Raw genomic sequence first — 130,055 nt, 5'->3', positions numbered from 1 at the left:
CCTGTTAATGTTAACCAAACAAGGCACAAGCAGGGTATCTTCTGTTTTACTGTGTTCCTAGTGTCTCCTTGTGTAGATAGCCCTCAGTGTTTGTCAATATCTCCTAGTTTCTACAGCCTGTTAATTGAAATATACCCTACCTGTTCCATGTAGCCCTGACTCTACAGTGATTGGTTGATTTGGTTATGGTTCTCAACTGTCCTGCATCGTGTCTTGTTAGTAGTGTATAGTGCCTGTTCCTGAGTGGTTCATGGTGGCTGTTTCCCTGTGTTAGCTGTGTGATTGTTAGTTGTAGTCATGATAGATATCCTGATATGTCAGTTTTTGTAGTTTTCCTGTGTTCCTCCCTGCCTTTGGTATTCTTGTTCCTGGCGTTTCTCCCTGCCTTAATTTCTGCTTTACCAGTTTATTTTTGACCCTCCGCAGCCCCTTTATTTTCTGGTTCGCCCTTTGTTTTGTGTTTTGTTAATAAAACCCCTTTAGCTGAGAGCCGCTATGAGGATTGTCCCTCCTTCGTCATGCCCTGCCATAACCCTTGTTGTCTCTGTATATATATATATATATATGCCTGCTCTTCCCCTTCCTCAGTCAGTCATTGTGTTTGTTCCTGCATGGTTCTTGTCTGTGTTTCCTGAACCCGTGTTTCCTGAACGTGTTTGGTATATGTTTTTTCCTTCTGTTTAGATTTACCCATTTTTGATACCAAGCCGCCCCATGAATCATCCCTTACATCATGCCACGCCAGTAATCTCAGGTAGGGTACATTCCATTAGGTGTCTTTGTTGGATCATACTATGCCTGGCTTCACCCTATTGACCTGTTCGTCAAAATGGTCCAACGAAAAACTCCAGCTGTAGACCGCATAGCTCTGTGGATCAATATGGCGCACAATCTGCCCCAGCTAGCTAAGGCCCGAATCCTTGGAGGACTTAATCGAAATGTCACCTTTAAATTACTTACCATCATTAGCTGCATTTTTTTTTTGTCTGGCTGCTCGATGACTTTTGGTTTCTACCAATCCTTCTGTTGACGGTATAGATGATTTATAGTGCCAGTCCAGATTTAATGCATAAATTACATCAATGCACCAGAACAGAGACAAATGTCAGTAATGATTTCCCAGCAGTAGCATTAAATTTTGTTAATGTTACTGGAATAGAAGTTCGTAGCTATTTGGCACCATTGTATTCATTGGAATGTGCAACTATCCAAACACACGGTTCTATGACAGCATCAGAAAATGGCTGGACTCATCTTTCCTTGCATTTGTGCTCTCATAAAAGTGGAAGTAAATGCTGGATACTTATTCTGCATGCGGCGGCGCAAGTCGGCATAAGTGGAGCGCGAGATTATTTGGATCTGTCTAATGAAGTAGCTCACAGTCACAAAAGTAATCTCATTCAACCCTCGGTCACAGATCTGCATTGCAATATTTTATCAAATTTGTTCATCAGTATAATTAAAAAAGGCATTTTATACCTTCATAATCAGTAACATTTGTGAATGATATCAACACAGTGTAATGAAGCACTGCTCAGCCATAACTCCGAGGCAATTTGTTTAAAATTTCATCTTAAATGTCTTTGCTGAAACCAAATAAACAAATGTAAATGGAAATGAAGTATGTCAATCAATAATTACTTGGCAACTATTTCTAATTGGTTAGAGGAAACAGCAAGGAAATCTTCAAAACTAATTTATTTTCTAACTCATTTGGGAGTTTCTTGCAAGTAAAATGTAGCCCTCATGTTTAATCCCAATGGAGAAAAGAGCCTACCAATATGTCTTCCTGTTTGTTTTAATCTTTAATCTCATACAGTTTTATTTATTTTACATATTTTCCCATCCATTTTATATACTTCCATCCATCCATTTTATATACTTGCTTGTCCTATGCAGGTTCACTGGGGGTCCAGAGCCCCTCTTGAAAGCTACGGGAGCAAGGCAGGGAACAACCCAGGGTGGGGCAGCAAACCTTTTCAGTGTTTTCCTTTTTAATTATTTAAAAATAATCTTTGCATGTGAGGTCATACGCCAGTTTATATTAAACTAATTTGCATGGGTAATGTCCTTTTGGCAGTAGCTGTAACTGAGGTACATGAACTATAGCCAATCAGTGGCCACTGAGAATGAATCCCTCAAGCCCCTGTGAACATTCCTCAGAGTGACTTCCAAGTTTCACGGATCTGGGACGCCCAACCTGAACCTCCGCAGAGTTAGTGCCCATTCATCCGCCTGACAAGCTGTTTTACGACAAGCTGTTTTGCGCAGAAATCCTCCTCCTCACTGCTGTGTTTTTCCTTGATACTGGGATGAATGAGTTTGTATCCAGTTTTACAATGCAGGCAGAAAGGAGATAAAACACAGTGAAGTATTCATAGAAACAAGCTGCTTTTTGAATCCCCGCTTTTAAAGTTGGCAGTGTTTACGATGCCATCACCGGCAGCTGCCCCTTCTCCATAGATCAGGCGAAAAGTAGGTTTACACTGAAGAAAGCGAGAAAATGTCATCCCAATATATATAAAACAAGTGATATTGCCAATACTGAAATGGAACTTTGAGGGTTGTCTTACTATAACTCTAATTACTATTGTATTATGAGACAAAGCAAACACATAAATGATGGAAATGCTGGCTTGCTCTTGGCCTTGGCTTGACTTTCCATAAATGAAGCTAAATAATAGAGTATTAAATACTCATGTCTAGTCATTTATCTCTGTTTCATTACAGATTTGTCAGTCCACAATAAAAGACATTTTGTGTTTGCAATTTACAGTCTAATACTCTGCGATGGATTGATTTCTGATTCTGGGTTATTCCTTGCCTTGCGCCCTTAGGTACAGAGGATGGATGGATGGATGGATGGATGGATGGATGGATGAAATTTGCAGCCCATAATATATCTTTAAGACTAGTTATATACTGTATGACGTGTGTGTATCTATATGTCTGTGTGTGTGGATGAGATTTATATTACACAGTGGGGACCAAATGTCTCCCACAATGTGATAAAAACCTGTTATTTTGATGTTGTGGGGACCATTTTTCAGGTCCCCAGAAAGATCCATGAATGCAATAAAAAAACTAATAAAAATCTTGTATTTTTTTGATTGGTTAAGGTTAGGGCTGAGTAGGGGCTAAGGTTATCATTGTTGGGATTAGAGTTTTCCCCATAGAAATGAATGACGAGTCCCCACAAAGATATAATTACAAACGTGTGTGTGTGTATGTAAATATATATAAATTATGTGTTAAAGATACAAGCTGTTCTGGTTGAAATAAACACAGAGAATTGCTAATGTTTCTTTTATTTCATGATATTCTGTGTGAATACTTGGATATACTTCGCATAGCTAATTTTCTTGTGTAAACCTCTTCCCGTTTCTGTTTATTAAATGATGCTGCTACATTACAGTGAAATGTAGAACTGGCTTGTTCTCATTTTTGTTGTTTTTGTTTGTCCTTATTCATGCATGCCATAAAAAAAACTGAGGGAGAGAACGGCTGCCTTAATGTGTCACGAAAGACTAATTTATGGTTGAAAAATGCTGCCGTCGTGCTTAAGTTCAGTGTATCTTTTATGAGGTCAAGCGTTGAATCCTCTACCTTGACTCGGCTTTCCAATTAATCGCAGAGATGGACCACTCAAGGTCAGAGGCAGTACTGTTCTCTGCAAGCACCGTCTCTATGTTTTATGGACTTACCCAAGGTGTCATGTTGCCTCAGTGGGTCACACCATTTCCCCCACCTACATTACTAACTCCGAACACCTTCGTCTCGTTTGGGGAGCACACTGTTCCATCTTGATATCGACAACAAAAGGTGGAGACGTCAGAAACATCAAGCTTTTGAAGGACATCTTGCTTATACCATTACTGACATCACTCTTCAATGAATCAATGCATTTTGGATACAAAGATATGCCATAGAAGGCAGAAACGTTGCCAGTAGAAGATGTGAAGCTTCTAATTGTGACCCTGGAGGTTAAGTAAAAAAATGATGAAAATGAATTTGATGCACTGGGTATTTTGCCGGGGGTTATAAACATAGATTTCTTATCGGTGGTTAAAGTTATTTTCCTTCACAAACGCCAAATGCAAACCCTTGTAGGCTTCAGAGTCCGACGGCATAAATAGGACAGCAGACGGTGTTTGTAGGACATCTGGCTGCATTTGGGGTTATACAGTTAAAATGATTAAGTGTTTTTTTTTTTTCTTTCTTTCTCCATTGTATTACCAGAAATGATGCATTTTTAAGAGCATACAGTGTCTGAAGTGAGTAACCAGAGTGACAGAAAGTGGGACATGGCTGGATTCAAATCTGCCTTGACAGCTTCCTTCATGAAATAAAGCACAAAATGCTGCAGTACAAGCCTGTGTCAGCTCGAATGCCTTCGTGTGTTTACATGCTGTAAAGTTTTAAAAGTTCATACGTTTCTGAAATGTCGGAGCCTTCTTTTTCGCGCAAGATCAGCTGGGAAATAGGCCTCGCTGTTAAAATGCATTTACTCTTGGCCATTATTGACCTTAAAACCACAAAAATAATGGGTTAAAAAGATGCACCTTATTTCATGATTCAGAAGTTTTGAGTAAATGCTTATTAGCTTGTGAATTAGCACATAAATCAACTGTACGCAAGGTAATTTTTTATATTGGAAGATATAGAAAATAAGTAATTAAACTGCAAAGTATTTTATATTATATATATAAAAAATACACACACATATATAATTAGAAGATAAGGTACTGTGCAAGGTTTAATTATGAATAATAATTTAGAGTTTAATGAATATGAAAGCCAGCTACTTCTGTTCTTAGTGTACAGAAGGATTTTAAAAACACTTTATTTCATTCATTACTTCTACATTGTTCTTGCTGATATAACAATGATACACTAACTTCATGTGGCCTTGAGATTAGCTCAAGAAGTGTGTCAAGAACTTCATGGAATGGGTTTCCATGGCCGAGCAGCTGCATCCAAGCCTTACATCACCAAGTGCAGTGCAAAGCGTGGGATGCAGTGGTGTAAAGCACAAAACCACTGGACACTGCAACAGTGACGGATCATGCTTCTCTGTCTGGAAATCTGATGGACGAGTCTGGGTTTGGTGGTTGCCAGGAGAACGGTGTTTACCTGACTGCATTGTGCTAAGTGTAAAGTTTGGTGGAGGGGATTAGGGATTAGGATGTGGGGTTGTTTTTCAGGGTTTGGGCTTGGCCCCTTAGTTCCAGTGAAAGGAACTCTTAATGCTGCAGCATTCAAAGTCATTTGGACAATTTCATGCTCCCAACTTTGTGGGAACGGTTTGGGGATGGCCCCTTCCTGTTCCAACATGACTGCGCACCAGTGCACAAATCAAGGTCCATAAGGACATGGATGAGCGAGTCTGGTGTGGAGGAACTTGACTGGCCTGCACAGATCCCTGACCTCAACCCGACAGCACACCTTTGGGATGAATTAGAGTGGAGACTGTGAGTTAGGTCTTCTCGTCCAACATCAATGCCTGACCTCACACATGCTCTCCTGGAAGAATATGGAAATTTTTGACCAAACACACTCCTAAACCTTGTGGACAGCCTTCCCAGAAGAGATGAAGCTGGTATAGCTACAAAGGGTGGACCAACTCCATATTAAAGCCTATGCATTAAGAATCAGCCTCACGAGAGCTCCACCTTTCTTTCAAGATTCCAGTGACTTATTCCTAAAATCTTTGAAGGTCTGTATTTTCTAACTGCTTTAGCTTATTTACTTTACTGACATCTTTATCTAAAGTGACCACATTTTCTTTATTGAGACAGCCAGATACCTTACAAGGGTAGTTTGGCCAGATATCTAGTTTGCTCAAACGTACTACAGATAAGCCTGTCCCAGGACTTGAACCAGTGACATTTAGGTTCTAAGGTTCAGAGATTCTTTCACTGCCTGCTGATATGCAACATGGTATTTTTTTCCATAAGTTTTTATAGGTCCTAGAAGTTCCATAGAACATACTTCATTTTCACAAAGATCGTTCATATTTGTAAAAGGCTCTTAGACTATATTTTATTCAAGCAAGCTTATATTTTTATTTCATTTTAAAAATTTATTTCAAATAAATAAATTATTTGAAATTATATTAAGTCATCCTCGTAATGAAATATCTGCTGTGTCACTAAAATCAGACTATTACTGGTCATTTACTTGGAATGGAAATATATAAAGACTGATGAAGGTCTGTTTGCATCCTGCCTCCATATAGACTCCTTTCAGTCTGAAAGTCTTTGTCATCTTGTCCCACATTTCCATGCCTAAAACTGTGTAATTGTAGGCTACACTGTTGCTATTTTGGACGTCCCTTTAGACTATGATTGACCAAAATAAGAGTTTAAAAAAGTAAATATAACCACTCAAAATGGAAAGAAGTACTCCAGTTATGGTTTGGCTGTATCGGAGCACAAATAATTGCTACGAAGTGCAGTGTTAGCTTTCCCCAAGGAGAAGAGGCTATCGGTCTCCTCCGAGACACAAGCGCAGCTCAAATCTTAATATGAAACAGTGGTGCTACTGGTATTTCCACAGACTGAAGCCAGAATGGCCACCCCGGGCCAGAGTCAATAAGGTTTAGGCAGTTACAGAGTGCAACAGAGAAGACATGTCTAGTGAAAGTGTCAGACCGTGGAAAGACAAACTGCCTTTCACAGCACAACCCATAGCTTTAAACAACGAAGGCTGTGCACACATTATATATATATACAAACACACACGCACACACACCGCCTACAAGGGAGAGTGATAGTGTCGCATCACATGACCTGGCCAGCTGATCTAAACACAGTACAAATGGTTCAGGATAGGTTTGACCAAAGAGAAAAGGAAAAGCGGCCAATGGGTGCTCAGCATATACGTGGGACCTCCTTCAGGACAGCTGGAAAAGCATCCAGGAGGCCACCTCATGGAACTGGCATAGAGGAGAAAGCAGGGTCAGCCAACACCTGGAGCAACTGGGGTTAAGGGCCTTGGTCAGGGGTCCAATGGTGGGATCACTGTGCCAATCACGAGATTGAACTGGCAACCTTCGGAGTCCCAACCCACAGAGCACTCACCTCTATATACATATTTGCATTTGTCTCTCATGGACATAAAGATGGGGTATGTTAAAACTACCCAGTTTCCCCAAAGGATGATTGCATTCTATTCTATTCTATTCTATTCTATTCTATTCTACATATTCCCTTATATTCACATACTTATATAAATAACCACATTGCTGACCAGTGTGTATATATATATATTTGTGTATATTATATATACTGTATATATATATTCAGCAGGCCAACAGGCCTCCCAGGCTGCCGCCAATGGCCAGATGGGATGGAGAAATGTAAATCAATCAATAAACCCAAGGAGCGCAACCTGTGAATCAATCTTACCCTAACATGGATCTCAGGATCACGCAGTCCACAAAGAGTCAGGAAAATAAAATTGGTCACACGTATAATCCTCTACTGAGATTTCCAACTTTAATTTGCCATGTAACTTTGCCATTTTAATTCATTTTAATTTAAAACTTATGGCTTGTGCATGTCCAATTAAAATGTTATGTGCTCCAATCATATACTTATTAACTATTGGCACAAATACCAGCGAGGCTTGGTTGTCTCCCAAGTCAGGGGGAAGAAAAAGCTGTGAAACTGGATGTTTTATATGTCTAGATTAAATTTATCGTGTAATTTTCCTGTCCCCTTTTCTAAGTTTTGTTCCTGTTTTCCATTAGTGACATGTTAATGAAAGTAAAATCATTTGTTTCTCTTGGTCGGCTGGGGACTAGTTCTCGACCTGGGCTGGAGATCGGCTGTGTGTGTGTGTGTGTGTGTGTTTTGTCTACTGCAGGCCTGATTTTATCTCAAAGCAGACACAACTCCAAAGTAGCATGAAGCCAAGGAGTTAGAGCTGGTGCCTCAAACAGAGTCCAGAGTCACAGATAAGACCTCGCTCAGAGGCTGCATTCCCTGGTAGCTGCTCATCCAAACCCTACATTTCAAAGCCGTTGCCCCAGACGTTACATTTGAGAAGATTGTGAACCCTGCACTTTCTGTCTGTATAATCTTCTGCAGACTGATCCATTACAAAATGTTGTGCTGTCTGGCCCATAACCATTATAAAGAATATGATCCTTTCTGCAGGGATAACATCCGTTTTGTACTTTTCATTACATTTAGCCTTGAAACTTGAAACACTAGTGAAATTCAAACTAAGCCTTTTTTCATATATATTCTGTCAGAGCCCTTTCAAAGTGAGAATCAAAATGTGCTATGTTACTTCGATTTTAATTCATTTTCATATAGCACTTTCCACAATAGAGTCGCCCCAAGGCAATTTACATGGGTGTGCTGTGATACATCGCAACATTTTAAAGAGAAAATAACATAAAATCTTGTATAACTATCTTATTAATGATAGATTATAGGAATTTAAACATACTTTACTGACCAAATCCCATTTGTCTCAAAACAATGTACAATACGTTGAGCTTGTATAATAGAGCTTGTGTTCACAGTATATTAGGAATAAGAATGTGCCTGTGAATCTTCTAACGCATTTTTGTATCAAATTAATTCTCAGTCAAATCAAGGTTTCTTTGACTGCATCCTACAGCTCATGCCCTTTATAATTCACACTTCCTGGAAAATATTAACATGCTATAGATTAATACAGTAAAACACGTCAAACCATCAATTTCCATTAGCTTTACTTGCATTTATAATTGCTGTGCTATTATGACATGCTTATTACGCGACACAAATAATGTATTCAGGAATGTCATTAGTATTTGTCAGATATTCAGTAAATTAGAGTCTAATAGTAGCATGGCTTTCATGCCTCATTAGGTAATGAATGAAATTAGTTCAGCTGTCTTTTCCATGCAGTTATGGGAAAACACATAACATTCCAATATAAAATATCCACAAAACATCTTTGATATCAATACCCTGTGCTGCGAGTGTTCTGGGCTTTAAAATGTATACCTTCCGTAAATGCGTAACCTTGTGATACCTTTGAATTTCTCCCTGTTTGAAAAGCATTTAAATATTTTAGAAGGAAGTTCTGAATGTCCTATTGTTCACATATACATCCATACAACATAATCTCTCTTTTATACTCTTTCCAATTATAGATTTCATCTAAAGATCAGCAGAAGCATAAAGGCTAGTATTCATGTCTTTAATCTAATTGCCTGTCTCTGGTAATTACCTCCATTTCCCCAAAGACACCCCATCTGTAAGACAGGACAGAACGCATAAAAAGGCAAGGGATGGATTTCAGGTAATAGCAAAAAAAAGGAACCAAGCCCGATTCAAATGCCCCTTCTCTTATGACAGTTAACTGCCACGGTTGCCTTTCACTTACATCCTAAGAACAACCTTCCACAAATAGGCGTTAGCATGACGGCTAACCGAGTAGCGCTAACACTTCCGGTCTCATTAGTGACACAGATGGCCTCCTCACACTGAGGCATGCGTCTCACAAAATTACAGCATTGCTCTGGATGGCTTACTGAGACCGCAGGGGTGAGATACTGTATAGGCTCATACTCTTGGTTCTCTTGAAGATCCTTTGTCCTACTGTCTGGCTTGTGTTGATGGCTCGTTCCTTGCCAGACCAAAGAGGCATCATCTCTACCAACCCCCTGTTCCCCTCAAGACTGGAAGACATGTTTCACCTTTTTTCCAGCAGCTGGGTCTGAAACTGAACATCATCCTCAATAATTTATTCCTTTGTGATACACTCTTTACATATATGTAAAGCTAAAAATGGCTACTGTATAATACACGATCTTACAACCATGAATTAAAGTGACAGTATTTATAATTTGTGATATATTTACAGACCAATGAGTTGTAAGCATTATTTTCCACAAAGCCTGTTAGTTCATGTAACTAAATTGCTGAGGAAGTCAAACAGGGGATTGTAACTGAATAACTGAAGGACAGCCAAACAAATCTGGAAAACAAAAATGATTTTCTGATACTACAATGTTTTCTACAAACAATCACAATAAAACAGAGACAGCTGATGGATTTACTTTAAAAGGCAAAGAAAAATAAGAAAAAAAAAACAAACTTGGCATGACAGAAACATTATTGACACAGGCTGCAAAAGTTGATTTGAATAATTTCTTCTTTGCTTATTTTCAAAATCCACTACGTTCATTTTTAAAATATGAATGATCCTATTGCGCAGACTGTTAATCCAAAAACAGGTTTCCCTCTGAGAGTCATGTATATTGTTCTGCTCTTATTGCAGATCCTTGTGAGAAGATGTGCACCCAGATTGAATTGGATGTGGACCCAGGTTGTAAATGGATGTGTAGCATAAAAACCAACAGAATATCCTTAAGCCACAAACTCAAGGTATGCAAGTTTCCGTTGATTCCAGCTTGGAAAATTTCCCTCAGCTCTCTCTGAGGGCCAGCTTATGTTTACCATTTTGCTTATTTATACAGCTGGCCAAGTTACTGAAGCTAGTCAGGACATTCAAGTGAACTGTAGAGGAGCCCCTTCCGGAATTTAAGAGTTAAGAGTTCTTAACCACTGCACTGCTGACCGATCACACAACTAATCCCGTCTTGAGTAACTGGCCTACATGCTCACCAGATGATGAAATCTACATTCCTCTGAGTTGATTGATGCTATATATCGAATGCCATAATTGAGCAACCTAAAAAAAAATAACATTGCAATCTTCATTAGCTCTGCACTGGCTATGAAGAATGGGACACATTCTGCATGACTGAGAGCCCGCTTGGGATGAGACCAGCAACGTGGAGCGATGTGGAAACGTTCTCCTCCACAATGGAGCAGAATGTTCTTTTTTTTTTCAATCCATTCAGCCATCTTATTTCACATTCCATCTATCCAGCAGAGACTGGGAGTCACCATAAAGAAGAAGGAATGAGGTCTATATGAAGCCCCAGTGCATTCTGGGATGCACACAAAACCCTGATGGCACCTTCCAATATGAAGAACACCATGGGGAAGACAGCAGCCAGAAAAAAGCAATTAGTTAATGTCTGGAGTTTTCAGTCAATTACTTCCAACTTCAAAATCCCCGGTGCAGCTGCACAGCGGCAATTATTTGTATATTTAGCATTTGAAAATGCCAATTTGTTCCAGGTTTGCATGCAAAAACGCATTAGATTGACTGTTTTTTGTGTGATGTCTAAGCTTCTCTTGTATATTATCACAGTATTGACTTTTACCCTGATGGGTGACGAGGTCAGTAAATTAGCCTTTATGTGTGAAATTGAATACAAATTATGAACAGTAGCGTAAAAAACAAACAAACCGGGACCTTGATGAAAAGGTAGTTTGTCACGAGTGAATTATATTTTGTGATAATTGGAACATTACTTAATTTACTAAATGTAATGTGTGCGAGCAAATTTATTTAGTGCAACAAAAGGATTCATTATGCTGGAGGAAAAAAATGAAGATACTATCACAAAGAAGAAGAAAACCATTATGAGTGATTTGCCAAGAGTCTTCACATATATGTATATACCTTATGTAAAGAGCTGTGCGCTGCTGAAGCGGAAGTCGCTGTTCCCTTATCCATGAGACGGATTTTCACAGATGTTCGCGAGAGGCAGCAGCAGGAGCCGGTTCTGACTGGCTGAGTGTGTTCCTCATCTCCTCAGCGGGGTGTGGCAACTTCTCTGGTCCTGTCAGCAGACACCTCTGTAGTGGTTGGCTGCAATGGCACCTTCAGGGCCCCATCCTGCTCTGGTGTGGGGTTCAGTGGGGATAAAGCCGGCTTTGCCCAGAAATAAAATATTGATGTGAGCCCTGATCCTGGATGCAAATATCGCTCACCAGACCAATGCTGGAGGAAGGGAGGCGATTTCTTTACGGGGGGATGGTGAAGAATGTGGCTGCTCTGATTAGCAGGGCCCGATCCCACCAGAAGATGGGGAATTGATCCAGACATGTAGCTTCACCTCTCGAGCGATGTAATTGCTCTGGGGGGGGGGGGGGGGAGCGTGAAGGGGCCCTGTGGGGGGTGTACTGGGATGTGAGCCAGGGACTGAGAGCTGCCTCTTGTTACTGGGGAAAACAAAGGGATGGCGTGGCATTTCTGGGGAGCGTGCAGACCAGAGAATTAGCGGGACGGCCCGGCCGGTCTGTAATTACGCCATGAATATGGACGCCTGCCCTTTGGTTCACGTGGTCATGTTGCCAAAAAGTGATAATGACCCCCTGTGTGCATCATCAAGAGTGCTAATACTTATCAATACTCCCCCCACCCACTGCCAGGCACCTCCCTTACTGCTCTCCGAACAAGAAAGGATCTGTCAGTTGACATATATATTTTTATGTCACGGTGGTACGGTCCGAAGAAGAGGAACAGTTTCATTGCTCTGTTTGGAAAAACCAAGGAAAATGCTTAGAAATATAAATAGCTCATATTATACTTTAAATATACCATTATTCAGACCTTTTTATGCAATGGTTAAGCTTCAAGATAGGAAGAGCATCTGGGTTGTGAGGTGCTTCAACCTAGAATGAGACGTCTCTACAATATTCCCTCATTGTTGTGACTCTGTGACAAGGTTTTACTGAGCAGAATCGTAAATTATGCACAGAATGGATGCATCTGTCATGCCTCCCCACCCCTCCCCCCTCCGACCCAGATGAAAGGTGCAAAGAAACGACACCATCGCTGTCTTTTGGCGCCTTGGCGGGTCACACTGTCAGTCTTTTTAAGGCACTTATTCAAATGAAAAGCATCCAAAACAGATGTCAACATAAAGATTTTAGGGAGTGAAAATTTGATTTTAATTTGAAGGGTCTGTCAGTTGCATGCTGACTAATTAATCAAAATGCTTCTTCAATTCATTGTAGAGGAACAGCACAGGAAGATAATTCCCACCGTTCCAACTCTGTAATTTTAACTCACCTCCATCACCCTGCTCATCCACTCCTATTGGCTCAGGGCATTCTGAGCTTCTTGTTCATTGGACGGTGCCGTTTCTCGGTGATGGATTGGCCCCAGGATAAAGGCTCTGACCTTCCCCTCTGCCCTCCACGACTGCCTGGGTCTTTATCATGTCTAAGGTCGCTTTTGTGTCTTACTGCCCTGTGGATAAAAGAGGCGTGACAGCCTCATAAACCATTCTCTGGCCTGACACAGACAGAGAAATTAACACTGTTTTATTGTTTTTGTTTTGTTTGCAACTAGCTTTATTTAATAATGCATGTCACTGCAATTTGAATAATTTTTCCCTAGACGTTAAAAAAAAAAGTCTTGCAAAGGGATTACCAAAACATGCACATGAATATAAACTGGGAACCTGCATTACAAAGGAGAAAATAATGAGCAAAAACAGTCATGCTTGCACGCGCAGACCTGCACAGGACGGGATGCATGCCACAAAAGGTGTTTCCTTTGCCCTCGGTGCAGTGTATTTCCATAAAGGATTAAACTCTGATAAAAGACTGAAAGCCCACAGCAGGTAATGCATTTCCCACAGATCTCAGCCGGCAGAGAGGGATTCGTGAAGCCCGAATAAGCAAAAAAAACTTCGCTCTCTTTTCACGGCACGTGACAGGAAGCCGAGCGTAATGTATGTTTGCATGCCTAACGTATGTTTACAAGCCGAAGCGTTTTACTGGGGATTTTCTCAGATCTTGCTCTGGCTGTGTACACTCGGGATGCCCTGTCTGGGTCATGCGGTCTGTCAAGTGGGTAACTATGTAATTAGCTCTGGATGGGGAAATAAAACGAGCTTAATTTAGATTACAGGGTCTTTTATCCAAGGGTCCCTGTGCGGTCCCACCATGACAAATAACTGAAAGGGTTCGCTTTTAATTTATTGATAATTCCATCCGTGTGTACTGTAGGTTGGGGAAGGCATTACGTATATAAAAATGAGCAGGATTCTTGAGCGATATCTAACTTCTATTACTAGCTTTGTCTTACTGACTGTGCCACGCAACACATTGGAAATATCCTTGCAAGCCAGTGCTAGTACTAATTTTATAATGTTTTTGCGAAGGATCAGTAATACCGATTATCTCCGCAAGCACCGTACACTGTCCTTTACGCCCTAATATTATGTCACGTAAGAAGCTGCTTCTTTTCTTCTTTAACGCCGCAGGTATTTTGACATTTTAATACGTCCTTAAAGAAGGGGCTGGCTGCCAAAGGAAGGATTTGTCGAACGTGTTTAGGACAGCAAGCGATTTCCTATGTACCCCATTTTACGTTGAAGTCAGAAATGTGATTAATCAGCCTCGCAGTTAAACACTGTTGAGCGGGAGCACAAACGGTCACATTTCAGGGGCTTTTAGTGTCAGGCACTTCTGTGCAGCTGCAAGGGATGGGGGGGGCGGGTAACATAAACCTATTCGAATGTAATCATACCCCCCACTTTTACACACATGCACACACGCAAAGGTTTGTAATTATATCGATGTGGGGACTCCATTCAACTCTATGGGGAAATCTCTAATCCAAACATGACGACCTTAACCCCTACCCAGCCCTAACCTTAACCATAAGTAACCAAACAAAATAGGAGACTTTTGGCATTTTTACTTTTTTGATTGCATTCACAAATCCTTGCGGGGACCTGAAAAATGGTGCCCACATTCTCTAAAAAACGGGTTTTTATTACATTGAGGGGAACATTTGGTCCCCACAATGTAATATAAACCTAATCCATGCACACACACATATATACACACTGTATAAATTGCCCTCACACCCCTGTTGGGATGACCATTATAGCCGGAGATACAGTAGCAATCGCATAATATTAAAACAGCAATAGAAATAGTTTTGTTGGGGGTGGATAGCTCATTTGCAGCATGTGTTGACCTCCTGCCCCCGTGAATCTGTTGCTAGCTGCAGTTGTAGCCCCCTTTAGCGCTTCGGCTACGTGTCCAGTGACATCCTGCTAAATATGGACAGCTGTGTCTCTATGGAGAATGTGGCACCACCTGCTTGACGGACTGTAACAGTCAACTAGCTCTTTCCCAGCTTGCTCCGCCTTCCTTGAGTCCGCCGTCGGCTAAGCTACCGTAGTCGGTAATCTTCTCCGATTTTTCCGATCGCCGTTTTGCCAGATTCCAGCGAGGGGCACAGATGTCGAAGTGCCCACATATTAAGCTTTTGTTCGCATCAGCGGTCAGACTCCCCTTTACACATTACCGCCACATCTTTATTTTTCCGTTCAGAGTACCGGGAACATTTCTTTTCATAATCTGCCACCACTGAATATCAAGTGGAATACTGGCACATGTTTTTTCCCCCACTTAAGGGATTGGATATTTGTAGTTTTGCTTTAATGTACAGATTGACGTTTTGAGGCCGATTTACAGTGGGAGCTAGGTATTTCAGGTAAACTATGCTGCACATATTCCCAGCTAATACTCCGTCTTATTAAATATAACCTTTGTGTAAACAGGGCCTGTTACCATGGTGAGAAAAAATCACCGGATTCTTACATTAATATTAGGTAAAATGTGGTCTGACCTTCATCCACTTATTAATAGCAAATAGAATTTGAAGAAATATACTGTATTGACCCATGTATGTGTATTTTTGCTTGTCTTTATTAAATGCTTAAATCCAACATTCACTGTCTTTCTTGGGGAAAATGTATATTAATTTTATAACTCCATTAGTAGCAGTAGGTGTTTCATACGACTGTTGACCACATGTTGAATGGATGTGTTTTGATTCATCTCACTTATTCCGCACAATTGAGATATATGGGTTGTCTTGCAAGAACTGCTCATGTCTGATGAAGCCACAACATTAAGATGAAGTTTCAGAAGTGGACTCAACCAAGACCTCTTTCAGCTTCAGCCGTTCTCATCATTTACATGTGATTTTAGGATTGTTGTTGCGTGGTTTGAGCCACGTTCTGTTACGCGTCGGCTTACAGACAGATACCCCAAGACCCTCACATAGAATTTACTGGCACGCTACTGAAGCCATTATTTCCTAAAAGCCAAGCCCTCCATGTCAGATGGCTGCAAAAGCACAAAATACTTTTTTGGAATGTGGAAACGTGCCAAAATGTATGACGAATGCTCCACATCTGTCCCTAAGGCTTATGATTGGCTACTGGATAATCCACATAGTCACTGGCAGGCTTGATGTTAGGCGGCTTGACATGTTCTTCATGGAGACCAGTTTCATCACATGTATCCTTCAGCACAAACACTCTGGGTCAATATTCTAATTTTGGTAACCAACAGTCAACACAGATCCGCTGTCGTCTCCCTGGTTTCCCTGTAACCTCCTGGAATATGTACTTCTGTGATATCTTAAGAGGCCTGAGATTGTACTTAGCATTTTCAAAAGAGGGCTCATTGCTTGATGTATTTCTTTAATCAACATCACCTTGGAGCTGTAATTGAATAGAACCAAAGGGGTAGAAACGTTATTGTATGTATATAAATATCTGCCGGCCATGAGTATAAATGAGATTTATTCAATCGTCGATACAGTACACCACACAATAAATCAGGTCAAATGACTGGTGAAACTGTGTACTGTCCTTTCAGCTTTTTAATGACTGGGACCGAAACTCGAGACGGTTCATTTGGGGAAGCTAATTTTCGTACAGAATCAGAAGCCCTCTTTGTGATGAGCGGAAGCCGCAGCGACGGACGCAGGAAGACCCAGCAGCCCCTCGAACGAGCCGGCTTGTAATCACAGTTTTTTTTTCTTCCTTTTCCCAGCTCAGACTGCAGCAGTTGAAGCATAGCTGATTCATTCAATGCATACTAATTAAGAGCAGGCACCGTTGGCTGAATGGTGTCCCTTCATCTTATGCAACCTGGATTAATCATTGCAAAGTTAATTCCGAACAAAAAAAAAAAGAAAAACGAAAAAGGACAGACGGCCTTGCGGTTGTGATTGAATTCAACGCGTCGCCACGCTCCGTGCCTCTTAAAATGACACAGTGCTGACCAGAAAATACATCTTGTCAACTGGGTCCCGTTAATTTTTAATGAATGAGTCCACATTTGCATTTTTTTTTTTTTTTTTTTTACAGACCAGGTACTGAGAAGCACAGTAACCAGTGATGGTTCTAGACCAATTCAACTGAGGGGCCAGACTGGGGCCAGTTGTTCTGTTAGGGGGGGGGCAGATGTATTTAACCTTAATATCCCCCAAGCATTACTTACGAAAGACTGCCAGCATTAAGAAGCAAAAGGCAATTTAGAAAAAACGATGTTATTTAAGCAACGCTTTGCAGTTACATTCTACAGTTTTTATAAATATGTAACTCACTCTGATTTCCTGTTTAGACTGTCTTGCTTTCACAAGCTTGATGATTTAAAAAAAAAAAAAAAAATCGTTAATTTTGCTTTTCTCCGACTGAAGCGACTCGACCACCTGGTGCACTCACGTCAAGCGTCTGTCAAATAAAATGTGCTTACGTTTGAGTTTCGCCTGTTCCCAGGTGACTTGCTGCCCCCCCCCCCCCACGTACCCCACCATTGCCTGTAACTGAAAGGAAATCATGTGACCGGGTCAACAGAACAGAGGGGAGGGATTTGGGCTAACATTACTAACACTGACAGCACTTGGGATGCCACGGGGTAGCTAATATTTACCAGTGGGGGTCTCTGGCTGCGTTCCATATTAGATTGTTCCTCTCTGTTGCGGGTGAAACCGGAGGCCTGTACTTTAAAGCAGGGTTACCTTCTTATTGGGGTAACTTGTCGAATTTAAGGTACCACAGTTTAAATGGACTTCATATTTGTTCACTTACATTTTGCCCAGACCACCTTAAATCCGACAAGTTAGTCCAAAGCCATTAAATGGATCTCTTTGACTATTTTGCTGTCTCTGCCTGGAACAGAGAGTGTGCTGACATTTAGCTGATGACATGGTTAGACTCCTGCAATAATAATAATCCAGCTCTCTCTATCACCTGTATGAAGAAAATATTTACAAGAACTGCCGTACCAAAGGCCAGCTACCTCAGATATATAGTGACGTAATAACTAATACCTGTTTATTATGCTGCAGCAAACGACACTATTGAATTAACGTTGCCCAATTGCAATGCAACAAAAACATGTCTGTTAGAACTGTAATTCAGTCTGCTTTGTCGTTGTCCATTTATTTATTCCTACTGGACTACCCAACTCTACACCAACTCTATACCAGTACTAATTTATTACAGATATTACACATGGATTCGGAGAATGCATTTATGCTATACATCCATCAGTATTACGACCATTTATTCAGCATAGAGACTCTGCAAACCTGGATCCTGTGCCAGGCAGCATAGGGCACGAGGCAGGGGAACACCCTGGGCGGGATGCCAGTCCATCGCAGGGCACACACACACACACACACACATTTGTAATTATATCTCTCCCTTCATTTCTATGGGGAAATCTGTAATCCCAACAATGACGACCTTAACCCCTACCCAACCCTAACCTTAACCATAAGTAACCAAACGAAATACAAGAGTTTTGGCATTTTTAGTTTTTTGGTTGCTGTCATAAATTTTTATATATATATTTTTTTTATTTCCCCTTGTGGGAAACAGAATAAATTGTCCCCACAACATCAAAATAAAAGGTAATGTACACCTGGACCACACACACACAAAATATTTTCGTTATACTGGTCACAGAAAAAAAATCTGTTTCTCTTTTTTTTTAATTGACCTCGAAATTAATGAAAAATTCTAGCACTCACATTACAAGCGGCAACCTCACAAATTCACCACAACGACCATGTACTCCATGACAATGACTCTCTGTGGGCCACAAGACAAATACGTTTCATATACTCAAAATCCACTGCAATTACCTGAGCAGACACAAGGTTATTATTGAAATTATGACTTTTCACACAAGCATTTTTTTTTTTTGATAATAAAAGCAACCAAGGTCAGATGCTACGAACGTCTTTATTGTGTCCCAAAAAGGGTGTGGGGGAGTGGCCTGTAGGACACAGTGACTGGTGGGCATTTTGACAGATGGTGGCCTCCTTTGTTTGCTAAGGGCCAGGGACTGAACTGCACGGTGCATTATTGATGACTGAATCTAGCACCGCCCCCCATCACCCGCTTAAACCCCCCCCCCCCCAATTCGACCTCGCTCCCGCGAGACTGCCTGACAGCTCCGCGCATCGATGATGTTGCGTCCCTGACGGGTCACGGCAGCGGCACCTAACGAGTCGCCTCTGGGCTCGCACGTCGCCGTGCGGCGGAACGTTCTGGAAGGCGCCCAGAGTGCCGCTCATTCCGTGGGGTAGAATCTGGCCCCTCGCTCAGACGTAAAGCCTCGTGCTCAATGGAGGGTAATGACAGCAGCAGGTGCAGCAAACTCATTTGCAAGCTCTTATCAATGAGGCCTTTCAGCAAAAGTTAAGGCGTCACCTGTTCATTACACTTAATGGAAATACTATTATCGCAATCAGTATTCAAGATGTTACTATATATTTATCCTTTTGCGGTTATCAATATTGATTTAGATTATCATAAATGGCTAAATTACCATGCAGATTAAGTAGAAAATGAAGTTGAAAATCTCAGTACACAGAATCTGTGCACACACACACAGTGGGAACCCTCAGTAAATCTCCTAATGTTTAACTACCAATTTGTAACAAGTGTAACGCTCCCGTGTTCAAAGGATGCTTTCTCCTCCTTTGTGCTGAAATGGTGAATCATATCTGCAGAGGCCTGCCTTGTTCTGTCCTGACAGCCCAACAAAAGAAGCATATCTGTGGCAGGTGTGACTGCTGATTGCAATCATGCAAGAGCCAAAGAGATCAACACACATGGACACGCCGTGCTTTTACACATCATCTTTAGCAGGGTTTGTACCAAAAGCTCACAAGGGCTTATGGCACCTTACTGAGAAGCACTGTAGATTCACATCTTCAGGGTCACGTGACTGGATCATGCCTCTGGCTACGTCTGTAGGCCTTTGCATGTCCTCCCTGTGCTGTGCGGATTTCGTCCCGGTTTTCCAGTTTCCTGCTGTAGTCCACTGACATGAAGTCAGGCCTGCAATAAATTATTAGGCCTCCCTTTTAGATTTTGCAAACTAGAGGGGGGACTGAAGCAAATTTCAAAGAGGGTTCAAACTGTTATTTTACCATGTGGCTATGTGCGTACATGCAATGAGCCTAAATTACCCATAATGCATGCGTGCGTGCCCTGTGATGGTGACGGATGGGCACCGTGACTGGAACTGGTTGTGATAAGCAGTTATGAAATGTAGATGGATGAAAGTTCCAGCTCTCAGTCTGTCTGGTTGTTGGGGTTAGTGCAGTGTATCATTTTGCATCCTTAAAACCCCATAGCCTGCATGCATAGCCCGGCACCAGACAGTATCTGAGAAAATGTGCAAATGAGCTCTGGCGGCTTTTATTTAATTAGCTATTATTCCCACGTGTGACTTTTCACACGTCAGTTATATTTTAGCGTCGCTGAAATGGTTTGCAATGAGCTAGCAGCAGACACCCTTCCCGAAGGCGCCCGCTTGAGTCACGGTTAGTCAAAATTACATACGTGTATCATGTTAGCATTGCACGCTACAGTCACACGGCATGGCCTGCTACATGTCACCGAGCGAGCAGTTCCCTCTGTGGGGTCTCTGTTCAGGCTTTGTTATAGGTCACATTCATTCATTCTTTACAAAATGTCCATTTTAACAGTTCAAAGAGCAAGTCGAATCAGCACAGGGCAGAACTGTGACCTGATTGGTAGGCTCTCATTAGACGGCTTTAGTACTTGTCACGTTTGCTAAACGTTCGTTCTAAGCTTGGCTAAGTCTCCTTCAGCATTCAAAGCATCTCCTCTTGGAAATGTTCAGCTGCAATGCAAATTAATGCATGAGATGACTCTCAGTATTCACATTTGAGCAACAAGAAACAATAAATAATGCAGAGCAGAGCACGTTCATCTTACGAAAATAGGGAGACGAAGTAGTCATTCACAGAAAAGCGTACAATTGCATCCAATCAAAGCAGGCAAGTGGAGAACGAAAATGAGTTAAAAAAAATAAAATAATAACTTTTCTGCAGCCATTCTCCTGACTCAGGCTAAAATTATGCTCCAGGTGGTTATGAAAATAAAGTCCAGGTACAAAGGGCCTCCATAAATGTCACTTAGGGCAGAGTGCAGAGGCACCCACCCACCCATTGGCTGAATCCTGGTTCTGGTCTTTTCCATTGGCTATTCAAGTGCCGGAAGATTAGGACAATTCTAAGGGCCTCTGAGTGACAGGAGTTGGGGGCCCAATGCTTTTATGGGGCCCCAAATCTCTAGCAGTGAAATACTAATGCAAATGTCCAGCTAAATAATAATTTGAAAATTAGTTTTATATATATTTAACAATACATATTCACATGCATTTATTATTATATACTAATAATTGATATTCAGTTAATAAATTAGTTTATTATTAATTAAGGTTAAATTGGTAAGACGCTATTTACATTTGTTCCATTACACTCATCCCTGGTCATGCAGAAAGTAATGACGTAAGTTTAGGACAAGGATTAATTATTTACTGGTAATTCCATTGCAGTAACTGGAATCTCATTTCTCTAAAAGATGAAGCAAGATTAGTAAGCAGACCACAGCATGGCAAGCTGGGGGTTTTCGTGGTCTAAGCCAGTGATTCCCAATCCGGTTCCCAGGGACCCACAGTCGGTCCGTGTTTTTGCTCCCACTGAGCTCCCTGCCAGACGGCCCAAAAACTTGGACTGTCTGTGGACCCCCGAGGACCCCCCCCCCCCCCCCCCCATCGTAGAGGATCCCGTCCCTCTCTCTCCGCCAGGTGGACCAGTGAACTGTTAGGGCTCAGATGAGCACTAGTGTGTCATTTCGGAGCAATAATCCTTGCTGCAAGCTGATCCTTCAGCAGCGGAGCCGGACGGAAAGTTGTGGAAATTGAGCTTTATGCGGAAAAGCCCGTCTCCCTAAGTGAGGCAGCTTGGCCGGTTGCCGGTGGTTACAGTCGGGTGGGCCTTTCGGCTCCACTGCAGTGTCTGCTGCGCTGGGATTTCCACGCGAGACGGCCCTGCCTCGGATGATGATGCTCCTGGCTCTGACAGGGGTCGTCGTGTCAGACATCACGTGCGAACGCCGCTGTGTGTGCGTGTCGGGGGGGGGGGGGATGTACCACTTGAAAAGTCCTCCTGGTAATTGCCAGTTGCTAAGGCTCCTTATTCATATGTTAAATCTATATTCCCTTCCATAATTAAGCAGCAGATGGTGTATGTACTGAGGATGGTATATTTAGGTAGTCAGTTTTGCCTCATTATTCCTACTTACATTATCATATTTTCATCATTCCAGATGATACACATTAATACTATTTCAGGTGTCAGGAGAATTAAGTAAAAGATGTCAGGTTACAATGTCTACATTTTTGAACCCTAGGTTACCTGCTGCCAAAAGTAAATAGCTTAATTAAAACGTTTGGGCTTAGATTTATTTACAGTCCAGCTGAGAATGCAGTGGGTAGTTCAGGCCACAGACCATCATTAGCTGGATGTTTCTGACATGACGGTGGACACCAGGCTGTTCTGTCTGGCCGCATCTGACATCTTATCAGATCCGGCCCGTAGCACGGAGGGAATTTTTTTTTTGGACACGGCTTGAAATGCAGCTCTTCTCTTTCCCCGCCACAGCAGGAACGGAAGTGTCTTCCGGAGAATGGCACAGATTTTCAGGGTCTTGGCTGGATCACGTGGACTGGTTCCGCTCGGGTCCCCATTATCAGAAATATCAGGAATAACTCCATTTCGAATTTTACGGTACATAATTCCAGCAACATAAAATCCACTTGTATATAAAATGAAAGGATGCTTTAAGTGCTATTGGCACAAGTACATTGCATTCTTCAGTTTTCACCAATGCCATCTTGCTCTTCTTTGAGACACACACACACACACACACACACACACAGACACTCTCTCTTGCCTTCCCTTAAATGGCCAGGCAGTATGCTGTTATACCCGCCCCCATCCCCGGCATGTCAAAGCAGGTAGGCGTGTCTGTCCTGCAACCATGAAGGTGGCTGCTTGATTGACTGCACACCCCCGTGAATCCTTATATGCCTTGAATGATGAAATCATCTGTTGCTTGATAAGGTGTGGAACACTACTGCATTAGCCTATGCCATGAGATTATGATATTAAATCAGGATTACCGTCAGATTAATTCTAAGCTATTCAACCAAGTAACTGTAGAATTAAAATACTCATTGAGAGGTTTTTGTGTTTGCCTTCCTGTGGGAAGTTGTGCATAGGAAATTGCTAGAGTATTCACACAGACATGTGGTTATCTGGCTGGCATTCAGTTATTAATTAAGAAAACAAGGTCAAATGACGTATTTTAACCCTGTCAGTGACACCAGGTCAGAAGGTGTTACTCACAACTGAATTGTCCTTTGTCAACACATCCATGTGCATCCAGTGCACTGAAATTCCATTTCCCTTGGACCCCCTATTGTACCACACATAAATACAAACACAATAAATAAATATCAACAATACAATAAATACAATACAAAAATAAATAGTGTATCCAGTGCAGTGCAAATGTGCAGTGTGGTGGAAAAAAGAATGAGTAATTATAATAGAAAAGGCAAACAGACAACAAATGAGTAGCTAAGAGATAAAACTGTTGCCCTACTGAGATATCTGCTTAGATATTTGTTTTGTGTTTTCCTAGCCTTCCACAGGAAACAAATATGGCTGCGTGATTATCAGACAGAAACTGCATTTTATAATATATTGGTTTAGCGCAATGGCAAGTGTTCATTTGCATGTATTACTTTGGTTCTGGAGTATGTAGAAGTATGGTGCTCACTTATATTTTCTTCCCATAGTGGGACCTACTGAAATGTCAATGAATAGATCATCGGTTCAAGGCTCGAAAAGGACCTAAAACACTGTTCTCTCCCTTCTCAGATGACTGATGCCACCGTTTCTTAGACAATGCGAAACAATCAAAATAATGAAGATCGGGGGGGGGGGGGGGGGTCCATGCTCATGGCGGGGCTCTTTACTAAAGAACGTAAGCCATCAGAATTCAGATCTTCATTATTTCAAATGTTAAAGCATCATTAATTTTTGATTTTAAAGAGGATTCGTCTTTGTAGTGCGCTGATTTATGTTTGCCGATATCAGTACTAATACTCTGGCATGCTAAAGATCATGGGAGTTTCTGTAAGCCACGTTCTGCATGCAAAACTTGACAGTGAAGCAGAGAAAAGTAGTAGTGAAGGAGATGGGGTGATATCAGCTCATATCAGCTCTTCCTACCAAGGAGAAACAAAGAGTACTATTCACACAGGGGCCTTGTTTTTAACCCACCCGGATAGCATCTCCAGCGATCTGACGTACAACTGATGTTCAAAAAGAAACGTATCTGAGAAGGACACAAATGATGCATAAAACCCATTACCATGTGGGAAAAATCGGCCTGTACGTGTGATCATACCAGATTTTGTCTCCAGACTGAAACCGCAAAACTCACGATGCACCTGACAACAAAAAAATTTGACCCCAGAACAATATAAGTGTATGGCAGGGAACTTGTTTTGACAAAGGGAATGCAGGAATATCCCAAGACAGACTGTGATATCTCACCAGCTAAAACCACAATGCAGTCACTGACTGTGTCAGTCTCTTATCTTTTTTTTTTTATCACATCTGTAACCATATTCTACCATGATTACTTATGTTTTTAACCTTTGTTCTTATCGTGAATATGAAAAGTTTATATTAAATGGCAGAAATGAACTTTTCTATTGTGCTTGAGACCACGTCACAAAAAAGGTATTTCCTAACATTTTCCTTTGTTTATAGTAAACAAAATTTGAACAATGACTCATTCTGCCACTAATATACACACAGGGGCAGCTATCAATAGGATAATGGCTCATATTATTCATAAAATATTTATGGACATCATTGATGTTTTTGTTTTAATCAGCTTTATGCCACTCAACTTTAATTCAGTCACTTTGATGTGAAAGAAGACTGATCCACTCTACTGAAATAACAGGGGAAAATGGAAAACTTAAAGGAATTTCTTCATTTAAATGGAAGTACTTTCAAAATCAGAACTGGTTATTTGGTCAATAACTGCTGGCAGCAGTCAACAGAAAAAAAAAAGATTTTTGGAAAACTAGATGTTCTGAAACTGTTTTCCAAGTAAATATCCATCCATCTATCTTCCAACCGCTCGCGGGGTAGAGTAAATGTGCTTTTAGGGAAAGAAATCGAAAATCTAAGGGTCACTACGATTTAATACCACAGTGGTGATCATTAATTTTGTCTAAGTAGAGGGACTGAATACTTCAAATGATTCTAACCCTTAACCGGATAGAGGCACCATGTACCAAACTCCATCCACAGAACATCTGTTTTCTATATAGCATTTTCATAATTTATGTACATTTATAGAAACACTACACACGTATATTAATTCTGGAGGAGAATGGATAGCATTGTTATCAACTTTATATCAATCGGGCTGTGTAATCAACTGGAATAATTTTATTGTATATTATATGCATCCATACTCACATCAAAGCTCATTTCCCCAAGCTGTGCTACAAAAACCATACGTACAGTGCACACCCTGCACTTACATACACATGTGACCGATCTTTTATAGCATTTAGTCTCAGTGCGGCGGGATTCAGAGGGTTTACGGCCCGGTTACCCAATCCCGGTAGAGTGGGCGGGCCTACAGTATATCATATGTCGCGACGGCCCTGAACATCGCAAGGCCAGGGATACGCCCACAGCGGCTGGGCCTGTCAGAACCTTAACGCTGGAGGATTCTCAACGGCCGTAAATAGCTCTGCGTAAAACCTCCGGCAGTTAACACCGTTTTAGGGTTTCCGGTAAGCCATAAAACATCTAGATGACCTGTTAATATTACCCTATTTTCTGTTGCCTCTCTGTTGCAATTGTCTTCTAAATTCCCCAGAAGGCCTTAGCTTGGTAGTAACACAGATTGCCTAATGAACATTAATTTTAATGCAATTAAGGTTAATTATACTAAACTTGATGTTCTTGGAATCAGTCATTTGTTCTGTGCCTGGTATTATAATTTATAAGTAATAAATGAGTCCCAGACTTTAGAATCCTCTCATAATAGCCTCACAATGCAAAAGCATTAACCTTCTGGGAGCTGTTATTTCTTACTTTGATGCCACATGAAATCATAAATATGTTCCATTTTATGCATTGTAACTTTATCTATATATATTATATATATTTTCAGATTGACACAATAGTACATCACAAGCTCTTATATCCTTGGCGACCTTCATAACAAAAACCTACAGAGAGCAGTGAAAATGTAAATAAAGCTTTCAGCTAACCACATATAAAATATGAAACAGCTCTTTGCATAATGTCGAGTTATAGATAAGTTATGGACACGTAGAGCTCTATGTATTTATATAGGTGGACCATAATGGTTGTCCAAAGAGAATCTGCCAGTGTGTCTGGAATCCCGTGTCCCAAATATTTCTATAGTGAAGGAGTTTTTAGCAGAACACTAATTTTAAAGCCTGGAAAGGAAATCTATTTCTATGCTTTGAAAATGTACACATTAAAGATCTTTAGACGCAGACACGTCAGCTGTATTCTAAGAGTCCTCCTGCTGATTAGTAGAAGGAAATGACAAATCTTGAAAGCAATCCTATGTTTCTAACCGTGCTTTTTGCGAAAGGCTACACTCATCACCGGCTCATTACTTCATCCGCACGATATGCAGGCTGCACCGCAAACCCTGGAGAGAGACAGAGGGCGGCCGGCGTCCCTTTGACTCGAACCCTCCGGTTCGCTGCTGCGCCCTGTGGTCGCGCGGCATCCTGCGGAAAGCACGCGCGCAAGCCACATCAGGGGCACCCGTAATCGCAGCCACGTTCTGTTAACATGGCCACCCCCGCGTGGAGCCCAGCAGAGCCGCGCAGCTCCGATATCCTCCCACGGATCGCGCAGGAAGGCTTTGCCGATGACGTCCGGAAGATGCGATACCTACAGCAACTCCTTTTTTTATTAAAAAAAAAAAAAAAAGAACTGGGTCCTGCCCAGGTCAGGACTGACGATTCATCAAAGCGTATCACACCCCCCCGCTCCCTGTACGTGATGTCATTTTTTATTACTTTAATAGATTGCTTATGAATTTCAACACGTCTTCATAACAGCTCATAAAAGCAAAGAATTCTGCGGGGGGGCGCACATAGATTTGTTTACAGTTTATAAAGAAAGTTCAACTTTGCTCTGATTCACAGACACGTCATTCAGTCTCAAGACTTCTGAGGCTGATTGCTCACTGCCTCTCCTGTGAAGTGCTGCTTCTGTGCTCTGAGCAGTCTGCTTTGATTAGGACACAGAGACAGTGACGGCTACAATAGGTCTCACAGTGAAAAAATACCATTTCTTTATTACTAGTCATACTGCTGCGGATAGCAGTGACAGGACAAACTACCAATCAAAAAACCGAATCAGACTGATTGGAATCGAAAAAAAGCCGTCATCTTCATCTCAAGCCGGCTACCACAATTACCGTATTGACTGACAGCCAATTATTTAAAAGAAAAAAACATATTTAACAGCTTGAGGGGACAAGAAAACTCTATAGTCAGTTCTTTTACACTTTGAGAAGGTACTTGTTTTGTTCCCATAGTGACCAAATGGTCAAATTACTATGAGTTTTAAACATCGATGGCTGGACACCTGTTAACAGCAACTAAGAGCCTTACGAAATAATGGCAGCAATCACACGGCAAACAGGGAGAGAACATGGGACCGACAACAAAGGAAGAACGCTATAGTTTTGCAGGAGACATCAAAGGTGTTTTTTTTGGATATCTAAGCAAATCAGACACTCTAAGAGATTAACGTGTCAGAAGAGGCACTTAATGCCCAGAGAGTTAAACTTCTATGGACATTCACTGTATTGATTCTTTATAAGAACTCTGGACGCTACATGTTTGATTTCTTGGGAATCCTAACACTCTACATCAGGGGTGATTCTTGGTTTGATTAAGGAGAGGGGAGCATACAGTAAGAGGAGTCAACCATATCACGGCCCAATGATACACTATGTGGGCAAAAGTATTGTGACACACCTCTCAGTCATTGACTTCAAGTGTTTCATTCAGACCCATTGCCACAGGTGTATAAAATCGAGCACCTAACCATGCAGTCAGGTTTACAAATATTTGTGAAAGAATGAGTCATTCTGAAGAGCTCAGTGGATTCAAGGATGATGCTGTCATAGGATGCCACCTTTGCAATAAGTTAGTTCATGAAATTTCCTTCCTGCTAGATATTCCACAGTAAATTGTAAGTGGTATTATGGCAAAGTGGAAACGCTTCGGAACAGAACCTCAGCCACGAAAGCGCAGACCTCATGAAGTAACAGAGCAGGGTCGCTGAGTGTTGAGGCGCATAGTATATAAAAGTCACCAACGCTCTATTGAATCAGTGAGTGCGGAATTCCAAGCTTCTTCTGACATTAACCCCAGCACAACTTTGTGCTGGGAGCTTGATGGAATGGGCTTCCATGAAGCAGCTGCGTGCAAGCCTCACATCACCAAGCACAATGCCAAGCGTCAGGTAGAGTGGTGTAAAGCACACTGTCACTGGACACTGGAGCAGTGGAAATGTGTTCTGTGGAGTGACAAATCACGCTTCTCTGTCTGGCAGTCAGATGGATGAGTGTGGGTTCGGCAGATGCCAGGAGAACGTTACCTGCCTGATCGCTTTGTGACATCTGTAAAGTTTGGTGGAGGAGGGATAATGGTATGGGGTTGTTTTTCAGGGTTGAGCTAGGACCCTTAGTTCCAGTGAAGGGAACTCTTAATGCTTCAGCATACACAGACATTTTTGATAATTCTACGCTTCCAACTTTGTGGGAACAGTTTGGGGAGGTCCTTTTCTCTTCCAGCATGACTGCACCCCAGTGCACAAAGCAAGGTCCATAAAAAAATGGTTGAGTGAGTTTGGAGTGGAAGAACTTGACCGGCCCACACAGAGCCCTGACCTCAACTCCATCAGACACCTTTGCGATGAACTAGAAGGGAGATTGTGAGCCAGGCCTTCATGTCCACCATCAGTGCCTGACCTCACAAATGCTCTTCTGGCCAATTGGGCAAAAATTCCCACAGACACGCTCCATAAACTTGTTGAAGGCCTTCCCAGAAGAGTGGCAGCTGTTATAGCTGTAAAGGGGGGTCCAACTCCGTACTGATGCCTATCCAGAATGAGATGTCATGAAAATTCCTGTAGATGTAATGGCCAGGTGTCCCAATACTTTTGTCCATATAGTGTATGTTTTTAATTGGTCAGTGAATGGGGTGGGGTTAATCCAGGGGCCAATCAGATTTCAGCTGGAGATAGTTCATCTGTGGCCCCTATATACACCCCTGTGCTATATTGTGAGGTCAGGAAAAGAAAAACCTCGCCTGCGGAAACCCGGGCTGTTTGTAAGATCTTTCTTTTTTTTAATTTTCTTTGCACATGAGCCGTAGGGTGGCGAGTCATACCCTGAGTGCCAGGGGAGGAGACGCATCAGCACTGGCGTCATCAGCCGCTTTGCCAGCGTCGCCCACTTTTCCGGTATCAATTGGTATCTGTCTAACCCCCCCCAACTCCGTCCCCGCCAGCAGTACCTGAAGAGGCCTTGGTCATAAGTTAAGTGCATGGCATAAGATTCACAAACGTAGCCCGGAAAACAGAGCGCGATGCCGCCGCTCTCCTGCAGACCCCTCGCCTAATGATGGCTGCCCATCGCGGGAAATATTAGCTCGGAGATACGGCAGCGGGAAACGCGAACTCGCCCGGATTATGATCTCCCAGCTGTTCCTTCGTCTAGACGGGCAGGTGCACGAAATCAATCTCTGTCACATAAAGCTGAAAAACTATATAGAAAGATTTAAACTAGGCCACGTGCCATGGGTGTCTTTCGGGTGGGTGCTCGTGTCCCCAGCTGTAAATAAACAGTTTGACCTGAAGATGGCAGACCGGGAAGTCTGGTGATGGGGCACCAGAAGACCTTGTGTCTGGGGTCTGGGGCTCTGGCTCCAGTTCTCATGCTTTTGACTGCTGTCTGGTCAATTTCAAAACTCATGCATCTGAACTCCTTCTGGAATAAGGGGGCAGATGGTATTTACAGCCTAATAGGTTGCTTCACAATTGCTCTGTCCAGTTATTCTGTCTTTTGGAGATATTTGTCTGCTCGTTTGTCTGTTGCCCATGTATCTGTCATGGACTCGGACAGGTTTGGTGCGGGAACGAGGCATGACACAGGCACAAAAGAAGGTGGACGACCCACTGGCGGCTCCGGTAACAAAAGCGGGGTTTATTAAACAGAACAGAAAACACTACGGACACAGCAAAATCAAAGGACCACAAGGGGTCACAAACTAAAGAGGATTATCAAAGACTAAATAACAAAAACCTGAATATCTAACACTGAGAATATCAAACCGTCTAACATCGCGACCATCAAACAACAACAATGAACCACTGGGGAACTGAACAGAAGCAGGAACTAAAATACTAAGGGGTAACGAGACTAACACAGGACAGGTGAGACTAATTAACAAAGACCAAGGAAACAGGGCACAGGTGAAACTAATAACTCAAAGGAACTAAACAGGGAAACTAATAACTAACCAAGGAAACAGAAACTAACACTGGGGAATTACAGACAGGTAAAGACACAAGCAGGGCCACAAGGAACAAAACCAAAAACCAAATATCCAGGGTGTCCCTGTGCCCTGTAATGGACTGGCATCCCATCCAGGGTGTCCCTGCCCTGTGCCCTGTAATGGACTGGCATCCCGTCCAGGGTGTCCCTGCCCTGTGCCCTGTAATGGACTGGCATCCCATCCAGGGTGTCCCCTGCCCTGTGCCCTGTAATGGACTGGCATCCCATCCAGGGTGTCCCTCTGCCCTGTGCCCTGTAATGGACTGGCATCCCATCCAGGGTGTCCCTCTGCCCTGTGCCCTGTAATGGACTGGCATCCCGTCCAGGGTGTCCCTCTGCCCTGTGCCCTGTAATGGACTGGCATCCCGTCCAGGGTGTCCCCTGCCCTGTGCCCTGCAATGGACTGGCATCCCATCCAGGGTGTCCCCTCTTTGTGCCTTCTGCTGCCTGGCATTGGCTTCAGGTCTCCATGCATCCCAATTCTGCATAAGTGGTTGGGAGATAGATGTATCTTTTTAAAATAAGATACAAATACTACAGATTAGTAAATAAATTCACCTTGTCCGCTGTCTCTCTGCTTCCTGCCGAGGGAAATCGTTTTGCCTTTGTGCATGGGCAAACTTGATTGATTAAAATCATAATTTAAAATGGCTGACCATCAGTGGAAATATCACAGTTCACAGATTTAGTAATATATTTAGGCACCCAAGTGCAATTTCTCTCAGGTCTTTGGTGGTGTGTAGCACAGCGGCAGCGATCCTCGCCTTTGTCTGAAAGGTCAATACTGTGGTCGGCAGATTAATCATATCACCATCGGGACCTTGAGATAGGCTCTTAATTCCGCCCTGAAGATGCTGGATAACCCAGGTCTCTGACTCCAAAATTTCCTCACTTGTACGATACTTTCTTCAAAAGCGTCTGCTAAAAAAAATGTATGTATCCACTCTTACACTTCATGGATAACGGTAGATATAAAACCCAATCCTCTAGTGATTATGGGCCATTAAATAAAAGATACTTCACAATCTTCAGGCTATGACACGCTAAGCCTTGACCTGACAGTTTTGCTAAAGCGCCGACGATTTAATGTTCATCACTTTTATGTTCTCCTTCATTAAAATAAAAAACCCCTCATTTCGAGGTTTTCATTCCGACTGCTTTAGTTGGTCTCCGTTTTCACAACTGTGGCTTTGATTAAGCCCTGGTAGAAGATCCCGCTACAGCTGAGCTTGAGTAATTACCTTCACAGAACAGCAAATTGCTTTTATGCAAATATAAACAGCTTTGATGCCGAATACCTCAACTTGAAAGTAATGATCAATTTGTGTAGAGCTGCAAGGCATTTAATAGACTGAGGTTTGGTCGAGCTCATCTGACAGAGATATTACTTATTACTGATCTGTGGCATGAATCATCTCTCACTTAAAGTGCAAAAGAGAAACTTGTTTTTATTAATTAATTTGTTTTCGTAAAAAAAATCCGACACATTCTGTCCACCAAGTGATGGTGATGCAGAAGTTGGTAACACTGTTCTCACAGAACCTAATATGTCTTTTTAAAGCAAATCTGTGCTTTTTCTAAAGCAAAAGTGAACTGCGATAAAATGCACATACATTAAATTGTACCATTATTTAAACTGCATCCTAGCATCCTGCTTCTGTGGGCAAAAAAAGTGAGTAGGTTTATCTATTGTTCTATTGAAAGATAAAAGAATGAAGGATTAACAGGAAATATCTGATTCATCATGATATGCGTAAAGGAGAACACATTCTTATTTACTGGGTTAGCATACGAAGAAGGCAAATGCTAGAATAAGAGTATCATTTTGAAAAACAATGAAATAGTAACTCTAAAACAAAAGAAACAGCCTTGTAGGGTGAATATTTTCGGTTTCAGCACATCGCTGCACCGGTTGCAAGAGCTCTTTTGACTCTGGGGTATTAGTGACATTGGTTCCTTGTTTACCACATTCCAGTTTCTGCACTGGGGCTTTCTCAGAAACCTGTAGCTGGTGACTCATGGGTACAGCAGTACAGTAAGAGGAACAGGGTGGTGATTCAGCAAGATGGAACCCCTAAGAGCTCGTGGTTCACCTGGACTGTCAGCTGACCCCCCGGGGCAAACGCAGTCAGGAGGGAATAAGATAACAAGCTTGCGGCAAATGGCAGAGTCAGCGGAGTTCAGAAAGTTCCGGAACACCCGCGGCGAGGCCGCGTCCGTTCTTGTTCTGGGGATTCGGATGGAAGGCTGTGCTTTCCCGTGACTCCTGGTCAAAGCCCCGTCACATATTGATACACAGTGGAGGTTACGAGAAACATTCTGCCCCGCTGGACTGCTGTCTTTGAAGCCATTCATTCAGTGCTGGAGCTTGTTTGTTTAAATTCCCGCATGCCTTTGTATGCGGAGCATTAGCTACACTCCTGTGTGCTTTACACAATCACAAAATAAAAAGGTGTCTGTCTACAAATCCTTTCCAAATGCTGACTCACAGTTCACCCACATTTTGGTAGACTTACAGAGAGGTCCTGAGGACATTCCTTACAGCAGGATCATGACCAGCTGTGAGCCAGATCCACCGTGCACCTGGACATGAATGATTTAGTGATAGAAGTCAACAAGTTTAAAATGGGGGGATTGTTTTGATCCTAAGCTGCAGATGTCACCAGAATAGCACCCCTACCCAAAGAAAGGCCCTTTCAAAACCACGGTAAAAAGCGATTAATCACCAGCCCTCACCTTCGCCTCCACTGTGTGTTTGGCAACCCTTTCCTCAAAAGAGGAACTATTAACTGCCATTATGATATCAGTGAGAAGAGGAAGCGGCAGACCATGGTAGCTGAGGACTTATGAGGTTGGCGCATTCCGCTCCTTTTCCTCAAACAGACGCAAACTCTGGCCATGTGCCATTCGATCTGCTGACATTACAAACGAATGTTCACTGGAAAGCGAAAGACAGTGAGTCAGCTGCTTTTCCTTAAAGTGCAGTGCATCAGAGGCCACTGGTGTGCAAGATCTAGAGGTTTATCGCTTACCAGTATTTACATTTTATTTATGTAGCAGATGCCTTTATCTTAAGTGATGTATATTTGATAAAGCAGGACCAGCTAGCCCTAGGAACAATTTTGGGATTAAAGGCCTTGCTCAAGGGCCCAGGGGTGACATCACTCTGTCAAACTTAGGATTTGAACCAGCAATCTTCCCAACAGAGGCACAGCATCCTAGTCCACTGAGCCACACACTGCCCCCTTTTGGAGAAATCGATTTCTGCTAGCATGGGAAACTGAAGTGCCATTTTAGGGCCATTTTTTTAAAACAATAAAGAGTGAAAAAATAAACCTTTTCCAAAAAGGACGGGCTGTGTAACAGAGCCACATTTACTAAGCAGCAGTCAATATGCCTCCCTTTTTAGAGTCCCTTAAATTGGTAATTGAAAGACCACATCAGAGAATTACTGCTTAGAAGGTTAAACCACGCAAGCATTGTGGGTTTCCAAAGCTTGTTTTACCCGTCACTAGTTACTGGGAGCAATGACAGGACATTCATGGATTCAGTGGGTAGGGAGATGGACATGGCCAAAGAGCTGATGCATTGTGGGAAGGGAGAAACATGCTCTTAGTGGCAAAGAAAAATGGACGCGTTCCAGGACATTAGAGATATCAAAGACTGGGCAGAGACTCAAACAGTTCAAACGCATCAAGTTTTTGTCGAATGTGATACAATACTGTTGCAAGAGATGTTCAAACAAGTCTTTTTGGTCTTAGGTCACTTGCATACTGAGCGGTTTAAGAGTCTATAACAGTATAGCTGTTGCATGAGTATTTCCACATCCAGAGATTAGAGACGCATCAAATCACGAAGCTTGGGCCAAGAGAATTTACCCGTCAAACATGAATTGTTAAGGATATATAATGATGAAATGGTGAGTAGTATCATTTGAGATGTTTGATCTGATAAGTGAACCGTTCATTCATCTGCATCAATGCTAAGTGCTGTTGCCTGCCCTGGATTTTTGATATGGTCAAAAAAGTACTAGGAATGTAACGAGACAGGGCTGGATATCGGAGTCTGTATCTAACAGCATATGCTGCTGTATTTCATGGTCGTACTGATAAAAAATTGGGGAAGAGCCAAATAAAGTCAAAGCAGCCATTGTGGGTCTTTCTATACAGATACTCTCCTGCAAAATGTGTGTTTAATTACAGACAGAATGAGCCTGGACACTGTGTCCCCTTTGACAGAGTGACCCCTCCCCTCCCCTCCCCCACTCTCCGCACCCTACTGGCTACTCCACCCAGTCTGCTTTTTGGGCTTAGTGGAGCAATCAGCTGCCAGAAGCTCAATCCCACTGCCCTCTCATTTTCCATCTGTCATGGCAGGAAGGGCTTTTTTTTTTTCCTTTTTGGAAAGTTAGACATTTATTTTACTCCACACAAGTGTGTAGGCGATGCATGCCAAACTCTGTTTATATAATATAAACGGACCTGATTAAAATCCATCAAATTGACACTCTGATAAATTTGCTTCAATGAGCTAATCCTTGTCTGGAGAAAAAAAAGAACCTTTTTTTCCCCTGTGTGTAACAATAGCATAGCTGCAGCAGACCGTGTGTTTGACACCTGAGAGCACGCTGTATAATGTGGTGAAGGCGTGTTAGGCGGTGTGCCCCAGGGCTCCGTTCCGGGTTCTTCGCTTTCCGACGGTTCTCTCAGCGGGGACATTCGTCAGGGGTTCCTGTCACTTTGTGTCCCTGCAGACCAACAGGATGGCTTACAGGCGGATCCTCCAAGCAGATCCTCCTGAACAGCCTTATTAGTTTTATTAAATATCAGCGATATCAGGTTCTTTCTTAACAAAGGAGCTGCACACATCTGAAGAGATGTTCAAGTGTGAAATGTCACTTGCAGGGTTTCGTGGAGAAAATGAAACCATTGCTGTGTCATGGGGTAATTACTGTATGGAGTCCCCCCCCCCCCCCAACATAACCCCCCCCCCCCCCTCCCAACCCCACCTCCAAGTAATTATCTTCTGGGATCATTGTGACTGGGAGGAATGACTTGCTATTGGTCAAGCGGCATCTCGCTACATATTCACTGTGCCCCCGTTGTTTGGAGGTTATGATGCTACAGAAATGCAGTGTAGTATCTCCAGTCTATGCTGTGTTGGGCTGAGATGGATCAGGAAGTCAGCAGACGCAGCAACAATATGAATTAGTGGCCCAGGCACTGGGAGAAACAAACCTCATCCAGTTCCTTTGGCCGAATCTCTGTGTCCCTTTGCCTGGACAGCCTGCAATGGCTGACCAAAGTAATAACTGGTCCCAGAGCGTAGATGAGGAGTGTGGACTGGCAGCAAATTAACTTGGCTTGCGGGCAAAGGGCCCGTGGGCTGCAGCTTGGAGGTGCAGAGTAGACAGCGTTTTAATGATACGGAGCTACTGAAAGGTGCGAGAAGACAGACAAAGGTCAGACAATGCATTGGATGCGAGCCAGACAATACATACAGCAAGTACAAAATTTTATAAAAAAAGGTTCAGTCCTCAATTTGGCATGCTGTAGGCAGATCACTGATTGATAGCTAATTTCAGCCATCGCAGAAGGAGCATGAGAACAGGAATATTTGCTATTTGCAATGTAGTGAAGAGATCATTGGCAAACTTTTAGCAGGACAGAAATCCTCATCTCCTCAGCGAGCCAAAATCTGCGACTGTCTTAAGCTGAGGGCAAAGGATGGGCAGCCTAGAAATAACAGAACATGAACCTGCTGGTCACTGATTCGGACACGATCGTCACATCGCTTCCTTCAGGCCATCATCAAGTCACTGATGCTGGGCACCAGTTTAAACAATGTCTCCTTCACAGCCTGGTTTTTTAACGCGTGTTTGTAATGAATTTCATCATTTATAGCTCACAAGGACCTTTTGGCACTAAAACCATGGGGCGATAAAATGTCCAACGGTCAGCAAACTAAAAATTAAGCATGAGGAATGTCACAGGAACTCCACTTAGACGTTTTTTTTTGTCCATTGCATGGCCCGTCGAGGCTGAATGTCGAATATCGTTGCTGTCTGATGAAAAACATGTATCTCCCAAAATCCATTATTTCATGAGCATTAAAAAAACACATTTTTTTCAGAAACTGCATTACAAAATAAGCTCAAAACAATGTAATGAGACACCGTTTGCATCACACATGGAAACAAATTTTACAAAGCCGTCAGCGAATGACTTAATGTTCTAAATGGACTTGGACGCATGGATTGTTGTTAGTGAGGCAAATATGTCAACAAGGTAAGTGTCAACAAACTAATCTCACTTTATATTCACAGTTATTGATGTGAGTTAGCTAGCTATCAACGTTAACTTGTTAAAATTAATGATAGTAGTGTAATCCATGTGAAAGACCATCATGAATACAAATGCTAATTAGTACAAACATAAATACTAGGTAAACCAATGACTTTATAAAACATAATTTCATTGGTCATTTAAACATCAAACGCTATCAGTAGACAGAGGAGAATGGGTGTATTCCATGTATAGTACAAAGTCTTGTATGTCGAAAAGTGGACATATGTAGTTTTCATTGGAAAGTAACGATACGCTAAAAGCCCAGTCGGATTGGGTGGCTTTCTCCTTATAGCGACTGACGATTGGTGAATACACTGTGCCGTTTCTGAGGGCTAAGACCCGGAGCTGTCCGTAAATTTGCCTGTTAGCTTGCTGGGTATGACAGTGACATCGCACACACTGGTGCTGCCATGTAGCCGTGGGCCTTCTTCTCTAATCTGAACATTCAACTCCTCTGTCCTTTGTGTCCATGTCAAATTTCCTCAACTTCTCTGGTTTCCAGTTAGCAGCCGTGACAAATAGGCTTGTCTGCCTTGTCTCTAATTCATTGTTTTCTTGCCACAATGACATTAATCTCTCCCATTAAATATTTCCTTATTATCTTCCTACGTACCTATTTTCTGAACATCTGCCAGCATTGTAAATATGATTGGAATCAAATGTAATCTATGGAAAACACTAACTTAACCTGACAAACAATAAACACTCAAATAACATAATTTGAAAAATTGTTACTGCTTGTAATGCTTAATTTTTCATAGATTATATGTCGACACAAGAAAATATATCTACAATGTCTTTATTAATCTTTAAACTATAAAAAGATTACACATTGTTAACTAGAGTACACTGCATAAATTTTACAGTTACAAGTGACATGAAATTGAAGTCCCATGGGTAGACTAATGAAAATAATATTTAATATTTAACACGTAATACATTAAACATCATGCTTGAAAAACGTATTTCCTGGTCTCCAACAATTGTGTTTGGGTAATAATTTGTGGTGTCTGTCATCTTTTTACTGCTGTGATTTAGCCGTTGAGAAAATAGCTTTGGTCAATACTGAAGCTGTTGCGAATGCCGCTGATAAGACGGCACACATGCTCGTGGAATGACCAGATCTGGGGTTGGATTATGTTATATATCTGGGGAGTAGTGCTAATATACTGTACAGCAGGCTGTGACTGAGAAAGCAAGCGATTCATCATTTTCATTGGGACACTGCGAGTCAGCCCAGAAACAAGCACAACACAGATTTCATATGACGTGGGCAAGGACAACATGGGCTTCTGGTAGCAATCCTCTATGATTTGCTTAAAAAACTTTTTTAAAGCAGCGATATAGTTTAGTGCCTAAGGATATTTTAACCTGAATGTCATCTATCCTTGCTTCCGAGTAATATCCATCTGTATAAAAAATGATTTGAATAAAGCATCACTTTTATAACTTGATGCAAATAAAAACATACTTAATGAAATCTTAATTGCAGCTGCTCACCCAAATGATTATTTCCTGTGGTATAAAGAGGTCCTGATAGTCTCGCTTGGTAGGAATATTTCACTTGGCAGTAGTTAAGGTTTATGACACTGAACACTTTGGATTTCCCTGAAGGTTAGCAGAGCACCAGGTGACATGAGAGCCACCAAGCAGTGCTTAAGCAGGATGCGTGTGCCTCAGCTCTCGCAGGCCACACAACTGTCGGCGTCCCCGACGTCTCATTTACTTCCCAGATACAGCCTTTAAGAAACACATCAACTTAATGAATATCTTGCTTTCTAAATATTTTTTTGTAACTGTGTGGTTTAGTAAAACCCATTTTGAAAATTTGGTTAAACACGCACACACACACACACACACACATGTGTGTGTGTGAGTGCGAGTGGGTATACCTATCCTTATGGGGACACAATGTCCCCATAACGTGATAAATATCCATTTTTTTCTGGTTTCTTGGTCCCCATAAGGGAAGACTCTATTTTATAAAAATTGGTGACTGCTATGAAAAACCTAAAAATGCAAAAACTCTTGTATTTTGCTTGGTTACTTATGGTTAGGGCTGGGTGGGGGTTAAGGTTGTCATAGTTAGCGTTAGCATTTTTCCCATAGAAGTGAATGGGCGGTCCCCATAAGGACAGGTATACCCGACATGTATGTGTGTGTGTGTGTATAGCATATTGGACTTTGTATATTGTGATCCAAGTATGTGAACAGACAATTCATGTGGTAATGGTAAAAGCCCAGAATATCAGAAACACATTGATTCCTGGATCCTCTGTCCAACGGATTGCCTGAATAATGTATAATGGCTTGTCAATGTGTTGTAGGACCTTCGTGGCCACATCTGACTGGCCTATATTTGGGGCTTTTTGGCCATGGGGAGCGAGTGAACTGGGCTGCAGGATATCTAACATTGTCCCAGTCCCCTGCCTGAAGCTCCAGGAGACACTGAGACCTGCTGATGATCCCGGTCCGTGGTTTCAGCGTGTGTTCATGATCCCGGTCCGTGGTTTCAGCATGTGTTCACCAGGGCCGTATAGCCTCATGTCCGTAGCTCTACTGACTTTGTGTGTGCAGGATTCCTAAGGCTCATGTGGCACCCATGGAAAATGCACTACATCCTCCCCAAACCAGCCCCCCACCCCACCGGGGAACCACAGGACCCGTGCTATTATTTCACGGCGTGCCGTTCCTCCATGTGCTGCAGTGTGCAGAGTTAAATTACTTTCAAGGGGAATGAAGGCCCCAGCCAAAAGCATTAATGTTCACCCACCGGACGGGAGCACAAAAGCAACAGCTCGATTTCTGGCTGAATCTGCAGCTGCTGTCAAGAGACAGAATGTGTCAAGTTCCAGAACGTGCAGTATGACATCTCCATAGTTGCGATGGTGCTCCAGCCTTTATCACCGCAAGTTTAATGTTGCTTTGTTTCCCAGAGGTCCTGATGCATGCAGCTTCTACCTTATTTATTCATAGAAGATTGCAATATTTAATGCGCGGTAATGAGAATGATGTCATCTGAGGCATTGTGTTGACATTGACACCCTGTTAGAATTCCTCTGTGGTCAGCGAACTGCTCGCTGTATGGATAGAAACCAAGCAAGATATAAGCATTCAGCATTAATCCATCATATTTAACACTGATTTCCTGCACAGATTATTAAACGTAATATAATTAAATATCTACGGACGTCTGGTTTAACCCCTCTGGCAACTGAGAGCTGACATTACGCACAAAAGTCACATAAATTCCTTTAGTCGGGGTTCTTTTATTCCTGGAACACAGGGGAAACAGAAAAACATAAAGCGGTAAGAACAGGAAATTTGTGTCTGCAACTACCTTAATGCGTTATCTTAAGATTAAGAGAAATATATTTCTGGAGATTTTTGAGGTACTGTAAATGGTAGCAGACAGTTTGTGTTAAGTGAAGCATAGCACCTAGACAGTTAAGTGAAGCATAGCACCTAGACGGAAGCTATTCTATGGAAGTTATTCCTGCATATAGATATAATGTAAGATATCTTTAGACATGTATGTTTATTTTTTTGTGCGCGACGCACTACACTGAACACTGTTTAGTAACAGTAAGACTATCATTTATCAAACTACACTAAGGACAGCCCCAAGACCTTTGATAGCTTTTTTTTGTGTACTGAGGTCCATACCAATTTGAACAGATGACATTTGCCCAGAAAAGGTCATTTAGTTATCAGAAAACCAGAACATATTAATGTGTCAGTCACTAATTGCAAGTAAGGTGACAATGATGCCTGAGTCTTGTCGCTACAGACAAGGTCCACTATAAACAAAGATCGAGACATAAAATATTTTCTTTAGGACGCCTAATGCCCAGGTTCCTGCCTGTTATTGACTGTCACTGCTGACTCAAGTATAGATGCATTGTTCATTTCAGCAAGGTATTTACATTTTAAATATCCAAAACAAACAGCCTGAGGGAAATTTATTTGAAAAAAAAAAAAAGAAGAATTTTATTTTTATGTAAACCCGTTAAACTCAGTTCGGAGGAATTGTGAACTATTTAAGTGCACTTGAAGGGGGGTGGGGGGTTTGGAAAATGTGTTTCCTTTCGATAAGAGGGCAATAATCTGTCAGTGGCATTTTTTAAAAAAGTGAACTGAGGGCGAAATGCTTGTTTGTTGGATAAACATGGTATTACAATGGGGACACCTACTGGTGACAGCTACCCATTGCAGGATGCTGGTCGTAGGTTCGCAGAATGAAGGAACTTAGAAGGAACCCTCCCCCCTAACATTTTTGTATGTCCAAATAGCTCCACAATTTCAGCATTATTCTAACAATGTGAAGGTTGTGGGTTCAATCAGCAGGGACCCCCCCCCTCCCCCATTAAACAAAAAATGTAACCCTTCCCTCTACTGTAAGCTGCTTTGGACAAACACATCAGATAAATGTATAATCGGGGGGTTTTCTTTAAATGCATCCATTTCCTGACGACAGAATATATTTTAACACCATCAGGGGCATTGTTATCATTTGGCAATACATCCCGGAGCACATTCCGTCAACGAGTTAAACATCAATCTTTGAGAAATATATGCTCAAATGGACTGACCACAGAACCAGACAGATGGAAAGTTTTTTTTCCTTCTACAGTCAGCCTCGTGCCACATTCTATTCCACAGGGTTTTTCCTTTAAAGTGTCCTTTGTGAGCTCAGCTCACAGTTGGGTCTGTCCAAGTACCGCAGTGTTTGCTCAAAGAGACAGCGGGCTGCGTGAAACAGGGAGTCTTTGCTTCTGCTGATGCAAACGACGTGCTGGGGGAAAACCCCCTGTGAAAATTAGAAGGACGGTTCGAACCCAAAGGCATATTAACCAAATAAAGCTGTGCAATAGAACCATACTCAATGTCAGAGTTTGGCCGGCCTCGCGGCCGTTCCCTGAAAAAGGGCTTGGTGTTAAATTCAGTGCCCTCGTCTCTGCCAACAATAAAGTTTTTGTTATATATTCAAAAAACCAATTAACAGGATGGGCCCTGGGTGAACTTATTTCGATCTGGTCATTCTGGTCTACAATACCTGGCATCTGCCAGAGGTATAGCGACAGGACAGGCAAGGCAGACAGCTGCCTGGGGCCCCTGAGCTGTAAGGGGGCCCCAGAGGGCGGCTGGTTACATAGCACATTGCAACGACAAAATCTGTGGTATTTGTGTATTCTGTTTTTCACAAAAAGTGAAAATATACCACTGGTTCTTCTTGTTGATAGGCTGCTGCTAATTTAGCTTTCATGCTGAAATGATTGCAATGCCGGGGGAGGGTCAGTTGGAGGGACCTAATGGAGTATTTTGCCCCCAGAGTCTCTGGAATCACCTCTGGCATTAGCACACATGAAGTGAAACTTTGAGGTCATCTTTGGATTACAGGACCATTTATATCTGTAACACAATGTGTATTTATCCTTTAAAAAAGAAAAATCTAGCATTATTCAAGTTTAATTTAGTGTACATTTGCCATATAAATGTCCACACCGTTCTTCCACCCTCACAGTGGAAAACTCATTTTTTAATGGGGTGGGAGGCGTCCTAAACTGGATGACTGATGACAGCAAGTGCCTTGAAAATGATGGGTTTTTCTGGTTCATATTAGCGTATTAATGCACTCTCGCAATCCCTGGTTGATAGACGTGTTTTGATCTTTGGATTTTTATTACTCAGCCGTGTTTCACAGTAGGTTCACAGCTTTTACACGAATGTCCTACACGCTCTTGTGAACGTAACTTCTTCAAAGGACATATTATAAGCCAGTGGTGGGCAATTTCAGAGCTTGGCGGTTTTGTTCAATATTCTGTTGCTCCTGACCTGGTGCGATGTTCATGGTTCATTCATGGTTTTCATTATTTTGAAATTAATGGAAAAAAAGTGAAATCTGTCATAAGGACTTAATAAAGTACTAGGAAGAAGTGGGTAGCTAGATGCTCTGTTATTCAGATTGATATCTCTGTGAAAAAATGTAACTAAAATACTTTGCCAACAGACAGCAAGAATTTAGTAATGACATTAATGGGTCTGGTGGGATGTACTCAGAACCCACCATCCAGTGACCAGAGTGTTCTCTCGATGTTCAGTATCTGACTTGGACATTGACGCCTATAGAATAAGCTGCTGTATGGTGCTCCAGACTGGGAAGGCATCTCGTATATCACCTGTCTTGGGATGGCATCGAATCACAAAAACATTGCAGGCCCTCACATTACACTCTGTAATACTCTGGGGCTCGAGTCCCCCAGAGGACACGGGCTTTGGGTCCCAGTGTGAGAGGGGTTCATGTCCCCTTGCATGAGGACCAAAGAGGGTGATCTAAAGAGGTCTATCGAGAATGATGGCGGTTGAAGTCCCATGTTTTGGTGGCAGTTTATTATCGTCCTTAATTATTTTTTAAAACTGCTTCTGTTTTTATTTCTTTCTGTGCTTATTGTTATGCTTATTTAATTCCTCTCTTTTAAATGTCTGAAAAGCACTTTGTAAACACTGTGGTTAAAACAGTGCTATATAAAGATTTATTGTTATGTTCTTATTGATTAATTGATTCCCAGGCCACTGAAATACAAATCAGTTACAATTAGCTATATGCCATGTTACCCATATCACTGGTAAATAAGGATTTTATAGCAATTACTAATACTGGCAGTGGATGTCAAAACATCTGTATTGTATATATTTTTTCTACATCAGCTGTGTTACATATTAACACATGTGGGTCTAACAGCTGCATAACCCAGCATATGTTTCATCCAATGCCATTTACACTTTTATGATTTGACACACCTTGACTTGGATTTGTTGAGTTGGAGGTGCCTTTCTTTAGCCTAGAGCAGTGAGGCCTCTTCTGAGGCTTTACCCAATAGCCTAATCTAGAATTCCAGTTATAGCTTTACTATCAACACACATAATATAAACGTGTACATTTACAAATGTCACTTTTGCAACATTCTCTTTGTTTGGCAACTGAAACTAACATTTAAAATGTAAACTTCAAATTCGCAAGCGCATAGTGAAGCAAAATATCATTCCCATTCAAATGTGAATTTTTTAAGGAACGTGCATCGATTCAGCCATCCAGTCCTGCTTCAGCTGCTAATCATGGGAAGCGCCGCATGAGTGTGGAAGCGATCGCAGGAAGCACGGGACAGGGGAGCGCCCTGGATGTGATGGCCAGGAATTACAGGACATCCACACACTCATACTATGGGCGATTTACAGATGCCAGGCGACAATCATTAATCAATTACGATACCAAAAAAATGATACCAGCATGCTTTTTTTAATTATTACTAGTCGTTTTATATTAAAATCTGTTTTAAAATCCCTGAAATCTGCTATATGTATGACACTTCCAACGATCAGTGTGGTAATGCTTATGAGGAAAGATACAAATATAGATACAAAGATAAAAAATAATCAAAATAACAATGTGAGACTGAATTAGATACTTCAGATATTTATATATTTATAACAGATCATTTACAATATAATGACTTAATGAATGAATGAATGAATGAATGAATGAACGTATACTATGCCCTTAAAGCTGAATAAAATCCGTTTTTAATGTCAGCCCTGTGATGAATTATTTTAACTATATGTTTCTACTGGGAAATGTCTTGAGGCGTGGGTGATACAAGAAAATTGAAGTACTGCATGCCCACGTCCGTTTAATCTGCTTTCCGTTACTGTACACCGACATTCAAAGCCCAACAAAAAGACATTTTGTTCCTAAAAAAGAACTATTTCGAACCTGTTTGGCCGATGCGAATTAAATATTCGTTTAATGAAATATTTTTATTCGATGTTTAACATCACAGATTTCTGTCGCATCATATAACCATTTTAGAGTAATTTTATATAAAAATGTGATATTTATTTAACAGTTCGCATGCCATGGGCGGCAGGACACGGAGACGAGATCGGACAGTAACCTGCTTTGATACCATTATACCTGCTGTATAATTCAATTACTCCCGTCTAGTCATATCCTTGTTGACCTCGATTGCCGCTGAACTGCTGTTGTTTTTAAGGGCTTCTAAATCCTATTATCGACAGCAGCTCATTACAAAGGAGGTTGCATTTATTTGAGCAACCTACAATCTTTCTGATAAGCACAAATAATCTTAATCAAGAATAAGATTATATATTCGCAGTAATAAATGCTGTACATTTTATATCATTACAGCGTAACTGCGATTGTATGTGGTTCTAATACGAAATGTTTAAATCGGGCAATGAAATTTAAGGACACTAGATGGCAACACTTGACCATCAGAGAATTAAAAACGTCGAATACAAACAATATATAGTTCTAATAGAGTAGCTTCGCTCTCTTCTTTGAAAAGAATAATGTAAAATAACATCTATACTCCTAGTCTTAGTACCCGTGTCCTTTAATTGTTAAACTACTATTTTAATTACTACTTTTTGCATTTAATTGAATGTAATATGAATTAGGAAAAGAATTTACGATGTCTATAAGTATCTTCATTTTTTGTCATGAAATCTAGCTATACTGTATATTGCCTATTTTAATCAATTCCAGTCTTCTGATTTTGGTATATTTCATTATTAAATTCATTTATTTAATGATGTGCATAAACTTGTTCATTGGGGGTTCGGAATCACAGTTCCCTTTAACTTTAAATAACTGTAATTTAGTCCTTTCGTTTAGCAATTTTTTATTATTATTTTAAGTAGTACATCAATTTAAAACACTTCCAATACATCATAATCCAGAAACAGTTTAGAATGAATGGGGGTTACTCCAGGCGCACGGTAGAAGTTGACGCACATTATTAAAGAAGACCTACTTTCCGTTTCTGAGAATAAGGGTTAACGGTGCCGTACTTAAGACATCTACCTGCTACCCACTTACCATCTTATTAGTCGCATATTAGTTTGATTGACATTCTTATCAACAACAGCCGGACAGAGTTCAGGTTTACGGCACAATAGAAATACAGTAAGAGGCGGGACTTTGCCGAAATAGCCAATAGCGTGCGAGGTGGGCGGGAGTTGAGCAGACTGGGGCTTTGTTGTAAGTTACGAAGAAGCAGTCTTAATGACTGAAGTTTCTTCTGCGTTATACAGCTAGAGGCTGCGTGGATGCACGATTGGCGCTAATAACCCGAAACCTCGCTCCGCCTGTACCACTTAATTTTGTCTCCAATTTATTTTAGAGTTTCAACTAAACTTCGCGAAATATTAATCCATCCAGAAATTAAGTTCTTCATTTATTTATCTAAACAACATTATTTTGTATTTGCATTTTTTTGTTTGAAATGGCAGTTTTGTTATAACAAGAAAGTTTCACGCAGAGATGCATTCTGCTGCTCCGGGAAAGTTTGAAGAATCACTTTGACAATCAGAGGGATTGTATTGCGGCGCTCGCAACTTGAATGATGCACGGAATTATTCATTTGCTGATTTTTGCAGCTTGAACAATTTAAATCAAGAAGAAGAAAGAAAATAGAAGAAATAATTTCCCCAAAACTAAAAAGGATTATTTCTTTTAACAATCAGAATTATGCCGGGATTCATACTTAAAGTCGCTGGATCATGAATATTGCTGCAAACGTTTGTTAAAGGAATCAAAGTTTAATGCATAAGAGACAAGCAGATTGTCATACAAAGCTGGACTGGGATTTTGACCATGGCGCTTTCAGGTAGGGCTTTGAATCGATTTTATTTAATTCTGCTGATGCTGTGGACTTTATGGGAGCGATCTTCATCCAGCCAAGTTCGTCAGGAGTTTCAGGTGCTGGAAGAGCAGCCCGTGGGCACCTACGTGGGCACGATAGAAACAAAGCCGAGCTTCACCTACCGATTCAGCGAAAATCACAAACTTTTTGCGATCAACGGCACTACTGGCATCATTTATACAACGTCAGTGATTGACAGAGAAGTTTTGCAGAGTAATATAATTAATGTTGTGGTGCTCTCCAGTCAACCGACATATCCAACAGAAGTCAGGATTGTAGTTATGGATATAAATGACAACTTGCCCGTTTTTCCAGACGCATCTATAGTGGTGTCATTTAAGGAGGATGCTAGCAGCGGCAGACAAGTGATTTTAGATACAGCAACCGATTCCGACATTGGGAGTAACGGAGTTGATCATACTACTTACAAAATTGTGAATGGTAATGATCAGGGGAAGTTTCGTTTGGATATTACAGTCAATCCGAGTGGAGAAGGAGCGTTCCTGCACTTGGTTTCAACGGGCGGTTTAGACAGGGAGCTGACTCCTTTTTATCAGCTCCTAATTGAGGTGGAAGACAAAGGGGACCCCAAAAGGTTTGGCTACCTTCAAGTGAATGTGACAATTCAAGATATAAATGACAACCCACCTATATTTGACGAGGACCACTACCAAGCCACTGTTTTTGAAGATGCAGAAGTTGGTTCTAGTGTATTACAAATAACAGCAAAAGACCAGGATGAGGGAACCAATGCGGATATCAGGTACTTTTTAGATGAGGGAACCCCTTTCCAAATTGACCCTGAAGCAGGTACAATTATTATCAAAGAAACTTTAGATTTTGAGACCAAGAAGGAGTATTCATTAACTATTCATGCTGTGGACGGTGGGGTCCCTTCTCTCTCTGGTAGGTCAGAGGCAACCATAAAACTTTTGGATGTTAATGACAATGACCCTGTGGTGAAGTTCAGATATTTCCCAACAAGCTCCAAATTTGCCTCTGTTGATGAAAATGCTCCAATTGGGACAGTCGTAGCTTTACTGACAGTCTCAGATTCAGATTCCCCGTTAGCTAATGGCAACATATCGGTCTCAATTTTAGGGGGGAATGAGCAAAGACATTTTGAAGTTCATACGTCTCCAGTCCCAAATCTTAGTTTGATTAAAGTGGCCAGCGTTTTAGACAGAGAACGAATTTCTTCCTATAACCTGACCGTTTCCGTGTCTGACAACGGAAAGCCTATGGCAAGGTCTTCTTTTGCTAGTTTGGTCATTTTTGTGAATGATATCAACGACCACCCGCCCATATTCCAGGAAGCTCTGTACAGGGTTGACATCAGTGAGGACGTTCCAAAAGGCAGCTACATTAAAGGGGTCTCAGCAACAGATGGTGACTCTGGGCAGAATGCCAACCTGCGCTACTCTCTAGTGTCTGGAAACAGTCTGGGCTGGTTTGCCATCAGTGAGAACAGCGGTCTGGTCACTAGCGCCGCTCTGCTGGACAGGGAGGTTGCGTCAGAGATTGTGCTGAATATCAGTGCCAAAGACCAAGGAGTACAGCCCAGAATCTCCTACACAACGCTGATTGTGAACATAACGGATGTCAATGATCAAGTCCCCACGTTCGCTCAGAGCACCTATCATGTTTCTGTGGTGGAGCATTGCCCAGCTGGCACCGACCTCATGGCACTGTCAGCTACTGACAACGACCTGGGAGCCAATGGGACTGTGAGGTTCTCCTTTGACCCTGAGACCCCGCCCAGTGTGCTGGATTTGTTCCGCCTTGATACCGTCTCTGGCAGGCTGAGTACTGCCGCTGAACTGGACAGAGAAGTACAAGAAACATATCTGCTCCACATCCACGCGACGGATTCTGGCTCGCCGCCACTTAATTCTGTTGGCAAAGTGAACATAACGCTGAAAGATATTAACGACAACCGGCCTGTTTTCTACCCCCTGCAGTACTTTGCCAACATTAAAGAAAACGAACCTCCTGGCTCTTATGTCACTACTGTGTCGGCCACGGACCCTGATTTGGGTAGGAATGGCACCGTAAAGTACATGATCACAGCCGGGGACAATTTTAGGTTTCATGTTAGCAGTAGCACGGGTAAGATCACAACGTTGGTTTCGCTAGACAGGGAGGAAAAGACAGCTTACCAGTTGCAGGTGACTGCAAGTGATGGTGGCAACCTTCGCTCTCGTACCCCGGCCATTGTCACCATAACAGTGATAGACACCCAGGACAACCCCCCTTCCTTCAGCCAGAGTGTCTACAGTTTTGTGATATTTGAAAATGTAGCTGTAGACACGGTAATCGGTACCGTGTCTGCATCCACAGTTGATCTGAATACTAATATCACCTACTTAATTTCCTCTGGGGATCAGCGGGGCCTCTTTAGTATCAATAGTGTTACTGGTCAGATCACCGCCTCCAGTCTGATAGACAGGGAGGAGCAATCATTTTACCAACTTAAAGTTATAGCGAAAGGTGGGGAGGTAACAGGCCAGGCTCTTGTTAACATAACAGTTAAGGATTTAAATGACAACGCCCCGCATTTTGCCCACGTTGTTGAACATGTCAGCACTGTGGAAAATTGGGGCACTGGGCATCACATATTCCAGGCAAAGGCTGTGGACCCGGATGAGGGCTCCAATGGTATGGTGATGTATAGCCTCCGGCAGAACCCAAAAGGCCTTTTCCACATACACGAGAAGCGTGGTCTCATCACCTTAACGGGGCCTATGGAAGTATCCACAAGTTCATATCAGGTGGAGGTTTTGGCATCTGACATGGGGGTTCCTCAGCGTACCTCTACCCTGATTGTGACAGTCAGTGTGTACGATGTCAATGACAATGCCCCAGTGTTCCATCAGCTTTCTTATGAGGTCACTATTCTTGAATCAGAACCTGTGAATAGTAGATTCTTTCAAGTGGACGCCACTGACAAAGACTCTGGTCTGAATGGGGAGATCGTGTACGACATAATTGGTGGAAATGATGGGGATGTTTTTGGCATTTTTCCCGATGGGCAGTTGTATATCAAGGATAAGTTAGACAGAGAGGTGCAAGACAGGTATGACCTGCTGGTAGTGGCTGCAGACAGGGCAGTGGAGCCACTTACTGCCACTGTCAATGTCACGGTCATCTTGGATGATGTGAATGATAACAGGCCATTGTTTAACAGTACAAATTATGTGTTCTATTTTGAAGAGGAGCAGAAAAGGGGGTCCGTAGTGGGGCGGGTCTTTGCAGAGGACAAAGATTATGGGCCAAATAGTGAGGTCAGATATTCCTTTGAGACACCGCAGCCAAACTTCGAACTGAACGCCATTACCGGGGAGCTGACCAGCACGCTGCAGCTGGACCGAGAATCGCTGATGAGGCAGAGAGGAGCTGCTGTGTTCAGTTTCACTGTCATTTCCTCAGATCAAGGATTGCCCAAGGCATTGAAAGACCAGGCCAAAGTACAAGTTTATATCGGAGACATCAATGACAACCCACCCAAATTCACTAAAGACATTTACCTTGCATCTATTTCTGAGTCTGCTCAAAACATGACACAGCTTCTGAGGGTGTCTGCCTCAGATGTTGATGAGAATGACAATGGACTAGTCCGCTACTATATTAAGGAAGGAAATGAGGAGAAACAGTTCATGATCGACAACAACAATGGCCAGATCACTCTAGTGGGAAAACTTGACTATGAAGCTACGTCATCCTATTCCCTCAAAATCATAGCAGTCGATTCGGGACTTGTGCCACTTTCTTCCTCATGCATGTTAAGCATCAGCATTATGGATGAGAATGACAACTCCCCTTCTTTCCCTAAAGCTGCTCTGAGTGTCGATGTTTTGGAGAATATGAGGGTTGGAGAGCTGGTGGTATCTGTGGCTGCCACCGACTCAGACGCAGGGGACAATGCTGAGGTGACTTACAGCATCGCTGCGACAAACAACCACGGCACCTTCAGCATCAGCCCGTTCACTGGGAGTATCTTTCTTGTGAAGAAGCTGGATTTTGAAACTCAGTCCCTATATAAATTAAACGTTACTGCAAAGGACAATGGGAGACCCCCAAGATTCTCATCGATTCCAGTGACTATTCATGTCAGAGACTTTAATGATAATCCTCCAAGTTTTGCCCCTGGAGATATTTTTAAGTCTATTCCTGAGAACCTTCCAGTCACTACCTCGATAATGACCATAATTGCGCATGACACAGATGCAGACATCAATGGACAACTGGAGTATTCTATCATTAAACAGACACCAAGAGGAAACCACTTCATCATTGATTCTGTCACAGGGGTGATATACACAAATAAGGATATTGATAGGGAATTCTCCAATCTCTTTGAACTTACAGTGAAAGCAACAGACCAGGCAGTTCCAGTGGAATTCAGGCGCTTTGCCCTAAAAAACGTTACAGTTTGGGTAACTGATCAAAATGACAACGTCCCAATTTTTATCTCCCAAAATGCACTGGTGGCTGAGTCCACAATTGTGATTGGCTCAATCCTTACCACTGTGGTGGCCTTTGACCCAGATGAAGGGCCAAATGGAGAGGTTGAGTATGAGTTGGTGACTGGGGACTCAGACACGTTCATAATGGACCGATACAGCGGGGACATCCGGGTCGCCTCCCCTTTGGTACCATCGAGGCTTATCTACAGCCTAACCGTGTCAGCCACAGACCATGGGACGGAAAGGAAGTCTACCAGGTCTGAGCTGACCATCATTCTGCAGGGTGCAGATGGCCCTGTCTTCTCGCAGCCCAAGTACATCACCATCCTGAAGGAAGGTCAGCCGCCTGGCACCAGTGTCATCTCCCTCGATGCCTCCAGTCCCCGAGGCTCCAGCACCAAGGTGGAATTTTACATTGTGTCCGTGCGCAGCGACGGCAGATCCGTGGGTCGCCTCTTCACCATCGGACGGCACACAGGAGTCATCCAGACTGCTGCTGAGCTGGACCGGGAGCAGGGCTCGGACCTCTACCTGGTGGATGTTTATGCTATTGAGGCCGATTCCAGTCTCCCCAGAACACAGAGAGCTGAGGTGAGCTACGCCTGTTTTTATTTACTGTGCTGCTTCGCTGGCTGGAGAGAGATTCTGTTTTCCAGGCTTTTTTTTTTTCCCCCCTCAACCGTTTCCTTTGCCTAAAAGTAATGAAGTAAAGGCAATGTAAAGCAAAGCTTTGTTTCAAAGTCCAAGTAAGCAGTGCATAAAAGGTTTCTCCTAAAGCATACATATTCACATTAATTAAATTCCCTTTATGTTTTTATTGCGCTTATAGCTCATATCGTGGGTTTTATTAAATATAAATGACTTCACATGTATGAAGGGGGATTTTGGCAGGACAAGTTAATCGTTCCAGTTCCCAGAAACAAAAAAAAAAGAAATGGTGTAACAATATCTTAGGTACCAGTGTGACTTGTCTGGGAAGGAGAAGCAAGTGAAGTGGATCCTGGGATTAAGTGTAGTCCTGCTGTCGCCGGGGTAAAGAAAATTAGAAAGACTGACAAATAAGTAAAAGGACTTTATGTCCAGGCATTAACCAGGTATGAGCTTGTTTTGGAAGAATGAGAGGACAAAAAACATATTACATGGGATTTGAGCGAGAAGTGGTGCTGAGACGAGGTGGGAGAGAGGGGGGGAACTCAGCCTCTGCAGGGAATAAATGACCATAAAATTGGGTGACTTCTTAAGACTTGCTGAATGGAGTTTTTTTTCTTTACCTTTGGTACCGAAACTTAAGCTACCCTTTGAGAAGGCATTGTGTGAAGTGTCTCTTCTGATTCCTTTAAAATGTTCCCTGTGGGATGGAATAAATTCCTGGGAGTCGAAGACTGAAATCCTAAACCCAGATTTGGTGGCTAAGCGCTGGACACTCCTTAAATAAAAAACAAATGTGAGAGTATGTTAGTGTTTCGGAAATTTCAGATGGAACCTAAAATTTTACCTCATTATTGGCCTGTTGGTATGCATTGTTTTTTTTTTTTTCTTTTTCTGAATGTAAATGAATTCTTCGAGCAGACCTTTTTGTTGTTTTTTTTTATTGTTTTTGCTACTCACAGAGGTGGTGTTTTTCAGGCCTATGAAAGCATAGCTTCCATTACATGTATTTACAGCCCCAGCTGATAAAATATAGCTGAAATCCAACTATAAAATCAAACACATGCACAAGTCCTAAATCATTCGGAATTCATGTTCTCCGTTTTACTTCCAGAGGAAATTTTAATCTGCTTAGCACTTAACTACAGTGCGTGACTTGTAATGGAAAAAATAATAGTTTGATATTATTTGATTACATACCACATTTTATGGGCTTGCAGCCCTGTGTAGTTTTAAAGTTTTCATTCTTCTGAGAGGTGACTTACCAGTAGACCTACTGCCAGTAGACCATAAGTCATTTTCTTTATGGTTCATCAAATATAGCTGCTTGGAAGTTTCAAGATTGCACCGGTCTCCATCTCATCCAGTTAGTACTCTCAATGGGCTGTGTATCAGTTTACTAACCAACCAGGTAACTACCCGTAGTCAGGGTAAATGCAGACTTTCTGGTTCAGACAAAGTACCCATTTCTATTTGCCTACTATGGTCTTAAAGATGGATATGCGAGAGTTTGCAAATCATCTTTTACTTTTGAATAACTCTCCTGGGACTGGTCGATGGAAAAGTCCTGAAAATTAAACTGGCTTGTCCTTTGAAGGAATGTCTTTTTTTCCCTCTCTGTTGGGGTGGGGAGGGGGGGGGGTGAAAAATGTAACTGCTTGCATTACGTCCAGATTTTTCTTGGTTTAAATGTTTTTGCTTTAGGTCGGTGTCTGTTTATGAGACAGGGAGAAGACTTTTTAACAAAAGGCAAGAGGTATTTGTCAAATTGTAGTTTAATGGGATAAAACTATACACTTACACGCCTTTGCGCCATCAGAGGGGTTAATCTTGCCTACTGTTCGACTTGATTCTTGGAGCTATCACTTAGATAGAGCTGTTTTACCTTTTCTGGCTTTGTCCAGTGGCAGATTTAAGACATTCCGAACTGAACTCCATTTCTGACAGAGGCCAGAGGAAGCGGGAGCGAGGTTGTTTTTCGTGGGTCTGGATCTTGGATTCGGCCGAGGGGAGCTTCCACGCTCCTGCCAGTGATCATGGACGTTACAAAATGCAGTGCAGATGGTCGAGGGAGATAGAGGTATCCTATTATTGCTTGCTTCGCTCCGTGCTCTCTCCCTCTCCCGTGCTGGAGCGTGGATGCGGCCTGGCAGAGGCTTCAGGAAACCAGGCCATGCTAAGACCTAACGATCAGCGGTTCGTAGGTACAGCCAACTATCCATCTTCATCGGGGGAGAGGCGGACGTTTGCCAGAAACTCTGCGAGCTAAAGAGGCAAAATGGAATGAGCAACATTGTTCTTGAACTCTCCTCTGGCTGAAGTAGAAGTAAAGGAGGGGAAAAAAAGAACCCGGGCTTGCGTTTTGTGTTTTAAAAAACGTGATATGCCTGTGTGAGGAGGCTCACTTAATGGAGGGGATGGAAGGGCAGCTGTTTCTCAGCCTCGCTCTTTTGAAATTCACACTGAACCGTTTCCCGCGATCCTGTGCGTGAGAGTCACTGTAACGAGGCGCATTAGACGCGTAACTTAGCCTGAAGGGAAACATGAAGGAGCTAAAAGCAAAGCGAAAGGATAGCGGCGCGTCCCATAGAAAGGCGGCGAAACGGGAAACCGTGGTAGGCAGAGAGAGTCGGCGGAGGGTAGAGGGACAAGCCGCCTGCTACGAGATGTAAGGCCAGGCCGAGGACCCCTCAGACAGTAAATCCAACCAGAAATGTGGCAGGAATGGCCATGCTTATTTGAGGGGTCAGTCTAAAGGTGCAGGGTTCAGGTCAGGGAGCTGGAACATCTGTTTACCTCCGAAGTAGGTGGTCTCCCAGAGCAGCCGAAGAATTAACAGGGCACAGGGGTGCACTCACAACAACCTCAGGGGGATTCCGATCTGTCTGCCTGTGTGAGTGCAACAACATGGGAGGATAAGCTATCACTGGTGGCCCCGTTCCCACTTCAACAAAGGTCACCGTAAGGGGACCTTGTATTCTTGTACCTGCAGTGCTTAGCAGGGGGTGTCCCAGAAGCCTTGGTGTATGCCTTTCTACACTCGTCCTTCAGCACGCTCAGGCAGGCAGACGTCACACGGGTGGATTCCAGGGACGCTCTCCGGATCGCTCTCAGGAAGCGTTTTCGGGCAGAGATCTGAGCGCAGGGGAATGTGACGGAACCGAGAACGCGACAGCTGCCCGGGTCACACTGGCGTTTGCCCGTCTTAGGGTGACGCTTGGCGCGATGGCTGCCCGGTAATGCCGATACCCTCGGATTGTAGACCGAAACTGAACACTCGTCATTACCCGGGGACACGTGTCGCGAGGCGCCCTCCGGGGTCACGGTGTCGCATTCTGCGGACAGGACGTCCGCCCCACCCTAATCCATCCAGCCTGCTGTGGCTTTGCGTTACCCAAGAGAACTCCTGATGAACCTTATCATTATATAACCATTTAGAGTTTAAATACGACTGGGGAATCGTCTCGTATTTTAGTGCCTTTAATGGAATAAATCCAAACATCGTTCTTGATAGTTTAGCCTGCAAGATCAGTTCATTATTAAATCCGTCAAAGATTCCAGAGATGCTGCAATCAAAGTACTTAATAGAAGGTAATAAAAATGAACAAAGTCTTTGTTTATTTTTTTCTTTGGAGAGTGGATGTTTCCGCTACAAATGTTATCTTCGCAACTCATCTGCAGGGTGTCGACAAAGCACTTTGCTAAAACGTGCAGTCAGAGTATGTCTGCTCTGAGCTCATCTGCGGTCAGAACATCACCCTCCCTGGTTGTTTCCTGTTTCCACCTGTGCACATCAGAAGCAGTAAATGACCAGGGGTTGGACATCTTCTCAGGAAGACATGCGATTTAGCAGTTTGTCTTAGAGGGACTGTAGAAGGAAAATTAATCAAAGGCAGACGAGTTTTTGCTAAAACAGAAAGAAGATATTTAGGAGTAGATTAAAAATGAAGGCATCTAAATACCATTCCTTTAGTATAATTTTTCCCTGCAGTTCCATATCCATCTATATTTCTTTGTAGGGACTGTTTAACATTCAGGGCATGGCTGTTCATTGAGAAAATAACAGCCATTGATCCTACATACAAGCAGCAGATATGGGAAATGGTGATAGATTGGTTTGTTCATTGTATATTTCTGTAATGAACAATAACCAGATTAAAGTTTGCCTTTGTAAGTTCAGTAAGTTTGAGAAATTATGCTTTTTGCAGGTTAACAAAACCAGACTGGTGTATGTACAGTATGCGTGCAGCCGCTCCTGCTTTGAGAGCTGAATGTGCATTACACAATGACGGTATTGTGGCATGCAAACTGAAGATGTTCATTAAACTAGTGATCTTTGCGAACCACACTGTAATGAATATGCAATCTTGAAGTTTGGGCTTTCTTGAGGTTTTATCCTTGGCTGGTCTGAATTTCCTTCAAAATGAGTCAAACACGCTCAGCTTCTTTTGCGGGCTAATTTCTGACACAGATTCTACCCATGGATAAATTTGCCAGTGTAATCCTGACGGTCGGTGTGTTTAAACGGCCGCTGCCAGTGCTGGGAAGCGGATGACTTTAAGCCAGGGGTGTTTGTGGCCCAAGCCACTCGCAGACACGCAGAGGCATTAAGGTGAGGTTCAGATGTCCCACATCAAGCTGGCAAGCTGGCTCTTTGCTTCTGCTTTTTTACATCTAGTGTTTTTTCTTCACATTGCACCTGACCTGGGACAGTGCTATAAAACGTGGAACAGAAGGATAAAATCCTGTCCAAGTTTATACAGCTTTTTCCCCTCGATATTTCACACCTCTTTAGGTGTTTCTAAGATATCAACAGCCACTGTCAAAAATGCCTGCTTGTAAGACCTAAAGTCCCCCTGACTTAGTTAGCAGCTATAAGGCTCCCTCAGCTTCCCCCTGACTTAGTTAGCAGCTATAAGGCTCCCTCAGCTTCCCCCTGACTTAGTTAGCAGCTATAAGGCTCCCTCAGCTTCCCCCTGACTTAGTTAGCAGCTATAAGGCTCCCCCAGCTTCCCCCTGACTTAGTTAGCAGCTATATGGCTCCCTCAGCTTCCCCCTGACTTAGTTAGCAGCTATACGGCTCCCCAGCTTCCCCCTGACTTAGTTAGCAGCTATACGGCTCCCCAGCTTCCCCCTGACTTAGTTAGCAGCTATAAGGCTCCCTCAGCTTCCCCCTGACTTAGTTAGCAGCTACTGTATATGGCTCCCCCAGCTTCCCCCTGACTTAGTTAGCAGCTATAAGGCTCCCCCAGCTTCCCCCTGACTTAGTTAGCAGCTATATGGCTCCCTCAGCTTCCCCCTGACTTAGTTAGCAGCTATACGGCTCCCCAGCTTCCCCCTGACTTAGTTAGCAGCTATATGGCTCCCTCAGCTTCCCCCTGACTTAGTTAGCAGCTACAGTATAAGGCTCCCTCAGCTTCCCCCTGACTTAGTTCCCACTTCCCTGTGACTTATTTAGCTCTGTGATTCCCTCTTATTCAAGCGTCTATTTCAAGCCCAGTGAACCTTCCTCAGCAGCTTGGAAGAAAAGCAGAAGGAGCTCCTGTTTTTTTTTTTTTTTTTGAGTGGGGGGGTGATGGGGGTAGTGGGGGTTTGGAAGGGTGTGCTCCACTGGGTCAAGCCGGCTGTGCTCACACGTGCTAGGAAGCCCCATCCTGGAGAGCGAGCCCCCCCCTCCTTTCCCCCTCCCCCCTAAGAGACGGATAATTTAGGAGCAGTGGGAGAAGGGGGATTGGAGCAGGGCCAGGGGGGAGTGCAGGAGCGAACTTCACCGTCGGTTCTGCAGACGGGGAGAGATAGACTGGCACCAGTCGAAAAGTTCATGTTATTGTTATCTTCCTGTGTTTTATGGCTTTTCCATTAGGAGAGCAATGGAGCGCGAGCGGAGACGCCTCAGAGGTGTCTATGTGCCCCCGAATGCTGCTGCCCCCTTCAGGCGGGGATGTGTAATCGCTCAGTGTACTTGGCAAGCATACATGTTCGAGGGGGCACGAGTAGGCCCAGAGTAAGCTGGCATGGATGGGGGGCATCGTGTGGTATGCTTTGAAGTAAACAACAAGTGTAGTAAAAACCATTTCCTTCATGTTTAGAGCCAATTAAAGTTGTGGAGATAGCCAAACAGGTGGCTTACAGACTGGGAGGACCCGAAGGCTCGGAAACGGAGCGGGGGAACATGGCCCAGTGCCATATGATTCCGTTGCCGTAGCGCTGCGGTGACCCTCGTGAACTAGCACATGACAGTGTGAAGGATGCTCTGCCATTGCAACAGCCGCAGTGGGAAAACTTGACCGGGGCGACCAGACTTTAGCAGTTCAGCAGCAGAATGGAGTCGAAAAAACGGTCTGAACCAAATGTCCGTGCGCAAAAGTTTTATCTTTGAGATCCTCATTTAATCCAATCAAATGTAAGTGAAATAACATGATTCCTGACAAATGCGCAAAATAAATCGACAGATGCACACGTCTGGTATAGGATGTTGTGCAGAAAGACCACACAAGTTTCAGAGTTACATTAATCTTCATTAGGCTGATGCAGAGGACAAAGGCACCAGAACATGGTACTGTTGGTGCTAAATGATTAAATGTCAAAATTACAGTGACTGAGTTCATAAAAGAATATATCAGCTTGCACTTCGAATCGTGTTGCTTTGATGGCACTTAAAGCTGAAACAACACTCTGTTTTATCACCTTTTGTAAAGAACGTGATATCTTTTTTATGAAAGGAAAAAGGAGTTGCTTTCAAGCAAGCGGCCATTTTGGTGCGCATAGCATTTTCCCCCTCCGTTTTACTGTCTAATTGAGAACATCTGGAGGGCAGATTATGTGGCGATGTGCACCCCAACGTGACTGCAGCCCTGCCTTCTGATTGGGTTACCTGAGGCCTCCGCCTGGCCTTTGTTGTCAGGGCAATGTTGTGTTTTATTGAACAGGACCTCGCCATATCTCACTTCTCCCGTTCTGTTAATAATGGCACAGTAAAATGAATCGGCTCTGGCTTTGATTATCTGCGTGGATGTGGCCCATTACAAAAAATAAAAAATTCCAAAGCAAATTGGACTGGTTTACTAATTTAATCAGTCGTGCAGTTAAAATAAAATTTCTTTCTTTAGTTAGCAGTCATGCTTTCTCCCTTAAAAAAACGATCCAGACCTCAAAAGTTTAAATAAGAGGATAATGAATGGATTGCACAGAGAATTCAGCTGGTGTTACGGTGACTTGTGACATTGATTAATTAAGACTTGAAGAATGTCTTTTTTCTGTGTTATGACCTATATAACTGATTTCTCTCTGCATGTGAATGGGCTGGGAACTAAACCAGTATGTTGTACGGCTGGTTTAAACAGTTTAAACAGCTACTTTGGAGAAAAAGCAAACACATGGCCAAAATCGCTACTATAGTAAATAGTTATATGAAAATATATTAGATTTCAAGTGTGATAACCCTTGCCTTCCTCCTTTCATGCCCAAAGATATTAAATTAAAACAACTTCCTGTTTGACAGGCTGTTTCAAGAATGACCCCTGGGGTTAAATCGCTAATTTGAAGTCTTGTTTAGATTTCGGACTGGTTTTAGGTCATCCAAAAGCCCGTTCGCTTTTCCCTGAAATTGAATATTTTCTCCTTCCTTTCTTTCCAACTCACGCGTCGAGTTGAGCGTTTCGGACGAATCTGCCAGCTGCCCGCTCTGCAGAGAGAGAGCAGATGACAATGGGGTTTTCGCTGTGCTATGCGAGCTGAATCCAGAAGGGCCTCCCGTATGAATTAAGTTAAGCCCGGAATGGTGTCCGCTGCAAGTCTGCCGTCTGAGTGGGCTCCAGTTTCCATCTCGGTTAACGCACTACTGCTAATGAAGCTCGGGGCTTCTTCAGAGCTGTTACCATGGCCAATGTGTCATAACATGGCCGCTTCCTTCTGAAACACACCCGGGTCCCACCTTCCTTTTCGAGATTACGCTTTGACAGCAATGAAGTGGATGAACTATTCGAGTGAGACTTCAAGGAGGAGTTCTGTCATCCGGAGCCAAGTTCATGCCATGATTATGGTCTGCTTTTCCTTTTTTTTTTGTATTTGGCTCTCCGGTATTCTTAAGGTGAGGCCATAAAATTGACAAATATGTTATTGATAAACGGAGGGAGTAAAAATGAATGGGTGCAGAGAGAGACATAGAAGAGCGCTGTGAGGAATGAGGCCCGGGCTGCCTCGTTATTTGTCCGATCCCATATGTGAGCCCTGTTTTTGGTGACTGCTGGCTGGCCCCGTCAGGGCGAACAAGGCGCACGGCTTTGGCGCTGCGGAGCCCTACGGCATGGCCTGAATACCATACCAGCAGCGATCCGCAGCACCAGCTCAATAGCAGCCAAGCCACCAGACCAGCTGTGTGTGCGCGCGCGTGCGTGTGTGTGTGTGTGAGGCTGGCTCCGGCAGCGTGTGGAAGCAGCCAAGCGTGATCTCCGCATGCCTCCTTTGTGGGTCTGACGTCCGACAACTGTGACAGTGATCTGAGTAGTACATCCCCCCCGTGCCCCTGCTGCAGGCTGGGACGTGGCACAGCAGTTCATCCCTCCATTATTGGAGGGGCAGGGGGCTGGTTGTGTCCACATGGCGCATCTCTTCACCCCTCCCAGCTTCAACCTCTGTTGCCTCCTACTGGCCGGAGGCCGGCGTTCCCCATCATTCAGATGAGGTCATATTAAAATGCCTTCCCCTTTGTTAAATCACTTTTACATTTTCCATTATGGCTGTTGGATGGGAGGTGACAGTATTTCCATTTGTTTTGTATTTTTTGTTGCAGACCAATTGCATTTAGGCAAGGGCATGAGAGAGTGTTTGATATAGGTGGGCGGTGACAGAACTTAATCACTGAAATGCAAAGGCATATATCTTTGGGATGAATGAAGGCGAATTAAACATTGGGGGACACAGGCCCCTCCCGGCTCCTATAACCATGCTTCTGGGTGCTCCACCGTCTACCAGTCAAGCCCCCCCCCCCCCCCGGGTCGATCCCGGGTCCGCGTTCCCCCCCCTCCCGCTTGTATGGACTCAATCACGCAGCTGCAGTTTGATCTCTCCGCCTGACGAGTGACCCAGCCGACCCCAGCGTTACATTTCAGTGCGGTATGGGAGACAGCCTGCTGTTTATAGTTAGGCGCGTTGTAACTCACAGTTGCCCCGAATCCCCACGCATAGAGATATACTCATGGAAAAATTGTCAGACCTAATTAAAGCTAATGACTGAAAGTAATGCTAGCCGAAACAGGGGTTAGAACCTAGATATTTCATAAATATTAATGATTCTGTGTTTAAAAGTGCAATAAATTTGCCATATATAATTAAGTAAAGTCATGTTTTTGGTGCTCAAATGAAGATAGCATCTTTATGCACATTCAACCCCCCCCCCCATCACATCCCAAGCATGAGGTTCCCATGTGGAACCGGGGGCCTTAGCACCAGGCCTCTCCCAGCTCTGAAGCACCAGCTCACTCGTGGGGTCACAGCTCTCTGGGTTTGGCTACAAAGCTTCCCCAAAGTAGGGCTTATCTGGGCCAATTATGTCCTGACTCCATCTTTAATCAGCTGATGTCTGCCAGACCTTGGCTCGCTGACCTCGCCAAAATGTCCACAATCCATACTTTACGATCTGAGGAGGGAAACGCTACATGCAAACACAATTAGGCCACAGCACAAATACAGCTCGAATAAAAACAAACCTTCACGAACATCTGTGTTCTATGACGGCCCGAAAAGCTGGAAATCAAGCGCTGGCGTCGGTCCTGCTTGATTTCAAAACTCTTCGTTTTCAAACAGAATTCGCTTCCTTCATTAGATGTGTTAATGATTGTAGGGACCGCTCATATCATTATGGCTCTTGCTCACACAAATAGCACATCTCAGATCATTATCTGTTGCTGTTTGTGTTGTTGTTTTGCCAAGCCACATAAATTAACTCTGTTTCCTTCCCAATTAATGTTAATCAAATCAACGAGAAATCCCAGGACAACGTAGTAAGCTTACGATGGGGATATGTTCCGAGATCGGTATGTTTTTAATTGTCAGTCATGGCATAAACCCCTTTCCTCACACAGAAATGTATATACACACACACATACACACGCACACACACATCAGGATCATGTCACTCTTTTCTAAATCATGGTTGTGGTTACACCTGGGAAATTACCTATTGGTTGCTATCGTGATAAACATCATCACTGTGGTCACTTTTAGCCTTTAGTAGAGGAATTTAAGTCCATAATACATTCTTCCCCCCACTACAACAATTTTTCTCATGACGGAATTATTGGCGTGTGATTTTCATGCAGTTCTTTTGATCTGCTTCCCCTGCTCAAGGTAAACGCAATCAAGGATCCAGCAAGTAGATATTACATAAGAAAAAAAACAATGTTATATGGAAAAAGTTGCTCTATATGTAGTTCCACTCTTGCCAGTAGAAGACGTCATATTTGTTTGGCTGCAGCCTACATCTGAGGTCACCACATTAAGAATGGCAAAATCGCTGTCGCTGATGAAGACGAAGCCCTGGATGTTAACAGGGATGTTTTTGGTGCTCCAGGAAAACTCCAGCGACATCCCTTCCCATACCACAGCGTTGGCTCTCAGTCAAATTCTTGCAATTTTCAGGGTATTAATCTTTTTGAGGTGTGCAAGGAAGTTTTTTCTTTTTTTTTTTTTAACTTGCCATCAACAAGGCTTTTCAAAGTAATGCTCTTAGCCGGTCATTAAGCTTTCGGAGAGTTTTTCAGCAAGTTAGCCCAAACACTAAGACCTTGTGTCTTTCGCTTCTGATTAGTGACACTTTAATAAAGTCATTTGAAGTTCAGTGGACTGAATTTTCCACCTTTTCTAATGTTTCTATGGTCACAGGGAAACGACCTGTATTCAAGCCTGTATACAATCTTTTAAATGCAAATCCTTTAAAAGTAACTGTGTAATTCTGTGTCTCGCTCTCTCAAGCTGGCCGGGGAAAAGATCTCCTTATATACATCTACAGCAGTGTTTTTCTTTCTGCCGTCTTGATCTGACAGCAATTGACTAAACCGACCCTTAAAGCATAACAAAAGGTTGGCAAAATCTTAACGCTTTTTTTTTTTGCGCTGCCGAGACACATTTTGATGGGCCAAGGCAGACAAAGGCCACGTCTCTTCCACTTGATTGGGCCGCAAGGCGAGAGTAAACGTTCGATTGAAAAATTTCTCAACATTCCCTGCATTTTTTTTCCCCCGTCAACCTCTCCCGGGCCGGCCAGAAATACTATGTCGAATTGGCCACAATCGAATTGCTCACGGCGGGCTCCCACGGAAGGAATTAATGCATTTTGTATTGGCCGCCGGAGGGAAAAGGGGACCACCTCCCCCTCCCTCCCAAAAACACGTGAGAAACCCCTGTCGAAAATTACGGCTGTCACCCACTTCACAGGGGAGCCGGGAAGAGGCTCATTGACTTGATTTTCATGGGAAGGCCGCTTCCCGACGAGGCCGCCTTTCAGCGCCTGATAGGCCGGGTATTGACAGCGCCGGGAAGGGGAGGGCAGTGTGCAGAAGCTTTGTACCACGGTTTGTTGGGGAAAAACAAGAGAAGCAGGAGACAAAGCTTTGAATGGGAACAGTAGCCCCTGTGTCCCGCTTCTGACTGCCCCCCAGTCCTTGTGGCTCTGTTTGGTGAAGTGCTCCCCCCCCCACCCCCTGAATCCTAAACCATTGCCACCCCTTCTTCGAGTCCCCGTCAAGTGGCTGAACTGTAGCCCGCTCTCCTAACGAAGCGTGCGTCTCATCGTTTGCTGTTTTGTGTAGAGGCTGTCGATGCTAACTCAGCAGCCACGATCTCTGATCGCACGGGAGTACCGGCCGGCTGATGGCCGAGCTGGCCCTTATCTGTGGTCAGGTGACCAGTTGGGTCAGATGTGCGTCCCACTGGGGCAGCCAGGATGCTAGCTTATCGGACAATCCCCTTGAACTGTGCTCTGGCCCTGTTCTGTCAGATAATTGGGCTGTGCTCTCTAACTGTCTGCTAATTCTTACTTGGCTCCACCAAGAAAGTCTTGGTCGGCAGCATCTGCCTCTTGAGAAGCCCGGTGCCGCCTCTTGACCCGACATTTGACCACTTTGTCCTCCGTTGGGGGTCACAGAGGTGGAGCCACGCCCCCCACCCCCACCCCGCTGCAAACCTGTCCGTCACATCTGTAGGCCATCTAAGGTTAACTTCAAGCATAAATAGTCATTTTACAAGATCCCACGGACAGAATTTCTCTGGTCTTCTCCACTGAACGTTTAACCTCTTTACATTCCATGAGTTATTTTGTTGGGGGGGCTTTTATCCTGCTTTCCTTCTCTTTGAGCCCTTTGAAGTGTTCTCTTCCCAGAGTATTTTCCCTCCCTTACCTTCCATCATTGTCTGGGGACTTTGTTCTGAGTTATACCCAGAACTGCGAGGTCTTTATCGTCACAGGCGGAGCTGGGAACTGTTTCCCCCAGTGATGTCAGGACTCAGACGAACAGTCATGTGCACGGCTGATTTAGGTGCTCATGTTAACCAGGGGTTAAACCCCTGGGTGTTTTTTTTTTGAGGGATAAAAAAATACACAGAGTGAACTTGAGATCAGTGTAAGAGGTAAACAGTGGTGAGGAATGTGCAATGAAGTCATTAAACCCCACAGTATGGGTATGTCACAGAACAAAAATGAAAACAGAAATGAGGATGCGCCCTGCAAATTAAAGGTTAGGGTTAGGATTAGGTTTAGGCTCAGGCTAACTTAGTTTAGAATGTTTTAATGATGAGCTGATGCATGGAAGTTAAGTGGACTCTATGATGACTTGTACTCCAGGAATGAAGCGTTCATTTATGATTCTTAGCTATGCGTGTTTTCAAATCAAGTTGGGCTTTACTGTCACACCATTCATATGCAGTAACCAGGGCTGGACTGACCATCTGGCATACCAGATACATTCCCAGTTAACCAATGGATATGTTGGCTTGCATTATGTAACCACCCCCCCCACAGCAGCAGTTATCATGGGGAATCCCAAAGCCAATTTTAAATTCCAGTCTAGCCCTGATAGTATCATAGCATACAGTGGCTCGTAATAATGTTCCCCAGGACCACAGTGCTATATTTGTACATATAGTGCAGAGATGGATCAGACCAGTGCATAAACAAAAAAACAAATCATATAACATATAACATGAACACATAATGTAAATATAAACAATGTTGGAATGTTTAGAATTTAGCAGGAAAAGACCAATCAAAAAAACACACACACATATACACATTTCTCATGCAGATCCTTTAGGTATCAAGCTCCGTGTTTATACTTTGATCGGCGTTAGAGTGTCCGGGCAGCCTTGAAACAGCCCCAAGATTGACGCCGGGGTCCTCAGTGGCCTCGGGTAGCGGCACGGATTGGGACAGGGGAGATTATGTATTTCCAGCCCGAGATAGAGCACACGGTGGTCTTTGTCGGCATCAAAAGGGTCTTACCATTCTTTTCCACCAGTCATTATCTTGTTCTGGCCAGAAGCAGGGATAAGGAACACAAAGCAGTATCGCCATGTGTGAGGGACTGCCGTTTATTTTCACAGATTAAATTGGATTCTTCACTCTTTTGCGGCTCCCCCCCCCACTCCACCCCATTGACAAAGGTTTTTTGAATCTTCTAGCTCCTTATTTCATGGGTTCTGGTGAATTTTGATGTGGGTTGATGAGGCTTTGCCAGTTCTGGCAAAGCAGTGACATTAAGCAGTGCCGACCCCATTAAGCTTACCCAAAGACTGCATACTGCAGGCCAGCGTCCAATGGCACAAGTCATTCAATATGGAAACATCATTGAGTTGTCCGAGGATTAACAAAAATCATACACCATAGAGTAAACAAGGTTGGTCTGTGAGCCTTGAGAAATGAGAACTGCTCATTTGACTGTTAATTTGGAATTGGTTATATTTTTTGAACCCTTGATGCTCCATGTTACCATCCCATTATTCAGAATGATCCAGGACTTAGACGCTCAATCTCTGAGCACAGATAGCGGTGGCGTCCTCCTGGTATCACAGCACGAGTGAGGTCAGGTGGCCGGCGGGGCCGTTCGCCGTGGTTTCCCGTTGGCTTGACAGGTAACTTGCCGGCGGTCCCCCTTGTTTGGCTCGGCGACAGCCCTGGCGCGGCCGGCTCACCGCATGTTTTACCCATCAGCGGCCCCCGCGGTCACCGCCCGACAGCCCAGGCCTAATTGTCATTACTTCATTCAGAAAGGATGTTTCCATTCTGGGAAATGTTTAAAACAAAGTACAAACTGATGTTTCGTCTTTTACTCGCACCGCCGGAGATGTGGGGTGAAGAGCATTCGATAAATTTATTAAAATCACGGAGGCGCCAGCAAAATATTGTATGTTGATGACATTTTGGCTGTGTACATGAAAAGTTTACTCCTTAGATAAAGTTTATTTTCCGCCCTTGAGAGAGCAGTAAAATGCATTAGCTTGATAAAAAAAAGCATTGCTTTTATGTGAGCGGACCTGACATCCTCGTTTAAGTGGACTTTGACTGAAATTATCAGTGCTGGCCCTTTAAAGCGCTCTGGTTTATTTTTACCCATCAGCAGTTGGGGCTTTTAGGGAAAGCGCCGGGACGGCTAACACCCCATGTCAGCGTCATGGAAAACCGATTGCCCCTGGACCACGGGGCTCTCCCACCCTGTCTCCCGGCGCCGTCTGTGACTTGGCCCTTTGGACGGGCAGCGCATGAGGCCCCACCGTGGGTCTGGTGGGTGTCCCATGGGACGATAAAGGGGCCAATGACATGGTGGGGAGAAGGAGGGGGAGGGGGGGGGGACTGACAGAGAGGATTTCCAAGGCCTGAAAGGCAGCCGTGATAATGCAGACCCCCCAGGCTTGTCATGGTGGTCATGCACGTTTAACACACCTTAATAAGCATGTTATTAAGTGATTAAAGATGGGGGATACAGGACCCCCACCCCCCCCCCCCAAATCAGGACTGGTTAATTCATAAGGAGTGACATAACAAGTATTTTACAGAAAGAGGTTCTATCTGTTTGAAATGTGTCATTTTCTCTAGGAAATATATTTTAGCCATCTCTCAGCGTTTACAGTATCTTGATGCAGTCCATACTCTATTACAAGAAGCCACAGTGAAAGTGCTATCATGCTAAGCTGAATAATTTATTCAAAGACAAGGACACTGCTCTGGATGGTGTACCTGGTGGCGTAGCCTGGGTCTGCTTAAGTTTGCATTCATAGAATATTAGTGGAATGTGTAGGGGGATGTTCTGTTAAACAGAACATCTTCTGTTCATGCTAGTTATTGAACACTGTTTTAAAGAACTAGTATAGCACTTTTCTGGATAAAAATAGCACTTCTCTGAACTAGTATGAACACTTTTCTGAATCATTAGGAACTAGTATAAATGCTTTTCTGGACTAGTATAGGGTATTGTGCTTTTTTGAACGAGCGTGAAGACTTTTCTGCTTTTGACAAAATTGCTTTCAGAGTCAAAATAATTTGGTTGCTGCATGTCCGAGTTACGCCCCTGTGAGGTTGCTGCATGTCCAGGTCACGCTCCTGTGAGGTTGCTGCATGTCCAGGTCACGCTCCTGTGAGGTTGCTGCATGTGCAGGTTACGCTCCTGTGAAGTTGCTGCATGTCCAGGTCACACTCCTGTGAGCTTGCTGCATGTCCAGGTTACGCTCCTGTGAGGTTGCTACATGTGTAGGTTATGCTCCTGTGAGGTTGCTGCGTGTCCAGGTTATGCTCCTGTGAGGTTGCTGCATGTCCAGGTTGCGCTCCTGTGAGGTTTCTGCGTGAAGGTGTGGGACACTCTTTTCCTCTTTCTGGGATGGTGGAGCACAGGCACAGCTGGCCAACTGAGCCATCCGCTCGCACACTGGGGGGGCACTATGGGTGAATTCATGAAAGAGGCTCGACGGATTCACCGTCAGCCCACTGTCATTCCCTGTCCTTCTCCGTCGCCCCCGGTGGTCGACCCGAGGCCTCACACAGACTCTTCACTAGACCCTCATGTTAAAAGTTATGGATGAGCATTCTGATCATCCTGACACAGCCCGTAAGGGAAAAAGAGGCCATCCTGCGACAGGCTGAGTGGTGATAGTGAATAAAGGCTGGACCCATGAATGCCGGGGTTCTGTGCTTGCAGCCCGCAGCCTGGAGGGCATTGGTCCGCGGCCCAGGGGGTTGTCAGTTACTGATGGCGCTGTTGTTCCATCGGCGTGATGGGGGTCGAGGAAGCCCCAGAGCCCTGTTCGTTAAACACATGAATTAATGAAGTGGCAGAGCTGGGAACTTCCTCCCCCTAACCCCCCACCCCCCCCCAAAAGCAACAAAAAAGGCCACTTCCCTAGCATTTCTATGGGTCCCTCTTCTTTTCATCCTGTCGGCATTTTCATACTTATTCTCCTGCAGTGGTTTAATCCCCGGGATTTTTTTCTGGGTGGGGAGCGGTGGTCAGTAAACAGTTTTAATAAGAAAATAAATTGCGGTTTGTGAGGGGGGGTTGGGGTCAGTGCAGATGGGAACAGCTCGGGATAGGAAGCCGAAGGATAGCCCATGAGGTGATGATGCTTTTCAGCAGGAATCGAGCACTCAGACCTTATGTTTTTAGCGGCCTTCGACTTTAAAGATTCAAGGTTTTTATTTGTCACATGCAAGGTATACAGCAGGGAAAAAAGAACGGAGATGTGCAACATAGTTCAAACAAAGTGCACGGTTCAGGATTAAGGAGCAAGTATTAAATTATAATTGTCGATTAAGTGTCAAGTAATCTGATGGCTTGAGGGAAGATGCTTTAAAATTTCACATTAATGAAATCTCCTTAGGTGTAACTCGGTTATTAGCCTTACAGAAACTGAGCTGATGTTCTTAGAGCTCCTCTAAAATGTGCACAGTGCATATTCCATTTCAGTGACTCCTACATACACGCATGTAGAATTTATATCTTGAAGGGTTTGGGTCACTTCTGGGGTCACACCTTCACTTTTAGCATCGCTCCTCTTATCGACGGGATCCTGCCCGCTAAATTTTTGTGACGTTTTTTTTTTTTCCTGGCCTCGATGCAGCCGACTCGCAGTGGCACCATTTCTCAATGACCTGCACCCTGGAATCCGTCGATCCCTCGTGCCCTGACCCAGAGAAAGTGGAAGAACAGGGTTCCTCAGTTCCGGAAAGATGGGAACCTCCATTTCGGTCCGACATACCTGATTGTGGGGACGTCTGTGAATTGTGTCAGCGCGAATAGCTGTTTTTGACGGGGTAAAAAAAACACAGAGTCTCTTATTCAAAAAGAGATCATAGAATAAATGGATAAACAGCAGTAATAAAGGCTGGTGCACCTTCCTAAGCAGTAGCAGCCACTGAGGTACACAGTGCACAGAGGTTTGCTGATAATAGATAATCGTTTTGGGGAAACGCTGGTCTGGAGCCACTTTTTAATGGGAAAGCTGTCGATGTGTCGGGTTTATCGGCGGTTTTACATGAGTGCCTGTAGGCGGTGGCAGGGGAGTCAAAGACAAAACAAGAAGGCCAGCACTGCATAACAAGAAAGCAAATTGCCATGTTAACGCTACAACGCACGGATGGCGTCTGATTTGGCGGCAGCCAGACTCCACGGCAGCGTCACGCTGGCCTCCAGACGCGGCCCCGCAGGGGAAGCCTGCACACGCCCCCTACTGACAGGAATGCGCAGCGCCTCAGACGCCGATGCGGCCGCGTGATACGGAGGCGACGCCACAAGCCCCACAAAGCGTGCGCTTTACGGTGCCGACTCGCGTCTGCATGACTGCGTAACTGATGCAGACGTACGCCTGTCTGGCTGCACCGATTTTTATGGCATGCGCTTAAGTGCGACCATTAAGCAATTATTTTACAATGGAGAAAGTCTTAGAGCTTGCACTACATGCCTTCCATAACTCCTGTTTTTGCACAATAAAACATTTCTTTGAATTCAAGGATTTTAAAGTTGTGAAATTATATATTTGTACTCTATCTACTCATGTTTAAGTAGTTTGAGGTGCCATTAATCCATACATTTTCCGTAGCTGCTTATCCAGAACACGGTTGGGGTGAGCTTTGAGTTTTCCCCAGGGGGCACAAGGAAGGAGGATGCCACAGTGAGGGCACTTTAGAGACACCGGTTCACCGAAACCACAAACCACTCCTGGAGTGGACTTACACCGACACAGGTGAAGCAATTTTTGATGCAAGTTTCGGACAGATGTCCACTGGGCTCTTGAGCAAGGCCCTTAGCCCCCTGAAATACTCCAGGGGTGTTTGATATATGTCTGACCCTGTGCACAGACCCCGAGTTCCACCCCCACCTGTATATGCTCTATGTGTGTGTGTCTGAAAGGAGAGCATGATGGGATATGTGTATAGAAGCATTCCAAGGTACCTGTACTCGTATTTGTGCAAATGGCAAATAAAGGATAATTTCATTCCATTTCTTTTAATTAATACAAGTATTCAGTAGAGTATGGAGAATGTGCTAGCAGTTTGGCTAATGGTGCATTTACTCCTGTGTCTCATGCGGTTATGAACAGATAGAGGAACGGCAGTGTTGTTTCTCGACCTTCCTAAGCAGTCTGACAATGAGGCTCTCTCTGAGCGAGCATCGTGGGGGGAAAATGTGGGGGGGGGGGGTGCTGCTACAGTCCACTGTGCTGCTTGGCAGATGTTTTCTATCTGCCCCCCCCCCCCCTCGAATCTAACTCGCTAACACTTTACCAGTGAGTACAACCGTTCATTGTTCCCGGCCAGCTTAAGGTTAAGCTCCTTTTCCCTGTGAGTATACCGGCAAGAACTCTGCTGGGACTGGAACCAGCAACCAAGCGGAGAGGAAGTTAGGTCTTTAACCGCAAAGCCGACCCCCCGGTGTGGGGAGTGTGTGACCACTACTGTATCGCGCAGCGTGTGGGGAGGGCCATTACGCCACAGGTAGCAGAAACCTACTCCTCCGGAGTGCCCCCGTCATACGCCGCATACAGAGCTTCATTAAGCACTCTTAAGAGGTTATAAAATTAGGCAATTAAAAGCAATGTGAGAAAGTGAGAGAACGGGTGCTTGTTAGTGTGTGTGTGTGTGTGTGTGTGTGTGAGAGAGAGAGAGGGGGAAAGCCAAACTCAAAAAGCCCAATGACAATTAATCATTCTGTCCAGAAAACGAATGGTGCCTCATTTCTCAGGGCTGTAATTTACAATGAAGCAGTTAAACAATAAAACTCACATCGGTGAGTCAGCTCAAGTCCTGCCTGTTTTGTTTGGCTTTTTAATTTTTTTTCCTTGTGTGTTTGTGTGCTTTTCCTCTCCCTCCACACCCTTACTGTTGAGATGTAACAGAACTGTGGAACCAGATAATGGCGAGGAATGCGGCGGCGGCCCGTTAAGGTTTAATGAAGTGGGCCAGACGAGTATACCTGCTACGTGTTACGTTCACCCGTGGCCCTCAGTGATAGCGTCGCGGTCCTGTGTCACATGACCGCAGCCTTGACCCCAAAGCGAAACAGAGGAAGGTGTTTGGTCATGGCTGGAGAAGGCTTCAGCTATTAACCGGAGAGGCGTTGTGTTTGCCGCAAAACAAACAACAGGAAAACTGGACGGGTTAACTGATTATCTCAGCTGTTCCAGTATTTTCTTTGTCCAAGTGTGAAATTTTTCAGTATTAGTAATGGCAAACAAACACAAGCCAGGAACACATAAAAACTTCCCAAGCAATGACCTTCGTGTGCGTTGAATACTCTCTCAAGAGTCTGATTCGCTTCATTCTGTGGATGCTACTATTGACTAGCGAGAGCACAGAAGGGCTACTTAGTTGCAGACCTTGGATACTTAGGAAGCTTTAATTAGCAACAATAGCTATTTAATGATCTCATTTGTTTTAATGGCAGAGGCTGTGTTTGGAATACCGTGTCACATTAACAGGAATCCCAACTGAATGTGCGGAAAAGCGTATGAGCCTTGAGTCTTTTGCGCGGCCCGCTGAGTAGCCTCGGTGGGTTGCCCCGGTGGATAGGCCTAGTGGGTAGCCCCGGTGGACAGGCCTAGTGGGTAGCCCTGGTGGACAGGCCTAGTGGGTAGCCCCGATGGGTAGGCCTAGTGAGTAGCCCTGGTGGATAGGCCTAGTGGGTAGCCCTGGTGGACAGGCCTGGTGGATAGGCCTAGTGAGTAGCCCTGGTGGGTAGGCCTAGCGGGTAGCCCTGGTGGGTAGGCCTATCGCTTAATTGGCTGGCAGCGGCCGCCATTTTATTTTCACGTGCTCGTCTGGCTACACTGGCAGAACCAGGCCAGTTTAAAGAGTCCTATGTTCCATTGGAAAATGTCTGTCGGCTTTGAATAAACATTTCAAAATTGGGGTGAGTGTGTGTGGGGGGTGTCTGGCAATTTTATTATATGATCCAAAATTCAGCTTGAAGCACACATGACCAGGGAGTCAACATATAGCATTTTAGGGAAGAAAAACACCAAGAACAAAAATCATCCAACAGAAAACAGCATAATATTTTTCATTGCCAGTCCAAATGTTTGGCCAACAATAACAACCAGAGGAGTCTGTAGTGAAAGAAAGTTTACTCCTTTTTGGAACCGAAATGTTATGACCTTTGCTGAACTCGGACGAAAAATTACTGTTGTCACGCTCAGAAATGCTCCGTCGTGCGAATGTTCATGGGATACTTTCGCATATCTCATCCCTTGAATTATGCCTGGCTGCCTATGCACTCACCTACTGAAAGATTTAGAGTAAACTATCAAATTTTTGTATACACCAACCCCTTAAGTTTGCCTTCCAAGAGATTAATAGCTTATGCATTCAATGAAAGGAGATTTACATAAAAAGAGGGCTCCATTGAGGTGGAACGTCACTTTCAGCAGGGGGACACTTTTCCTTTACAGGGTGCTATTTTAGTGGCACTTTAATTATGAAATGGGTGGATGCGTAGATGCTGCAACTTCTTCAGTAACGAGTGAAAATGCAGAGCTGGAAAGGTAATGCATGTATAAGATAAGGAGGACTTTGAATTGTGATTCTGAGATGCCGAGGTCTGACATAAGCAGCTCCCAACGATCATAAAACGAGAGCAAAAGCATAGTAAAAGACTTAATTTATGCCTGATTTGAGTTTATTTTTTTTTTCAGTCCTAAACTGCAGATTTCCTTGGCTGTTATTACATTTATGGGCATTTTTCTCTAAAGTGACTCACAGGTCAGAGGAGAGAGTACGAGCGTTAAGCTGCAGAAAAAGAGCGACGATGCAGACGCTGTAATCCGTAAGAGAAAAAGGCACTGTGCACGGTCACTGTGAGATTCTAACGTGTGACTCTGTTATGCAGAAATACACAACATCTTATGAAGCATTAGAGCAACACTATGCCAATCGATGAACAAGTTTCCACAGCTCATGCAGTCCGTGGGAAACGTTTGAGGAGATTTCAGTGGAGTCTTAACTAAAGTTCTTCATTGGATTATATGACGAGCTTCGGTTCCCAGTCCTCTAACCCTCTATGAGGAAGCCTGACTTTAGGTCATTGGTGGTCTCATCTCAACAAAAAAATGGACTGAGCTGTGGAAATTTTGCACTTAAATTTGGGTGTAACTCAATATCCACCAAACTGGCGTCAGAGCTCATATTTCACACCTGTTTGTACAATTAATAAAATAAATCAGCAACAGACAGTAGTTTACAGCACAGATAGAAGTGTTCTTGCGTCAGGGTGATGAAATCGAGTGGATTAAAGTGGAGCAGCGGTGAACTGGATCCTAAGCGAGACACTGGAGTGACTAAGTCGGACCCAATGGGATGCTAGAGGGAGCCCCACAGAAGCTCTTAGTTAAGTCTTAGTAGGCGTGTGAGTGACAAACAGGGCACGTGGCAAGGAAGGGCCCGGGGACCTGGACTCACTGTCAGCACGCGCCAGCTGCACCAAGCCCCAGGCGCGGACCTGCGTGGGCCGACGCGAGCCCACATTCTGCGGGCTGGGCCAGGCGGGACGTCTGGATGCCAGAGTGGCGTATGCCGTGTCAGAAGTGATCTCCACAATTGAGTCATGACGATCACGAAGGCTGCTACTATAAATCAACACTAAGGCACACACACGCCCTATACGCTCACCCGCGCACTTCTGTCCGTACGTTTAGGAACACTAGTGCATTGCGCCCCCCCACCAGCAGATGAACCTCTGCAAGCAGAAATTGCTGAGGGATAAGGTAATCTGCCCTAATTGTGCAGAGATCTGTGAAGCCAACAAAATACGTTGACATGGTTAGTCCATGTAAGAGTGGAATTAGATAAGGGTGGTTCTGAAGACTGATGTGATGCAGGGGGCCCCAATGGGAGATTTATGTCCGTGTTATTGTAACACTCCGCTTAGAGGGCTGTGTCTGTCCTCCCGGCCCCGCGGTTAACAACACGAGCCCTTAAGCGAGGCAGCTTGCACTGATTAAAATCAACGACTCTTCTGTTTTGCGCAGAAAAAAAAATCTGAAGGTCTTTTTCTGGAGGGGTTGTGCTCTCAATCATATTGCATCACCTAATCTGGTGCCTCGCCACCTGGGGCTTATTTTGGAGCCACGCATTTCCGTGCCAGAGTGTCTGTCGCTGCTGAGATGGTACGGCCGACATCGATGGACAGCAGTGTTTGACAAATCAATGCCGAAAACTCCTACATGGCAGAGCATGCCACATAAATAACAGCGAGATGATAGACCATTGTTTGCTCAACCAGAGCAGAGTATGTGCAATATCTATGTTTGTTATTTTTGCTGTCACAATAGTCAGTGACAATCATGGCCGAAGTCCTATTTTAAAAAGCCTTCAGCGGTTGGTCTGCGAATGGTCTGCATTGTTCTGGAGGGAAATGTCCTGCACTTTTGTTTTGCTGAGTTCTTATTGCTAAGGACTACCTTGGAAACTCCTCGCGTGACACACAGCAGGCCATTTGTCAGGACAGAACAAGTATTATTTTATGGTGATGGTGTATATTAATGTCCCGGCTGCAAATAATAAACGATAACCCAGACATTTCAACACAGCGTGGCCATTATTAACGGCAAGAAAAGGAACGAATCCTGGCTCGGGGTTTATGAGATTAGCAGCCGCTAACACATTAATTGCTGGAACCACTGCTCTCACTGCCGCGGCCAGGGCAGTGGATGCAGACACCGAACGCTGATGAAACTCTCCTCTCTAGATGCGATGTATGGAAGAGAGTCATATGTTACTCTGTGTTTTTAAAAAAAAAAAAAATCCTTCTCCAAACACATCTGTCTCGCCAAACTCAGGCTCGTCATTCGAAACTCTCACCTAAAATTGTGCATCGGAGCTGAAACACGCGGGAGGAAATGGAAGAAACATTCCTGCCCTTCACCTGCACTGCTCGGCATGACCCTCTTAATCGGAATTACAGAGCGCTAGCTTACTGCCAGACGCGAAGGGCTGTGATTTAACCTGTCGGCTAGGCGAGACATCCGCCTGATGCGCTTCACGCCGCTTGGTGATGAGTGTATTTCTGTCCTGCGTTTTAATCCGTTGGCCCTTGCGAGTGAGACACTCAGAAACACCGCTTTCCATGGCACGTGGGGCGGAAAGGCCAGCGACAGAAGCCTCTGGTTGGATTTGGGACGTCAGCCAGGGCCGGGAACTCTGTCAGCAGGGGGCACCGGGGCAGACAGACGGGCCTGCTCTCCCAGCTGGGAGGGGTCAGGGCGGGGCGGGGGGGCTGTCGTCTGCTCGCCAGCCGTGTCCCTTCCGCTCTTCACCCCCGCTCACGCTCGCCCAGCGGGAGAATGTGCCAATTCAACCATCAAGTCCGATATTTCCATCCCAGGGCCAATTTTTATGACCCCAAACGATATGCAAGTACCAGCTGAATCAGATTCACTGTTAGGGATCCGGGCAGATTTGGTGCGAGGGCGAAGCATGATGCAGGCAGATAGGAAGGTGGATGACCCACTAGTGGCTTCACGGGACAACAAGGGTTTATTTAACAGAACTGAATACAGGGAAACACTAAAAAACAAAATGAGACCACGAGGGGTAGAAACTAAAAAGGGGATAAAGTAACTAACAAAAGTAAATGATCTACAAAGGGAAACTAACTACAAGGGGAAACGGGCAGGGAATCAAAAATAACAGCAAGACCATCAACAACAACATCAACAATCACAAGACACAGGAACTAGAAAACTCATACAAATGAAACACTAGGGAACAAAATACAAAAACAGAAAAGGTGGGATTCAAACACACAACAGAGGGGTTAACAGGTAGCTGCATACTGAGCTCATTGAGCCATGTGGCTGACATGGAGCAGGTGAAACACTACTGACTAGGACAACGGGGAAAGGGACACAGAGTGGAACAACAGGAGCTGACAGTCCCCCCACCTAATGCGCGAACACCGGACACGCGCAAGGGCACTGCCAGGGCCACAGAGAACGGGTGTACAGGACAAGATGTAGAACAGGACAGGGAAACCACTAATGAAAACCAAGGAACTGGAAAGACAAAACCAAGAACTTGTACAAGAGGGAAACAAAAACAGATAGGGCAGACACCAGGAGCAGGGACAAGAACACTAGATGAGGGAACACAGCAGGGGGCCGAACTTGAGGACCAGGAACAAACAGACTCGGGAACAGATGCAGAGACTGAGTGACAGGACCAGGGGCACGAGGTGGAAAACAAAATTGTGTAGGGGAACCGGAAAGGAAAGGAACAAAAAGAGCAGGGCGAGGGAAAGGACCAGGGACAGGAGACCGGGACCAAAATGGGACAGGAGAACTGAAAGGGAAGGGCAAATAATGGGACTTGTAGGGGCAGCTGGCTGGGAAATAGAAAAGGGAAAGGTTGGGTAGGACGTGGGCCTGGTGGGCAACTGGAGGTAACAGAACGGGAACTGGAGGGCGACGAGGAGGAAGGGACTGCAGGGCAGGGATGGTGACTGAAGGACGATGAGGAAGAGACGACTGCAGGACGCGGATGAGACTGGAGGATGAGGAGGAGGAAGGGACTGCAGGATGGGAAAAGGGACTGGAGGGTGACGAGGAAGGGAGTGCAAAACTAGGGAGTGACAAGATAGAGTCTGCAGGGCAGGAACTGGGGAGCGATGAGGATGCCACAGGAACGGGAACTGGAGGGTGCTGACGAGGAGACAACTACTGGACTGGAGGGTGACAAGGAGGAAGGGACTGCAGGACAGGGACTGGAGGTCAAAGACGAGGAGACGACTGTAGGACGGGGACAGGAACTGAAAGGTGACGAGGAGGGGACTGCAGGACAGGAATGGGAACTGGAAGGCAACAAGGAAGGGAGTGCTGTACTGGTGGGTGACGAGGAGGTGGCTGCAGGACTGGGGCCTACTGGACAGTTACCCTGCCTCGTGTGTGAGATCTGACCTGGCCCTCTGTTGGACCTCCTCCTGCGCCAATGGCTCGCAAGGGTGAAGGTGGGAGCCTGGAAAGGGGGACTCAGGGCGCGGGAAGCTCGGGCGGAGCGACATGTGCGCCGGCGGCTGTGATTTCCCCTAGGCAGGGCTCGGGCATCATGCTGGTGGCTGCAACTTCCCCTGGGCAGGGCTCGGGCATCATGCCAGCGGCTGCGACTTCCCCTGGGCAGGGCTCACTTGAGCCAGGGTCAGGCCCCTCAGGTGACCCTGCCTGGTCCACAAATCAGGGCCTGGCACAACCATGGAGACCGGAGGACAGTTGGGGTTAGGGACAACCATTTCCAGATGACCTGGAGGGTACGGAACCTGGACGGAGATCAGAACTTGTGGGGTGGCAGGAGCCTGGGGATCGTCCTTGCGAGTGGTTCGTTCTGTTAGGGATCTGGGCAGATTTGGTGCGAGTGCAAGGCATGATGCAGGCAGATAGGAAGGTGGACGATCAACTAGTGGCTTCACGGGACAACAAGGGTTTATTTAACAGAACTGAATACAGGGAAACACTAAAAAACAAAATGAGACCACGAGGGGTCGAAACTAAAAAGGGGATAAAGTAACTAACAAAAGTAAATGATCTACAAAGGGAAACTAACTACAAGGGGAAACGGGCAGGGAATCAAAAATAACAGCAAGACCATCAACAACAACATCAACAATCACAAGACACAGGAACTAGAAAACTCATACAAATGAAACATTAGGGAACAAAATCCAAAAAAGGAGGAGGCGGGATTCGAACACACAACAGAGGGGTTAACAGGTAGCTGCATACTCAGCTCATTAAGCCATGCAGCTGACAGGGTGCAGGGGAAACACTACAGACTAGGACAACGGGGAAAGGGACACAGACTGGAACAACAGGAGCTGACCCTGACATTCACTTGCTTATGGGCTGTATTAAATGCACCCAGAGAATCAGCCCCTAATATAGGTCTGGGAGTAGGTCTGCTACTTAACAGCATAAAATAAAATTTAACACATTTATTTATCTATCAGCATCAGGTCATATAAGAATAAAGATTGGCATTGTCAAATTGTCTTACTCTGTTGTGAATGATATGTATAAATGTAAGGCACTTCTGTATGTTAATATATTATTTCCCTCATTATTTATAACTTTAATCTGAACGGGTAGTGGGTAATTTCTGTTATGATGCACCTATTTTTGCTTATAAAGTCTGGCTGGGCAGCCAGTTAGTCTCACACCCCTAAGGTTTTTATTTCCTATAACTACTGTAGGATCTTATGTTTCCTCTGACTACACCGTCTTCTGGCTTCTATCTGGTTTTCGGCATTCAATACGTGACATCAGCTGCTCCTATGTGTACCTATAACAGGGGTCTTTTATTTGGGTCTTTGGTAAGCGCCTTTGGACAGCCGTGCGGGGTGGGGGCTCGCGGTAAAAATAAAGCGAAAAGAAAATGAGAAGAAGCACCGGTGATATTTTCAGAGGTTGCTTTTCCACCCGAGCTGCAGCCGGCAGAGTGTGACGCGGCTGTTTCTCTGGACGGCCCTGAAGAATTCCTCCGTGAAGCTCGAGTCCGGTGCAGCAGACTGGCCCGCGTGTGTTTCCTGTGGAGAGGCGTGGCTTGGGCGCTCCCCGTGCCAACTGTGAGCTTCAGCTGCGCGGCTCGGCGTGTGGGGGGGAGGTGCTGACTGCCGCTGTCACCGAGAGATCATATGTGACACTCGTAAGCCCTTCACCCGGTCTGTGGCCTCTTCTGAAATCCTTCCCTGTCCGCTGACTGACAGCAGCCATACTTTGCATTATCCCTGCGCCGGATACCACCTGACGGCGGAATGTTATCGTCTCCGTGTGGTGTCCCCAAACAAGCCTTTGAATTGTTACCTCAATTCGACTGTCAGTTGCAACATCCGGCAACAGACCATGCCACAAATTAAACAATATTTCCCGTTTACTCCAATATTCCCCATTTTGCTCTTTGTCTAAGTCAAATTTTCTCCTCAGACTAAACAAATTTGGTTTATAATGAGCCTGTGTAAACAGCAACTGACGATTTCGTGTCTGTTCTCCATTTATTACTATCTATGAAAATACTCAATTGATGAATTATTATTATTTTTTAAATTAAATGCCTAACTGCTCTGATTGTGTTTATATTTTGGGATCCAGCGGATTGTGGCGTGAGTCAGCCTGGATATTTCAAACCAGAATTTTTTTCTTAAGCACACATTGACTTGTTTACAGTGATTGCATTTTGACTGGGAAATCAAGCTCCGATTCTTTCATCTACAATATTTGTTTTCATCATGCTCACCAAGCTGTGCGTACGGCTGGGTCGAAGGGCAGGTTGCCGCACAAACAGAATCATGACCCTGGGACGTATCCCAGAATTCACAGAGGCTAAGCAGTCTCGCCTTTCCCTAGTGCCTGAGGGATCTTGCACGATCCAGCAGTATGTGTCATTTTTGACCTCACTGACGAGACAGGGTGACTTGGGAGAAGAAGCGGTTCCAAAGGAAATTGCCAATAGCAAGATGGCCAGTGTCTCAAACACGCCCCCCAATGAGCTCGAGCACGGCCCCCATCCCCCACGGCCTCTCAGCACTGAAAGAAAGGGGTGGAGCAGTGGCTTCAGGGAGACACACAGTTGACATCAGGACAAAATTAGGAAGATAACAAATGACGTAGCTTGGCCAGATAAGGGGTCAGACCCAGAAGCAGCTAGCTAGCTGACGTCGGGCACCGGGATTAGCGATGACCTACTAGCCCATTAGCCTGCAGACCGACTATCTGCCCATCACCCAGTTTTAGTCCGCTAAAAATTTCGTTTGAGCCGCTGTTTTTATCACTTTGGCCTTATTAATGGGTTTATGAGCGGGGAAAGAATCGGCACTAAGTTCCTGCGTGAGAATTGAGATGGATTGTGTTATAAACTATTCAGTTGCACTCAAGCGTGCCCCGAACAAAACACATTAGCCGTGAAATGGAATTACCATAAGGCTTTCTAAATGTTTCTTTTTGTTCTACTGAAAGGCCCGTAGAAAATGAAAAAAGTCCTGCAGCTGTAGTTACCGGTTAATGCCAAGGATGTGCAAGACTCATTTAGCTAGTTGCTAAAAAAAAAAGAAAGAAATCCTGATTGCTTTCAAAGCGTCTTTCTATTAATGATCTGTGTGAAACTGTCGGCCACGATTCGCGGCGACATCCATCACGATGATGCTTCTGAATAGCAGGACTGCTGAAGTATTGCATCGCCCCCAAGTTCTGGATGTATGTGGGTCCTAACAAGATAAGACGGAGAAGTAATTGCAGCTATTTTTCTTATGCGGCCACTAGAAGGCAGGGATCTCTGTCGAGCTTTGCGTGCAGTAAATCACGCAGGGGGGTGCCTAAAACTGGCGAGGAAGGCGCGGCTGGAGCCAATCGCGCCGTAATCCACCGACCGCATGCGTCAATATCTGCAACACGACCATAGAACGGTAAATCCCTCTAATCTTAGTTCAGATGCAGGCAATAAATTATGCCACCTAAGCTTTATAGACCATCTGATTCTACTGGACACGTGGTTTTTGGTATTTTTCATCTGATCCTACGTTATTTCTATGACATGATGCATCGTTACATTCAGAGGGTTGGTTATAAATGGCCGTTAATTAAGATGGACAGCCTTACGAAGGGGTTTATCCCTGTGCTAAATAGCAAGAATAAATATGTGACCCCCCCCCCCCCCCCCAGAATACCCTCTTGTGAGCCGTTCCTTTAGAGGCCCTGTCTGCCCAGAGACATCCTGGGCCTGAGCTCCGTTTCCGTGAATGGTTCGGCCCCGGGGTCTGCTGAGAACGAGCGCTTTTCCGTTGACTCCTTTGGCAGGAGTCTCTCAGGCCCGCTGCATGCTAAACGCATCAGCGTTTCCCTCTCTCTCACCCTCTCCCTCTACACTCCCCACCCCCCCCCCCCCCGCACCCCCCCCCCAAACCCTCAAAATGTCTTCGAATCAAATTGCCTTGCCAAACGTTTCCTGTCAGGTCCTAAATGAATGACACAGGCATATGGTACATGGAATGAGTAACAGCAAAAGCTGCTTTTGAAAGAAAAAAAGAGAGAGAGAGAGAGGGGCTTTTTTAATATTAAGCGACTGGAATTTTATGATTGAAGTTTCACTTGCGCCAGACGAAATCGGTTCCATCCCCTCCTCACTGTCCCAGACTTCCAAATGAGTATGTTTTGCTCCCCACCCCCGTTCATTTTTCACTGCCTGCCTGCGTGATCCCAGAATCATAAAACCTTTCACGTTTCAATATTCTGCAATTATCCCAAATCCTCACAGCTCGACTTATCCCATGCTTTCATCTTCCGCCCACCCGCCCCCCCCCCCCCACACCCGGTCTCCCTAGGACCCACCACGGGGCCGACGGGGGCATCACGCCGGAGCGGAGGACACTCACGTTGTTTCGTCTAGTGTGTGATGTTATCTTGACGTCGGGAGGGGGGGTGCGCGAACATTGCGTTACTGCGTGATATGACGCCGCTGGGCGTGACTCCGGGGGGGGGAGGTAGGTAAAGCACGTCGTACGACCGTGCGAGCGTGATCTCTGGCCCCGCACTGGGGACCAGGCTGCAAAGGGTGCAATTGTGGCCCGGCATCGACCTGCCTGCCGAGTGGAACCAGTACGGGAAGGGGCTCTGGGCCCTGCCCGGCCGGACCTCCCTCCCGGGCTGTTAAACAGCCGGGCGCTTGGACGGCGCCCCGCGCCTGTCCTGCTGATTGGTGGCCTGCTGCTGCGATTCCGTTCCACCCATTGTTACTGTTTGCTGCAGTTTCACATAAACAGAATCAGCGGGGAGCCCCGTGCTCACAGAGACGGTCCTATTAAAACTTTTAATCGTATTCCGCCCCCCCCCCCCACCCCCACCCCATCACCCCCTACCCTGAAATCTCTCACCCACAAACCCCCCCCCCCCCAACCCACACCTTCTGAATAATCCGCCAACCATTCAGGTCTCGCCTTTTCCTAGGGAACGGCAAGAGAGGGAGGTAGGAGCCTGGGGGCTGAGATGCTGGTTCGCATCACCCTCCCGTGCCCCCCCGCAGATGAAGGGGCCGCACACGGGGAGACACTGCGCGGCGTACATCTGATCAGGGGATCAGCCCCAAAAAGCCTTAGACAATGGAAGGGATTAGGAAGTGGAGTTGGGAGAGTGTGGGGGGGGGGGTCCTTTTCTTACCTTCGCAGCTATGGTGATCTAACCCATTGCCATGGCAACTGCGGGTCCCATCGTCTCATGTTGCGTGTGCACGGTGCGTGCTCAGCGTCCGAAAAGCGGTTCTCTCAAGCGGTTCTCTCAAGCGGTTATGGTGTACTGAAACAGCGATTTGTCGACGGCCCCAAGGGATGCTGGGTATTCTGGGGCTCTGTCTGCAGTACAGCTAGCCGGTTCGTCCTAGTCCTTGCTCTACTGAGTTTCGATACTTCAAAATTTACTCGACTAAAAATTCCTTCAGAACGGAAGCCTGCCCTAATGACTAAGGTGACTCAAAAATATGTTTATGTGGTCAGTGAAATTTTTACAGGATTATAATGTCCTGAGAGACTATAATTGAATACAAGCACATGACTGAGCTTGACTGAACCTGGTATATACAGTTGAATAATTCGGGCATTATGCCAGCCTTTCATCCTATGTCAGTTACAATTCCGTGTTAACCAATCAAAACCTGAGTTACAAATGTGGTTTTCCAATGTCGTCCAATCAGACCTCTAGACAGACCTCAAACCTCAGACACTCGAAGGAATAACTGGCCTGTAATGTCACACCTTGAAAAATGCAATTTCCCAAAGCTGTCCTTATAGTCTATATAATACACAGCTTTCTTTTTAAAAAGTCTGAATTGGAAATATATTAAAGTATTTAAAATCCTGAGGGACCTTTTTTTTGTCAAGGAATCCGCCGTTGCAGTATGCTGAGAGTATCTGAGTTTCCACCACTTAACAAGTCAACATTCGGTAGTTTCCTCAAATTTTTTTTACTTTCGAACTTTAATCTACTTGTAGAGAGCAATTAAAATGCCTGCACCGTGTTGTAGACCACTGCGTCGTTTGACCCAAGTCAGAAGATAACCATCTCTGTGTGAGAATACTGGCAAACTCCCGGCCAGACCATCGCTGGTGGGACCCTTTTTTTCACTCCCTGAATCTCACCCATCAATCACAGGTTGACAGTGGCCATTAAACAGATGCTGAAATGCTCTTTAAAGCTAGTGCTCTCTCTCTTCGGGTCTTGGACGCCGGTAAACCTGGCCTCGTATTGCTGTGATTTACAAGTTTTCTGCTTATTTTTCCAAGTGCAGAGGCATACTGTAGTATCTTCCACTGTTAAAAGTTTGTTATTAAATATAGAGTCACCATCCTTATGAACACTGGCTGTAAAACACAGAACCTAATAGGAAACCACTGTGCTGCTAAGTATTATTATTATTGTTATGTTAATATTATTCAGTACCAGAAGCTCTGCGGGGTTTTTTTGTGTGTGTGTGTGTGTGTTTTTTTAAACACTATCATGCAAGCATTATATCATTTTCTTTTGCATGCTTCACGCCCCTTAAAAGCACTAATCTTTGGTAATGGTGGATGAAAGGGGGGGCGCAGGGAATGAGGAGGCGATAAGAAGGTGCAGCTCACGCAAACGTCCCGACTGCATGGCGCAGACTGACCGCTGTCTCGCCCCGTTTCCATATCAATGCGAGCATTTTTAGAAACAGTAACCATGCACCCTTTCTTTTATTTTTTTGATGCATTCTTCTGGTTATCTTCAAAGCTTTCTTTTAACGTTAACTTCCTCATCTCAGGGGAGAAAGAGGTGAATTTTGTTTGATCCGCGTGTGTTTTGGTGCCCGTTATTCCCGACGCCTTGAGTTTAAATAAATTTAAATAAAATAGGTAAGTAAACAATTAACCTCCGGTAAATCATCATAGCATTGCGTACTAACGTGCGCTTTAAAGAAGAAATGTCTTCTGCTTCAGGGTAAAAACTCGCCAAGTGGAAAAAGACAGTAATAACGACAATAATAACGACAGTAATAACGACAATAATAACGACAGTAATAACGACAATGACTCCTGCGGTTTTGCGAGGCACGGGTGAGACACTGAGAGCCACCTATTCGTGAATCGCCGAGAGGAAGCGCCACAGGAAGGTCACTTATAAAACGTCGCTGCCATCTGAACAGACTGCTTGTCGTTAGCCATCCCAGATTTTATGTTCCACCCGAACATGTTGAGAAAGCAGGGGCTTGGCAGGGACGCACAGCGGCAGCACGGGACAAGCTGTCTCTAAACAGCAGTGGAGTGTTCCTTTGAGAGGATGGCGATCCCTTTTATTAAACCTACTTGTCCAGTGTTGACTCCTTTCTGCCTTGTTGGTTACATAAGAAGAGGTGCTTTGTGATCGTCTACAGACTCTTAGAGAAAGTTTGTGTTTTTTTTCTGGAGAAGATTTTGGGCCCACGAAAGGAGACTTATCCCTTGGCTTTCCAGTGCCCGGGCTCTGCGGTTGGCTCTCTTCCAGCTGTATCTGTGTCTCGGGAAGGCAGCCCTCTCATCCACTTTTCACGGGCTGCCGTCTCGGAAGCACACGGAGCCCAGCACCCGGAGGCGACCTGTCGGCCGGGGAGATAAGCTCTCACTGCGCCCTTTGTTTGACAAGTCAGGCCAGTGGCAATGGGGCAGGCGCTGAAGTGCTCTGAGAGGGTCGTGTATAGGAAAAAGGCATTGTTTGCTTGTCTATTTTTCAGACCGCCAGACGAAAAAAGGCAAAAAAAATTGACTTAGAATTGTGGGTCTAAACCTACTAAATCTCAAGGAGGTCAAACGTCGCCGTGAATCTTTTGACCAAACGTCCAAACATCTGAATGAGGCAGGCGGCAGGAGATAGTGAAGGTACCGTATAAAGAAGGCCTTTGTCTCTGGCTCGGGAAATGAGCGATGTCACGGTCGCACTTCTGCCATCGCACGCATCCCTAGGGGTGCAGCTTTTACTCTGCCCGGGATGTTTCAAGACGTTCGTCAAGCACACCATGCCCAGTGAATCATCGAGTGCTTCTGAATAATGCAGACAGCAGGAGACTGGAGGTTGTATGGCTGTTATTTTAGGGCAAAAAGTCTCCCATTCATTGGAAGAGGAGAACTTCTTTTAGACGACACAGTAATGTCAAAAGCAAACCTTTTCAGTATTATATTGTCACAAGTACTGTGTGATTTTGCATTCAGGTTCTGTCAGCTTAGGTAGGTTCAATCTATTAAGTAACAGAAATACTGAGGCAAACGAGTTTAGATTAATTAAAAGTCAACAAGGAATGTTAAGCTATTATGAGCTAATCCAGCTCTGTCTGCTGCTTTTGGAAGGTGCACAGTTCACAGTAACACTTAGCAGTGGCCTGAATACCAAAGTCACCCCGAGCTTGTTGGAGGCCATAGTCGCAGACACCCTAAGTCTGAACTAGAACATCAGCTCCCGGGTCATTGGATTTGGTTCTGTAGTGATTTTCAATTTATGCAACCATGAACCAAAAATCCTCACCATAGCCCATCGTATTGGTAGCCCAAGGTAGCCCGTTATATTGATGGGCTACATTTCTTGCATTTATAGAGCAATACTCTGAGCAAACTTTGGCTACAGATGCATATTTATAGAAAATTATAACATTATAACAGCTACTTTCTGCTGTCATTTTTAAACAAAACGTTAACTTTTGTTGACATTGTTCTTTGGCAAATTTCTTTTACTTCATGCTCATCCAATGTCTGACTCATTCTCCGGCATTAAGAGACGCTAGCTTTGTTGAGAAGTTTGCTTTATGTGTCAAATTAGCAGCACAATCCAAGTCCTTGTGCAAACTCAAAATCAACATGGAAACTTTTCCTGTACAAGGGCAGAAAATCTATCCTACGAATCCCTTGCCATAACCAAGTTGCCATAACCAACAGGCCAGATCAATGAGATTGTAGCTATTTATTCTCCCTTGTAGGATCAGTCCAGTAAGGCTTTTATACCTAAAAACAATCACAATACTGATTTTAGATGATGAATGGTCATGAATCAAACACGCATTTCTGTCTCCCTGGATTTACTTGAGCTGCGCATTTCTCATCTGCGAAGCCAGACCTCTCTTTGATCAAAGGAAAGTCTGACTGGCATATGCTATTTGGAAGTTCAGATGGCAGTATTCTGGGTTTCTATAGTTCATCCACTACTCTGTCCTTTTTATTTTTCTCACAAAAACCTCTGAATAAATGCTACCTCAATTTTATATTTTCTTAATTGGCTTTACAGAGGACTGGATATTCAATTCCTTGTAAGGCCTCGTGCTGCATTTTTATACCATTAAAATTGTTCCTATTTACAATATCCTTCCTTTCACATTCTTTTTAGAAGTAAAATCTGCACCCGCTGTATATGTAGCCTACAACAGGACGGAAATGCTCAGAAACGCTGGGTTTGTAGCATTTGCCGTCCCTTTATAGACGTAATGAAAAAGACACTTCCGTGACAGCAGGGCTAATGACAGAACCTCACATCCTCCTATATTAACTAGCTGTATATTACACCCACCTCTGGGCCTCTATCACCTCCCTTGGAGTAATTTTTGCTTCCTTGCCTTCATTTTTATCCAGATTTTTCACATGTGCATTAACTGCTGTCAAACTAGCCTACCATGCCGTCACGTTGGACGGTAAATGCCGCAACGTCCGCGTCTGCCGGTAAAGCTGACGCTAACTTGACGTTGATCAGTTTCGGGCAGCTATGTTGAGCACGGTCGACCTCACAAAGTTACAGTGTGAACTGAATCGGACTTAATGCGCTTCATTTGCTGGTATTAAATGAAATTGCGTCATTTGGGCTTTGTAGCTGCCCGGAGTGTCAGAAGCACTGATTGTCAGCATCTGAGTATTAACTCAAGAGCATGGGAATCTGAGCACTAAAGCACACCATCGCACCTTGTGCTGAAGCAGGTGACACAGATCCTACATGGTCTCGGGACTTGAATAACCTGCACAGTGCAGACTACGGCTTTGAGAGAATGCTAAATATAACTAATAGTAGGGTTTCTGATTACAGCATCTAAAGTTACTGCATAAATATGCTCAGCGCCCACATACATGCAGAAAACACATCGAAACATACAGGTAGAGATGAAAGACGGAGGCATACTGCATTAGCAGAACAGCTAACGGGCAGCGGAAGACGAGTGCCAGCAGAATGCCGCTTCTGATGGAAACGAAATCAGCTGCGTTTCTCCTGCATAAGCGTCATTCACCGTAGTTTGGTCAACAAAAATAAAGTCGCACCTCTAAATAAAGAAATGTCTTGCACAGACCTGCTCTCCTTATTTAGCTACCATAAAAGAGGCAGCATTTGAGAGCGGTTAGCTTGTTAATCATTCATACGGTGTATCAATAATGGAGTCAGGTAGCCAGTAAACAGCTGTGGGCTGAAACTCAAGCTGCAAAAAGGAATCTTTCCCATGTAAACCAAGGTGTTTCACCTGTGCCAAGCTCTTCATCGCCAGGTGAGCGACAGGGATAGTGTAGAACAGACCTCATTCATCTCCCCTAACTCCCTAACCCTCTTTTCATGATGAATTTTTCACCAGGCACTCTAAAGTTAACCTCACACTGGCAGATGACTTTCGCCAAAATACGGTGGGGGGGCGGGGGGGGGAGGGGGGGGTGGGTGTATGGGTACTTGCTCCTTATAACCGTCTTAGTTCCGAGCTGGTTTTCACACCACATTTACATGTCAATGGGATGCAAATGTGGAATAAATATTCACTGTTTGTTGATGGTACTGTTCCCACTGCACTTTCCGACCCCGTCGTCTCAGCTTCTTAGATTATACACGGGCTGCGAGGAGGGGCCAGTGCAACGCCGATCCACTGTCAGGTCGCAATTCTGCGCGCAAAAGATCTTCCAGCTGGAGGCTGGACAATGGCAGAGTTTTTTTTAAACGTAACCTTTGAATTACACTCATTTGTAGCCATAGGGAAACACTTCTGATTGTCTTTAATATTTTTATACTTCACGTTTGAGAATACACAATGGTTATTCATCAAGGAAATGGGCAATTTTTTTTCAGTGTGCATGAAGGAAATCGTTTAAATATGCATCAGCGATTGCTTCATTTATGTTGGACTGTCTGAGAAATCCATTAAGCAAGCCTTGTGTTTGAGTTGTATTTAGAAACTTTATCATCTACAGAGAGGGCCAATTCCTCTATTAGAACCTTGCTGAGAAGACTCACAGAATATGTGAAGCCCGATTTTTTTTCTTTGTCACTAGTAAAATAAATACCTCTCCTTTCTCTGCCTCCTTCTCTTTCCTTGGTGGTTTTGTGGTCTTGGATCCTGTCGACAAAGCTGTATGAACTCGGCAGGGAAACTCGATTTGAACACTGTCTTTGTGGACAACTTACACTTTATTGTGAGAAAGAGTAGACGTTCAGTCCTGGCCTTCACAGGCTGCCTGTAATACCGTCAACATTAATAGGCATTGTTGTCCCGCAACAAACATTATGATCTCATATTTATAGGATCCCCAAACAACGAGTGCCAAACGAATGTTTGTTTATGATTCAAGCGCAGTGTTGTTTACTAGCCTCCAAGTCCGTATTTACATCAGCAGTCGTTACGGGACTGAATTTGAATCACAGGATTAAATTGCAAATATTGCGATCCGGGGGCCGGGGGCCGGTCACAGACATGTAAACACACGACAAACACGTTTCGCACCATCTCATATTTCTGTCCGACACTGTTTATGGTGAGAGCGGCTCTTTGGGAAACTTTGGGGGCCTTCAGAGAAGCAGGAAGCTATACTCTGAGAAATGGAGATCTCCTAGGATTCTCTAACATCGACCACCTGCTTCTGCTATGAAATATAGCTTATATTCTGGCGTCTCGTTACAACTGTGGGTGAATAATTGAAGTTTTCATTTAAAAAACAGATCTAATATAAAATATATTTCCTGCTGTCAGATCTCCTGTCACCTATTTAACATTAACTGAAATGTGTGAAATTTTATACCAGTTTATTGTGTTTTTTTCTGGACAGCCTGAAATCTGCGGAGTACATTGTGGTATACTCCAGGGTATACTCCAGGGTATACTCCAGGGCTGCAGTGGACTTGATTGATAACGCCTTCAAAGCTCATTTTGCTTTGCCCACCAGGTGGAGATAACGCTGCAGGACATCAACGACAACCCACCGATTTTCCCCAGTGACATGCTCGATGTGACCATCGCAGAGAACATCGGTGACGGGTCCAAGATCGTGCAGCTGACTGCCACGGATGCTGATGAGGTAAATCACCCTACTTTGACAAAAGATGGTGCAATGCCCTATGTGTGGGTACTGCATATACTCGGGAGGATATATGACAGTTCTAAGATAAACCAGACAGAACATGACTGATTCATGTATCAGATAGGGTGAATGCTGGAGTTTATCAAGTCAAGACAAGTCAATAGGGCTTTATTGTCATGTCATCCATATTGATATACAGTGGCACCAAAATAACATTCCCCCTGGACCAGCAAGTGACAATCATACAGGATTAAACTGGTGCTGACTAATGAAAACGTGTTACCAAAATATTGAGTTCTACTCAGGGAACCCTTCTTGCGCATAGTCTTGATGGCATGAAGTACAATAGCGGTTCTTCCTGCATAAGAAGCACACTGATAGAGTCTTGAGTAACTCCGTAGTGTGATGGGGTTGGACATCTCAGAATCTGGTACAATGTGATGGGAAAATAGAAAAAATGTGAAATTAAGTAAGGAAGTTGGTTTCTGTTACCCTTCTGAGTTCTTTTTTCCTGCCCAAGTCAGGCAGTTATAAATTCGCCCACAAATTACCCAGCCGCAAATATGAATGTTCTTGGCCTGAGAGGCACAGTTACCGTTTCAGGCACAGAATGTCCCCAGACATCACACACGTTTGTTACCTGAGAAGTCCTGAGAGCGTAGCTTTGAGGAATCTCAGGGTAATGTGCAACGATTGATTCTTCACGTTATGCAGATGGTCCCTGTACGGCTTCTGTAGTTCACATTACATCATTGACTTCACTCCTGATTATGGAAGGACTTCATCTTCCACGCCTCAAACAGGATGTGGAATTGAAACCTACCACTGACTGCAATCCGCTGGTGCCGAGCATCTCTCAGGACCACGACTCTGAGCGCGGCCAATGAAATTCTAAAGCTTTCAGCAGAGGTGAAGTGTTAAGGCCATTGTAGAAAGGGCTTTTTGAAGGACCTGCGAGAACGTGGAAATGAATACTTTACAGCCCTTACAAAGCAGACAGATTTGTTAACGGGCCGTAACCTCACCACTATGTGAAACTAACATCTGAGAAATTCACAACTTAACATGATCTCCAGTCCTCAATTTTAACAGAATGTCTCTTTTCCTTAGACTGCAGACTGACACGTGTTGTACCTCTCAGTATATGACCAAAAAGGTTCTTAAGGAGGTGAAATCAAACATTTATTTGAGAATCAATATACATAGCAAGGTTCCTACTCTATAGCTAAGGGGGATCAATCGTTAGACACGTTAGACACTCTCTGCGTTTGTTGCAGACGGTTTTCAAGCAGTAGATTTTACCACAATAAATAGATTAGAGAGTGCTAAACGAATTTTACTAGTGCTTTTCCACCCCTTTTAATTAAAAAAGACATATGGCCATAGCATGCAGACTTATTTGGGAAGGCATGCTGTAAAACTTTTATTTTATTCAAAAGCATCAGTAGGAAGATTCGGACGATGCCCACAGTAAAGGAATCCCACAATCTGCGGATGTGGAGTACCCTACATGTTCAAGCATGTCCGGACAGACACACACGACATGACCACACGTGACGAAAGCTCACGAGCGGCAGGCAAAATTCATTTGAGCAAAATAAAACGCGGAGGAGCTCTCAAGATTTACTAGCTGTAGTAATCCTGAATGAATAACTCACATCGGGCTAAAATACGATGATTTAAGGCGCCGTGAAGCGCGGTATGTCAATATGGTGGACGATAAGCGTTATGCAACCCGGGAGATCGCTACACCGAAGGGTTTGCTTTTCGGGAAAACTTGGATGCAACTTCCTCAGGAGGGAGCGTGTGCTTTGGCCTGGTGTCTGTTGTGTTAATATTTCGTTACGTGCACGTGGAATAACGGCCCGAGGAAACGACAGCTGAGGACCTGCGGATCAAAAGGCCCTTTGTAGCCCTAACCTCGCCTCACCAGATTTGCAGATCATTTTAGGTCAGAGTTCAACTGGGAAATAGAAAGAAAACAAAAACAAAGATCTTGCAGCAGCCGAGCTCATGACAGCTCACAGTCATTTAGCTGATGTAGCATCCCTGCGATGGTGTAGCAGCCGCTAATGTCCAAGCTGGGATGGATCTCTCCACCTCTGGGATTAAGGCCCTTCAGAAGCAGACGTGTTCAAATTGGCCCCAGATCTGCTGGATGACTTTTGTGTGAGTGTGTTTTTTTGAGTCCCGGTTGCTATGTTTCTATCTTTAAATCTGATTCCTCCTCTTCTACCGGGCCAGAGGAGGGTCATAAAAAAGCTCAAGGTCTAAGTGAAGGTCAGGGACTGTGTCCCAGGACTGAAGCTCCACTTCCTCTTCCTCCTGCCGAGTCCCACCAAATAATTCACTGGCTGGCCGGGGGTGTCGGGGATCTGGAGCCAGCGGCCGCGGTGGTGGCAGGCCAGGTGGCTGATGGATTTCCCAGAGCCTGGCCCTGATTGATGACAGTCCGGTCGGCCCAGCGAAAACGCCTCGTTTTTCCAGCAAAGACAAACACCAGCCTGAGTTTCTTTCGCTTCGGGGGGAAAACAGAACTCAGTCCAAGAAATTGCGAACAGACAGTGGCGTTTAACTGCTTATGGCTTAATACCATAGCAAGAGACCATCTGAGTCTCCAAACTGACACGTTCCGGATAGTTTGTGTTGATTTCATCTGGTTGCTGGATTATAGCATTAGACATGTGGGAATACACTAATCATTTTTACTCACTTATGTAATTCTACTCCAATAACACGAAATCTGCATCTTTACATTTTTTAACCATTTAAAAATGTGTACAAACAGTACCATAAAAATCATTGTTTTTACTTAAAGCAATTAGCTTGTTAAAGCATTTGCAGCATTAGAAATACCAGCGTTATTTTCTACCATTACTTCTATTATTATTATTATTATTATTATTTTATTTCTTTTTTTTTTGTTATATCCAGAGGCGTAGCTAGAAAAAAAGCCATTTTTATGTATAATTTTATGTATTCAAGCCCCCCCTGAATCTGCTAGGGTATCCATGCCCCTCTGAAATATCCTGTATTGTGGCTTCCATACTGTGTTGCAGCTCTAATATAAAAACATAAAGGTTTTGCTTGTATTTTCCTCCTAGGGACCAAACGCTTTGGTGACATACACGATAATCAGCGGCGCTGACGACAGTTTCCGCATCGACCCCGAGTCTGGGGACCTGATTGCCACCAAGAGGCTGGACCGGGAGCGGCGGTCAAAGTATTCGCTGCTGGTGCGGGCGGACGACGGCAAGCAGTCGTCGGACATGCAAGTCAACATCACCGTCAGCGACATCAATGACCACACGCCCAAATTCTCGCGAGCTGTGTACTCTTTCGACCTCCCGGAAGATATGGCGCCAGGTAGGCCCTTGACAGGCTGGAACGTCCTCCTCCACTTTCTGTTTCATTTTCTCAAGCGTTTGTGGCCTGTTCTGACCAGCGCATTTGCCACTGATGGTTGCCAGACCTTCGAAGCCAACGCATATTACTTCTTGCTTGTTAGTGCTTAGCCTGTGTCTAGGCCAGAACCCACAAGAACACCATAATAACTGCTGTTGTTTTTAACATTTGAAACTGTGCTTTAAGCAGTTTTAGAAAGAAGAAAACACTTGGTATCAATGTGTTTGGCCAGTGGGCTTTACTACACGCACTGGAAAAAGATATGTAGCTTGACGCTCATAAACGGTCCACTCCCATACATTGCAGGATCTATTGTGGCAGCCATCTTAGCCAGTGACGCAGATTCGGGGACCAACGGAGAGATCACGTACTCCCTCGAGGAGGAGGATGAGGACAGGGTGTTCCTCCTGAACCCGGTGACGGGTGTCTTCAACGTGACTCAGCAGCTGGACCACGAGGCCGAGCAGTACTACATCCTCACGGTGCGTGCAGAAGATGGCGGCGGCCAAGCCAGCTCCGTCCGGGTCTACTTCAACATCCTGGACATCAACGACAACGCGCCAACCTTCAACAGCAGCACCTTCGGCACCTCAGTCATGGAAAACATCTCTCCAGGCTCTAGCATTGTCACTGTGAGAGCCAGCGACGCGGATGACGGTACGCCTCGAGCAGGCCGACAGCCATCGCATAGTTGGTTACGTTGCTTTGCGCTTCTGAAAGCCCAACGAATTATGCTTCTGACAGGGTGTACAAATAACTCCAGTGAACGAGAAGAACATAATAGGATAATACGCACATTAAGCTATTTTTAAATTTAATATTTACTCATGAGAATGTGATGGATGACTGTTTAAGCGGTGCAGGCTAATCATTAGCCAAAAGCTATTTGTCTGGTTTTATGTCTACCTTTTCGGCTCACGGGGAAATTGCTTTCAAAGCTGCACTGCAGCTATTAACTAAAGGCTTCAGTATGTGTAATTTACACACATGGATTTCAGGGACAGGTGCAGGTACTTAAGGAAGCATGCAAAGTCGGACACGAGATGAAGCATAGCGGGGACATCTGTATCGCCTCCGTTACACAATCCAGATGATTGAGCATCATTAACACGTTCCACTCATGAGAATTAGATAATACCGCATGCATAATTATGGTAAGGAATTCACATTACATGTAATTCAACACGTGTGTAGCGTATAAACGAACATATTTTCCCAAAGATGTTTGCACAACGTTTAACAAAAATGCAAACGGGAAAGATGAGATGGTAAATATATGGCTCAAATGTTCTAACAGTGCATTTGCCCCAAGCCGACCAACTCATAGTGAACATTTTGCAGCATAAATACCCCCAGTAAGAGAAGCTAGCTAGCTAGCCCTTGTTTCTGAATTCCGTCTCCTGCCTGTCCCCCCACTACAGCCCCCCCCCCCCAACCCTATTCACTGCAATCATAGCAAGCTTCTAAGTGGCTCTTCACTGGGAAAACGTTGTTTTTTGGAGTTTGCATCACCCTGACCTTTGACACGCAGGCCGGCAGTTGTTGCTATAGACGGAGAGGAGGGACGAATGTGTGTGTCCTTTGATGGGGTGACATATGTGCACAGGATATTAAGCAGCATAAGGAAAGGCGGCGTTCATTCCCCCTGGAACCAAGCCCTCACCCCCTCCGTCCCCCCCGTCCCCCCCCACCCCCCTTCCATTGGAGCGTCAAGGATCCAGCAACATTCAAAAACGGGCTTCCTTGCTCTAAGGATTACACAATGCACCTTTCTCTCTGTGGTTTTGCTCTGTGCGACTGATGCAAGACGTGCAGGAGAAACAGACGAGAAAGTCGCTCTCTTTTCCGGAGCCTGAGGACTGTCAGGCTGTTTTTTTTTTTACTTTATAATAAAATTCATGTTTAAATTAGGGAAAATTCAGCAATAGATGAATCTATTCAGCAATGTAAATCTATGTATAGGCTGAGTGCCTTGGCAGCTAAGTGGGTAAACCTGGCATCCCGTACAGGGAGCCCCCTGCCTTGTGCCCTCTGATTTTGGGTCGCACTCAGTAGTGGATCAGAGGTTTGCAAAATGGAAGCATAGATATTGATAGTCTAATTTTGGGCTCACCCTGTACTAGATAAGCAGTTTGGAAAATGGAAACATAGATATTTATACCCCTATGTACAGACTCTAACATCTTTAAGAAATTTTACAGTAGCTGTCAGTGAAGGAGTGTTTTAAGTCCAGGGGAAGCACCTACTGTAGTAGATTAAATAGGAGGTCTGATGTGTGTGTCATTCCTGCTGTTTCCCTGTTAGGCCCCAATGCTGAGATGGCCTACAGCATTGCATCTGGAGACTCCCTGGGCCAGTTCATGATCAGCAGTGACGGAGTTCTGAAGACTAAGCAGGTCTTGGACAGGGAAATCCAGTCCTTCTACAACCTGGTGGTCAAAGTGCACGACCTGGCGGCCCCCCCTGCGATACGGTTCACCAGCACGGCCCAAGTGTCCATCATTCTGCTGGATGTTAACGACTGCCCGCCCACCTTCGTCTCGCAGAAGATGACCTACATCCAGGAGAACACTCCCGTGGACACGGTCGTCTTCACGGCCCAGGCCACCGACTCCGACAGCGGGCCCAACAGCTACGTGGAATACTCACTGCTCAGTCCCTTTGGGAGCAAGTTCGGCATTGGGACAGTGGACGGGAATGTTCGACTCGTCGGGGAGCTTGACAGGGAGGAGCTGTCCAACTACACGCTGACCATTGTGGCGACAGATAAAGGGGAACCTCCTCTGTCAGCCACGATGGACGTCACCGTCATCGTCCTGGATGTTAACGATAACACCCCGAGCTTCTCCCAGAACATCTATGACATTGAGATCGAGGAGAATACCCTGACCGGCACTGATGTGCTCCAGGTGACTGCCACGGATGCGGACGAGGGCACGAACGGTCAGATCCGCTTCTCCATCAGCGGCGGGAACGCGAACGGCGACTTCCGCGTCGACTCGGTCACGGGGATGATCTCGGTGGTCAAACAGCTGGACCGGGAGAAGAAGGCCTCCTATTCGCTGGTGGTGCAGGCATCTGACCGGGGCAGCAGCCAGCGGACGGACCGCGCCACGGTCAACATCCTGCTCCTGGACGTCAACGACTGCACTCCCGTCTTCGAGCTCTCACCCTACGCTGTGACGGTGAAGGAGAACCTCCGCAGACTTCCCAACACCGTGCTGCAGGTCAGTACATCTTGCTTTCAAAAAAAAAGCAGACATCTCATGAAGAAAAATTACTCTCTTCCATAAAGATGCTCTGAATTAAACCAGCAGTATGGTTGGAACAGAATCCATACAGCCCATAACAAAAAATAGATAATAGATAACAGAAAGAGAATCATAAGCCTTAAAAAAAACAAATTTAATGAGAATATATATTCATCTAGATCTGGATGCATTATTCTACTATAAATCTTAAGAAACCTTATTATGTTTCATCTTATGGGATGTTAAACATTAGATGTTAATGTTTCATCCTTTATTAATGTATGAAAAGGCAGGTGGTTATAGGAACACTTTTCATCTCAGTCCCACACAGTCCATTTATAAAGAAAATAGCTAAATGAATATTGTCACAATTTTCGGACCACGTACACGCGACAGATGGATAGCAGCTGTCAGGGGCGGCAGCCCGTCACCGGAAACGGAGAATCCGGACTTGCAAAACCGTCTTAATAAGCTATTAAAGCGCACGTCTCCTGTGACAAAAGGTAAAGCGACTGTACTTCCTGTACCCATATGTGGAGAGAACAAGCCCCAGCTGTCGATCTGGGAAGCAGGCCAGCTGTCATCCGTGTGCCACTAGAGATCGCGTCCACGTGCCAGAGCGATGGACGAGCCGTAGGGGCACGGGGGTCCGGAAAGGCCGGGCCCGCGGCAAACGGAGGGTTTCTAATAGGATAATGCGCCTGCGTGCATTTTTAATCTTCCTCCCTGACGAGAAAGCCTTTCTGCCGTAGGTGATCGCAAGAGACGACGACCACGCCGCTAATGGGCAGCTGAGCTACACTCTGAGCAGCGGCAACGAGGATGGGGCCTTCGTTCTGTCCGCTGGTGGGCAGCTCAGTGTCGTTAAGAGCCTGGACCGCGAGGCCCAAGAGAAACACACCCTGATCATCACAGCCACCGATTCAGGTAGAACCAGAGGCGCACGGTCGCATGGTCCTGAACGACAAAGTAATATAAACGAAACCGTGACATATGAGCATGCATATATGGTAAAATTACAAAAGTACTACACTGTAATACTATATTTAGTTGCATATTATGTTTGACTTATGTCTGTCATTTCCCTTAATTATTTAAAACATCTTGAAATCATTACAGCCAGCAAATGAACTCCATTACTTATAGGATGTGTCTGGAGTATGTCAGAATCATAGTCGACCTTAAGTATCTACAGGGACGAGTCGCGTCTATAAAATTGAATTATATCGCTGGAACAGAAAACGAACAAGAGCGGTGCCAAATGAGTCCTGCCCGTTTGTGTCTTTTGGCATCCCCCCTAAAACAGTGCGTCGATTCCACTGCCAGCGGTTCCAAGTTCACTGTGTCAAACCGGCTTCCGCCAATCAAGCCCAAGGTCAGGTGATGTGAGAAATATACTGTCAGTGATTGGCTGCCACGGGACAAACAAGGCAGTGCTCCAGCGTAGCGGGGTGCAGAGTACTTTTACATCTCTCACAGTGTAGTCACCACGATGTTTTTTCTTTTTTTGGGATTTTTACCTTTTGATTTATGAAAAGAGTAACGCCTTTAACGTCTAACTTAATTCTGAGCTACTAACGTGTTAGCACTGCACTTCATTTTCATGACCATCAAGAGCCCTTAATGTGCATTTTAGAACACAAACAGAAGAGGCACCTCTGTAAATTTAGGAAGGAAAGTGATTCTGCTCCTTAGTAACCACACAGCGTTCAGTTCTCCCTTGACCAGCAGACTAAAGATCCCTTACAAATCTTCAGGCAGACAGAGGTCACAGATGCTGAAGAGAAGTTTTTTTCTTGACAAGTCTGACTAAGGCTGCCCCAGCAAAGGCCAGTCATCTGCTTGGGCCAAACAAATACTTCGCTAATGCCAGTTTACTTCCAAAGGAAATTAAATTAAATGTGTATCACGGTGTAGTCTTTGTACAACATCCTTTGATTAAAAACCAAACAAAATAAGGAAGTGCTGGTGAAATAATTTCAAATTTTTTCTGGTGAGAACGGTATGGACGAAGAACACCACTTGTCATGAAACAGGAAACCGTAGTTTTTGGAGAACAGATCTGAATATTGTGATATGTTCCAAAGATGCGAGATCATCCATAGTAGCACAGTACAAGCTGTCTTCTAATACTTTGCTGGCAGTTTTAAAGGCACAGAGTGGAGGTAAATTACATGATATCTGTGAAAACATCTACTAGGTGGACAGCAGAATTTGGTGTCTGGTTTACTTTATTTACAAAATCGTAGAAATTTGATACTGATCTACTCCCAGACCAGAAGAAAGAAAGCAAAACAGATTGGTGTATAGGATTTAGTTCACATTGAACAAGCCATGTAAAGTTTGACCTTCGATAAATAGCAGCCAAGCCTAGCAAAACAGACCTCTTCCTATTGACAGAATAACATCTTCCATTAAAAAATGAAGAACAAAATGGATGTTTTTAATGCAGATAGCTGGATATGGAGCAGGATAATAACACAGGCAGAGTAAACAAATATTTATATTTTTTTCTGGCTGGATTGTGCTGTACATTCCTCTGGGCTTAACAAGGCTCTGAGCAGGACAGCTCCTTTGCAGTGTTTTACTGGTCCGGTAACATAAGTCCCATTTCTTGTGGTGTTAGCGGGATTTCAAGTCCGGGCCGCTGAGTGAAATCTCCTGAAACGGATGGAAACAAAAGAGTTCTCCGGAGCTGGTTCTCATAACGGTTTCTGGCCGGAGACGAGGAATTTGGCAAGCCTCCGCTGTTATTTAGAAATCTGCGCTCTGGACTGAACGCGGCACAAACACAGCAGACGTAAAGGTGTTGTTCAGGCAGCCGTTTTGTTTGGGGGGGTGGACATGGACTCTCGCTGTGGAAAGTTGCTGGAAGCCTTTGTAAGCGAAAAAACAAGGGAGATAACAGCAACACAGTCTCAGGCAAAACCCATAACATCTGGATCCAGCTGTAGACAAATGAGCTTTTTAATCACAGCTCACGATCATTTAGAGTAGGCTTTCCTGCAATGCTAGCATAAAGAAGAGGAAGGACCATCAGTTCATGCATCGCATTCTCCGTTGGCAAGTTCTTCATGCACAATGGAGAGCCTGTTTAGTTGTTTAATGAGACGGGTGGTTTCTAGCAGTTACCTCCATTCTGGTAAATGTTTATGTACTAATATTTACTAACATTCCCCCGCAAGAGAGATTCCATGTCTACTTGTGTGCCCGTACACGTGATTTGGCGAGCAGTAAGTACAATAAGTAGCTTAAAGTGATTAAGGATGTGAGGCTGTAACCAGAAAGTTAACCGTTTCCAAGTCGCAGGAAGGGGAGGGGGGGGGGCATGCAATTCTGCTCTTAAGGCATGCGCGTAGCCTGAGTAGTCGCAGTAAATGCCCAGCTGAATATATGCGCCGCGTGTAAAACCCATAGCGAATATACTTTCAATCATTTTAACTGTTCAGAAGGGTTCTTCTGGTACTGACTTATCCCTACGTCGCTCAGGACACTTATACATCTCAGTTTTGGGTTTCGGATGGTTCCGGTCACGACAGTCTGTCTCCTCCACGGTGTTGTTTGCATGCCAGATCTTCCCAGAGAATTGCAGGCTTTTCCAAAAAAAGTGCTCATTAGTCTTTTCAAACTTTTTTTTTCACAACACCTGACGAGGGAGACCTTAAAGGCTGTAATGTCCTTTTTGCTAGAGCCAGCTCGGTTTGTTTCAATCGAATTTGATCTTTTTTCTTGGATAACATTCCCCCTTTTTCCCATAAACCATTGTGCGTCTCTTGACATCGTTAAAGTAAGGGCCATCCCAAAATTTTATTTTTATTTTTTGGGCAGCATGTTTGGGAAACTTGGCCATCTGGAATACTATGTCACAGGGGGTATTGAGTCCAAGAAGCCAGTCAAAAGCTGTATATTTTATTAAAAACGTCTCCCTTACAGCTTCTGGAGAAACTTTTGGGGTCCCCACCGTCATCATTGCTGGTGTTTTATTTATTGGTTGCATGGACACACAGCTGTGCCTCGTGTGCACGACGATGCCGGCGTCACAGAATGGAAGTCATCTGTGCCGGCCGTGTAACGAGACGACAGGATGTGTTTGAAATACGTGAGGCAGGGCCCCGTCTCCTTAACTGCCTCTGTCGTAGCCAGCCGGTCCCCTTCGAAAGAGGAGCCTAGACATGTTTGCAATTTGCGTGATGCGTGTTTGGTGGATCCACTCCGTTATTTGAAACAGTTGTTTTGGGAGCCGATTTTTTGGATAAAGGTGGGGAAGTGTTTTGGACTGTCGGTCTGCCAGCACCGCGTAAATCAGCGGCCGTCGACCTGGATCGCCATGGAGCAGCTGCGTGAAAAACTGCTTTGTTTACGCCGTTCGGTAAATTTCCTACCAGGCTGAGCTGTGATGCGAGAGCGATTAAAAATGTGGCTGCGATGACTAGCGCACCTTAGAAATGTTGAAGCGATTAGCTAATTGCTCTTGTGGCCATGTAGCGGACCTCCGATACTGGATGTTTTCCCCTCGCTGCTGATGTCACAGCCTTTGTCGACCTCGGCCACATTTCTGCATACTCTGCGTATTCCCATTTACTTTAGCTAGCTTTCAGTTGCGTCCTGTCAGCATATAAGGAGAATTAATGATATTGATTGAAGTCCTTGATAAGCATGTTGATGTCTTGATGATAATGACTCTTGATTGGCATGGAAACGACAGTAAAAGAGGACCTACATTGTTGAGCAATTGTGATTTATGTTAGTGTGGTTTAGTCAGCACTGTTAATGCACACAGTCACCACACTGTACATGTCACCTTGATTTTATTGTAAAAAGCTTTGATGATGATGATAGCAATAATAGTACTTATTATAATAATAGCCTGTCCTGCGAGCGGTGCTGCCTGGGATAGACTCCAGGCCCGCCGTCGCCCTCTACTGGATAAGCAGTTGGAAGGTGCATGGGTGAACGGTTAATAATAACCTCAACAGGAATAGCTGTTAGAGTAATGAGTGGACTTTGATATATATGCCAGGAATTCACAGCATACTTTACTGATCTATTGCTAAGGAGTGGGGGGGGGGGGGGGGGATCCTGCTACTGGCCATAGAGAAGAACACCCCTTTCAAGTTTCTGCTTCTGCACTTCTACTCAATGGCAGCTTAGCCCACAGAGAGCTTGGGTGGCTGTACATGCAAAGTGGATCTTCAAAGCGGTGCAGTGAGGCTTGTAGAGATGCCCCCTGACACTTACCTATGGCTCCCAAACTTTCAGCTTTGACTCAGTGACACTTAGCTCTGATTCCCAGACTCTTATCTCTGATTCAGTGACACTCAGCTCTGTCTTCCTGATTCTCAGCTCTGATTCAGTGACACTCAGCTCTGTCTCCTGATACTTCGCTCTTATTTCCTGATTCTCAGCGCTGACTCCATGACCTTTATCTCCGACTCCTTGACACTCAGTTCTGAATCCCTGACACTTAACTCTGTCTCCCTGACTCTCAGCTCTGACTCAGTGACACTTAGCTCTTATTTCCAGATTCTCAGCGCTGACTCCATGACCCCTTATCTGACTCCTTGACTTTCGGCTCTGACTCCCTGACCATTACCTCTGACTCCCTGGCTCTCAGCTGTAACCAGTACTGTTTATTAAAAAAGCATCTTGCAGAGGTTATTTCCACCATTTCCAATGCCCCCTCCCCCCTTCACTTATGGCTAGTATAAGAAATGCATTCAAATTAATGCCAAACCGATGAAATTTTGATAAACAAAGGTTTAAAAAAAAAAAAACAGGGAAAAATGCAATAACAAACACAAGCAGGCATTGCCAAATTACTGTCCAAATTTGCCACGATAAACTTTTAATAGAGTCAGTTTCTGAAACTTCCAGCCAGCGGGTCTAGCAACAAGAAGGGACTGGCCAAACAAAATATCACGTTCCTCAAATGAACTTTTACAGACCTGTAGCATTTTGCATTGACTTACAAGGAGCACAGCAAAGATGTGGTTTTTTTAGGCCTTTTTCCTATGCTTTTTTTTTCTTTTTGGAAAGCTTAACAATCACTGGAACACTGAAGTGTAAATAGTTTTAAAGTGTCTAATAAGATTTTTAAGAGGGAATGTGGCTCTGGGTCTTGTATTGTCTTCGATCCAGAATATGTGCTTTAAATCCTGACATGCCCACTCTCTTACTGTGTGACCCCTGTGAAGTTCAGGACACTACATCACCTGGAAATGCCTTTGTGGATTCTGGTACCGAAAGACTTGTCTTAGTTTTCCCCTTGTTATTAAGGTCACATTTTGTAATTCCCACACAGAGTTTTTATTTTATGTTTTTTGGAGGAAAGTTGTGGGTTCTACTTTAAGTATAGAAACTGTTGTTTTTGTTTTTTTGCAAATGCCTGTTCAGTTTTAGCGAATGATCTCATGGAAAACGTGCCATTTAAAGCCTGACGTTTTGGAAGAGTCAGATATCACTAGAAGAAGGTGAATCGCTTAGGTAAAACGCTGGGAAATGTTCTTGCATGGGTCCAACGAGTGCAGATGCACTAAGTTCACTTTCAGTGAAAGGGATTTTCCATCCGGCTAAAAAAAAAGAAAAAAAGAATGACCCTTGATATATGAGCTGGACATGCAGAAACATTCAGGCTCGGTTGTCCGCGAAGAGGAGAAAGGCGTTTTACGCATGTGGACCTTCGAGGGCCACCATTTTTGGAGGAATCGAGTTGAGTCTGCATTTCTCAGGGAAGGTCGCTCAGAATTTAATTGCGCGCCGGCGTGTTCCTCCATGTTCTGCACTGGCTCATTTTCTCTGAGAAAATCTTTGTTTGTTTCATTAGCTTTGGCAAGCCGAGGTGGCCCCGGGCCTCTCATCGCCGGCCATTCAGCCGTGTTTGACGGCGACATTAAAAGGGGCTTTGTCGCAAAGCAACGACCACAGCGCAGGGGAAAAATGTCCATTTCCGCCCGATCCCGCCTTGTTTTCCCGCGAGTAATGATGTGCGTAATTGGCAGCGCCCTCAAGCAGTGGTGTGTACTGAGAGTTCATAAACCGCTATTAAGGGTCCGGCTTTAAGCTGTAGGTACAGATGGTGGTCCGAAGTACATCTGTCTCCCCAAGTCGACCCGTTAAAGTTCTAATGAAGTCTTAGAGTCCTAATGAACCTCACACGGTTCCTTAGAAACAAGGGCGCAAAGAGTTGGACTTTAAAGGCGGGGCGGGGGTGAGGTAATATTGAGATGTTACCCCCCATTTTCTGTTATATATAAAAATATATTGTGATAAGTGGCCAAAACACACACTATAATATAAAGTTGCTTCATTATTTGGGTGGTATGCTTTGCATGGCCTGCAATTTGGTCATTTTTGATTAGTATAATTTAAAAATGCCGGTACAGTAATTACAAGTGTAATTACATATCTGTACCCCTCCCCCCTCCCACACGCAAGCACTCAGAATATTGGGGATGCTCAGATGTAATGTGATTTTCTCTTCAGCGATGTGCAGTAATTAGGCACTTAGACATCGCCATATGTTTATGCTTTGCAGTGTGGGCTTCAGTCTGGCTTAGAAAGAATGGTCTGTGTGTGTGTTTCAGGTGATGCTGGGAATCGCGTAGGGGGGTGGGTGGGGTGGCGGTGGAAGTAGGCACAAGCTTGTAATTTTAATAGCTTCTACTGTTTGGTGCTCGCTTGCTACGCACCGTGGATTGCTGATAGACGCGTTACCTGAAAATGCTAATGCAGGAGGATTGGATCTAAACGACTGCTGGTACGCGGAGGCGAGTCACGAAAGGGCAATATTAGCGTTTGGGGTCCGTCACCTCAGAGGAGAACGTTTTTTGTTGTTTACTTTTAGGCCGAGGTGGCTGACCTGGGTATTTCTACTGTTATCTAAATAACATCAGTCTGTGGTTCTGCTTTGGAGAGGAAGGTAACGAGGGAGGTGTAGGGTTGTCATGGGGGTGGGCCCTTGGCCCGGAGCGTATCGACACGAGTATGGGCCGGCTGGTTTTAGCGTGGGCCTCTTGGGTAATCCCAGCCTTAGGAATAGGAATGCCGCATCATAAAATGCTCTCTATGTTGACTGGAAGCGCACATTTCCTGGCCTGAAATTCATTTCCCTGCTCCTGGCAGAGAAATTGTTGTGTACATGTCTGCTATTATGGCTGATGTGCGCTGGCAAAACAGTGCATAATCAAAACAAAACCCCTGTTGTAACATATACAGTTTATCTGGAAAGGGATGAGTAACTGCATTGATGTATGTGCCTTTGAAATAAATGAAAGCAAACTGGAATATCGACAGAAGGAGCTCAGGCCGTTGACCCCTGAAGTACCCTAAGATGACCTTTGGCTGGATTATGTAAATGCGAGCATGCCTGAGTGTGCACGTGTGTGTTTTTGTTTGCTGTTTCTGTTTGTTTGCTGATTGTTCGTTTGCTGCTTCAGTGATTGTCACGATTGGCAAGAGTCAATGGGGTAGTTCCAGCAAAGGCAGAAATGCAAACGTGTGTTTGTGTGTAAGCAGTTTGCTGCCTGCACACATTTTAAAGGGGTTCTGAATGGAAAGGGGGGGGGGGAGGTTGAATACAGCTTAGGCACTTAAGAGAGCTATTTCCTTTTGGCAAAAACTGGAAAAGAAAACAAAAGGGGAATCAAAACATTTGACCACTCGCTGGTCGTGTGAGTCCATGAGACTGATCAGTTCATTGTAGTTTACCAGACAGCCAAACGGTTTGTTTACCATCCCTATGCAGGCTGAGGGTCTTGCCCCAGGGTATCGCTCACACATACATGCACACGCACACACACGCGCATGCTGTGAAGACTGCGGCGCCCCCCCCCCCCCCCGCTCCAGATGTGCTCGCTGTAACCAGGCCTCGTCATCCCCGTGGAATTCGGAGCAGAGCCGCACAGCGCAGGGGCTACGATGAAATGTCACTACAGATCTTGGATTTTGGGGGGTGGGGGGGGGGGAGTGAACATGGGAGAGACTCAGAAGAAAAGCCCCCTTGGTTTACTTCTCATTGATACATTGTACTGCGCAGCCAGATGTGCTGGGGTAGTAGGAGCGTGGCATTCTGGGAGTGTAGCCTACATATGGAAACAGCATTTCCACCGCGGTGGTGCATGGCAGGAGCCGGGACTCTAGGCCAGCTGTACAGATTTCCACCCGCGGTCTTTCCATGGCACAATGGTGTCACCTGTCACCAGCAGAGAGCACTGTGTGGACACAATGAAAACCACCCCCCCACCATTGATCACAGCCATCAGAAGATACATTTTGTTTCATGTCCAAAATGCTCAATAATGCTGTCTTTATTTTGTCTGAATATTCTGCTAGGATAATAAATTTTAATAGTAGGGGTATCGGAAGCATGAGACACGGCATCCAGTTTCACTCTTCATTTGCTCAGATCAGGACCGATGTCTTGAATGTGTCACATATCACTGCTGCATAGAGTGTTGTGTAAACTTATAAAGATCAAATTTCAGAAACTTGCTCTGTCCATGGGATACGTTTTAAAGAAAATTTCTGAGGACTTGTTGAGTCCTGGAAATTCAGTGAAGGTTCTGCGTTGGATTATGTGAGGAGTTTTGTGTCCCAATCCTGTAACACATGATGAGGAAGCCTGACTTTAGGTCATTGGGGGTCTCATCTCATAAACAAAAGAAAATGGACTGAGCTTTGGAAATTTGCCCTCCAAATGACTGCCTAATAATGACAGGTATGTCCACTGAGTCATTACAAGACAATACAACAGTTTTAAAACACATTTACAGAATGTGAGAAGTTTCCCTTCATCTCCTGGTTCCGTCAAACATCAAACTGGGAAAGTCAACAAATTAGAAGAGAACGGCAAGATTTTGAAGCACTCACATAAGCAGTACTGGGACAAGAGAGAGGGGGGAAAGAATTCCTACAAATCACTGACATAATCCTCGAGGTCACAGAACTGGGCTGGCCAGTCCCTGGGGAAAAGCAGGTGGACAGAGCAGGATGGGGGGGGTGGGCGGGGTCACCTGGGGGCTCTCGATGTCATTGGCTGGAGCTGCCATGGCGTGACCATCACCTGTTCTGTGTTAGTAAACAGGTCATGACATCACAGCCATCTGAAATGTATTGTCTGGATTGAGGCCAGAAATTTCTTTGCATTACTTTGCTTCAGACTATGGGATGTTTCTTTGAAAGACGACAATTATCCAACAATCTGATAGCAGGAATGGACGTAACTGTAAAAGCTAAAGAGCCGTGATATAAGCTGGGCATAGAAGAACTAGCTGTGAGCTAAATATACACGCTGGCCTCTTCTACATCTTCAGAACAATTACTGTAACTGCATCAGATATGAGTACCTGAAGGGGACCGATTTGAAATTAAGAGGATTGCCGGTCCTCCTGCAGTCTGTGGACTGCTGAACCGAGGCAGCTCCTCGCACGAAACACGACCGCGCAGCAATGACGAACAGACACGTTTACGCTGTCGAATTCTACCTGCATGCAGTGTACCCCTTACTGCATGCCTTTCCTATCCTTTCTGGGGATATGGACGTTAAGAGTGGTCACATGACTAAGTAGTCTATATGTGCTTTCCACATAGACGTTAGCCTCCGGTCTTCCACAGTCCATTTTCCTCATATTACTTTCATGTATTTTTTTTTCTCTCTGGAAACGAGAAAATCTTGAATGAAATGCCGTGAATGGGCATTACTGTCAGGGAGCGGCCCTTTACAATTCCGTCAGTAGGACCAAATATTTGCCTAATTACTTTGCCAGCTACCAGGGTAAGTCAGCTGACTGTCTTTGAACCATAATCACCTCAATGCCCCCACCCTGCTTTTGTCATAAGAGCAGAGCATCACAGAAAACGACAAGCCTTGCAAGGAATATGGCTGTGAGAGCAGATCATGATTCATCCCGACTCCGCAGAAGGGAGTTTTGAGGACTGTGGTTTTAGGGATCGGTATTTTTGGACATGACTTGAATCTTTTTTTTTTCTTTTTTTTAATGTTTGTGTGTCTGAGTGTTTATATTCTGTTGTGCAGGAATGTATTTCAGAAGATTAGTTTATGCACTTAGAATGAATTTCATTAACTTTACATGCTTTCAATCCAGCCTTGGACGTATGTGCAAATGTAGTAGAATAAAGGTTTCCGTCCCCCCCCCCCCCGACCAGGAAAGTTGTACCTAACTCCCCCAATCATACTGCCTAAACGGGGAAAATCTGAAAAGCAAGGTCATAGCCCCACTGCTAATGCTTTTTCAATCGAAATTAATAAATTAACGCCGCCAAGGTCAGTGTGGCACAGGAAATCCCATCACTGTGGAGCTGCTCAGACTTTTCCTCGGTCCGGACCTGAAACAGAAACGCTCCAGCCTGAATCACGTTTTTCCTTTCGGATCTTGCAGGGGGGGGGGGGATTATGCAAAGTGATCAGCCAACTTTTAGTCGTTATTCTTTTCTCGTGTTATGTTAGTGCTCCACCGTTTGCGGGGCGAAGCGTTTGATGCTATCGCCATGCGACAACATGAAGTGCAAATGAATTTTAACCGTGTTCTGAAGTAACACATGGAGCAGATGTCTGAGTTTTTTTGTTATTATGGTAAGCTGTTATTTCTCATCTGCTCCTGATTTAAAACCAGCCCCACTGAGCGTGTGAGAGTTTTCTTTCGTTCGTTCTCTCTTTTTTCCGTGTCACATGAAGTGGAGAAACAGTTTGATTTTTACTCAAAATGGCTTTCTCTGCACACTCGAATCGCAGCGTGTAACTCAAACAGCGCCACTCTCCTTCCCTGCTCCACGGGTAGATATCCACAAAACACTGAATAAAGAACATCAGAACTTATTTAAAGGGGACAAACAGCTTAGATGTGCCAAGGTAATATATGCTAATACTTGATAATGGATAATTTTGGTAATTGCCAGTAGTCGTCCATCCATCCATCCATCCATTTTCTGTAACTGCTTGTCCTATTCAGGGTTGCCAGGGGGGTCTGGAACCTATGGGCACAAGGCAGGGAACAACCCAGGATGAGGTGCCAACCCGTTGCAGGGCTCACACACCATTCACTCCCACATACAGGCAATTTGGCAACTCCGGTTCATCTCAGCATGTCTTAAGACTACAGGAGGAAACCAAAGTACCTAAAGGAAACCCCAAGACAACATGGGGAGAACATGCAAACTCCACAAACAGGAAAAACGAACAGAGATTCGAACCCAGGTCCCAGAGGTGTAAAGCGACAATGCTAACCGCTGCACAGTAATTGTAATTGAGGTAAACAATAGTTACTCGTTCCTCAGTTTCTTCACCTTTGAAATCCGCAGGTTCTCCGGCGCTAAGTGGCACCGGCACGGTCGTCGTCCAGGTGGATGACGATAACGACAACGTGCCCCTGTTTGCGGCCACCTCCTTCCACGCCTCAGTGCCCGAGGACGCACCCACTGGCACCGACGTCCTGCTGGTCAACGGCTCCGACGCAGATGCCGGCCTCAATGGCGTGATCAGGTTAGTGTGCACCATGCACACAAGGTGGGGGTCCCTGGTCAGAAATGCCCCTCCCCCCAACCACACCAAACAAAGTAACAGCATGGTAACTGTAGTAATGAGGATGCTAATCAGTAGTGACAGAATTAGACATACCAAACATGGACTGACTAGGCCTTAAACAAGTTAAAGGGATATCAGTTATTAAGTACTATTGTCAGTAGGTTTAAAAAATGCTTGTTTGCTTTTTTGAGTGATTTAGCAGCAAAACCTGCTTGTATGTAGGGTCTTGTTGCATTTAATTTAATACCTATAATTACTGATGCAGTGTGGGGGAAAAACCTTTGTCAAAATGGCATGTGCACTATTAGTATACTGTATGTCAGTCAGAAGAAGTTTACTTCTGCGTTTTGGTAGAAAATTCAGCAAAAACAGCTTGAAACCTGATACTCTTTTTGTAACCCGAAAGTATGACTTTTCGGTCGTAAAGAATTCTGGGATCGGTCCAGTATTTAACTACAGTAGAGGAACATTTGTGTTTAAATGCCTCTGCGCGCTGGAATAAAAACAAACCACTGAGATGCAAACTCAGTGATATACTAAAATAAACTTTAAAGACTTTTTTATGGATTGCTTAAAAAAAGCTAGATCTATGTAAAGATGCAATAAGAGCAATGTGTCTTGTTCTGTTGCAAGTAAGCCTCCAAATTCATAATGGCTTCCAACAGTGCCCTCCGCAGGTTATAATTGGCATTACTGGGTGATCAAAAGCCTATATCTTCATCTGTCCATCTTTCAACCCTTTTTCCTGCTCAGGGTCATGGAGAAAGTACTAATTGTATTTTTAATTGAGCGCTTTAAATAGACTTGTAAATAAACATTAATTTGTTTACGAAATACAATTCAGTTAATTAGCTAATGGGTATGATTTTATGTGTCCATTAGTTACAGTCTCACAGGTGGAGATGGGCAGTTTTCCATCAACCCCGCTACAGGGCAGATCATCACCAGCTCTCTCCTGGACCGGGAGACCAGGGCTAGCTACGAGCTGCTAGTGGTGGCATCCGACGGCGGGCAGCCACTGGGCCTGTCTAGCTCTGCCACGGTGTCGGTGTTGGTGTTGGACGTCAATGACAACCCTCCCCGCTTCCACCACCACCCCTACGTTACCCACGTCCCAGCCTCCACCTCAGCAGGTAGTCTTTTACTCTGGTAGCTTTCTACTGACGGTCATGAGGGCACTGAGGTCATTCTTGAATGTTGAATTGCATCTGGACATTGTGCAGTCCAATTCCGATAAAATGGAATCGACTGAAAAGGATCACAGTCAGCATTAGATATGTATAGTCATTTGTCTATAGGTGTACTTAGATATGTGTGTATTGGCAGACAGAATGAGTTACTTTAAAGAAGAATTCTATGCATGCTATGTTTATGTGAAGATGGCTCAGATGCAGGGAGAAGTTACGTGCTCCATACTGACAACCTACAATGTTTTTTTTATCATGCACAGGATCCCTGGTCTTTGCAGTGACGGTGACGGATGAGGATGCCGGACACAACGCTCAGCTTCACTACTCTTTAACTGGCAGGAATTCAGAGAAGTTCAAGATCGACCCCGTGAGGGGGGCCATCACAGCCAACGAGAAGCTAACAGGCAGCTCGGAAGTGACCCTCACTGTCCGAGTGAAGGACGGCGGAGCCACCCCCAAGGCCGACACCACGACAGTGACTGTCAGATTTGTGACCGGGGCGGACTTCCCGATCATCATGATGGAGCAGACTAGCTTCACCTTCCCTGAAAGTCAAGCAACGGACACTCTGGTTACCACAGTTTCCGGCTCCTCTCCCAGAGGAGGAGCGTTATCATTCTACATCGCCAGTGGAAACCTAGATGGTGCATTTCACGTGGACCAGCAAACAGGAGAGCTTTCCATCAGGAAGGGTCTCGATTATGAAAATATACAGAAGTATGTGCTTTGGATTGAAGCCAGAGACCAAGGCTTTCCTCCCTATTCGTCCTACAAAAATGTGGAAATAAATGTACTAGATGTCAACGACAACCATCCTGCTTTCGGACGGGAACCATTCCAGGCCGAGATCTTAGAAAACCTCCCTCCGCAGAGGGTGCTCGTGGTGTCGGCCATCGATCGGGACAGTGGTCCCAATGGACAGCTGGAGTACACCATCATCGACGGGAACAAGGACAATAGCTTCAGCATTAACCGGGCAACCGGCGAGATTCGAACCACGAGGCTCCTTGACAGAGAGAAAGTCGCACAGTACGAACTTAGAATCAAAGCAACAGACCGTGGCATTCCACCAAAAAGCACATCTGTGAGAGTTCAGATTGGTGTCCTGGATGTGAATGACAATGCCCCCAGATTTTCCCAGATTTTCAGCACCATGGTGTCTGAGAATGCCCCCATTGGCTTTACCGTGACCCAGGTCACGACCTCTGATGAGGATACTGGCGTTAATGCCATAAGTCACTATTCCATCACGGACACGAGTCTTCCCTTCGTAATAAATCCCGACACGGGTGATATAACGATCAGCAGACCCCTGAACAGAGAAGACACAGACCGCTACATTGTCAGGGTCTCTGCCCATGATTTGGGCTGGACTGTTAGCACAGACGTGACGATATTTGTAACAGATGTGAATGACAATGCTCCCCGCTTCAGTCGGCCGTCTTACTATCTTGACTACCCTGAGCTCACTGAGGTCGGGTCTGTTGTCACTCGTGTCTCAGCGACAGACCCAGATGAGGGCTTCAACGGGCAGATATTTTACTTCATAAGGTCACAGTCAGAATTCTTCCGAATCAACTCTACCTCAGGTGAGATCTTTATCAAGCAGCAGTTAAGGTATCAGAACTCCAGTGGACACAGTAATGTCAACATCAACCGTCACAGTTTCATCGTCACTGCATCAGACAGAGGGACTAAACCCCTCATGAGCGAAACCACTGTCATCGTAAACGTAGTGGATAGCAACGATAATCCACCACAATTCGAATCATCTAGCTATTTCACCCCTGTCACAAAAAGTGTCAAAGTGGGCACGAAGCTTATTAGGCTTGTGGCTGTCGACAAGAAAGATTTTGGGCTAAACTCCGAAGTTGAGTATTTAATATCGGGTGGGAACAGCTCAAGTAGGTTTCGTCTGGATAAACATACAGGCTGGTTGACTGTGGCCACCTCTCTTACCCCGGAAATGAATAGAGTTTTCATAATTGAAGTTATGGCTAAAGACAAAGGGAATCCTCCGCTGTCGTCAAAAACCACAGTGCGGGTTGCGGTGACAGAGGAGAACCACCACACACCGGAATTCTCACAGAACCACATCACTGCCACCGTACCAGAGAGCCTAAGTATAGGCACAGCCATTAGAACGCTTTCAGCAAGGGATAAGGACAAGGAGATGAATGGGTTCATTACCTATAACATTACCTCAGGCAATGAGGCAGGCCTCTTTGCTCTCAACAGTAAGACAGGGGTTTTGACCCTGGCACAGTCATTAGACTACGAAGAAAAACAAACTCATGAACTCAGAGTAACAGGCACGGATGGAGGCTGGATTGCCAAGACTGGTTACATCACCGTCACAATCCACGTAACCGACATAAACGATAACCCTCCCATTTTCAAGCCGGATGAGTACTTTCCAACCGTACAAGAGAACGTCCCCAGTGGCACCGTTGTGGTGCGGATGAATGCAACAGACAGAGACTCAGGGCCAAATGCCGTCATAGCGTACGTGATCCAGTCCTCGGACAGCGACCTATTTGGCATCAATCCCAACACAGGCATCATTACCACACAGGGCTTTCTGGATTACGAGGCCAAGCAGACTTACCACCTAACAGTCAAGGCCTTTAATGTCCCGGATGAGGATCGCTGCAGTTTTGCCAATGTCAACATTCAGCTGGTCGGGGCCAACGAATACGTGCCTCGATTCGTCTCCAAGCAATACTACTTTGAGGTCTCCGAGGCTGCCCCCAAGGGCACAGTTGTGGGTGAGGTATTTGCAAGTGACCGTGACCTTGGGGTGGATGGCGAGGTCCACTATCTCATTTTTGGGAGAAGCAGAAGGAAGGGCTTTGGCATTAACAAGAAGACAGGACAGGTATACGTCACGGGCCCTCTGGACCGTGAGAAAGAGGACAAGATCTCCCTAAGGGTGTTAGCAAAGAACGCTGGGAGCATCAGAGGAGCAGATATTGATGAGGTCTTTGTGAACATTACTATTCTGGATGCCAACGACCCTCCTGTCTTTTCATTGGAGCTGTATGACGTTCAGGTGAGCGAGGGGCTTTCGCCTGGCAGTCTGGTTACTTTTGTCAGCGCCGAAGATTCGGACTCTGTCCCCAGCTGGAGCAGGTTCTCTTATTCCATAGCCACCGATAATGAAAACAATGCCTTTACAATTAATCCTCAGACGGGTCAGGTTTCAGTGGCTGCTGAGCTAGACAGGGAGTCCACACCTGTTTACAATCTGACCCTGCTGGCAATTGATACGGGGTCACCATCTGCCACTGGAAGTGCCACCCTGATCGTGACCTTAGAAGACATCAATGACAACGGTCCCACCCTGGTGACAACCAGAGGGCAGGTGATGGAAAACCAGCGTGCAGGAACACCCGTCATGACCTTGAGCTCCATTGACCCTGATCTGCCCCCCAACCAGGGCCCCTTCACATACAGCTTGCTCAGCAGCAGCTCAGCCACCAGCTACTTTAGTCTCAGTTCTTCTGGAGTACTGACAACCAGTAGGGAAATCGACAGGGAGCAGATAAGTGACTTCTACCTTAATGTGGTGATACGAGACTCAGGTGTTCCCCAGATGTCCTCAACGGGAACACTCCACATTCAGATCAATGACCAAAATGATAATCCCTCTGAGCCCCGAATGGTGGAGATCTACGTCCATTACTTTGGTAACCTGTTCCCCGGTGGGCCCCTAGGCAGTGTGAGACCGCAGGACCCAGATGTGCAGGACACATTCCGCTGCTCCCTCACCTCCACCGTGCCGAGCCTCTTCAGCATCACTCCAGGAACTTGTGATCTCAACTCCCATGCCCGTTCCACCGACGGTACGTTTGACTTTTCCGTGCGCAGCAACGATGGGGTCCACGGTGCTGTTGACAGCAAAATCCGAATTTTCTTCACGGGCTTCACCAATGCCACAATCGACAACAGCATCCTGATCCGCCTCCACGTCCAGGGAGTGAGGGACTTCCTTACCAATCACTACCTGAGCTTCCTTCGAATCGCTAACTCACAGCTGGCTGGACTTGGCACCGGCGTTCAGCTCTATGGGGCCTTTGAGCTGAACAACCAAACCTTTCTAATGGCCGCCGTGAGACGGGGCTACGGGCAGTATGTGAATCCCAGTGGGGTCGCCACTTTCTTTGAGAGCATCAAGGACATTCTCCATCGGCAGAGCGGTGCACGGATTGACGTGGTGGATGATGAACCCTGTACCCAGAATCCTTGTCAGAACGGGGGTAACTGCAGAAGACGTCTCGGCGTGGGGCCTGAGGTGAAGACCGAGGAAAGCATGCCTGCCATCCTGGTGTCAAACCGGCCTCTGCAGCCGTATGCCTGTAGCTGCCTGGCGGGTTACACGGGAGCTCTGTGTGAGGCAGACATCAATGAGTGTCTACCGGCCCCCTGTCACAACGGCGGCACCTGCCACAACCTGGTGGGTGGCTTCTCCTGCACCTGTCCAGAGGGCTTCACCGGGATGGCCTGCGAACGGGATGTCAACGAGTGCCTGTCCAACCCCTGCAAGAATGGGGCGCTCTGCCAGAACTTCCCCGGGGGGTTCAACTGTCTCTGCAAGTCTGGATTCACAGGTATGGTTCGGTTCCCTAGCATGGAGCTACAGTAGGCTTTGCAAGAAATGCAGGCACAGCTGTTAGGAACCCTAGTATTCGCACACAACTCCTGTTTTAGTCCAACGAAAATATTTGCTTCCAGATGATTACAGTTTCAACCACAGAAAACCAGTTAGAATGCCAAAAAAGGGTTTATGCTCAGGTTGACGCACTGGGAGGTATCAGCTAGTCGTATTTCTTTTAATTTATTGTAGATTATGCAAAAAACAACCCAAATAAGGGCTTATTAATAGTTCAGCAGTCTCGTATTTCATAAATGAAATACTCCCTCCCATGTCCTAACATGGTGTAATACATTTTTGTTTATTAAACACAGTTATTAATTGACAAAGAGTTAATAAGTATAAAAATAGTTCACTAATTAGTCCTAGATTCATTTTTGAATTGCATATGTTTATGTATTGTGCTGAGTTGATTAACGGCAGTGTTATTTTATAGTGAGACAGCAAAGATGGATTTGAAATAATTATTATATTTGAGTAATCTTGTTTAGTCAGGTGCTGGTTGTATTTTATTGAGATGAACCCCCTCCACATACTGCTCACTCCAGCGTGAAACCTTGAGGTCATTATAGACCTTCAGTATCACGACCATTATAGACGACCACAAGACATTACTCTCTCCCTAAAGACGAATGGCCCTGCTTTCAAAATATACCTTTCGACTTACAGTAGTTTGTGCACTCTTTTACTGAACCCCTCATTTCCCATTTTGCCAATCTGCTTCCAAGAGGAATGTCTCGCCATTATGTTGTTTGTTTTATGCGGCAAAAATCAGAGCCTAAACTCAGTACAAATAAACCATCGAGTGTGTTGATCTCACAATCCCATCTGGACATGCCACACATCACCTTTCCCATATTTTATCAAAGGGAGCTGTCTGTTATTCTTTGAAACCCGCTTGTGTTTTCATTTCGCAGGTTGGCTTTGTGGGTCTCCTAGATCCCGTCAAAGACATCATTTATCTGATCTGCAGTCATGTGTTTAATGCTTATATATGTGTTAGGTTAGCTACGAATCCGCTCCATTTCACAAGGTGAAAGATTTAGAATCCTATGACTTTAAAATTGTGCTAGACCCATGAATGGCGGCAGGAACGAATGCCCTGATGAATTTTGGACACCTACCGTGTGCTGCATGGTTACCTCTTCTCTGATTCATCCATCTTTGCATGTGTTGTCTTGTGAACCCAGGCAAAACGTGTGAGTCTGCCATCAATTACTGTGAGTGTAACCCTTGTTTTAATGGTGGCTCCTGTCAGAACGGCCTCGACGGATATTACTGTCATTGCCCGTTTGGTAAGTGAATACTCAGCTAACATGCCGGTGCTGGCCTTTCCAGAAGGGCTCTCTTGTCTCATTAGTGTCAACAGTGATCTCTCCTAGCAAGCCTGGAGTATATCGACATTTACCTTCATGTACCAAAGGAATAGATTCAGATACTGACCCAAAACGTATATAAAAAGGCAGCAGGATGCTATTTGAATGTCTCTTGTATCGTAGCCCAATAGGGGATTTGAGAAAGATATGGATACCGGGTACGTGTCCACCACTTAGAGTGTATGTGAGGTCATATCATATTTAGATTCTATCATTAATCGTGCCCATATTTTATTTATTTATTCCCATTTTATGTGAATCATGATGTATGATAATCAAATCATAATAATAGGTCAATACATCATGAAATCATGTAGTACACAGGTGTGATGTAAAAACTCCTCATATTTTTCAAAATAATCATCTCCAGTTAAATGTATATTGTTATATAAATTTTTATATAAAAGAGTATATATTTTTTTTCTAGGTGTCTTTGGAAAACACTGTGAACTGAACAGCTATGGATTTGAGGAGCTGTCATATATGGAGTTTCCCAGTTTGGATCCCAATAATAACTACATCTACATTAAGTTTGCCACCATAAAGAGCAATGCCCTTCTCCTTTACAACCATGACAACCAGACTGGAGAGAAAGCAGAGTTTCTGGCTCTTGAAATTCTTGAAGGACAGATGCAGTTCTCCTTTAACTTGGGAAGTGGGACCTATAAACTAAGGACCACAAAAAGTGTTGCAGATGGACAGTTCCATACAGTCATCGCAAGAAGAGCTGGAATGGTGAGCGATGTCTCTTTTTCTCTACATTCAAGACAATGCTGTGAGAGACAACCTTATTAAATGGTAGACTAGTAACATTTGTCATATTCCTCTGTAAGTGTCAAGGCTTTGAGATGTTAAGTGGGATAGTTCATGCAGTAATGGGATTTCAGGTTGCGCATACCTACATGCACAGAATGTCCCTTTAGATTTCAGTTCGCAGTAGAAATCCCACTGGCTTCTTTGAAATGCTTAGGATTTTTTGGTTTTCTGGAAGCAGGGTGCAGAATCAGATACACTACTTCATTTGAAAAGGAGCTTGAAGCCCAAAACTTGTAATTAAATTGCCCACACTGGTAGTTTTGCTTGTGGCTTTCATACTTTATAATTACGTTTGAAAACTCGGGCTGTCTGGATTTGCGTTAGAGGCTTGAAATGCTCCTGGTTCGTCCTTCGACCAGATTCCTCGCTCTTTGCTCAGACTTTGTTCTTCCCTTCCGTCGTTTTCTGAGCTGGAAAAAAAAATGTAAAAAGCTTGTGAAGGATTTTATAGTGCAAGTCCCCGGTAGGACTCCAAATCTGTCATTCTTTACAGTGCAGGGAGATTTGGTAGGAAACTGGTAAAATCATTAAATTGTCAGGGTGCAGAACCTGCAGAGAGGGCAGGGATTGTGCCCCCCACCACACCACAGCCAATTCAATTAAATTACCCCCCAAAGCTGGAAAGGTGAATTCAAAAGATAATAAGCTTGTTGCACCTTTCTGTATTGTCTACCCGCGGCCCCTCTCCACAGACTCTTGAAGCCAGCCCAGTGACCATGTTTGTCCCGGAAGGCCTCGTGGTGCATATGGCAAATGTCAAATCCGTTGGTTCTGTGTTTTCATTTGGCCAAGCATGAAAACAATGTAAGCCACAGGGTTGTTTATTTGCAAAAAAATCCCCCCCGCTTCCTATTCTTAGTTCAGACCCACAGCATCATTTTAGCTACTGGAGTCAGATCGTACCACCTATGGCGGGGGGGCACATTTCATAGCATAAAACTGTCCTGATATCGTTATCGGTGTCAGTGTTTATACTGCTGCCTGGCTGGAGGCCAAACAAAGACTCACTTCCCCTGTTCGATGGATGTAAAGACCATTTGATATCAGCAAAAACGGGAAGTGTACCAGCTGCTCCCTTACACTGCTTCGTCAAACTGTTGGTCCGGAGACACTGGGATTGTTTGTTAGCCTTGGCCTCTTCAGTGGTTTGTCACGAAGTTCTCAACGTTGCCTTTTCTCCCCATTGCATTCTTTATTTCTGAGCAAAACTTGTGTGCTTTGATGTTGCTCAGTTTTCATGATGTCCCATAACGAAAGAGTCTCGGCATTTTCCCCGCGTCCTTGGCCTGAGTTCACAGCATACTTCATGGTGATGCCACGTTTAGTGCTTTGTTTTTGCCGTGAATCTGCATACTTGGCTCGGACTTGAGGTCTCCGTAGCTGAGCACGTGTGGACTTGGCACTATGTACTGGGGCTGAATCACGCGTGCTTGTGCGTTTATCAGTTTTTTGCTGCTTGGGATTGTACAGGAGCAAGAGGTGGTGAACTCTTACAGATGCTAAGGATGGAGGCGTGTTTTGACATTTTCAACACGTTTCTGCTATCGACTGCCTCTTATAGCCCGTGGAGAATAATGGTACGGTCAAACGGTCATTAACGTACTGCTGACTGCAAATTTAATCATCACAGTCTTCAGTTACTATTAGATTAGTAAACACTTAAATACATTATACATATATAGATGTTTGATGTAACTGAAAATCTCCTTAGTTTCTTTTTCCGTGATATTTTTTACTCAGAACATTTTTAGAATTTGAGGTGGGACATTTTTATTTTTGCCACAGCAAAAATCATTGATAATGATACAAAATAAAAAACAACTTAGTCGCCTTTTTACCGATATTCCGGATATTTCTGGTCATCACATCATGCCTGTTTTCGCTCCAGGGTTTCACTTTAAAATGATCCATTATGTGTCAAGTAAATCCTAGAAACATGCTTTTCACAAGGCTTTCAAGGAGCAGCTTGAGTTTGCATCTGAAATAGGGTGATTGAGCAGGTGAGGCCTTGGAAATAGGAGAGCTTTGGAACTGATGGTTTACGCTATCGTTTTTACTGGGAAATTACTTACAGCTGCTATTTGAAACATTTTCGTAGACCCTGAACTCAAACTCACCCCTGCTCGCAGTCTTTGTTAATCTTTTGAATCCATGTCCCTCGATTTCCGACAATGATTACATAATAGCAGTGTGCTTAATTTAAATGAACTTCATTGACTGGCTCTGATGTCACAGTACTGTAGGTGTACATTGTCTCACTGTGCCTGTGATGTCATCTACGCCATTCAGGCAGCGTCCCTGACTGTGGACCTCTGTGGCGAGAACCAGGAGCCCGGGTACTGCGCCGTCAGCAACGTTGCCGTCCACACGGACTGGTGAGTGAGAGGAGCACCAGGAGAGACCGCGATCCATCTCACACGGGTCTGTGAAATCATCACATTGTAAGAGGCGGCTGTGCCAGGCTAGGCGCGTGAAGGTTGGGTCGAGGTCCCGGAGCGATATAGCAGAAGAAGCGAGCCCGCCGGAGTTTATTTGCGGAGGGGTTGCGGTCAGTGGACCATGTTGTTATAAGAGGCATTGACCCCCGGCGACCCTCCCGTGCCTTGGCAGGATCTTGGACGTGCAGCCGAATCGCCTCTCAGTGGGCGGAGTCCGGTCTATCGAGCCCATCCTTCAGCGCCCGGGTCAGGTCGCCACCCACGACTTTGTTGGCTGCATCATGGAGTTCGCCGTCAACGGGCGGCCCCTGGAACCCAGCCAGGCCCTGGTGTCTCATGGGATCTTGGACAGGTCTGGCCCCCCTAGTGCATCGGGATGGTCATTTTGCTCCTTTAAATTTCAGCAAATTGTCATAGTAGTCATGGAATGTACATTTATAGTGAACGTCAATATATTTCCATCCATCCATATCTAAATGTAGGCAGCCCTCATTCGTGGGAATAGCCTGAAATGGTGTGGTCTGTATCCCTGTAGATGTCCCAGGCTGGAAGGAGCCTGCACTGCCAGTCCCTGCCGACACGGAGGCACTTGCGTGGACCACTGGTCCTGGCAGCAGTGTCGCTGCACAGAGGGATTCGGCGGGAAACTCTGTGAGAAATGTAAGCCCCGGTCATCCAGCTATCTACCAAGCTTCTGACAGCATGGGGCTTTTTGGGATGATTATCTACGGTCACCTTATTTTGATTTTGAAAAAGAGGACATTAGGGGCAGGAGAGAGGTGTCAGTGCAATGCAAATATGTGTACAGAAAATATTCTGACTGTACAAATTAAATGTCAGCATGAAACAAAGTCCAGGACAGTTCAGGCAAGTTTTAGGTCCCAAAAAGGAGGACAAGTACGGAAGAAAAGGACATATGGTAAATGTAGATTAATCAGAGTAAGCACAGCTGTAGTGTGAAACCAGACACCGTGCAAAATCACCACACCCCAGGCTGTGTGAGAGTCTGCCTTCATTGACCCCTGAGCCTCTTCCACACCAGATATGACGGCGGACACAGCGCTGTCCCTGGATGGGAGCGGCCGCCTGGACTACACCATGAGCCAGAGCCACAAACGTGACCTGCTGCTGGGCCGCCGGCCTCAGGGACCGGCGCGCGACCCCGCCGCCCCGAGCAGCCTGGAAGTCCGCTTCCGCACCCGCAGCAGGAGCGGCACGCTGTTCCACATCCAGGAGAGCAGCAACTACACCACAGTGAAGGTGAAGCCCGGAGGCGGTGGGCCATTCGTGATTGGCCGCCGTCTTGACCCGGTCTGCCGCTCCATCACCCTCCCTCAGCACTCTCGTTTCGCAGCACCCAGGGCCCTGACAGATCCTGGGCCTCCATCCAGCGCCTGAAAACTCATTCATCTCCTTAACTGTTCCCCCGGTCACTTTCCCTGGGACACAAAAGCCCTCTCCGGTTTTGTTTTTCCGGATTTGACCCTTCTCCAGAAACACCACTACTGTTCCGACGTGACGGGCCATATCCGATGTCTTACTTAATAAACATCACAACAAGATGCCGAACAGGAATTTGATTTCCAGATTCCCTTCCAAACTTTGGGTTAGGCTTTTTCCATTGCCAGGTTTTCTGGAAGGTTTAAGAAACTTCTCGCTCCAGCTGTTCCTACAATTATTTCGCTGTACTTTTGTGTTTATATTTATTTCAGTATCATTCACACATCACAATGGTCACATGCTGAGGATGTCAAGGGAAAAGCTTGCCTATAATCTTTTTCTATTAATTTTTTTACCTGGAACTTGATTAATATAAGCATTACAGGAAGCTTCTAGGTGACCAGATTTATGAAAACATATGTGCATTGGAATCAAAATTAGATATTTTCCACTCTATGAATAAAAATTATACCCTTCTTATAAGAAGCTCATGAAATATACGCTTTTCAAAAAAACTTTATTTGACACTCGGCATACGACGTAACAAGTAAATTAAGTTGTACAAAGTGCCTCTGTGAATTTGAGGAGCAGCAGGGATCACAGAGTGATGCACTGACCTCTCTGTCTCCCTCCCAGCTGAAGAACGGAAATCTGCACTACATCTCTGATGCTGGCGTGGGGGGGAAGGTGGAGAGGACCCTGGGGGACCTGCCAGTCGCCGACGGCCAGTGGCACACGTTCCTCCTCCAGAAGAATGGGACGGCCACCTCCCTGCGGGCCGACGACTCACAGCCGAAGGAGATCCTCCATCACACGCAGGATTTTGGGGGCATGGATGTCCTGACGCTCTCACTGGGAGGGGTACCTCCTGGGCACACCCATCAGAAGTCGACTACTGGTAGGTGGACTGTTTCCAGTTAATGACATCATACAAGTTTATTAACAGTGGTTTAGAGGTTTTCCCATAGAGAAGCAAAGGCATAACTCATTAGTGATTACCAACTGAATTACAGCCTGCCTAATACATATTAGTTACCATTTACCCTTTAGTTACTAGTTGGCAGTTGCATAAACTAAGAAATTCAATATCTGACCAAAAGCAATCCATCCCTCTATCCTTAATTGTTTATCTTTATTATCCCTATATATTCATCATCCCTATGTATTCATCTACCACTTTGGGTTGGGGGGTTGGGGGGGCTTGGAGTGTACCCCAGGCAGCATAAAGCAGGGGTACCCTGGCAGGTCAGGTAATGACTGATTTTCCTTTGGCCTGGTATTGAGTCAGCCAATGTTTGTATCTTGGCTTCTTTTCAGGTTTTGATGGTTGCTTGGCCTACATCAAATACAATGGGGAGTACCTACCCTTCAGCGGCGAGCACCACGCCGTCACCATCTCCAAGAGCCACCCGTCGGTCAAGATCGGGTGCAGGGGGCCCAACGTGTGTGCCAGCAACCCCTGCTGGGAAGGCCTGCTGTGCGTCAACCAGTGGTATGACTACCAGTGCATGCCCCCAGGCGACTGCTCCTCAAGCCCCTGCCAGAACGGGGGCAGCTGCGAGCCGGGCCCCCGCTCCGGATTTACCTGCACCTGCACCGAGCCCTATACCGGCAAAACTTGCGAGACCCTGGTGGCCTGCCTAGAGGTGCGCTGTCCCCAGGGATCCACCTGCAGAATGACCAGCAATGGGGGCTCTGTGTGCAGCCCTGTACCCGCAGAGGGCCTCACCCTGCCCATTTGGGCCGTCCCGGCCATTGTGGGCAGCTGCGCCACAGCACTGGCTCTGGTGGTGCTTAGCCTCATCCTCTGCAACCACTGCAAGGGCCGCAAGACGAAAGTGCCGAAGGAGGAGAAGAAGCCCAAAGAGAAGAAGAAGAAGGGCAGTGAGAACGTGGCCTTCGACGATCCCGACAACATCCCACCGTACGGGGACGACATGGCAGTGCGCAAGCAGCCGGAGGGGAACCCCAAGCCTGACATCATCGAGAGGGAGAACCCATACCTGATCTATGATGAGACAGACCTCCCGCACAGCAGCGAGACAGTGCCCAGCGCCCCCTGTGCCCCCTGCGTCGGCCCCGAGGCAGATATCGAGCACTACGATATCGATAATGCCAGCAGTATTGCACCATCCGACGCGGACATCATCCAGCACTACAAGCAATTCAGAAGCCACACGCCCAAGTTCTCCATCCAGCGGCACAGCCCACTGGGGTTTGCCAGGCAATCTCCTCTGCCCTTGGGGGCCAGCAGCTACACCTATCAACCCAGCTATGCCCAGGCGCTGCGCTCTACCCCTCTGAGCCACTCCACTTGCCCCACACCCAACCCGCTCTCCCGCCATAGCCCGGCCCCCTTCACCAAGCCATCGTCCTTCTATCGCAACAGCCCTGCCCGGGAGTTGAGCCTCGCCCGGAGGGAAGGCAGCCCCCTGGATCTGCACACCGAAGCATGCCAACCCGGCATGTTCAACTATGCCACCCGCTTGGGCCGTAGGAGCAAAAGTCCCCAGACAATGGCAGGTCACGGCTCTCGGCCAGGTAGCCGCCTCAAGCAGCCCATCGAGCAGATCCCCCTGGAGACAGGACCTCCAGTCGGGCTCTCCATCGAGGAGGTTGAGCGACTCAACACTCCCCGGCCTCGCAACCCAAGCATCTGCAGCGCCGATCATGGTCGTTCCTCATCCGAGGAGGACTGTCGGAGGCCCCTATCACGGGTGCGGAACCCTGCCGACGGCATCCCCGCCCCGGAGTCGTCCTCCGAGAGTGACTCGCACGACTCCTTTACCTGCTCCGAGATGGAGTACGACCGGGAGAAGCCGGTGGCCTATGGCTCCCGCATGCCCAAGCTCTCCCAGGTCAACGAGTCGGACGCAGATGACGAGGAATATGGCGGCCGGCTCAAGCAACGGCGGTACTCCAGCCGCCGTGCCGAGGGGGGTCCCAGCAGCCCTCACATGCCCCTGACTGACCATTACACCTTGTCACATAAACTGGGCCAATCAACCGGAGCCTTCAACTGGGACAATCTGTTGAACTGGGGTCCCGGTTTCGGTCACTATGTCGACGTTTTTAAGGATCTGGCGTCGCTTCCGGAAAATGGCGCTGAGAAAGACATTGAAATGAACAGCGGCGACGGCTCAGTGACCATTCTGAACGAAGGAGAGGCTGAGCAGTACGTCTGAGACTGTATTTATATTAACTGACCGTTTTGTACTGTTTTATTAAAACAAGATATAAATAATGAGCAAGGGACTTTGGATATGCAGTACATATTCCCTATTCCTCTCGGGTCTGACGATCTTAAATGCAGTAAGGCAGAGGTTAAATCTGAACTTGCCAGGTGCTTGGATGTTGGAAACACTTGACTTGACGCACAATGAACGCAGCATACATAAAACCGCTAGCAAAAAACAGAGACACGGCATCTTGGCTTGGGAGCTGAATTAATGAATACATTTGAGTTTGAGTCTATCAAATTCCACTCTTTAACAGTAACAATCACATTTTTAAGTTTAGACAAGATTTTTGACATATTTCTGCTCACATCGATGCTGCATTTTCAAGAGGAGGGCGGGAATTTCGGCCACACCTGAAACTCTGCATCCAGGTGATGCCATGAAAACAATGACTCCTATTGGCCGGCACTGTGACCCAGTCCCTCCCAAAGCTGTGCAGCGTGTTTCCACTCAGAGGGCCGGCCAAGAGGTCAGATTAACTAACTGCTGCCTTACGGACATTTGAGTATTTGCTTGAAAGTGAGAAACCGCTTGACTTTTTCCCACCCTCCCCCCTCGTCATTCACTTTGAGTAGAGCACTTGGCACACATTTTCGCCACTGTCAGGCGGTTGGCGTTTCTTGTCGACCAGCTAAAAAGGGAAGCCAGAGGCTCGTTTGTCAAGAACTTCGACGCGCCGTCCAACTCCTCGGAGACTATGAAGTAATGTACAGTTCCACTTAAGTGAACGTCCTGAAGGAACGTGTTTTTGTGTTTTTGCTTTTGGGATTTCAGAAAGTGTACGGTTTATACATTTGTACTGTTGAATAAATTAAAACGACTTAAGCTGTGTTTTTATGGATATTTTCATATGCTGAAAATAATGTTCTTACTTTCAGGGAAAGTAAGATGAATTACTTATTTTTACATTTGTTACTTATGTAACGCCAGTATTTTCCACTTTTGATAACTGTAACATACTGTATGCTTTATACATGTAAAAGCCAATAACAGAATAAAAAAATATTTATTTTAAATGTGTAGTTTTCAATATATGTAGACTAATGCAGTGTAGCTATGTCATTAGATGTTGTTTGACCTTTGTGGGATTCCGTAGCAAGCTTTCTGAGACAGTCCTTTACTTGGCTGTAATTATTTTCTCTATAATGTGGGTGGTAAGGTATTGTGTACCCAGAGAATCCTGCTTGTTTCAGATTGGAGATTAAGTAGAATCCATGCTGAGGTGAAAAAAGCCATTTTAAACAGTAAATGAAATTGAGCTACTCTAAACATAGCCAAGCACAACACGGGCAATACCACCCCATCATGCTGGGTCTGTATTGCTTTAAGGGATCGTTTGCATCTGGCTTATTGAGCAAGACGCTCGCCGTGGGGCCCCGAAGATCAGGGGCCCGACCCGCTTATCTTCTCCCTCATCGGGAGGCAGGGCTCAGACAAGTGGGGGGCGCTTCATCCGGACGACCGGGCTGTGACAGAACCCAGGCGGAGATGGGAGCCTTATCACAAGCCGGGCAGAATGTCCGATCCTCCCGGAGCTAAAATAATAGGCCCTAATGGCGAGTTTGGAAAGAAGTGAACTTTGCACAAATTCCAACCCAAGCGCCTATGACTGACAGGCTGAAACGCAATGGAGAGGCAATCAGAATGTAGAATTTAAAAACCAGCAATACCCTGGATAGGAACACTGCAATCCAGTCTCTGCAGGAAAAAGCCATACATTACAGAAAACCATATATACAAAGAAACACTACATATATCAAAATTACTTACACTTTTTATGTGGTGGTTATAATGTCAAGGTTGATATCTTTTAAATATGTGTGTGAGTGTGTGTGTGTGTGTGTGTACAGTATATAAGCTATAGATGAATATTCTTTGAATATATAAATAAAGCTACAGACGTCTGTCTTTTTAAGAAGTTCAGTGACGGCATTGGTGTGATTAAAGCCACTCTCAGACTTTCCTACTTTTTTTAGATGCCGAACATATTTTAAAGCATTTCCCGCCTCTTTATGCTAAGTCATGTACTTTCAAATTATAGGCAATATAACGTGTCTCTGCCCTTAAAATAGGTCTTGTGTCTCCTACTGCTTAGTAAGCTATATGCATGTCTGTGTGGAGATCCTCATGGTGTTGAATTCTGCTGACCTGTCAAGACAATCCCCTGTTAACTTTCAAAAATCTTTAACAGTGCATATAAGCAGTAGGATGAGGAGATATGTTTACTGGAACTGGCTTCTAATTAACAAAGTTCTGTTTTACAACTGGCAACCCCAATGGGGTTTATCCTTTTAAATCTGCTTCGAAGTGGTTTCTTTCAAGACACCAAGACAAGAGTCTTTGGACTCATTTCAAACATTTTATCTTTCTCCAAATATTTCTGCTGAGGACCATTTGTTGGTATTCTAAATATTAGAATGCAGTGTTTTACCCCAAGCAGTGAACATGTATGAGTAGTATTATGGGTTATATTGTTATTGAAGAGATGTATATGAATAACATACGTTACTGGAGATGTTAGCTTATTTAAACAAGAACTGCATGTTGGATTGGAAATTGTGTAAGCATGAAGTTTGCATTTGCTCTGTGTGGTCATGGCGGCTTTTGCGAGAGATCACGCATCGCACACGACTCAAGCAAATCCTTAAGAGGTCGATCGGAAAATGGACTTTGCATATTTCAAAGGGAGTTGCTACCGGGAACGATGCGGTTGGAATTCCTACCCCCTCTAATGGGAGACAAATGTCGAAGAGGGACATCGTGCGTCTGTTAAGCACTTACATCTGAAACAACTGCAGATCTACAAATTATCACCCGATCTTAAGGGGTCTTTATGCTCACATCTGTATAGAAGCTGTGTGCTCGGTTTAGATAGCTTTGCTTAATATTGACTGTACTCAGCCAAGTGATGCCTTTCATGACACATGAAAGCGTCAGGGGAATCACCGTGGGAAATTAAAAACAAACATGCCGCTGCCGGCCGGTCCCCGCTGTTTTTTCTCCAAACAGTGTCGCGAGCCTCCTGGCTCCCAGACGCCGTCCAGACGTTTCTGCACAGTAATGCTAGGAGAGGAATGTCACTCAGGTGATGTGCCACCACACTGCAACATTTGAAGCCTCCTGTCCAGTGGCACCGCCCCCACCCCACCGCGCATGCGCACGCGCATACGTATACAGTGGTTCAGAACTCTGGATCGAATCCTAAAAAGTTCGAGTTCTGATCGAATTTTCCCCATATGAAATAATGTAAAACCAATTAATTGGATCCTGGCCCCCAAAAAATTACACCTGCATGTAAATATGTTTTTTTTAAGCATTTAAACACAAAATGAACCAGATAAAACAAGATCATATACTGTACTAAACACATCTAAGCACATTTAACAGTAATTTATAAAGTAAGAAAATAAATGTATCCAAACAATGTGTAAAGTAAAAAAAAAAAACAACAATGTGTCCTGCCCTGATCATCCGCTTCTTCCGTGTGCCACTCCCCCTCGTTAACTCCGTGTGGAATCCCAGTGTGATCAGCTGTTTCTAGTTGTTTTCAATAGCCCTCTGTATTTAGTTCGCGTCTCAGTTTGTTTCCTCAGTCCGGTCATTGTATTGTCCGTCTGCGTTTTGCCTGCCTTACCTGTAATTAAACCCCGTATTCCCCGATAACCTGACGTCTGCGCCTTTGTCTCCGTTCCGTCCCCGCTCGGCAGGACAATATTATTATAATTAACTGTATTAATGGATTATTATTAATATTAAAATTATGAATAAGAAATCTATTTTAAATGTATTTTATTATATGATAATAATTACTGTTACTGTCTATCGTTGTCTAAATGTATTTTTACTGTCTAAATATATGTATTCAGCTAGTGTAAACATGCACGATGCTATCACAGCGAATGCGAGGCTGAGACTGAAGCTTTACCCTTTGTTTCCGCTGAGAGACGTGCTGCGTGACTCATTTCCCCACATGTACAAGTTATCTTAGGTCGGCATTCACGGTTTCACTTCTGAGATTCAGATCCAGCTCTAGGTAATTTTTTTTCGAACTAGTTGGTTCGACTTTTAAGAAATTCGAGTTCTAATGAGTTCGAGAAATGAGGTACCACTGTATGTGGCAGCGCTGAAACGAGTTTTAAAGTGTGGATGCAAGAACACAAAAAAACTTTCGTTCGACTATCCCTCACAAGAACTGTAAAGCTTTAGTGGCTAAATTGCATTTTCTACGCCTTTTCAGACAGGAGGAGATTTGTTTGGCTATGCCTAGAAAACAACGTTGTTACCAGTGTGGAGACGGTCAGAGTTTTACCAAGGACAAAAATTCCACCTCCAGCTACCTGTCCATCTCATCCATTTCTGTTGCAAAAATTACAGTGTATAGTCTAAGTGAATAGGGTATCGGTTAATTAGTGTGCACGCACCGTCTTTCTCATTCTCATGATGCGTCCATGCATTCGGGTACAGCCCATTCAAATGTCATGTAGCCTAACTTTTTATACAATTTAGACCGCACAGAATCATTAACGCATTTATTTATACAACCACATATTTCCCACATTTTGACATCAGTGATGCAGTGAAGATACAGTCTCTTTATTTCTTGACGCCAACCCTCCCCATTAAACTGGTGTTCTGACAAAACATCCTACCTATCGAGACGTGCTATCGAGCTTTTCTGCGCATGTGCAGTTCCACCGTCTTGGGATTAGGGTTAGGTTTTAGGGGTTAGGGTTAAGGTAAGGGTTTTTGGGGGGTTAGGGTTAGGGCTATCGATTAGCACTACGGTAGGATGTTTTGATAAAGTAGGACGTTTTGTCAGAACACCGGCACCTAGTTGAGCTGGCTTGCTCCTTTAAGTGGCTGGCTTAGGCTAAACTATATACATATTTACAAAGACTACAATAAAACATCCCGAAATATGTAGTCTAACAAAACACATTTTAAAGAAGGCATGGCAAAATTGCAAACAATTTAAAAGCATTAAATACAAAAGGATCAGCTTAGTTTGACTTCAAAACATTACTATGTATTATATCTCAAGTTTGTTGTAGGGATTTTACTGATTTTTAAAAATAAAAAAATATTTACACCATACACCCACCATAATAAGAATGTATACCAAAAATGACGGATATATAAAATCGCAAGTTAGGTTTGAAGTGTAAATAATATATTTCAGCAGTCAAGAGATTGAGAGGAATTGTATTAGTGTGATTTTGTGTGTATTTATTATGTGGGCGGGCCCTCTACAATCCAGGGGAGGGCCCTGGGCCCTGGGGCGGTGGCCCTGCCCTTAGCTCCGCCCATGTTCCTGTCACTGCCATGTCACAACTGGATCCAAGATCATACATCTTTGCTTTGGCCCTGTAGGATGTTGCCCCAGAGGGGATAAGAGTTACTATAGTTACCATACCATCTGCGTTATCTATGACGCTACTTTTAGGTCAAAACGTACTTATTCCCTCTGTGCTTCTTTGATCAGTCACGGAACCATACTTGGAGTTACAAGTAGACTTCATGTTTCCTATTAAAACCCCATATACTGATTTAATGGGCTACTTTTTCAAGATGATTCAAACAGAAAATATCATTGACCTTTTTTTTTTGTTTTTGCAAAAAATCGTTTAAATCGTTTTTTTAATTGAGAATTATATTCTTATTAAATTCAGCAAAACTATCATTTTTGGTCTGCATGGCAAACTGTGTGTTATGAACTTTATGAACACTACATGAGAATCTTTACAAAATATAAAATCTGGATGGCTTGTCAATCCATGGTTCACTAAAAGTCTTTTAATTGCAGTTTGACTGTAACCTCGTCATCTTCTGGCCCACATTTTCAAAGGAAACTAAAAGGCAAAAAACACAAATAACTAAAGAGTGAGTTTATACCTAATAAACCCTCTTGAAGTGTACAAGGTACCCACCTACCAATCTAACCCTACTGCTTTCCAACCAAAAACCCAATGAAAAATACTGGGCTCATGTGAGGAGTG

At 44.8% G+C, this 130,055-nt stretch overlaps 1 protein-coding gene across 1 annotated transcript; it reads left to right on the top strand.

Moving 5' to 3' along the window:
- Positions 1-46,172: 46,172 nt before the first annotated feature.
- fat4 (FAT atypical cadherin 4) lies at positions 46,173-125,075 on the top strand. Its single transcript, XM_023795854.2, has 17 exons — positions 46,173-51,859; positions 89,578-89,709; positions 92,817-93,078; positions 93,424-93,774; positions 95,422-96,344; positions 97,121-97,295; positions 108,684-108,864; positions 109,789-110,039; positions 110,357-114,706; positions 115,941-116,045; positions 116,554-116,861; positions 119,232-119,317; positions 119,553-119,732; positions 119,916-120,040; positions 120,423-120,640; positions 121,457-121,718; positions 122,138-125,075. Exons 1-17 carry the CDS (start codon positions 46,754-46,756, stop codon positions 124,003-124,005), a joined length of 14,883 nt encoding a protein of 4,960 aa, XP_023651622.2. The 5' UTR covers positions 46,173-46,753; the 3' UTR covers positions 124,006-125,075.
- The last annotated feature ends 4,980 nt before the right edge of the window (positions 125,076-130,055 follow it).

The sequence above is a fragment of the Paramormyrops kingsleyae genome, chromosome 12, assembly GCF_048594095.1.
Source record: "Paramormyrops kingsleyae isolate MSU_618 chromosome 12, PKINGS_0.4, whole genome shotgun sequence".
NCBI lineage: Eukaryota > Metazoa > Chordata > Actinopteri > Osteoglossiformes > Mormyridae > Paramormyrops > Paramormyrops kingsleyae.
Note: the sequence above shows the minus strand (reverse complement) of the source record. Positions and strands in the feature narration are given on the sequence as shown.

Coding starts and splice junctions, on each gene's coding strand:
- fat4 (XM_023795854.2), top strand. CDS start 46,754: ATGGCGCTTTCAGGTAGGGCTTTGAATCGATTTTATTTAATTCTGCTG. Junction 97,296..108,683: donor CATCACAGCCACCGATTCAG/GTAGAACCAGAG, acceptor TGAAATCCGCAG/GTTCTCCGGCGCTAAGTGGC. Junction 119,318..119,552: donor GTTGCCGTCCACACGGACTG/GTGAGTGAGAGG, acceptor GTGCCTTGGCAG/GATCTTGGACGTGCAGCCGA.